This window comes from Mytilus trossulus, chromosome 1 (assembly GCF_036588685.1).
Source record: "Mytilus trossulus isolate FHL-02 chromosome 1, PNRI_Mtr1.1.1.hap1, whole genome shotgun sequence".
NCBI lineage: Eukaryota > Metazoa > Mollusca > Bivalvia > Mytilida > Mytilidae > Mytilus > Mytilus trossulus.
Genome location: NC_086373.1, coordinates 50,776,211 through 50,882,213, shown reverse-complemented (window position 1 = coordinate 50,882,213; position 106,003 = coordinate 50,776,211). Strand labels below are relative to the sequence as shown.

At 33.7% G+C, this 106,003-nt stretch overlaps 3 protein-coding genes and 1 long non-coding RNA gene across 6 annotated transcripts; 2 read left to right on the top strand and 2 right to left on the bottom strand.

Annotated features, from left to right (window-relative positions):
- Positions 1 to 18,182: 18,182 nt before the first annotated feature.
- Positions 18,183 to 19,553, bottom strand: LOC134708481 (uncharacterized). Its single transcript, XM_063569047.1, has 2 exons — positions 19,435 to 19,553; positions 18,183 to 18,703 (listed from the first exon to the last, which is right to left on the bottom strand). Exons 1-2 carry the CDS (start codon positions 19,447 to 19,449, stop codon positions 18,314 to 18,316), a joined length of 405 nt encoding a protein of 134 aa, XP_063425117.1. The 5' UTR covers positions 19,450 to 19,553; the 3' UTR covers positions 18,183 to 18,313.
- Positions 19,554 to 25,786: 6,233 nt separating this feature from the next.
- Positions 25,787 to 83,311, bottom strand: LOC134726708 (dynein axonemal heavy chain 6-like). 3 transcript variants are annotated; one of them, XM_063591141.1, is made up of 3 exons: positions 83,022 to 83,311; positions 36,577 to 36,762; positions 25,787 to 26,138 (listed from the first exon to the last, which is right to left on the bottom strand). In XM_063591141.1, exons 1-3 carry the CDS (start codon positions 83,079 to 83,081, stop codon positions 25,980 to 25,982), a joined length of 405 nt encoding a protein of 134 aa, XP_063447211.1. In that variant the 5' UTR covers positions 83,082 to 83,311; the 3' UTR covers positions 25,787 to 25,979. The 3 variants fall into 3 exon arrangements, with proteins under 3 accessions (XP_063447211.1, XP_063447204.1, XP_063447196.1); XM_063591134.1 differs by lacking the exon at positions 83,022 to 83,311 and adding an exon at positions 38,597 to 38,764; XM_063591126.1 differs by lacking the exons at positions 25,787 to 26,138; positions 36,577 to 36,762 and adding exons at positions 77,384 to 77,875; positions 78,670 to 78,855 and having other exon boundaries at positions 83,022 to 83,300.
- On the top strand, positions 43,958 to 59,791 carry LOC134726731 (uncharacterized). The gene is made up of 3 exons (XM_063591152.1): positions 43,958 to 44,310; positions 58,994 to 59,173; positions 59,589 to 59,791. Exons 1-3 carry the CDS (start codon positions 44,278 to 44,280, stop codon positions 59,766 to 59,768), a joined length of 393 nt encoding a protein of 130 aa, XP_063447222.1. The 5' UTR covers positions 43,958 to 44,277; the 3' UTR covers positions 59,769 to 59,791.
- Positions 83,312 to 97,278: 13,967 nt separating the features above from the next.
- On the top strand, positions 97,279 to 101,307 carry LOC134708474 (uncharacterized). Its single transcript, XR_010105846.1, has 3 exons — positions 97,279 to 97,536; positions 99,104 to 99,194; positions 99,745 to 101,307. It is a non-coding gene; the product is annotated as an uncharacterized LOC134708474 (long non-coding RNA).
- Positions 101,308 to 106,003: the final 4,696 nt, after the last annotated feature.

Sequence of the window (106,003 nt, the reverse complement as noted above, 5' to 3'; positions counted from 1 at the left end):
TACACAGACTCTAAAAGCAATCATAAAAAAAAATTATGATTAAAGATCCATAAACCAGTGACAAGGCCTTGGTATTGAAAACTTTTATTCGAATATCAGACTTTGAATTGGTGATTTTTTAAACGTTTTCTTTACATTTGATGTATTGAAAGCCTATTTATTTAAGGCTGTACTGTCTGAAATTTGATACGTGCATACAAGTTTAAGGGAACGACCACTTAACTTCAAAGTGGGGGAGGTGGGTCTGTTTTTCTATCTATAAAAAAAATATTCTGATTCCAAATTTTAAGAAGAAAAATATTCCGGTCAAACAAAGGACAGAAAAAAATATTCTGAATCATTAATTTCCCCATTCCTTATAGTGTTAAATATAAAAGATGAAAAATGATTGATAGCGTTAAAACTGAATTCAAAAAAAATCTGACTCAGACAAAAAACACCTATTACACCCCACCCCACCTTGAAGTTAAATAGTTGCTCCCTTGGTAAATAAATGATCCGTTTCTCTGGATTCTAGACTTGGGAATATTAACATAATAGGCATGGTCTGAATGTTACTTTCCTACCTATACGAATAAGAAAAAAAAAATCCTAAATGATGTGTATAACTTATATAACTTAAAACATGTTGATCGGAGTCCAAGTATTTTAAAATCACGTAGATTAATTGATTAACGCGCCCGACTTGGTGTATATATAATGAATTCTCTAATCTTAATGTGTGTTTTTATCCGACGAAAAACCTTTTGTTTTATTATTGAACGACTAGGGAAATATAATTGTGCTGCAAGTTCTATGTTTCAGGCATCGACAAGGGCAGACCCTGCTATGTAAATAAGGAGGGGGGGGGTCAAACCCAGAATGTAGGGGGTACAACCAAATATCCCCATTCAAAAGCATTGATCGTCCAAAAGCCCCCCCCTTCCCCTATGATGGGAAATTATTGTTTTGTCAATTTCAATAGATTCTTAGACATTTGACTATATGTCTCTGCTATCACTATTGTATTTACAAAGAAGATAGACAGGAAAATATCTTGAGTGTAGTCTACTCTTAAAGGGAGTAGTATATCTAACCTTATAACGATTTCACAGTTAATATTTGGAAATTAGTATGGCGTTCATTATCACTGAACTAGTATATATTTGTTGAGGACCAGCTGAAGGACGCCTCCGGGTGCGGGATTTTCTCGCTACATTGAAGACCTGTTGGTGACCTTCTGCTGTTGTTTTTTTCTATGGTCGGGTTGTTGTCTCCGAGGCTTTGACACATTCCCCATTTCCATTCTCAATTTTCTTAATAACGAAAACTCTATCTTGAAAACTGACACGAATGAAATAAGGTCAAGAATAGGTGAACTTGTAAGGCGGTCATTTTCATATACTAGTATACCAATTTACCAAATATCGACATATTATAACTGATAAGTTAAAAATTCTCGTGACTAAAAAATAATAATTTTCTTAAGCACTTGCCGAAAAATGAAAATGGTGTCAAATACCAAGAGACATATGGCAGACGAATCTAGTATAATTAGGCATCTGTATCCTGGTAGGAAACATGCCTTTTCTTTCTGAATAAACTAGATACCATTGAGATGGGAGCCATCTCTGTGGGCCCCGCTGTCAATAACGTGGGGTAAATAAGTTGTATGGATAATCTGATATGAAGCATTATTTGAAGTTATTACATAGTCTCATGTGTGATTTTATTCTAAGATTTTAAGTTAAAACTGATAAATATTCTCAACTTACTTTCATAGTATAATAGTGATATGACTGCATGATGTGAACTCATTGTTGACTACTCTAAGGTGACTTCTGGATATATGGGTTGATGTTTGAACAATATGTTTAAAGGTGCTGCCCAATTGATATTTGTCACATATTTTTAGAATTATGCCTTCAATATATTATGACCCACCAAGTATAAAGTATGAAATATTAACGGTTCTCGAGAGGTAGAGCGGACACAATTTGTTAAGAACAACGAACGGATGGACAGACCGACGGACTGACCTTTGACCTAGGATGCATACATTATGACACATTCTCTGGTGTTGGTTAATATATATGTTAAGTTAAAAATGTTTGTCAGGTATGAAGTATGAAATGATAACAGCTGTCCTCTCAAAATATAGTGTGGATCAAATTTGTTAGCGATGGACAGACCTTTAACCTAGGAAGTTGTACATACATCATGACACACCCTCTGGTGTTGGTTAAAATGGATGTCAAGTATAATATTTGAAATCATAACAGTTCTCAAGATATAGAGCGGACACAATCTTCACCACAGGACACGGGGTTGTCAACTGAAACCAAAGTTTTTTTTACCTTGACCTTTGACCTAGGAAGTTGTACATACATCATGACACGCCCTCTGGTGGTGGTTAAAATAGATGTCAAGTATAAACTTTGAAATCATAACGGTTATCTAGATATGGAGCGGACACGATCTTCACCACAGGACACGGGGTTGTCAACTGAAACCAAAGTTTTTGACCTTGACCTTTGACCTAGAAAGTTGTAAATACATCATGACACACCCTCTATTGTTGCTTAATAAACTTGTTAAGTATTAAGTATAAAATCATAACGGTTATCTAGATATGGAGCGGACACGATCTTCACCACAGGACACGAAGTTGTCAACTGAAACCAAAGTTTTTGACCTTTGACCTAGAAAGTTGTAAATACATCATGACACACCCTCTGGTGTTGGTTAAAATGGATGTCAAGTATAAACTTGGAAATCATAACGGTTCTCAAGATATAGAGCGGACACGATCTTCACCACAGGACACAGGGTTGTCAACTGAAACCAAAGTGTGTTGACCTTGACCTTTGACCTAGGAAGATGTACATACATCATGACACGCCCTCTGGTGGTGGTTAATAAACATGTAAAGTATAAAGTATGAAATCAAAATGGTTCTCTAGATATGGAGCGGACACAAAGTGTTACGGACGGAAGGACAGACTGATCACTATAGGGCGATCCGCCTAAAGGCGGGGCCCTAATTAGTTTTTTTTTATTAATTATATAAAAAGTAAACGTTGTTGTCGTCGTAGGAATAGCATCTTCGCGTCTTTCATGTGTGACATTTCGGCCAAGTTGTGAGAATAAAACCAGAGTTTAACAAGTCACAAAATATTTTGACACCAACTATACATGTCTTCAACAAAATCAACAAAAAAGGTCTATTTTGGTTTATAAGTTTACTTATCTAAATAAATGATAAAATGTAAAATATTTCAATTGGATTTAATTTTCCGAAAATACTAAGAACATACCGGTACTTTAAACTAAATAAACAAATGCATCGTTATTAAAAAAAAAATCAAGACATGTCCTTTCTAAATACAACATTCCGTAGGTTTAACATGGTTCGGTAGCATTGTCTGTTTCAAATTTTTTACGGTGGTGTCTTGATTTACAAATAATTTCTGATCATGATTCTTGGGTCACTCTCATCCCTCGAGCCATTCTTTGATTGTTCTCAAGTTTCATCGAAGCCTATTTATTTAAGGCCGTACTGTCTGAAATTTGATACGTGCATACAAGTTTAAGGGAACGACCACTTAACTTCAAAGTGGGGGAGGTGGGTCTGTTTTTCTTTCTATAAAAAAAATATTCTGATTCCAAATTTTAAGGAGAAAAATATTCCGGTCAAACAAAGGACAGAAACAAATATTCTGAATCATAAATTTCCCCATTCCTTATAGTGTTAAATATAAAAGATGAAAAATGATTGATAGCGTTAAAACTGAATTAAAAAAAAATCTGACTCAGACAAAAAAAAAACTATTACACCCACCCACCTTGAAGTTAAATGGTTGCTCCCTTGGTAAATAAATGATCCGTTTCTCTGGATTCTAGACTTGGGAATATTAACATAATAGGCATGGTCTAAATGTTACTTTCCTATACCTATACGAAATAGAAAAAAAAATCCTAAATGATGTGTATAACTTATATAACTTAAAACATGTTGATCGGAGTCCAAGTATTTTAAAATCACGTAGATTAATTGATTAACGCGCCCGACTTGGTGTATATATAATGAATTCTCTAATCTTAATGTGTGTTTTTATCCGACGAAAAACCTTTTGTTTTATTATTGAACGACTAGGGAAATATAATTGTGCTGCAAGTTCTATGTTTCAGGCATCGACAAGGGCAGACCCTGTTATGTAAATAAGGGGGGGGGGGTCAAACCCAGAATGTAGGGGGTACAACCAAATATCCCCATTCAAAAGCATTGATCGTCCAAAAGCCCCCCCCCCCCCCCCCCCTCCTTGGATCTGCCACTATGATGGGAAATTATTGTTTTGTCAATTTCAATAGATTCTTAGACATTTGACTATATGTCTCTGCTATCACTATTGTATTTACAAAGAAGATAGACAGGAAAATATCTTGAGTGTAGTCCACTCTTAAAGGGAGTAGTATACCTAACCTAATAACGATTTCACAGTTAATATAACGTGGAAGCTAACCAATTGAAAGATATTTTCTTTTCCTACACACTCAATGGATTTGGCTGTAACACGCTAATATAAGTTGTCAATAATCAAAGACAAATATGTACCACTTCTAATTCCATTAGTTGCACAACCAGTAAACTGTAATACAATTGTAATGGAAAATATCAAAAGGAGGCCCTTAACTTTGTTCTGTTGAGTACATGATTGAACCAGACTCAAGCTAGCGAACAATAAGCCAGCGAACAATAAGATGAATCAAGCTAGCGAACAATAAGCCAGCGAACAATAAGAAAACGCGCCAACATGATCATGCCTAAAAACCGAAGACTTGCAATAACACCAAACGTACTTTTAAATATGATGACAAATAACTAAATATGATGACAAATAATTTCCAGTAGGAAGATGAAATGTAATTCCATTTTAACACATACAAAGTTTAATTATTTATTCGTGTATTAAATACAACTTTTTTTAAAGCCGGGAATCTAAAAAACGTTTTAGCTATTAACCCTTTCTCCTTTCTCTCTGATAAGGGATGGGTTATTGTCTGTATAATAATAATAACAATTGATAACAACAGGTTACAATAAACTAGTGTAGCGATACAATTAGATCTTCAAGCTTATAGAAATTATTCGATTGAAAAGAAAAGCTGATAACCATTATATTCACTTTTCGCCTAAGAACTAGCTAGTTCAGGTAATTATTCAAAAGTAAATAGTCACTCTAGTAATTTATTTATTACATTCTTATAAGAAAAGCGATAAGTGTAAGAACTACACACGTCAAATAGAACAAAAACGATTTGACATAGATAATTTGGTTAATCTAAACAGAAAATTATTTAGATTGAAGCCTATGTAAATAACTATAATCCGTAAACATTTCCCTACGGCAAAGTCCCCCTTCTTTCCTTCATAAAATTTTTCCTACGGCAAAGCTTATTTGCTCACAAGTTACAAATGATAGGCATTTGCCCAAGGTTGCCTGGGCCCAAAAACTCAGGTGGATAAAGTTATGGAACTTTTTTATTTTGAGGTCCAAAGTTGGGGTCGGGTGACCCTACCATCCCCCTAATTTAATTCATAGCAAAGTCCCTACGGCAAAGCTTTTGTCCACACTAGGTACACTCGATAGGCAATTGCCTAAGCTTGCCTGGACCCAAAAATCCAGTAGGGTAAAGTTACGGAACTTTTTTTTTTAGGTCCAAAGTTGGGGTCGGGTGACTCTACCATCCCCCTTATTTAATTCATAGCAAAGTCCCTACGGCAAAGCTTTAGTACACACTAGGTACACTCAATAGGCAATTGCCTAAGCTTGCCTGGACCCAAAGACCCAGGTGGGTAAAATTACGGAACTTTTTTTTTTGAAGTACATAGTTGGGGTCGGGTGACCCTACCATCCCCCTTATTTAATTCATAGCAAAGTCCCTACGGCAAAGCTTTTGTCCACACTAGGTACACTCGATAGGCAATTGCCTAAGTTTACCTGGACCCAAAGACCCAGGTGGGTAAAGTAACGGAACTTTTTATTTTGAGGTCCAAAGTTGGGGTCGGGTGACCCTACCATCCCCCTTATTTAATTCATAGCAAAGTCCCTAGGGCAAAACTTTTGTCCACACTAGGTACACTCGATAGGCAATTGCCTAAGCTTGCCTGGACCCAAAGACCCAGGTGAGTAAAGGTATGGAACTTTTTTTATTGAAGTCCATAGTTGGGGTCGGGTGACCCTACCATCCCCCTTATTTAATTCATAGCAAAGTCCCTACGGAAAAGCTTTTGTCCACACTAAGTACTCTCGATAGGCAATTGTCTAAGCTTGCCTGGACCCAAAGACCCAGGTGGGTAAAGTTACGTAACTTTTTATTTTGAGGTCCAAAGTTGGGATCGGGTGACCCTACCATCACCCTTATTTAATTCATAGCAAAGTCCTTACGGCAAAGCTTTTGTCCACACTAGGTACACTCGATAGGCAATTGCCTAAGCTTGCCTGGACCCAAAGACCCAGGTGGGTAAAGTTACGGAACTTTTTATTTTGAAGTCCATAGTTGGGGTCGGGTGACCCTACCATCCCCCTTATTTAATTCATAGCAAAGTCCATACGGCAAAGCTTTTGTCCACACTAGGTACACTCGATAGGCAATTGCCTAAGCTTACCTGGACCCAAAGACCCTGGGGGGTAAAGTTACGGAACTTTTTATTTTGAGGTCCAAAGTTGGGGTCGGGTGACCCTACCATCCCCTTTATTTAATTCATAGCAAAGTCCCTACGGCAAAGCTTTTGTCCAGTCTAGGTACACTCGATAGGCAATTGCCTAAGCTTGCCTGGACCCAAAGACCCAGGTGGGTAAAGTTACGGATTTTTTTTTTTAGATTCTTAGTTGGGGTCGGGTGACCCTACCATCCCCCTTATTTAATTCATAGCAAAGTCCCTACGGCAAAGCTTTTGTCCAGACTAGGTACACTCGATAGGCAATTGCATAAGCTTGCCTGGACCCAAAGACCCAGGTGGGTAAAGTTACGGAACTTTTTTTTTTAGTTTCATAGTTGGGGTCCGCTGACCGTACCATCCCCCTTATTTAATTCATAGCAAAGTCCCTACGGCAAAGCTTTTGTCCACACTAGGAACACTCGATAGGATATTGCCTAAAGTTGCCTGGACCCAAAGACCCAGGTGGGTAAAGTTGCTGATTTTTTTTTTGAGGTCCAAAGTTGGGGTAGGGTGACCCTACTATCCCCCTTCTTTAATTCTTAAAAAAAATCCCGACGGAAAATCTTTTGTCCACAAGGAATTATTAATAGGCACTTGCCTAAGGTTGCCTGAACCTAAAGACCAGGTGGGTAAAGTTACGGAACTTTTTTAATTGAGGCCCAAAGTTGGGGTAGGGTGACCTATCCAATTTCTTTAATTCATAAAAAATTCTCTACGGCAAAGCTTTTTTCCCAAGGTGGGTAAAGTTACGGTACTTTTTTTTTAGGTCCAAAGATGGGGTAGGATGAGCCTACCATCTCTCTTCTTTCCTTCATTAAGTTTTCCCTAAGGCAATGCTTTTTTTGCCCACTAGGTACAAATGATAGGCACTTGCCTAAGGTTGCCTGGGCCCAAATACCCAGGTGGTTAAAGTTACGGAACTTTTTTTTAAAGGTCCAAAGTTTGGGTAGGTTGACCCTACTAGCCCATTTATTTAATTCATAAAAAAAATCCCTACGGCAAAGCTTTTGTCCCCACTAGATACAATTGATTTGCACTTTTCCAAGATTGCCTGGCCTCAAAGAACCAGGGGGGTAAAGTTAATGAACTTTTTAAATTTCGGTCCAAAGTTAGGGTAGGGTTACCCTACCATCCCCCTTCTTTTATTCATAAAACAATTCCCTACGGTAAAGCTTTTGTCCCCAATAGGTAAACTTGATAGGCACTTGGCTAAGGTTGCCTGGGTTCAAGGACCCAGGTGGGTAAAGTTACTGAACTTTAAGTCCAGTTTGGGGGTCGGGTGACCTTACCACCTCCCTTCTTTAATTCATAGCAAAGTCACTTTGGCAAAGCTTCTGTCCACACTAGGAACACTAGATAGGCTCTTGCCTAAGGTTGCATGAACGCAAAGACCCCAGTTGGTATAGTGATGGAAATTTTTTAATTAAGGTCCAACTTTTGGGTATGTTTACCCTACCACCTCCCTTTTTTAATTCATAGAAAAATCCCTATGGCAAAGATTTAATTCCTGAAAATAAATCTGTATCCGAACAACATCAGATACTGATACAATTTAAGGCACAAAGTTGTCCTGATTAGATGATGCATTTGAGTCTATCATATCCAAGATGTACCAATAAATCAATATAGGCAATATAGGCAATGTTGACATGATATCGTATCGATATTGATGTTTGATTCAAACATCCATGACACAACAAGACATACCCAGATGTAAATATCAACAATGTCGACATGATAAGAAATTTTCATAAGACATCTATGACAAACTCTGACATACAAGATGTCGAATCGATTTCGATTTGATATCGAAGCTAGCTCTATACATCCATCACATAATCATAATTCGATATTGCAAGAATGCTAGATATTTGAAGATCCATCAAAGTGGAATGAAGTGTGTACCACCACATTCTGGCAATCGACGCATAGTGATATCTGGTCAGACCATTCAGAAAGCAAATCACAGTGATCATAACCTCCATGCGAACTAGGGTTAGGATAAGACACAGATCAGCTTACAGAGATAGAACACCTCACGGAAGGAGAAGAGATCAACCTGATAAAACCAACAGTCAGAAGAGAAATGTAACAGCCAAGGAAGGAAAATGTTAAGTAGTCAACTAGTGCAAACACAGTGATATGGAAAGCATTCGATGATGATCTCGAAAACATCATTAAAGCAATATTAGCAGGAAAAGGTAAGAGCAGTGACGTCCATTATTTACCTCTCAGGAAAGGAGAGATTTTGGGTTGATTACATCTGGGAAAAGAGAAAGAACACAACTTCAGAGTAACCGCAGACAGTAGAAGAAAAAGGAACTGAGAGTGGACTTCAGAAGGTTAAAGAAAAGGTATAGAGATGCTATGGAGTAGGAAAGGTAACAACAGTTTAGGAAAGAAACCTGGGAAAATTTAAAACATTAACAAGAGCAAAAACACATATACTGGTAACAAACAGAAAATCTTTTCTGCATATGAAGAGATTATTTGGAGCAAGAGGATTTGGTTCATTGGGAAACTCAAAGGATGAAGTCGAAGAACACCAAAGAAAGACACAAAGTGATGAAAGGCGGGAGGAAGATCTGGTAGAATGTGAGAAACTGGCAACACCAGAGAAACCAATATAACTATTTGCAATTGATGAGTCAGAACTGAAGTTTAACGAAGTGCAGGATGTTTTGAAGAAAGCAAGAGCAGCATCAGTACCAGGGCCATATAGTACGCGGTATTCAGTATCGGGTACAAGAAATGTCCCAAGCTAACCTGCAGACGATAGTGGAAGTATTTGAGAGTAGTTTGGAGAAGAAGAAAGATGATAGATGTATGGTATAAAACAGATGGATGTTTTATTCCGAAGGGAGATAACTCCATAAAAGTTAAGCTGTTTAGAACCATCTCTTTACTGAACATCGAGGGTAAAATCCTACAAGTTTTAGCAAAGAACAACAAGGTTTCTGCTAAGTAATGAATGCATAGACTTATCGGTTCAGAAATGAGGCATGCCAGAGGTATCCGGATGTATTGAACATACTAGTGTTTTGACACAGATCTTAAGAGAATCAAAGGAGAAAAAAAGCGACTTTGGCTATATCTTGCTTATGCGAACGGATTCATTCATCACAAACTGGTAAATTTGAAATTGCAGAGGTACTTTGTGCCAACCACAACAGGACAATGCTGCAGGAATATTTTGATCACAAAGAGAAGTATTTACAGTAGGAGATTTCAACACAGCTTGACCGAGACTATGAGAAGGAATATTAATGGGATGTACATTTTCCTAATATTGTTTGCAGCAGCTGTGAATCTTCATTATGAAGTCAGTGGAAAAACCAAGAAGAGGACCAGTAATGTCACCAGGTAGAAGACAACCACCAATAAGAGCATTTATAGATGAAATGACTGTTACAGCAAACCCAAAAATAGAGGAGAAATGGATCTTACAGGAGTTGGCAGGAATGATAAGTTGGGCAACAATGAAATTCAAACCCAGTAAATTCAAGAAGTTAATTTATGAGTTAAGGCAAAATGAGAGATGAAACTTTCGAATTAGCAGGGAAATTCTACCAACAGTTGGAGATAAAATGCTTTGGTAAAAGTTTGACACCAGTAGACAGAAAAACCACCATATAAATACAAAGGCAGCTGGTAAAGGTAGATTGGCTGTAGAAGACAGACCAAAGTGTCTGCCAGGAAGATACAAAGCTTGGATGTATCAACATGGTGTCTTGTCAAGAACACTATGGCCGTTCTTGGTATATGAGTTTTCCGTGTCCAAAGTTGAAGTTTAAGAAGAAAAAAAATAGTGACGTTGGTTTGGCGTAATAAGAAGTGTCAGCAGCGTTGACTTATACAATGCAGTGACTAAACAGCAATTACCACTCACTTAATGCGTGGACTTAAGCGTTTAAAGTTACAAAAACACGACAGGTCATGATGTAGAGGAACAGCAAAGATGCCAAAGTTAGAGGAGCCAAAGTGAAGATCCGGACAAGAAGAAAGCAGGAAGTTCGACAGATAAAATAATAGAGCAGGAATAGCAAGGCGGAAATCATGACGCAGCAAGGTAGATGGTTTATTTGGCAAGGAACTAGAAGCGGGGCCTTTTGCCTGGAGCGATATTTGGAGTATAGAGGGATACCGTTTCAGCTTCAATCTGAGATCAGTGTATGATGTAATACCAAGTCCATCGAATCCCTATGGATAGGGGTTGATAGAAGATTCAATGTGCACCTTTTCAAAGACGAACCAGCATCTCTACAACATGTGTTGTCGTCATCTTGTCAAGTGGCACTGAAAATTTTTAGGAACACATGGAGACATGAAACAGTGCACTGAACACATTAGCAGCGAGGTTGTACTTCATCAGGAGAAAGAAGAAAAAGGTAAATATAACACATCACTTTTGAGAGCATGTCAGCACACCTGAAAGCCATGGGATCCATGCAAGAGCAACAGACTGGAAGTTTACTACAGATATCCAGCAATGTATGAGCTTTCTTGCAGCAATAGCAGCAACATCGCTAAGACCAGATATGGTTTTATGGTCACAGGGAACTGTTCAGACAGTCTTGCTGGAACTGACAGTCCTTTGTGAAGAAAGGATGTATGAGGTACACGAAAAGAAGAGGGTAAAATTCCAGCAGCTTGTATCAAATTGCCAACAGCAGGGATGGAGAACTCGGTGCTTTGCTATTGAAGAAGTGTGCAGGGGGCTTTGCTGAATAGACAATATGACAAGCTCTCAGAACCTTATGATTGGGAAGAGCAGATAGTGAGAAGTTTATTATACCCCCGCTTTAAAAAAGGGGGGTATACTGTTTTACCTCTGTCTGTCCGTCCATCAGTCCGTACGTCCGTCAGTCAGTCCGTCCCATGAAACTTTCGTCACATTTTTCTCAGGAACTACAATACAGGGATTTCTGAAATTTGGTTTCAGAGTTTATCTAAGTCAGCTATACCGTGTGATGCGTTTTCAGATTGATCGCTTGACAACTTCCTGTTTACCGAACGCTTGTATGATTTTACACATGATAGCCAAGTTGAAAATTTTCGTCACATTTTTCTCAGGAACTACAATACAGGGATTTCTGAAATTTGGTTTCAGGGTTTATCTAAGTCAGCTATACGGTGTGATGCGTTTTCAGATTGATCGCTTGACAACTTCCTGTTTACCGAACACTTGTATGATTTTACACATGATAGCCAAGTTGAAAATTTTCATCACATTTTTCTCAGGTACTACAATACAAGGATTTCTGAAATTTGGTTTCAGGATTTATATAAGTCAGCTATACGGTGTGATGTCTTTTCAGATTTATCACTCGACAACTTCCTGTTTACCGAACACTTGCATATTTTAACACTATTAATATTATCCACTTACGGCGGGGGTATCATCAGTGAGCAGTATCTCGCAGTTTCACTTGTTTCAGAATTGTATAGACAAGTGGAAGTGTCATCATAGTGAAGATAGGGGAGAGAGATGAGATCTGTAAAAGTGGCAATTAGAGATATTAAATGATTTGAAGACATTTAGTGGAAATAATGAACTAATGATAGAAGAGAGCTGTGGTGAAAGCATCATTCAGTGACAGTGCAAAAGTTACATCAGCTGACATATCGGGTTCAGCGTAGGCCATCCAGTTTCAGAGTCAGACTGAGCCGGCACACCTCTGGAGGTTGGTATTGAATAGCGCCGAAACAGCCGATGATGGAGGCTGCACCTGATAGTCCCCTGATAAAGGAACTGGATCATCATTGTAACGATGTTTACAAGGTTAAAAAATATATGATTCTTAAAGTGCATTTTGTTGATAGACATTATTAGACTAGTTAAAAACTTCTAGGAGATCGTGCTTTGCAAGATGTTTGCAATTCTTTCTAAGTATCATGAATCAAGAATAGTAAAACTGTGGACCAAATATGTCATAAGGATCAACATCCGAACAACTACTAGATTCCTTCTACAACTCTGCAATATTAAACGGCGCGACAAATTCACGCAGATGTATGCTTGTTTTCTGCTTGTTCTTTTTATTTCACATAACTTATTAGCATCATCTTTGTGTTTATTTTTACTTTTTGAAACATTAACTATGTTTAATGTCAAGATGTTTCCTGTTGTAGTAGATTTTTTCTGATTCGGAATTTTCGAATGCTGATGTTGCGAGATGAACTAGACAAAATCTACACTTGTATAAAATGTTTGTGATTGAGCATATTAAGGACGTTCGCTTGTCATGTTTTGGAATTTTTGTCAGAATTTCTGGTTTTATCCATTTGAATGTACTATCACATTTTGCTCATTGATCCCCATTTTTCTTTTTATAAATCTTTAACATGTATCATTATAAGCCATCTGTAAAAGTCTTATAAAATCGTTGTTATCTTTAACAGCTTTAGAGAACAATGATAAAGCTATTAAAAGCCAAGAGAGAGCATTTTCCCGCTAAAATTTCAATGGCTTATATCTCGAAAGAAGCACATTGACCTTCATTCTATTTTTGCTCTTTTGGTTCTTTTGTCAATCTCCTATCAATATATACTAGACTAAGTGTTATGAAAAGCTTGTTATTTTGAAACCAAGTAACGAACCTCCTTAAGACGAGAATTCTTTTCACATTAATATACGAACTTAGCGAAACAAACATTCTGATTTTAAATCAATGTTGTTTATATTAACAGTTGTTTGATTCTTTGCATTGCCAAACATTATGTTTCCAATTTGGAAATATAAAACAGAATATGTGACATGATTGCCAAGAGACAACTCTCCACAAGAGACCAAAATTAATGACAAAATAAATAACAACTATAGGTCACCGTACGGCCTTCAACAATAAGCACATCCAATTACGCCTAGTCAGCTCTAAAAGGCCCCGAAATGACAATGTAAAAAAAATCAAAAGAGAAAACTAACAGCCTAATTTATGTACAAAAAATGAACGAAAAAACAAATTTTGAAACACAAGAACAAACGACAATTACTGAATTACAGGCTCCTGTCGTGGGACAGATACATCCATACATAATGTGGCGGGGTTAAACATTTAAGCGGGATCCCAACACTAACTAACCATTGGACATTGGTATAACAGTACAATATAAGAACGAACTATCAAAATCATTTGAACAAAGCTTAACTCATCAGATGGATAAAAATACAAATACTGAAAATACAATTGGACGTGGCCTGGTACTTGTACATCCTAAAAACAAGAAAAGACACTGAGTACATACCGTATAGTACTCGCAGTTACTGACTGTTAGTTAAAAGCCACTAACAACTAATGAAAAAAAAATCATGCATCTGAGACTAACTTATCAATCAGTACACATCCAACATCCAATGAATTTAGTGTAAAATTGTCATAAACAGTTAGAGAAAAAACATCACCTTGTGTTACTAGTATGACGATACAGGTATCGGCGGATCGTAGATCTATGAATTGGTATTTGTATATAACATATAGTAGTAATATTTAGTTTGCTTTTAATTTACTGATAATAAAATCGATATTGATACCCATGAAAACAATATACAGTGTTGATTTGGTAACTATTTAAAACAAGTTTATTTGACGGATCGATACGTATACCAGGATCGTTTCTAAATTTCCGGGAACGGTAAACAACATTTCCGTAAAAATGAGGATGTTCTTTTCCGTTTGAAATAAGTTTCTACAGGTACTACAAAGCTATTTATCTAGGGAAGAATTAAGTATAGGTTTCAAGTAATTTGGTAAAGAAATCACTGGCTTAATAATTTTACCAGTAATACATAAATGGCAAGTTTTTAAACATGTTCTGTTGTTGTTCCCTACTACTGTATTTAAAAAAAAAATGTTTATGTCACATGAATCTACAGTTCCATACTATAAAAGAAAAACAAATTAGTATTATCAGCTTCATTAACAATATGTTTTTTTTTTCAGTAACAAGAATGCTTAATCAAATATACGGAGTTATTAGGCTAGCTTAGTGGAAAATAATAGTCTAAAGTAATATTATCATGATTATGTATTAATAAATTCACATTCACTATCATATTTAACCTGCTCTACAGGGTCAGTGTGAGCTTTTCAAAACAAAAATGGTGTCTGTCGTTTGTAATCCGTAGTCGTCCGCCGCCGACATTCGTTTACTTTTACAAAAGACTTTCCTCAAAAATAAATCGCTCATTAAGATCTACTTAGTATTTATTGTCGTCAGTTGACTGTTTATATTGTGCTGATACATTTCTGTGTTATGTTAATGCATCTAAAGTTTAAACAGTGTTCCTATTATTTATCAACTTTCCAACTTAAAATTATGTGTTGTGTGAAATGGCTTTCCTTATAACATTTTCTGTATATTAAACGTATTGACAATATATAAACTATTTAGACGATAGCCTTTTAAAACAAAAGCGTTTGAGAAAATTTTCTTCTGTTGAAAAAGCAGATTTCGTTCTTCTTTTTGTTTAATGACTGAGAACTATATTATGTATCAATGTAGGGTGCGCAACTTTGTACGTTGTTCACCTTACCCCAACTTTGGACCTAAAAAAAAAAGTTCCGTAACTTTACCCACCTGGGTATTTGGGCCCAGGCAACCTTAGGCAAGTGCCTATCATTTGTACCTAGTGGGCAAAAAAGCTTTGCCGTAGGGAAAATTTTATGAACGAAAGAAGGGGGATGGTAGGGTCACCCTACCCCAACTTTGGACCTCAAAAAAAAAAAGTTCCGTAATTTTACCCACCTGGGTATTTGAGCCCAGGCAACCTTAGGCAAGTGCCTATCATTTGTACCTAGTGGGCAAAAAAGCTTTGCCGTAGGGAAAATTTTATGAACGAAAGAAGGGGGATGGTAGGGTCACCCTACCCCAACTTTGGACCTAAAAAAAAAAAGTTCCGTAACTTTACCCACCTGGGTATTTGGGCCCAGGCAACCTTAGGCAAGTGCCTATCATTTGTACCTAGTGGGCAAAAAAGCTTTGCCGTAGGGAAAATTTTATGAACGAAAGAAGGGGGATGGTAGGGTCACCCTACCCCAACTTTGGACCTCAAAAAAAAAAGTTCCGTAACTTTACCCACCTGGGTATTTGGGCCCAGGCAACCTTAGGCAAGTGCCTATCATTTGTACCTAGTGGGCAAAAAAGCTTTGCCCTAGACCTAAAAAAACTGGGTGTTGGGGTCCAGGCAACCTTAGGCAATTGCCTATCATTCGTACCGACCTAGTGGAAAGAAAGGCAGGAGTTGGTTGGATCAAGATTTTATATAATCTTGGAGTCAATATATTTGTCGTTTAGATTAACAAAAATCTTTATCTTGAAACATTTCCTGTTCTTTTTGTATGTCACTCTTATACTAATCACTCTTCTTATCGAAATATAATAAATAAGTTACCAGTGCAATGACATGTTTTTGAATAATTATAAAATCGATCTTGACAAAAGAAGAAAACTGCGTGTAATATAGTTGTAAGCTTTTATTACTACAGAAAATCTAACAACAACAAAAATACTTGACGTTCTGAATTCTGTCTTGGTTTTTTTTCTTTTCTTTTCAATCACATATATAAGCTAGAAGGTTAAATTGTTTAGTTACACTAGTTAAGTGTGAACTATAATTGTTATTCATTGTTCAAACATGTAGACAAAAAACCCATCTCTAATCAGAGAACACTTAAAAGAGAAAGGATAAGCTTAAAGGAACTTAAAAACAATGTTTTAAATACAAGAATAACTAATTAATTTTGTTTGTGTTAAAATGGTTTTGCATTTCGACTTCCTACTGGAAATAATTGTCATTATATTTCAAAGTACGTTTGGTGTTATTGCAAGTCTTCGGTTTTTAGGCATGATCATGTTGGCGCGTTTTCTTATTGTTCGCTGGCTTATTGTTCGCTAGCTTGATTCATCTTATTGTTCGCTGGCTTATTGTTCGCTAGCTTGAGTCTGGTCATGATTTAATGACCTGGCCAATACAATAAAACTAATATACGGCTAACATTTCAATATAGTACGTGTATTTTATTTAAATGTATTTTTTTTTATTATAATGTATAGATCTAAATAAGCTTATTGTCTACAATAATTCTAAGTCTTATAAGCTACAGCAATTCTAAACAAACAAAAATCAATAGAATATATAATGGAGACGAAAATGTGTAAATAAAGACAACAACCTAACCAAAGAGCAGAAAAATAGCCCAAGGTCAATAGTGTGGGTGGTTAGATATCAAATGATGAAAACAGATAGAACGGTCACTTTTAAATTGCAGCTATTTCTAATAATGGTCTTGGGATATTCACCTCCTTTTTGAGCGATCCTACATTCCGTCGTCGTCGTCGTCGGCGGTGGCGTCCACAAATATTCACTCTGTGGTTAAAGTTTTTGAAAATTTAATAACTTTCTTAAACTATACTGGATTTCTACCAAACTTGGACAGAAGCTTGTTTATGATCATAAGATAGTATCCAGAAGTAAAGTTTGCAAAAATAAATTTCTATTTTTTCGTTTTTTTACTTATAAATTGACTTAGTTTTTCTGCGGGGAAACAGAACATTCACTCTGTGGTTAAAGTTTTTAAAATTTTAATAACTTTCTTGAATTATCCTGGGTTTGTACCAAATTTGGACAGAAGCTTGTTTATGATCATAAGATAGTATCCAGAAGTAAGTTTTGTAAAAAAGTAAAGTCATTTTTTCCGTATTATACTTTTAAATGGACTTAGGTTTTCTGCCAGGAAACAACACATTCACTGGTTAAATTTTAAAAAAATTTAATGACTTTCTTATACTATTTCAAATTTGTACCTAACTTGGACAGAAGCTTGTTTATGATCAAAAGCTAGTTTCTAGAAAGGAAATTTTATTAATATTTGGTACCTGTGTATCTGTATTTTACTAATAAATGGACTTAGTTTTTCTTCCAGTTAACATTACATACAGTCTATCTGCAGTTAAAGTTTTTTAAAACAATTATTCAATTCATAAACTATCCTGAAATTTTTACCACACTTGGACAGAAGCTTCTCACGATCAAAAGATAGTATCAAAAGGAATATTTAATTGATTCTTTTCCTCATTTTTGTTGAGCTGGGAGTTACAGCAAAAGTAGGCGAGACACTGGGTTATTATTATTATTATTATTATTATTATTATTATTTACAGTGCTTATATAGCGCTTATCTAAATAAACATTTACTCTAAGCGCTTTACAATGCATAAAAACAATGAAACAAGTACATATAAACATATTTAAAAATCAAATACAAATAGAAACCATAAAAAATAAAAATATACGACTAAATATAGGAAAATTAAAACTTATTCATCAAAAACGATTTAAAAAAATGAAAGCTAATTTTGAAAAAAAAAAGTATTAAAAGCAAATCAACAGGAGTGCTTCAGTTTAAAAAAAAAAAAAAAAAAAAAAAAAAAAAAAAGACAAATAGCTTTATGTCTAAAAATAAAAAGAGTAAAGGAAATAAAAAGGAAAAATACGTAGGTTCCGCGGAACCCTTACAATTTTTTTTATCGTCTATGACACACAAAGTGATTGTGAAGACGTTTCAAACATTCAAGTGTTTTGATATTCATACATGTTACGGTAGATAAAAGTCAAGACTTCGCGCTGTATGGCGTCTTTTTAGGTCTGCCACGCTTTCTGTTAAACTTTGGCCATTTCCCTTGTCGTTTTTCTATGCATTTGATATAATGATGTTCATCACATCGAGGTCTCATGATTTCTACCCAAGCTATTGAAATGTTTCTCTCTTTTTCGTCGCTATCCATATCTTTCAGATATTCACCAATATCTTGAGCATCATAGCCTCCCAAGTGGCTCAATATTCTCTCCCGTAAACAGTCTTGCGATTGGCCAATGTAAATAACAACATTGAATTCTTTGATAACAAATAATCCCCTAGTTTCAGGTTCAGGTAGTTCGGTTATGTTATTTGATTGGCTGATTAATAATTCACATTTATATTCTTTGCATCCTCGCTTTGGCTGAAAAGTAAATTAACGTGTAAGTCACTTGTTTTTATTCAGTCTAAATTAACTTCATTTTCATTTGATTTTTTAAAATGAAAGTAACGCATTTATATCATCAAGGTGACCTACTGAATTAGACTTTTCACTGATGTTGCCATTTGTTTCATGAATAGCATGACGGTTTCCTAATTTGAAGCAGGATCTGCATACACTCCCGGAGCACCCGCGACCCTTGTCTGATTTTATGGGGTTCGATCGTGTGGCTCAGTCTTTAGTTATGTAAATATTATACTGTTGTTTGTCTTTTGTAGTTTTTTGTTTTTTGTCATGGCGTTGTTTATTTTTGAAATGAACAAAATTTATACTTGTAGGTTCTGAGGCCAAAACATGTTAACGATCTTTAATCCGCGAAACTAACGCAATTTCAGAATGGCGGGCTTTTGTTGTCTTTAGAAAGTAGTAACAACGGTCGTTTCTTAGTGCTTGTTTTCAAACTTTATTAGGCTGGGTTGAGACTTGCTTGTGTGAAAAAAAACCATCGATTTAAAAAGTGTTCATATTTAACTGTTTAAAAGGGTATAAAAAGAGACAGCAATATTGCATGGATTTGCATTGTGTAAAACGATCTGAAGAGATTTCCCAAGTATTACCGTGCATTACTGCGTGACATAAGTGTACAATGTACATTCATTGACGAGTTTAATACTTTACATGCATTTACTCTTTTTCTAAATATAAGTGCATACCATTTTATGATGCATCCAATTGTGTCATATCCGTAATTGTTCAATAAAGTAAGTTCAAATTACATCAGCCATGAAACCACAGGTCTTGTTGATATGAGTGGGATTTATTTTTGTGTGGAAATTCCCATTATATATAGATAGGAAAACACCTAAATTTATATAAACAGACGAGGTGAACAATGTAAATAGTATCACTTTACTTTTACTATGGGTACTTAATGTTCGTGTTTCCACTTATAGATAATAAGTCAATTAATTGTTGAATCGGTTAATGTTCAATCGACTCTATTATTATTTTAACAAATAAGATGTACTAATATGTCAGTAGCTTGAGTAATCGAAAAGTTGTAGGCGTATTCTAACAAATTAAGGCTCTTACAAACCAACGAATTTTCTTTTGGGTGGAAACTGTTTTATATATAACTTTCTGCATCTTCTGTATATATATGCTATTTGTTTTGGTGCATGCTGTCTCATTTACTGCATATACATACACTTCATATACTAGACTAGTATTCAATACAAACAAATGATAACATTAGATGTATGTTTCATTATAATACATTTTTCTGATTGGCTAACTAGTAATCTCGTGATATTCATTACACAATGTAACTTTTGATTCATGGTGACACGAGGTCCCACAATAAAGTGCACATACAAATGTACAAAATGTACTTCGATCAACGCTTTTACACCCCAATAAATTTACAAAAAAGAGCATTCAATTCGTAAATGAAGTAGATGATTTGAGTTTTTATTCCGTTTGTATGGTGGCCGGTTAAGGCCATTTCGCGTTTTCGCGTTTTCGCGTTTTCGCCCATCATATTATATAGGGCGAAAACGCGAAATCGCGAAGTCGAAAACGCGAAAACGCGAAGTCGAAAACGCGAAAACGCGAAAACGCGAAGTCGAAAACGCGAAAACGCGAAGTCGAAAACGCGAAAACGCGAAATATTTTTTCTTTCCGATTTCGCGTTTTCGACTTCGCGTTTCGCGTTTTCGACTTCGCGTTTAAATACTAAAAATAAATTAAAGACTGAAAGTATAATTATATACATAATATCTTAAATTATGTTATATGAATTTAAGGCGCAATTACTACATAAGTAAGCCGCCTTCCAAAACCAATAACAACAACAACAACTTCGCGTTGAGAGAGAGTTACCTGGAATATAATTCCGAAAGAACTCGAAACATTGTACACGTAGCACGTAATCAATGTAAGGTCGGAAATGTGATCCATACTATAAACGGGTGGATATTGGATCAATATACCTATAATTTAAGGCGAAAAGGCGAAAACGCGAAATCGCGAAAACGCGAAAAGGCGAAATCGCGAAATCGCGAAAAGGCGAAAACGCGAAATCGCGAAAACGCGAAAACGCGAAGTCGAAAACGCGAAAACGCGAAGTCGAAAACGCGAAATCGGAAAGAAAAAATATTTCGCGTTTTCGCGTTTTCGACTTCGCGTTTTCGCGTTTTCGACTTCGCGTTTTCGCGTTTTCGACTTCGCGTTTTCGCGTTTTCGACTTCGCGATTTCGCGTTTTCGCGTTTTCGCCCTTTATAATATGATGGGCGAAAACGCGAAAACGCGAAAACGCGAAATGGCCTTAACCGGCCACCATACGTTTGAGTTGCATTTCAAGTTTTTGTACCGTTTAAGAGAGATTAAATAAACACTGATATATAGATCAATTCTTTCAAAATACTAACGATTTATGTGATAAAACAATATTATATGATTTATGAAATAAGATAAGGAAATAAGAAGAAAGGATTTCAGTGCCAATATTGGCACTCGTAAACCTTTATTTCTGTTACAATGGTAACTACTGTCAATGAAAATTCAGCGAATAATAGCAGAACTACTATATCTAGAAAAGAACAAAATGAAACCAATACAAACCATAGATGGAGGCCCTCGTGGCATTGTCGAAGTATTCACATAATCACATCTTTATTGCCAATATTATACAGGGAGATATGAAGATTTGTTCACCCAAGAATATTCATATTTCACGAGGGCTCTGCCCGAGGGAAATATGATTTTTCGAGGGTGAGCAAATCTTCATATCTCCCGAGGCCAAGGGAAATGAATGTTTTATTCCACTGCCTAAGCTTTGTATACTATCTGAACTTCAAATATTAGTTTGCATAACGGCATTTTTTTATTTTTATTTTATTTGCTTGTTTTTATTACTGAACACGACATACATATTGATAAACAGTACGGATAAACATTATTTAATTAGTCTTTTTGTTTTAACGTCTGAAATAAATTTGAACACGATAATGATATTTGCTATTGCTATTTAGAAAATAAGAAGTTCAAGACATTACAAATGTATGTACATAAACCGCGCATAACGTCGCACGATTTAGTCCCGACATGTCAGTGGGAAATATGATACTCAGAGTTTTGTTCGACGTCACGTGTCAAAGTTTCAACCAATCAAATGTTGATTTTGCTATCAAAATCAACATGCAGTGGAATAAAATCATATATTCAATTCAACTCAATTCAATTCTTTATTACTTTAAGCAAATTATGCTTATTAGTGCAATACATACAAATTAATTTTGTTTATAACACAACATGACATAATGAGAAGCAAATAAATATCAATTATTGACCAATAACAGTTCGGTCCTATGATAAAGTGCATTAAACAAGAATTTACACAAATTACGCATATCTTTTACATTTTCAGTGCTGAGAAGTTGGACTAATTTGAACGACGATGGACGTTTGTAATAATAAGGTTTAATAAACTGTCTCCTTAAGTCTCTATAGCATTCACATTGTAAAATAAAATCATCATGAATTTGTCTTCAGTAATATTCAAAGTACAAAGAGTAAATAAAGGCAACAGTAGTATACCGCTGTTCAAAACTCATAAATCCATGGACAAAAAAACAAAATCGGGGTAACAAACTAAAACCGAGGGAAAAGCATTAAATATAAGAGGAGAACAACGACATAACACCGAAACGTAACACACAGAGAAACGGACCAAGCATCAGACAAAACACCACGAGAATAACAAATATAACATGAAAACCAAATACATGAATTTGGGATAGACAAGTACCGTGCCTCGTCTTATCTCAATATCTCAAAAATAAGAGAAAACACAAACGACTCAACGTTTAAATGCAACACACACATAAACGAACAATTATATAAAAATGGCCATCTTCCTGACTTGGTACAGGACACTTTTAAAGGGGAATAAAAGTGGTGGGTTGAACCTGGTTTTGTGGCATGCCAAACCTCGCACTTTAATGGCAAAGTTAAATGTAACATTGAGATGACAACATAATATTACAGGACTACAATACAAATAAATAGGAGAACATATTAGACAAAGAAAAACATGATTAATAGATAACAAAAAGCATCAGGTTTAAAATTCAATACGCCAAAAACGCGCCTTGTACACACAAAAATCAACAGTGACGCCCAGATATAAAAGATCGAAAGTGAAAAAGGTACAAAGTTGTACAGCACTGAAGATCAAAAGTTGAAAAGGTTTCGTAAAATACGGCATTGTTTTTATGCCCGGGATAAGAACATTCTTATTATATAGAACAATTCATGCTATTGCAAACAGTAAATTTTATCAAATGTATATGAAAGAGTTAACATAAAGAAACTGAAGTATTAACTAATTACAGAAAACTAAACCCGAATACATTACGCCAAGATATAAAAGATCGAAAGTGAAAAAGGTACAAAGTTGTACAGCACTGAAGATCAAAAGTTGAAAAGGTTTTGCCAAATACGGCATTGTTTTTATGCCCGGGATAAGAACATCCTTACACTTTCTATCTAACCTATTTACTCCATGATAATCATTAAATATTTTTTTAGTAACAAAATAGTCAAAACTACAGTCATAGAAAAAAGTAAAATCACAAAAATACTGAACTTAGAGGAAAATCAATTCGGAAAGTCCATAAAAACATGACAAAATAAAATAACAAAACGTATCAAAAGCGAATGGACAAGAACTGTCATATTCCTGACTTGATTATCAAACAATCAAATAATCAAATAATCATGAATTATTTAGTCCGGTAATCACATAATCACTACAAAAGCAGTTTTAAGTAATCACATGATAAAAAGAACACGAGGAGGCTCATAGATGAGGGTTTGGATGGGGTTAAATGATTAAAGAATAATGCCCTTAAAAATAAAGATTAGAGAATAACGGGCCAAAAAAATGAAGATGAGGGAAAAAAGGGGTTATTTTTTTTTAAAGATTAGAGAAAAAAGGGGTTAACTATTTGAAGATTAGAGTTAAAAGGGGTGAAAATTAAAGGTTTACAGAATAACAGATCCCCCATCCACACCCTCATAGATGACTGTCGTGCATAAGAGATTCCACGCATAAAATTTGGTTACATAAAATCTTTAAAAAAAATATTTCACTATCAAGATAACGTAGACATACAATTATTTTCCAAAACTATTGCATGATATGATTTGAGAAAAAATAACAACATCTGTTCAACTATTTGTCCTTATTTCTTATCCGTTAAGTTAGTTGGAATCCAATGCTTTAAACAAATGGGTCCCTTTGATACATGCTATTGCCGCTTATGTAGTCTCTCAATAACTGTTCATAATTATAGTTTAAATTTAAGTATAATACGCGGTAAGCTTTTACCAAAGCATCAGCTCATAGATCAAAATGACGGCATCACAGGGTTCCAGTAACATTATACGAGACTTCATGTTTCTGACAAGATTTTTTTTAATGCAGTGAACTAAATATACAAGTATAGAGACTATTATGATACACATATACTAATAAGTAAAACAATCTTGACTTTGACCTATAATGGTTTACTTTTATAAATTGTGACTTGGATGGAGAGTTGTCTCATTGGCACTCATACCACTTCCCATATCTATTGAATATGACAATAAAGTAACAAACGATGGTTTTTTAACGAACATTTTTTATGTCAAATAATTACTTTGTTTTCACACCCATGGACACTCATATTGTATTTCCTTAAATTGGACCAGGAAGTGACCAGCAAGAACATCAGTATTCACAGGCTTTTAAAAAAGCAACTATTACTTTTATTTATTTAAATGTGAATTCCGCCTAAAAAAAATAAAACTTGTAGAAGAGGGACGAAAGATACAAGAAGGACAGTCAAACTTATAGATTGAATATAAACTGACAACGCCATGGCTAAAAATAAAAAAGACAAACAGACAAATAGTACAAAAGACACAACATAGAAAAATAAAGACTGTAGCAACACGAACCCAACAAAAACTTGGGGTGATCTCAGGTGCTCCGGAAGGGTAAGCAGATCCTGCTCCACATGTGGCACCCGTCGTGTTGCTTATGTTATTACAAATCCGGTAAATAGCATGTTCATTATGTATATAAATAAACAGCTGCGCCATGAGCGCATGATACGCCGGACGTACTGTGTGGAAGTTTTATGCAATAATCATAAATAGTTTCTGAGAAAGTTTTAAGCAATAACCATATATTGTTTTTGAGACACGGCGGGACATGTGAAACCCCCAAACCTGTTTTTTTTTTTTACAAAAAACTTAATATCACTTAAATAAAATTTTGAATCAAAACCAAAAAGTATACAGATCTTTAGATTAATATAACAAAGAAGTGTGTAAAGTTTTAAGCAATAATCATAAATTATTTTTGAGATACGGCGCGACATGTAAACAAATCCTCCCCTGTTTAACAAAATACTCAATAACTCCAAAATAAAGTTTTAAATCATCACCAAAAAGTATACAGATCTTTAGATTAATATAAAAAAGAAGCGTGTAAAATTTTAAGCAATAATCATAAATTGTTTTTGAGATACGACACAACATGTAAAAAAACAACCTCCCCTTTTTTACAAAATACTCAATAACTCAAAAATAAAATTTCGAATCATCACCAAAAAGTATACAGATACTAAGATTAATATAACTAAGAAGTGTTTAAAGTTTTAAGCCATAATGAAGAATAGTTTTTGAGATACGGTGCGACATGTGAAAAAAACCTGCTTTAGTTACAAAGTGCCGTAACTCGAAAAGCTTTAATCTTATTTTCACCAAAAAGTATACAGATTATTTGACCATCATAAGAAACAACTATGTTAAGTTTCATGTAATTTGGATAAGTCGTTCTCAAGTTACGGTGCGACATGTTTACGCCGGACAGACGGACGGACAGACAGACAGACAGACGGACGGACAGACAGACAGACAGACAGACAGACGGACGGACGGACACCGGACATTTGTATACCATAATACGTCCCGTCAAAATTTTGACGGGCGTATAAAAAAGAACAAATTCATTAAAATCAAAGTGTGTTTTTTTTCTACAAGGTATCACCATCGATTTTAAATTGAGACTATCAATTCTCTACCGATGATGTAGCCATTTAGACGGCATCCTAAATTAAACCACGTGATATTTATACAATGTATACACATAGAAATATATCAGTTTCTGTTCTCATTTTTCTCCTGCAATATGGTCTACATGGGTTATTTTCCATCGGCAGACTTCTTAAGATTATCATATTTTTCAATAGCAATAACCCATGAACATAACTTCCATATCGCCCCTGACATATTCTTTGCTTTTTCAACACTAAACTCCGGGTCACTTGTATATTCATTGCGTATCTTTGTTATTACTTCTGGCTGAAACGAAAATATAAAGATTAATGTAGATTAAGACACTGATTAAGATTGATCTATAATAAGACAAAAGAGTTAAAAAGTTTTCTCTTTGCATGTGAGACTATCGATTAATTCTTTTCTTTATATTATTGACAGAATAATTTCGAGGCGAATCTGTGTAAACATGTTTGTTAAGACTCTAAACAATGCAGAGCTTGTTATAAGTATCGACACCTCGATATACACCTGTATTTTTATAAAGACTATATTTTTACCCCTTTGCTGTTTTTAAATTATGACTAGACTGCTGTCTCAATAATGTTTATTCATTATTTGTGGCCTTTGATTGTGTAACGGAGGGGGTCGGTGACGACACCTCCCGGGACGTGTAGCGGCCAGTACTTCGCCCCTATTCGACCATTGGGATACCTGATATCAGATTATGGCTGAACAACAGACAATGAATCAAATGAAACTATAATTTTATTCACAAATGTACAGTAATTGCATAAATATTTAACAAAGTCGGATAAAACAGGAGTCAGAAAACTTTCTTAAGCGGAGTTCAAAAATAAAGTAATTTCAAATGTAAAATGAAAAATAGAGTGTTCCCAGAGTTAGTCTTTTAAATAAAATAAGGTAAATTTGCTTCGCGTTTTGTTTTAAAGTAGTAAAATTGCACCAAAAAGGGGTGACTAACTCTGGCGAACTGCACCGAAGTGGTGGCTAACTCTAGATTCGATTAGTACTAATATTAGTTCCGGCGAGTGTTTGGAGGCCTGTGCAAGGCCGACTCCGACTGAATATCAAATGGTATCCTAAACTTGTCATTAATCAGGAGAACTTTAATATAAAAGGTACTGAAGAAAAGTTAAATAAATGAATATTCTTAAAACATTATAAAAACATCAAAATTTAAATACTAAAACAGTTAAATTAACATTCATTACTTTTATCCTACTATATTTAAATTAAATTTAACTTAAAATAAACATTTAAATACTAAATAATTAATCTGTCTAAATTAAGGGGAATTAATCAGGCACATCAAGGCACATCTATTACAATCCTCCCCCCTTAGGACAAATATTAAAGAAATTAATATTTGGGAACAGAACTATTTAAAATAGATGTGGTAAAAAAAACAATAAACAATATAAATCAATGCACATAAAATGTCAATAAATGTCACAAAAAATGTCAAATTAACACACGGCCCAACCATCGGGAAAGTTCCAAACGGTATAAACGTCCAGGAATAGGCGGTAAACACAGTTTATAAAGTACAATAATCCATAGCATATATATCCAACGGTAAATGGCCACAGCATATGTACAGCATTCCACAAATAGTCCTTCAAACGGAAACGGAATGTAAATACGGCTAATCTGCATGGTTCAAGTTGTACCAGGTATAGTCCACCAATTGTTGATCTCACAAAAAACACTTTTAACATGTGTTTTCGGGTTCTAAAAAGTCCATCGTTGTACCAGGTTAAGTCCACCATTGTAGATCTCACGGAATCACGTATAACATGTGATTCCGGGTTCAAGATGATCAATGTTCAAACGTTGTACAAAAAGTAAGAAAGGTGTTCTTGATAACAAGAACTGCTTACTTTATCAGGTGGTTGTCTTTACACATAAACTAACTGCCACTCAATAGATTTCTGCCATGACTTAAAAAAGTCACAAAAGGAACACCATAACCAAACTAAACAAATTTAAAACAATAAAACTTGTTCAGAAAGGTTAAAAATCCATATAAATGAGCAAACTCATAAATAAACCTATTCAAACAAGAAACTTAGCCACAAGCTAAACAAACCAACATCAAAAGAAAAACACAATCAAATCAAACAACGTTTTTGAGGGTTGTTTTGATGGCAAAACCGGCTCATTAACGTGACCAAGAAAAACAACAAATCCAATGAAAACTTTGAAAAATACCTAATTAACAATAATATAAACTGACAAAATAAGTAAAATACTAAATATACAAATTAAAACTAAAAAAACATACTATATGAAAACTTTACCTGGCTTATCCTTCAAACAAGATAACTCATCCATGGTAGAAATCAAATAATCAGATAAACAGCTTTGCAAATCAGATGGAAATAAACTTTGAACTTTGTTGACAACTTTGCATGATTTTTTCACATTTTTATCAACTGAAGTAGAAACTGTTTTTTCTGGTTCAACAACATGAACAGAATTGACACTTTTACTAATCTTATTGGGACAATTAGCTCTGATATGTCCAACAACCGAACAATTGAAACATGTTTTAACTTTAAACTTCCTATAAACCAGCTTTTTAAGAACTTTGACAATTTGATCAAAACCAGACTTCAAACAACTAAAATCTAAACTTTCTTCACTTTCCTTAATTTCACATTCAACAGGTTCGACTGTCAAATTAAAACATTCAAACTCTGTAGCCAAAAATATAGCATCGTCAAAAGTTGCAGGATGCTTAAAATGGACAAACTTTCCCATTTCCTTCTCTAACTTTCCAATAAAAAGATCCATAAAATAAGTTTGCATACTTTGAAAATTATCTGGATATGCACGATGACATAAAAGTTTGAATCTATGTCCAAAATCGAACACAGATTCATCTGACAAAATTAAACAACTATTCAGTTGAAATTTATAAAATGCTATCCTTTCCTTAGGATTAAAGCGTTGAAAAAGTAAACTTTCAAAAAATCATAGCTTTGCAACTGAGTTGGAGTAAGAAGAAGTAAAATAGTTCGTGCTTCTTCTCTTAAGTTTATTACTAACTGAAGAGCCATTTCAGATAAATTCCAGTTATTCCAAAAACTAACTGCTTCAAATTGAATAAAATAATCTTGTACATCGGCACTAACACCGTCAAAAGTACAAGGTTTCTGTTCAAACTTTATCATTTTTAAAATCAAAAATTGAATAAAATCAAAATAAATGTAATAAAAATATTCAAACCAAAACTGAGGGATCAGGTATCCTGGTCACGGCACCATTTGTAACGGAGGGGGTCGGTGACGACACCTCCCGGGACGTGTAGCGGCCAGTACTTCGCCCCTATTCGACCATTGGGATACCTGATATCAGATTATGGCTGAACAACAGACAATGAATCAATTGAAACTATAATTTTATTCACAAATGTACAGTAATTGCATAGATATTTAACAAAGTCGGATAAAACAGGAGTCAGAAAACTTTCTTAAGCGGAGTTCAAAAATAAAGTAATTTCAAATGTAAAATGAAAAATAGAGTGTTCCCAGAGTTAGTCTTTTAAATAAAATAAGGTAAATTTGCTTCGCGTTTTGTTTTAAAGTAGTAAAATTGCACCAAAAAGGGGTGACTAACTCTGGCGAACTGCACCGAAGTGGTGGCTAACTCTAGACTCGATTAGTACTAATATTAGTTCCGGCGAGTGTTTGGAGGCCTGTGCAAGGTAGTCTCGATCATCCAGCCGCTTTATTTTTCAAAGTAGAGCGTCTGGATGACAAGTGATATAAAAATGGTAATTTATGACCTTCGGAATAGTATCGGCTTTTTTAGCCTGTTGTCAAAGATAATGTCCAAGACGAATAACCAAGAAGTTGGTTATTGACTTCGGAAGAAATGACATTACGATAATATTATTGAAAAGCCCGAGTGAACCGATTGTTGTTTAAAGCTATTTATATATTTTTGTGACGACATACAATTCATGGAAAACACCATACAGCATGGCTTACATGGGCATGGACGCGAAGGAAAAACCAGCACATCCAACCTTGGTAAGATCATAAAGATGTCATAACAACACACACTGTAACCGTTAACTTGCATATGCAACCTGATACACCGAGTAGTTATATTCTTTCATGCATGTCCGTGCAACGATAACGAGTTTATAATTATACAATTAAGTTGACTGGGACAACTCGAACAGTCGTATACGTTATAAATACATTTTGGGTTGATGTGTAGTATCGTTAACTTTATAAATACTTGATGTAAAACTTCTATTACGCCGACATAGCACCTTCATCCAAGAAAAGTTTGTTGTATATATCTAAATAAGGGAGCCTGCATCTTGATATGTGTAAAAAAAAGGGGGGAGGTGGAGCGATACACAATGTTGTACACATTCAAAGAAGATGCCATTTTTTACATAGTACACTAAAAGGTCAAAATGATTTATACATTCGATTTTCTGCAAAACAAAAGACAGTGGAACAATATTTTCAGCATCAATGAAAAGAGGTGTCAATGACTGCGACAGCAACCAGTGAACGGAATGACATAAATTACCAAATGTAGACATCATCATGATTAAGAGATTATCATCTAGACTAAAACAAAAAGTGAAGATAAAATTGCCAAAAGCTCAACATTTCACAAATTAAGAGATGTGGTATGAATACCAATGAGAACTATCCACCCAAGTTCAAATGAATTGGATGTGAGCGGCCTTCAACAATAAAAACATCCATGCATGGTTTGGATAGAGAATACAAATAGGGAATGTGTCAAAGAGATACTGGGTAACCCGACCAAACAACAGTAAACAGCCCAATGTCACCAATGGGTCGGGTCTTCAACAAAGCAAGATAATCTTGCACCCTGAAGTGGGATTTAACTTGCACCAGGACAATAATTTATAAAATATATTTCTATGATGGGTTTTTTAAACAATTTGTTTTTCATATATATGCTATGCTGGTGACTAAAAATTGATATGATTTTAATATTTACTTTCTTTTGTAGACAAACCAAAAATGATTTATGGACACAGATTTTATGTGTAAAATGTGACGAATTAAAACAAAAATGTAATATTAAGGATTTTGATTGTATCATAAACATGCTTCAATTTTATTAGAACAAGATTCAAACTGAAAGATTTTTTTTTTAATTACTGATGCATCAATCAGTATAAATAGATCACAGAACCAAAAATGTTGGGATTATTTTGACAGCCGCCACAAAGCGAGAGAAAAAAATACACAGACGTATATTGATTAAATAAAACAAATATCAAGAAACACATTGTTATCAGATATGTTAGGGAAATTAGATTTGTATTAACAAACTAAAAAACGTATGAACAATTAAACAGTTAGTTTTTATTGTTGAATTGCATCTCATTTTCATGTCGGGCCATCTTATAGTTGACTACATTGTATATGGTAGGAAGTTTCTTAATATTGAAGGCCATGCAGTGATCACATTTGCGTATAATATCCATGTCATTTGAACTCTGCTGTGTTGTTGCCTCGTTACAACATGTAGCAATCATACCAATTTCCTTACTTTTATAATAAAGGTTCACAGGAGAAGTTATTGTTCTTGCGAAGCTGTCCTTTATTGCATGCTATTACATGATGGAATTTATAAGAGTTGGAGAATTAAAATACTCTTTTGAGTTTTTATGTTTTTCACAAGTTACTATGCAGTATGGGATAAATCCCATTCCATCTTTTCCAAGTGCATGATTCAAACATGCATTCAAAGAGTATTGAGTTTCATGACTGACGGTTAGTTTCTATCTTTCTCCATGGACACGGGCTACATTGTCAAAGTGGTTTTGTGTAAAGGTTGGTTCCTAAAAATTTTCTTCCCAAAAGGATTAGGCGATTATTGGTGTAACAGCTAAGAAACATTCAGACTTCTGTCGTTTGCAGTTTTAAGATCAGTTAATTTTGTAAATGAAAATTGAGTTGGCTCATTGTGTGATCTCGCTAAACTGCCAGTTATACTTGTTAAGGAACTTTTCTACATATGCAATCTTAGTGTTTGTATGAGATGTTTTTCTTTACATAGACGTAATTTGATGTGTGCTTTTTTGTAAGGTAAGTGCATCAGATATATAAAAAAAATAAGACGGCATAAATTATTACAGGAATTTATAGAAATGAGAATAATGAGACAAAACAAGGAAAATTGGATACAAAAATTAAAGAATAGAGACTAACGGTGACACAATATACTGATGGTTGGTTGATTAACGTCCAGTGACAAACATTTCATGCATGTTTAGGACGATGTGATACAATACAAAGAATAGAAAATAGTGGTATTTTATAGTATGAAGATAAGAGAATAAAGTGGACAGGTGTGCAATAATATAAGAATAATTTGATCTTGGGTTGCTTTTTCATCGTCTTGTGGTAAATAATAGTAATGTTCAGGACGAATAGAAATTAACAATAATTATAAAAAGGAGGTCCTAATTTATAGCCTGTTTGGGATACAGGTTGGAGAAATTATGACTCACTAAAAAATATTGTATAGAAGCAGAAATATAGATTTAAGCCGTATAACGGTCCACCTACGGACACCTACTTAAGCGTGCAGAGAACGTGGTATCCTCTATACACGTGGCTGGTTCAGAACCTGTTATTAGGGAGGGGAACTACGGTCACTCATGCTACAGAGTTTCCCTACATAATCAACCACATTGTTCCTACGAAAAAAATGGGGTGTATGGTGGATCCGCCTATGACGAGTGCTATAATATTTACACAGGGCCGTAACTAGGCCTCAGAATAAAACGAGGCAGGCGTTTGGGTACCGCCGTCTGCGGTACCCAGGTAATGGGGGAATCACGGGTGACACAACCGGCCGATAACTAGAGAAGTAGTTAATGATCAAGTCTTGGATAAAAACCATGACAAAAAAAAAGAGAAAAACTTATATAAAGTACTTTTGATCAACGAAAAAAATATCCGAAATCTGAATATAAAGTACACGGCCAATTAAAGCTTACTTTTGACTCTAGTTTATACATCACTCAGTTTCAGACAACGGAACTCTGAGAACAGAAATACGTGTGAAATTGTTTTTTAAAATTTCCCATCAGCAAGTTGGCCAACATAGAGTGCGCTACAAGAATGTCATATACATTTACTACTACACTGTTTACTGTTGTTTTTTTTAAAAATTATATTGGGGATAACGGAAGTGCTATTTATAGATATGTTCTATATTTAATTATTTGTTACGCCCCCTATAAATTTTTGACCAGTCCGGTTAATCACCCCAGACGCTATATTTAAATATGCGTCTGGGTAATCGAGACTATGTGCAAGGCCGACTCCGACTGAATATCAAATGATATCCTAAACTTGTCATTAATCAGGAGAACTTTAACATAAAAGGTACTGAAGAAAAGTTAAATAAATGAATATTCTTAAAAAATTATAAAAACATCAAAATTTAAATACTAAAACAGTTAAATTAACATTCATTACTTTTATCCTACTATATTTAAATTAAATTTAACTTAAAATAAACATTTAAATACTAAATAATTAATCTGTCTAAATTAAGGGGAATTAATCAGGCACATCAAGGCACATCTATTACAATTGTTATTCCTTTCCTGTTATATATTACCTGTATTACCTGTAAAATGGCGCAAATGAAATGTAACCTTGTGGCGCAAATGAAAGATTGGATTTTTTTTTTAAATTGACGCAAATGCAATGCACACTTCCGCTCGTTGGTATGGTTATTGTCTCTTCTCCATTTCCGATTTCATTTAAGATTTAAATTATTTAATTAAACAGTGAAACTTATATTTTCACACTGGTTCATACTGGATTTTTGTTTGTATAAACTCTTGCATTAATTTACTCGCTATATTATTTTGCTCTTTGTATTGGATATAAACATTTCCTTTGTTGTTAATTGTTTATTTATACTAGCTAGCTAGTGTAAAGAGTTTTCTTTACACATTTGAATATGACATAACCCGGAACTTGTTAAGTTATAGATATTTCATATCTTTTGGACAGTTTTGTGGTGTTTCGTAAATTATAACATAGCTTTTGTTGAAACCCCCGGCATTAACCTCACGAGACGAAGTCGAGTGAGGTTGCCGAGGGGTTTCAACAAAAACTATGGTATAATTTACGAAACACCACAAAACTGTCCGAAAAATATGAAATATCTGTTTTAACCTATTGCATCTTTCGCTGTCAAAAATTGTGTATTTCACATATTTTTGTTTGTTTACATCGAAATTACTTTAATAAGAATCTGTAAAATAACCCTTTTCGGACCTTACACCTAAGGATCCGCCTACTTTTTAAAACTAGCACGAGCTTCAGAAACGGCGGGTATTCAGTTTGAAAAGATGTTTCGACAGCGGTGGATGCATCTTTACATTGGTGATGAAAAAACTGTTAAAGATGTTCTGGATAAGGACACAAGAAACTTCTAGCACAGATTTTTGATATTTTGGAAGATTGCTGCAATCCCAAACTTACGTACAATTGAACTGCAAAGGGTAGGCTTTTTAATTTAATTATTTGTTTTCAAAATGCTCGAAATGTTTTAATTTTTTTCTATTAAAGGAGCACTAGCTACGATATATATAAAAAAATATAGTATGATTTTTTTTAGATTAATCATTAATTAAATTGGAATAATGAAATAATAATTTGCTTTTAGCAATCAATTTGCTTTAATTTTGTTGAAATAAGCGATTATACACAATTTTTGACTGATTCACTTGCAAGTGAATAAGTCATCATAATTATAACCGGTATTCATGTGAACTTCAATTTAACCCTAGCTAGAGACTGACAACGCATGCATTGTACGTGAACTGGTTATTTAAAGAAAAAAATGTCAACAATGAAAGTGAAACTACGGTAAATCATTTGATTACTAATTCGATCCACATTAATCATTCTTATACGGTTAAAAACAATGAGAAACTTATATTTTTAATCTATAAATTCAAATCAAACAGACCTATAAAAATCCAATTGCACGTGCTGGTTTAACCTATTCATATCTTTATTTGTGTTTACATCGCTTATATGGTCATCTGAGGTCAAATCGATAGTTAATTAGATGGCATCTGGATTTAAATACACACGAAACGAACCTACATATCATCTACCCCATGCTCTGTAAACTGTTTATTTTAAACGTTTGATAGATTGGATAAATGTTTTACATTGTTATTAATCAAATATGAGAATTTGAGTCAAATTGGTGACCATGAATTTGACAGCTAGTGCCCCTTTAACTAACGATTTTGAGGAAATAGATTTCACAAGAATCTGTTTGAGAGTTTATATGAATTATTCCACTTTTAACTTTAAACTAGAAGTCCATAAGGGAGGGAAGGAGTAGGAGGGGTCCTGATCCCGCAATCCCGGGTTTAAAAACACGAATTCCCGTAATGCCGGGCTTTAAAACACGAAAATCGAAAAAAAATAAAAAAATTACCGGAACCGGCCGAAAGAGTCAATCCCGAAATCGCGAGCTTAAAACACCCGATCCAGGAGTCCCGATAAAGGTCCTATTCACCCTTGCCAATAGTGTACATTAGTTAAATGGAATTTCAAAATGTTCTCGATAAAATTCATTGACATGCGACGATATAATTAAAAAAATAAGAAATCACTCATTTAGGGCTGGGAAGTATATATCTATTTATAAATTCCCGTTTAGAGTAAATAAACGCTATCTAATTTTAACAGCCAACATAGAGTAGCAACATTAAATGTCTAGATGTCAGCAGTGTTTGACAAACCGGGCGTGGATCAGAGACTTTTAAAGTGGGGTGGGGGTAAAGCAAGCCAACTTTTGAAAATGCTAATTAAAAGGTCATGTGTTCACAATATTTAAAGTTCTTGAAAAGGGGCGTGCAGGGCTCCCCGTCACCTCCATCCCCAATAAACAAACCCGCCTTGCCAAACAAACGGTTAGATGCATGTAAATGTAGCTGTACTGTGGAGCCTATAGAAAGTTTGCCATTTAATAACCGAAAATCAACATATTTTTAAACCTTTTTTCTTTGTTCTGGGAGCGAATCTTGGATCATTTAAAATATAGGACAACAGAGTTGGTGTATGTGGGTTCGATTCCCACTCTAAGCAATCATTTATTTCAGCTGGTGCAAAGCGGGCAGTTTAGCTTAGTGGCCCCATACTAACTTTGTTGTTTCTATCAAAAAATTAAGGCGGCCGCGGCCAGGTATCGACAATTTTTTTCTTTTTAATTCCTTATTCAACAAAGCCATGGTATAATTGTGAAAATTATACCATGGATAGCTATGGTATAATTAATGGTTATATCAATTATTTGGAAACAAAAGGACTTGGAATGGTGTAATGTTTAATCAACATCATGATGAATTTATCATGGTTGCAGTGAAAAATTCATCATGGTGTTGATTTCAAATTACACTTGTAAGTGAATAATTCATCATCGATGTTCCTAAACATACTTTGCCTGACAAAATTGAACCATACTAGCTGTTAAAAGCGAATAACCTAGTTGTTATAGTAGTATAGATATAGGAAGATGTTGTATGAGTGCCAATGAGACAACTCTCCATCCAAGTCAGAATTTATAAAAGTAAACCATTATAGGACAAAGTAAAGTAATAGATACATATAGTAAAGAAACCATTACCATTTTTTTTTAAATCCAGATGGTCTCATGTTATACTTACAGATATGTTATCCTTGTCATAATTCTGAATCTGCTGCATGAAGTTATTTACATCACTAAGTAATTTCCTCGACTGTTCCCATGTCGGAGTCCTACCAAGCAAAATGCATACTGCCTCCATGACCATTTTAATTAGTTGTGATGGATTTATTAATGATTTAAGCTCTGTGATCGAACCTTTGTTTATCTGAAAAGTATACAAAAATGAATAGAATTTCTTTTAAACTTGATATCATTTTCAATTTTCCTCAAGACACTGACTTTTCAAATGCGTATAATTTTCGCATCAAGAAATGCGTACCCTGTAGACATATTGGTCTTAATGAATGCCTTATGGGAGTAGAAACATATTCATTACAGTTTCATAGGGTTTCACATGAAAAGAAAGTTTAAGTATTCAATATAAATCAAAACAGTACTTTTATTCCTGATTAGTTTTGCGAATTATCTAATTTAGGCGTTCAGACCCCACAGTTTAAATATCTATAAGTACGTCGTAAGCAGTAGGCTGGTTAATTATTAAAGCCCCAGTCACACTGTCATGTTTCAAGCGCTACGTTTTTCTAAGTTTTGAAAGCGTAGCGAAACGGGAATATATGTAACGAAGCGTATCGAAACGTAAAACGTATTTCTTTGTTCAAAACTTAACCTGCCCTGTATGTTTTGAGAATTCAACAACAAACGTAATGCAAAACCTACAAATTATCTCCCTTTGATGCAAAATTGCCATTTTTTGGCATTAAAATTGAAATACCTTTTTTTTTTCTACATGTAACTCATCGGTGACCTATATTTTTTATTGTTGTTTTCGAATAAGCTGTACATAAACTAAATAATTGTTAAATTTAATCGTTATCTGTAATTTAGTTCTTTTTTTCCGATATTACCTCTATTTCTCCTATTAGTTCAGCAGAAAAAGTGACATTAACAAAAAACGGTATGCTTCTTTCGAAGGCAGATTGTAAGCATAAATGAACGCGTACGGTGACCCCATTTTTTTATTTCATTTTCTATTTAGTATAAGATAGAGTTTATTTATAGAAAAATATAGCGAACTCCTATATTAAATTAAAAAAAATTGATTTAGACCCGCGAGCCCCCTTTTAAAAACCCAAATTCATTGTTTCTTGCTAATAATTAAATGCAGTTAAAATTATACGTATGGATAGCTATTTCGTGTTTTATTTTCTATATATAGATTTTCAACTGTTTATTTTATCAGTATATAGCAAATAAGTGAGTTAGCGATCAGTGTAAAATATATCTTTATTGTCATCATGTTTTGAATCTATATTGAATACCCCGTATGGAGGTGCTCTTATTGCAGGAAGCTAATACAGATTAGAAATACATAGTCACAAAATTTTGAATTATTTAGTGAAAGAACATCATCTTTATAACGGAAAGTAGAGTTGGATATTGCTAACTTCTTATCTTTCTTCCTAAGAAGTTCCTGTATGAAGTTGGCCTTAAAAGTTAAGAAGAGGTAGGTTTAAAATATGTTGTGTTTTTTTAATACATCATTTCAAAATTCTATCTGATATATTTTTTTATTTTCACCCAAATGTGTTTTTCTATCTATAATGCAAAATTGGTAAATTTATTAGAAAATTGTATATGAGGAAATGTTTAGTGATGTTCCATCTCAATCACGATCAATTTACTTCATTATTTTAATACCCCCAATCAAATTTAAGAGTAACTATAAAAAGAAGATGTAGTATGATTGTCAACGCGACAACTTTCCAAAAGAGACCAACTGACACAGAAATTTAAATTTACACAGCTCTAGGTCAACATACGGCCTTTAAGAAAGAAAAGCCTTTACCGCATAGTCAGCTATAAAAGGCCCCGAAATGACAAATGTCAAACAATTCAAACGAGAAAACTAACCATTTGATACGATGTCAGTGTAACTGAAGATGATTTATTGATTGTTTCCGTACGAAAGACTTAAAGCAAGGAATAAACTTAAAATCTAATTTTAAAGAAATTCAATATGTCTTTTTACGAAATCTTACCTTTTTGAGATCTTTAAGAACGACTTCGATATCTGTTGAATCATTTTCCTGTGTTGCCATTATATTCCGATTATTGACAGTTATTGTTTACATTAGTAACTAAAAAAATATATCTACTGAGCTCTTGTGTCACTTTTTGTAGGTGTATGTGTGTATTTATAATTCATGATTTTAATGAACTGGTTATTTAAATCTTTTGTTACAAGATTGATCGTTTATATAAATATACAGTGTTAATTTCCATTGTTTAACCCAAGCGTACATTTTAGATAAATAAATTGAATGAAAACTACGGTTCCTAATTTGTGCATTGGGATTAAAAATTCGATATGTATCATTAGTTTCTTTTGTTTACAACTCTGTCTTGTATTGTTCTGGTCGTACTTTTTCAAATATTCAATTTCATGACTGTATCATGTGTTTCCATAAGTTTACCATAGGACTATCATATATGATTGGGTTTAAAATCAATGGTAAACCCTAGTTTTTAGTGTTTTAATGTCTAATCTTACCGTTTTAATTTATTGATATAACTGCACGACTCGATTCTCAATTATATGTGGTAAGATAATCGTTACAAAGAATCCTGCTCAAACTTTAGTGAAAGACGGGTTTAACTTTGCATTGTTGCGAGTGTTTATATTCTTTGTTGAAGGCAATTGTAGTGACCTGCAATACAAGTACCATTCAATTGAGTTTAGTTATATGTCTTGTGTTTCTGTCTCTGCCCTAGGTTTTCTATATTTTGCATGTGTAGTGCATCATGACATAAGACATTGTTACGTGTACCATGATGAGCTTTCGTGCAAGACTGCTGTGTGTAATTTTTTACATGGAACATTTGACCAGACTTTGACTTTTTGACTCCTGACCTACATGTATGCACGTAGGATGTGTCATCATGTTGCAGTGTGTTCCTCGGTATATTACCTTGACCTCAAAATATAATTTTCAATTGACCTTGCTTCTGAATATGTGGCATGTAGATGTATTGTCATAAGATGATGAGTCTATTGGCACGAAAAACTTCATATGAGCTTGACCTTTGCCCTCTGTAAAACTTGTATCATATTTTGTTTGAATTAAATGGAGAATTAACTGTATGATTGGCACTCGTACCACATCTTCTTATATCTATATTAGATATATAGATATATTGTTAGTTTTGTGTACCACGATGACCCTTTTCTCAAAATCCGCTTTGTGTTTTTTTTACAATGATTTCTTGACCAGACTATGACTTTTTGACTCTTGACCTTTGAATATTTGATGTGTCTCTTAGTATGATAACTTGTCGTCAAGTCAGGAGTCTCTGGTTTTTGTTAGTCTTGTATGTTTTTAATTGTAAGTTTATTTTATGATTTGGAGTTTACACTGGTACACATTTTGTTAAGGGCCATCTGAAGCCCGCCTCTGGGCGTAGGATTTTCTCGCTTTGTTAAAGATATAAAAAAGAAGATGTGGTATGATTGCCAATGAGACAACTATCCACAAAAAACCAAAATGACACAGACATTAACAACTGTAGGTCACCGTACGGCCTTCAACAATGAGCAAAGTCTATACCGCATAGTCAGCTATGAGGATCCATTAGTAGCCTTTGACTGCTTTCTGCTCTTTTGACATGGTTACTGTCTCTTTTACACATTCCACATTTCCATTCTCAATTTTTAAGAATGTTTGGTTCAGATGAAACTAAATCCTTTAATTTCCGTGAATATCAAGTAAGAAAATGTACTGCTTCAGTAGCATCGTGTGCTGCCAGATGTGATAGATAATGCAAAATGTTTCAATCATTTTACCTTAGATTTCATTTCATAGACATGTAGGTATGGATAGTCTGCTTTTACATCATAAAAATTCACACAGAAGGTATACGCATATCAATAAACTGAACTCAATGCTAAGAACTTTTAAAGTACACTTAGACAGAGAGCTCAATCTAGTGAAACACTTTGTTAAGTTGATCACATTTAACTTGAAATATCATTGTCTGTTACCAAACTGCACCGAGATCCTGACAAAAAATGTGCAATTTAAGTCTATTTAATTAAAGAAGAATTCAATGGAAGTAAATAAGCGGATTACTGAAATTAATGTAGAATATGTCTATTGACCACAGATGCCCCTGCCTGTGAAAAAATGAGTAAAATTCCAAATATAGATGCAGGATTCGCGTAATGTTGACCGTTTTGTGACCATAAGCATTGTGAATAAGTTTCAAAACATTTGGTTGAGGCAAATTAAAGTTAAAGAACGGAAACAATAGATTTAGCAGTTTTCCTATCTCAAGGCTCCGGCTTGACATTTGTATCATTGGTACTTGTACCACAACTTTTTACATCTAAAATCTCTTGAACAGTGACGCCATCGGGACCCAATATCAAACTTAATAGATCTGTGTTATGGGGTTATGCGAATTGCGTATAAGGTTCCTAACATTTGATTAAGTCAGACTTGTTTAAGAGAAAAGAAACGAAAGAGTCAGCACTTCTTATGTTTTTAAAGGGACATGATAACTCTTGAACGGTAAAAGTGACACTTAAAAATTTCAAATTTGATTTTGTGTTGAGGTGGGGGATCCCGCTTACATGTTCAACCCCACCTTATTCGGTATGTATGTGCCTGCGGTAAGTCAGGAGCCTGTAATTCAATGAATGTCGTTTTTTATGTGTTACATACTTGTTTTTCGTTCATTTTTTGTACATAAATTTGTTAATTTATTTTCTCGTTTGAATATTGTTTTACAATGTCATTTCAGTGCCTTTTATTGCTGACTATATGCGGTATTGACTTTGCTCATTGTTGAAAGCTGTATATGACCTATAGTTGTTAGTGTTTGTGCCATCTGGTCTTTTGTGGAGAGTTCTCATTGGCACTTATGCCACATAAGGGAGAGGGTTGGGATCCCGATCGGAGTTTGTATAAATTTCAAGTTTCTTTCGAAACAAAATGTAACCTTGCTGTAGAAATATTGTTTTTTATTAGAGCTTCCTTACAAATTAACGAAAGGCACGAACGAACGTAAAGAAATACGTATTTCATTTCTGCAATTACAATTTAGAGATCTTTGTTTTATCCGGAAAAAACAGCATTCCCTGACCGGTGTGAGAAAAATATTTCTAATCTCTAGTGAATTTTTTTTTCTCAGCAAATGATTGGTTGAAATTTAATTGTGACATCAAAAGTACACAACTTTCCTCAAATCTTTGTAAAGGAACTATAAAAATCATAAAAGAAACAGATTCCACCACTGTAACTCTTATATTACGACATTTCTCCACTCTCAACAGTTAAATTTTAATTATTTAAAAAGCTCGACAAGCCTCGCGCTTTAGATATTAAAATTTAACTGTCTTGAGTGGAGAAATATCGTAATACACTTGTTGCAGTTGTGGAATCTATATAAATACAAACACATTATGGGCGCAACCATTGAACTTCAAAAGGGGAGGGTTTTTTGTTGTTTTTTTCTTTTTCTTAAGCCCCAGTTCCACTAGACCACGATCGCACCACGCTCACCACGATCTAAAATAAATTCATATCGTGGTGCGGTCGCAGTAAGAGTGACCAATCCAACCAACATTACAACATATTGCTGGTCCATGAAGCTCAAATGACGATATTTCCGTGAACGATACCAGACTGAGAGATGACACAAATATGTCAATAGATATAGGAACATGTGGTACGAGTGCCAATGAGACAACTCTCCACCCAAGTAACAATTTATAAAAGTAAACCTTATAGACCAAGGTACGACCTTCAACACGGAGCATTGGCTCACACCGAAGAGCAAGCTATAAAGGACCCCAACAATTATTAGGGTTAAACCATTCAAACGGGAAAACCAACGGTATATATATATACAACTCGTCTAAACATCAACCAAACAATGTTAGATCTGTATATTTGCTTTCGCAAATTTTTGGTTCTTCCCTCGCCGGGATTCGAACCCATGCTACTGTGATATCGTGACACCAAATCGCCTGCACTGCAGCCGTCCCGCTAGACCACACGACCACCTGGGCTCTCAAATAAAAGAGCTTTTGGTGGGCATGTGTTACCTTTCCACGTCAGTTTTAATCTAGCGGTGTACTACAGTACATGATATACCGGTATAAGGCATGAAGATGTTATTGTTTACAGATCAGCTAAATTATCTATAGTAAAGGATCTTACAAATTAATGTAAGATACAGTCACAGAAAATAATTATATTCATAAGTACGTCTGAGTCAGTGACAACCCTACAACAGAGGTATCCATCGGATCGCCATCAAAAATGGTGAAACATGGCTGTGTACATAATGTATATACAACTCGTCTTAACATCAACCCAACAATGTTAGATCTGTAAATTTGCTTTCGCAAATTTTTGGTTCTTCCCTCGCCGGGATTCGAACCATATATATATAAACGAGAAGCTTGGTTGAGCCGTTAAAGAAAATGGACAAGAAGTCTTAATTACATACAAACGAACAACACCTGGAGAAATTTAATTTATTTTGTGTGAAAATGACAATGAGACTGATGGTCGTAGTCAGGTCGTAAGAAAAGCGTGGTGACGGCAAGGGCGCTCTAGAATCGTAATATGGTCGTGAACAGCGTGGTATAGTCGTAGTAGAAGCGTAGTTGGGTCGCAGTGAGAACGTGATGGTCGTAGTGAGGTCGTAAAAACGTCGCTGTGAGATCGTAGCGCAGTCTCACCGAATATGTTCAAAGTTGGCCACGCTCATCACGATCTTGAAGAACTCGCCACGACCGTGATACGACCTTACTGTGATCTATACGATCGTACTACGATCATCAACATTTGCATTTTTTAAACAGATCGAAGCGCGATCGTGACCTAGTGGGACTGCGGTATTAGTTTTTCGGCGTTATCAATCAATTATATTTTTTTTCAAAATGTTAACACTATAAGATAAAGGTAAAATTTTGATTCAGAATTTTTGTTTGTAATCTGCTTGACCACAATCCTCTTTTTTTTGTTGCCAAATTTGGAATCAGTATATCTTTTAAAGGAAAAAAAGCATAACTCTCTTGAAGTGAATTGCTTGTTCCCTTACACTCAAAGCGAACACGAAAACTTGGTGTGTTCTGGAAAATTAAACCATGTCTCTCTCTCTATCTGACTTTTACTATATATTATTTTCTAACTTATTCTACAATAGATATAGGAAGACGTGGTTTGAGTGCCAATGAGACAACTCACAATCCAAATAACAATTTAAAAAGTAAACCAGTTAAAGTAAATATAATATCATCAAAGTGAGAGGGTTAGCTTTATATTCTTGTCCATTCGTTTTTGATGAGTTTTGTTGTCATATTTTATCATGTGATTATAGTCTTTCCGAATATATTTTCCACCAAGTATTTTTGAGATTTTACTTTTATACATTTTCGCGTCATTTTCCATTTTTAATTGTGATTTTATTATTTCAGCTTGACTTAGACTATCTTCCAGACAACTTCTTCAGAGATGACATCCACTATGACGGTCAACGCCACATCATCTTCTCTAGTAATCGCCAACTCAGTGAACTCGCCAAAGATAAGACCTGGTATATTGACGGCACATTCAAGATAGTGAGGAAACCATTCGCACAACTACTCAGCATCCACTCCTTCATTAAGTCCGACTCAGACATCAAACAGCTTCCTCTAGTCTTTGTATTGATGTCCAGAAGAAGAAAGAAAGATTACAAGAAGGTATATATAATAAATATAGCAAAAAAATCAAAAGCAACATGTTTGGTGTTTTCGCTAATGAGACGGCTATTGGTACTTTACGGAACGGAACGGAACGGAACGGAACGGAACAGAATTTCATTTAAGGTTTCCAAAGGGGGCATTTATCAAAATTTCGAAAAATCTTTAAAACAAAACAAACTTTAAAATTTCTGTGTTTTACGGTTTTCCATATACAAATAACACAAATGTATACTTAATCTCATCTTCACAGGTGAAATGTGCAATAATGTATAACATCGGGAACTATTCTGTAAATGAATATGTCGAATTGTCCTGATAAATTATCATGAAATTAACGCATTTGCAAGTCATGCATTATAATATCTAGACTGACCTCACGTCGTCCTTTCCGACGATGATTAGAAACATTGGTTCTGATTTTAACTTTTTAAATTTATTATTCCGTTCCGCAAAGTACCAATTGCTCTGAGGAATTGGTATTTAACGGAATCGAACGGAAACAGACATCTTTAATGTAATTAAAGCAGTATTTTAATGTAATTAAAGCAGTATGATGAAAAAAATGTGTCTGACACCCCTTTTTGCAGAAGAAATAAGTGTTTTAGATAGCATTCCCGACCAGATAAATAATTAAGAATTTAAAACAAAGGCAGCTTAGACAAAAACAAAAAATCTTACTCCTTCCATTGGTAATTATATTTTTCAAAAGAGGCCTTCCACCTCTCGTGCCGACGAGGATTAGAAACAGTAATCAAGTTGAATCTGATTTAAACTTTTTAATTTATTATTCCGTTCCGTTCCGTTCCGTTTCGCAAAGTACCAATTGCTCTGAGGAATTGGTATTTAACGGAATCGAACGGAACCAGACATTTATAATGTAATAAAAGCAGTATGATAAAAAAAATGTGTCTGACACCCCTTTTTGCAGAAGAAATAAGTGTTTTAGATAGCATTCCCGACCAGATAAATAATTAAGAATTTAAAACAAAGGCAGCTTAGACAAAAAGTCTTACTCCTTCCATTGGTAATTATATTTTTTAAAAGAGGCCTTCCACCTCTCGTGCCGACGAGGGTTAGAAACAGTAATCAAGTTGAATCTGATTTAAACTTTTTAATTTATTATTCCGTTCCGTTCCGTTCCGCAAAGTACCAATTGCTCTGAGGAATTGGTATTTAACGGAATCGAACGGAACCAGACATTTATAATGTAATAAAAGCAGTATGATGAAAAAAATGTGTCTGACACCCCTTTTTGCAGAAGAAATAAGTGTTTTAGATAGCATTCCCGACCAGATAAATAATTAAGAATTTAAAACAAAGGCAGCTTAGACAAAAAGTCTTACTCCTTCCATTGGTAATTATATTTTTTAAAAGAGGCCTTCCACCTCTCGTGCCGACGAGGGTTAGAAACAGTAATCAAGTTGAATCTGATTTAAACTTTTTAATTTATTATTCCATTCCGTTCCGTTCCGCAAAGTACAAATTGCTCTGAGGAATTGGTATTTAACGGAATCGAACGGAACCAGACATTTATAATGTAATAAAAGCAGTATGATAAAAAAAAATGTGTCTGACACCCCTTTTTGCAGAAGAAATAAGTGTTTTAAATAGCATTCCCGACCAGATAAATAATTAAGAATTTAAAACAAAGGCAGCTTAGACAAAAACAAAAAATCTTACTCCTTCCATTGGTAATTATATTTTTCAAAAGAGGCCTTCCACCTCTCGTGCCGACGAGGATTAGAAACAGTAATCAAGTTGAATCTGATTTAAACTTTTCAATTTATTATTCCGTTCCGTTCCGTTCCGCAAAGTACCAATTGCTCTGAGGAATTGGTATTTAACGGAATAGAACGGAACCAGACATTTATAATGTAATAAAAGCAGTATGATAAAAAAAAATGTGTCTGACACCCCTTTTTGCAGAAGAAATAAGTGTTTTAGATAGCATTCCCGACCAGATAAATAATTAAGAATTTAACACAAAGGCCGGATAGACAAAAGGTCTTACTTCTTCCATTGGTAATTATATTTTTTAAAAGAGGCCTTCCACCTCTCGTGCCGACGAGGGTTAGAAACAGTAATCAAGTTGAATCTGATTTAAACTTTTTAATTTATTATTCCGTTCCGTTCCGTTCCGCAAAGTACCAATTGCTCTGAGGAATTGGTATTTAACGGAATCGAACGGAAACAGACATCTACAAATGTAATAAAATCAGTATGATAAAAAAAGGCTGACACTTCTTTTTTTGAATGAGTGGTAATTGTTTTATATAGCATTCTCGACCTGATCATTAATAAATAATTTAACACAAATGCAGGTTACCCAAAATCCATCCATTCCTTATTATATTTTAAAATTTTCGGGAAAAAAAATGATGAAATGGGCAAAAAAATGTTGTCGTTAATTATTAAAGTTCGGAATGAGTTGCTACATTTGTATGTCTAAAGTAATGTTGATCATCTTGGAATTCATTTGAATGTAAGTTTTAAATTGTGCTAATGAATATCATGCATGTGTATTTAAGTTAAAAAAAAAATGAAAAAAAATGTCTTGAATAAAAACAAAGCTCTCGTCAATTATACCCGGCGTCATTACAGTAGGTTACAAATGAAAATATCAAAATCAACCTTTTATTAAATTAGAAGTCCGCAACTTTGCCAATATACAGTGCGAATGACATAAGCTTTTGATGTAGAAATACAAGTGTACTTAAACTATGACAGTGTCAAATTTTTAATTACGGTAACGGTTATTGGGTTCGGGATTGTGTACTTGTTTTTATGTTGTTCGTTCTATAAATAAAGTTTGAGTACTGCAGACGTCTTTTTGTCACAGCCAAGCTTTTTGTAGATCTCTGCTATTTGTGGTGCCAAATAGGAGCCACGTTGCTTGAGAAATGTTTCAGGCATCACACTGGTGTCAGAAGTGTCGACTATTGTGAATTTATTCGACTGAGAAGTTTGGAAATTCATCGGAAAGTTGCCAGTTTTGAAAACCACGTGAGTCGACGATTGGGCGATCCAGAAGCGGATCCCCGTCAATCACAACCCAAACATAATTATTCCGGTGAGATCGTATGGTTTTTATACTTTAAATACTGAAAATTGTTTTAATTTTACAAAAAATTTAGCTGACGAAAATTTGCATTTGAAAAAAAATAATTCCGGTGGCTCCGACCTCGTCACCAAATTACCGGACATACAAAAACATTTTAATTTTTTAATTTGTATTTTATTTTAGTCAAGATTTGCATTTTGTATCATAATAATTTGCATATTTTTAGACTGTTTCATGTAATACGTGTTTTTTAAGTATTACAGATCGAATTTAGAAAATAAAGGACTTATGAGTGAAACTGTTCTACACAACTATCTCAGGCCTATTCCACTCGTCATCACACAACAGACAAAATATTAATTTTCACCTGCTAAGAGACGGGCTTCATCCTAAAAGAATATGGGCACAAAAGTGGTTTAGAAGATTACCACTTGACATATGCCAAGAGTATTGGTTAGATAGGGAATCATTTTCAGTACACGTCGATCCACAGGATTGAAAATAACAATCTTTTATAAATTGCAATTTAATAATAAACATGAATGACGATACAGTAGTAGAGACGGTTTCTGATCGAAAAGTCAGCGAAGATTCCCCGCCAAATGGTGATCAGTTGGGCATAAAAATGCTTAACGTGTTAGGAAGAATGGGGAACGACATGGGAACCTTGGCTGACACCATGACATATGTTTAGAAAACAGGATGAGGTTTCTGCCAATACAATGCAGCTACTCTACCAACAAAGTAGAAGTATAGAAGAATTGAACAATACGTTTTTGCAGAACCGGGAGACATCGAAATCCGACATTAAGAGCACAGGAACTAATACTTCCAGTTACACAGTTGACGATTTTTCTGGGTCTTCTATTTGTCCAAAGTATGGATTATATGATGGAAATAATGAACACCTAGACCCTAAGTTAGGCGAAAACAAACCAGTTGACAGTGTCCAGGTTGGCCAAGAGAACAGTCACAGACAATCTCTGTTCGGTCAAGATAGCAAGCCGAAATCGGTTTTACAGTTCGGTCGTGGGAACAGTCCCAGACCACCTTCATTTAGTTTAGATAATCAACCAATAGGATATTTGCAGTTCGGTCGAGGGAACAGTCCCAGGCCATCGTCCCAGAATACAGATGATGACATACAGACCGGAAGTTTGCAGTTTGGTCGCGGGAACAGTCCCAGACCAAATGCAAATTCACACACACCATTGTCATCAACACAAAGGGATACAACAACACAGAATTTAGATGATGACAGACAGAACGGGAGTTTGCAGTTTGGTCGCGGGAACAGTCCCAGACTAAATGCTAATTCACACACACCATTGTCATCAACACCAAGGGATACCACAACACTCCCCCCTTTTAAACCGTTGTTAAGCACTATAGAAAGATGGGAGTCTAGGTCGAGTTCTATGAACACAAATGATAGACAAGATTTGATAAGAAACATACAACCTTCGTTTTCTAGTGATATTGAAGCTATGCACAGTAGTAACAATACACAGCAGACAAGACAAAAAGTACCAAATAGTGACGTTCCCCACCAAAAACTTCCAACATTCGACGGGAAGGATGATTATGAGGGGTTTATTATCCCATTCAACAGGGAAGCTAGGAGAAACGAATGGAAAGAGGAGGAAAATTTAGATAGGTTCATTGAATGCCTGCGAGGACAGGCGAGTAAATTTATGACCGCAATTCCTCGACAGTAAAGAGATACTTTTGAATCCAATTCGCGTCACATGGAAAACAGGTTCAACCGAAAAGAGCCCCCATCCACTGCACGAAAAAAACTATCTGATTTAAGACAACACAATGAAAAGAATGAAGAGTTTGCTGAAGAAGTAAGACGATTAGTCTCAAGAGCATACCCAACAAGTAGTATCGAGTTACAAGAGGAACTTGCAGCGGAACACTTTTTGAAGGGCCACAAGAACGCCAAAATAGCATATGAAGCTTTAAACCACCAACCTAAGACTGTATCTTCAGCACTAGATATTGTTGTACAACTACAACACAATTATCATGCTACGTTGGGCAGGGATGTTGATTATAATACAAAACAAAGGACCAGACGCGTTACGTGGAAAGATGAAGAGGAAAAGAGTACTGACCAATATGAAGGGATGGACAGCGTTAGGCAGTTGGTAAATTCATTTCGGAAACCAGATAATCAAACATTACAGAATGAAATCAAAGCACTAAGAGATCTTTTAGAAAGGGCCATGCTGCATGATTCAAAACCAGCTACCTTGACAGCACAGTCAACGGGATGTTATTTTTGTGGCGATAAAAGCCATTTCAAACGTGATTGTCCAAAAAGATCACGATCCCCCAGCCCTATGAGAAGACAAGATACTGGTGCTGATTGTGAAAGGAGATATATTATCAAATTGGCAGAGGACAAGATTTACTCATTCCAATTCAAGTCAATGGCAATAAGGTCGATGCTATTGTTGATACAGGAGCAGATGTAACGGTACTTTCAAGATCATGTGCAAATTGTATTGGTTTGAGCGGTACTACCGGTATAAAAGCTTGCTTATTGAATGCAGAAAATGGGAAAGAAATGGAGGCTGACATAAATATTGTTGCAAAGCTTCAACTGGGTAAAAAGGAGATAATTTGGAAAGTATGCATTGCCCCCATAAGAGATGATATTTTGATTGGAATAGACTTACTGAAAGAAGTAGATGGTATCATAATGGCCAAATAAGGTGATCTGCTGATAAATAATGAGCTGATACCAGGACGGTATCATACAGAAAATGATTGCCAAATATCAAGAGTGACGGCTGAAATGGAACCCACTTTAGATACTTTAAAGCCCATGGACGAGACAGATGTATATGGAGGAGTTGAAAGTCTAAAAGAAAGTATTGTTGATGTTTTAGACCCAGCTTCCTTACAAGACGATAACAACACTGGGTCGGTTTTAGTGGAAACTCGCCTACAGGATAATCTTGAAAAAGATAATGTTTCAGACATGGACGAGGTAAGTGCGATTGGTTCAAATGTGCCACATGAGCCGAGGACACAGGCTCCAGACTCAGGTGGGTTTGAGAACAAGAATATTAAGCTATCGCAAGAATTTGTTGTCGAAATTTCAGATGCTTATGATGCGGCTAACGACGATAAATCTGATAGTTCAAAGAAAGAGAATTCACTATTTGAAGACTATATCATATGTTCATTAGAACAGACGATACAAAGTTTAGATTCGGGCAAGAATTCAACCAAACAAGATGATGAATCAGAACAGAAGGAGATTATATCACGTGATTCGGGGACACTGAGTCCAGTCTCAAGTGGTAGTAAGACCCATGCAAACGTAACCAAGAAGATAGGGTCTCTCAATGATGCCTTTAATCCAAAGATTTCACCCAAGATGGATGACAGTTCAGATTCCAGTGAGTCGAGGACACAGGCTCCAGACTTACCTGGGAATCATCAGATGACAAAAGTAAAGCACCCACCTAAAATCAGTCGATATGGACGCAAAATAAACCAACCCTTACGTTTCAAAGATTGACAAAAACATTTGTGCCAAAAAATAAGAGATATTCTTATTGAGAACTGTCTGTTTATAAAGAAAAGGGGGGATAGTGTAACGGTTATTAGGTTCGGGATTGTGTACTTGTTTTTATGTTGTTCGTTCTATAAATAAAGTTTGAGTACTGCAGACGTCTCTTTGTCACAGCCAAGCTTTTTGTAGATCTCTGCTATTTGTGGTGCCAAATAGGACCCACGTTGCTTGAGAAGTGTTTCAGGCATCACATTACATTGTGTTAAACTCGCACGTCAATCTTTTGTCTGTCAAGTTTTGATCACTGTTTCTAATCTTCGGAAGGCCCCTTTTTTAATTTATAATTACCAATGGAAGTAGAAAGACCTTTTGTCTAACCTGTCTTTGTGTTATTTTTTTTACGTCCGTCAATTTTGACGGGACGTATTATGGTATACAAATGTCCAGTGTCCGTCCGTCCGCCCGTCCGTCCGTCTGTCCGGTGTAAACATGTCGCACCGTAACTTGAGAACGACTTATCCAAATTTCATGAAACTTAACATAGTTGTTTCTTATGATGGTCAAATGATCTGTATACTCTTTTGTGAAAATAAGATTACAACTTTTTGAGTTACGGCACTTTGTAACTAAAACAGGGGTGTGTGTTTTTCACATGTCGCACCGTATCTCAAAAACGATTCTTGATTATGGCTTTAAACTTTAAATACTTCTTAGTTATATTAATCTTAATATCTGTATACTTTTTGGTGATGATTCAAAATTCAATTTTTGAGTTATTGAGTATTTTGTAAAAAAGGGGGAGGGTTTTTTGTGAAAATAAGATTACAACTTTTTGAGTTACGGCACTTTGTAACTAAAACAGGGGTGTGTTTTTTTCACATGTCGCACCATATCTCAAAAACGATTTATGATTATTACTTAAAACTTTACACATGTCTTTGTTATATTAATCTTAAGATCTGTATACGTTTTGGTGATGATTCAAAATTTCATTTTTGAGTTATTGAGTATTTTGTAAAAAAAAAAGGGGGGGTTTATATGTCGCACCATATCAAAAAAACGATTTATGATTATTGCTTAAAACTTTACACATGTCTTTGTTATATTAATCTTAAGATCTGTATACGTTTTGGTGATGATTCAAAATTTCATTTTTGAGTTATTGAGTATTTGGTAAAAATAAAAGGGGGGGTTTACATGTCGCACCATATCTCAAAAACGATTTATGATTATTGCTTAAAACTTTACACACTTCTTTATATTAATCTAAAGATCTGTATACTTTTTGGTGATGATTCATTTTTATATTTTCGAGTTATTGAGTTTTTTGTAAAAAAAGAGTTTTTTGTTCACATGTTGCTTAAAACTTAACAGGCTAATGTTGCGTCGGGTTTCCAAATACATCTTGTACAATGATGAATCTTCCTATTGAGCGGGAATAAGGAAGGAGTCAGGATATACTAAGCATGACATCCTGTACAACCCTGTGTTATTCAAAAAAGATTTATGTTTTTTCACAAGACGACGGGCGTATCATGCGCTCATGGCGCAGCTGTTTATTTGAATATTGATCAAGTCGAAATGCTATCTAAAACACTTACCACTCATTCAAAAAAGAAGGGTCTGACTTGTTTTTATCATACTGCTTTTATTACATTATAGATGTCGGTTTCCGTTCGATTCCGTTAAATACCAATTCCTCAGAGCAATTGGTACTTTGCGGAACGGAACGGAACGGAATAATAAATTAAAAAGTTTAAATCAGATTCAACTTGATTACTGTTTCTAATCCTCGTCGGCACGAGAGGTGGAAGGCCTCTTTTGAAAATTATAATTACCAATGGAAAGAGTAAGATTTTTTGTTTTTGTCTAAGCTGCCTTTGTTTTAAATTCTTAATTATTTATCTGGTCGGGAATGCTATCTAAAACACTTATTTCTTCTGCAAAAAGGGGTGTCAGACACATTTTTTTTATCATACTGCTTTTATTACATTATAAATGTCTGGTTCCGTTCGATTCCGTTAAATACCAATTCCTCAGAGCAATTGGTACTTTGCGGAACGGAACGGAACGGAATAATAAATTAAAAAGTTTAAATCATATTCAACTTGATCACTGTTTCTAATCCTCGTCGGAACGAAAGGTGGAAGGCCTCTTTTAAAAAATATAATTACCAACGAAAGAAGTAAGACTTTTTGTCTATCCGGCCTTTGTGTTAAATTCTTAATTATTTATCTGGTCGGGAATGCTATCTAAAACACTTATTTCTTCTGCAAAAAGGGGTGTCAGACACATTTTTTTTATCATACTGCTTTTATTACATTATAAATGTCTGGTTCCGTTCGATTCCGTTAAATACCAATTCCTCAGAGCAATTGGTACTTTGCGGAACGGAACGGAACGGAATAATAAATTAAAAAGTTTAAATCAGATTCAACTTGATTACTGTTTCTAATCCTCGTCGGCACGAAAGGTGGAAAGCCTCTTTTGAAAAATATAATTACCAATGGAAGGAGTAAGATTTTTTGTTTTTGTCTAAGCTGCCTTTGTTTTAAATTCTTAATTATATATCTGGTCGGGAATGCTATCTAAAACACTTATTTCTTCTGCAAAAAGGGGTGTCAGACACATTTTTTTCATCATACTGCTTTTATTACATTATAAATGTCTGGTTCCGTTCGATTCCGTTAAATACCAATTCCTCAGAGCAATTGGTACTTTGCGGAACGGAACGGAACGGAATAATAAATTAAAAAGTTTAAATCAGATTCAACTTGATTACTGTTTCTAACCCTCGTCGGCACGAGAGGTGGAAGGCCTCTTTTAAAAAATATAATTACCAATGGAAGGAGTAAGACTTTTTGTCTAAGCTGCCTTTGTTTTAAATTCTTAATTATTTATCTGGTCGGGAATGCTATCTAAAACACTTATTTCTTCTGCAAAAAGGGGTGTCAGACACATTTTTTTTATCATACTGCTTTTATTACATTATAAATGTCTGGTTCCGTTCGATTCCGTTAAATACCAATTCCTCAGAGCAATTGGTACTTTGCGGAACGGAACGGAACGGAACGGAATAGTAAATTAAAAAGTTTAAATCAGATTCAACTTGATAACTGTTTCTAATCCTCGTCGGCACGAGAGGTGGAAGGCCTCTTTTGAAAAATATAATTACCAATGGAAGGAGTAAGATTTTTTGTTTTTGTCTAAGCTGCCTTTGTTTTAAATTCTTAATTATTTATCTGGTCGGGAATGCTATCTAAAACACTTATTTCTTCTGCAAAAAGGGGTGTCAGACACATTTTTTTCATCATACTGCTTTTATTACATTATAAATGTCTGGTTCCGTTCGATTCCGTTAAATACCAATTCCTCAGAGCAATTGGTACTTTGCGGAACGGAACGGAACGGAATAATAAATTAAAAAGTTTAAATCAGATTCAACTTGATTACTGTTTCTAATTCTCGTGGGCACGAGAGGTGGAAGGCCTCTTTTAAAAAATATAATTACCAATGGAAGGAGTAAGATTTTTTGTTTTTGTCTAAGCTGCCTTTGTTTTAAATTCTTAATTATTTATCTGGTCGGGAATGCTATCTAAAACACTTATTTCTTCTGCAAAAAGGGGTGTCAGACACATTTTTTTTTTATCATACTGCTTTTATTACATTATAAATGTCTGGTTCCGTTCGAATCCGTTAAATACCAATTCCTCAGAGCAATTGGTACTTTGCGGAACGGAACGGAACGGAATAATAAATTAAAAAGTTTAAATCATATTCAACTTGATCACTGTTTCTAATCCTCGTCGGAACGAAAGGTGGAAGGCCTCTTTTAAAAAATATAATTACCAATGGAAGAAGTAAGACTTTTTGTCTATCCGGCCTTTGTGTTAAATTCTTAATTATTTATCTGGTCGGGAATGCTATCTAAAACACTTATTTCTTCTGCAAAAAGGGGTGTCAGACACATTTTTTTTTATCATACTGCTTTTATTACATTATAAATGTCTGGTTCCGTTCGATTCCGTTAAATACCAATTCCTCAGAGCAATTGGTACTTTGCGGAACGGAACGGAACGGAATAATAAATTAAAAAGTTTAAATCAGATTCAACTTGATTACTGTTTCTAATCCTCGTCGGCACGAGAGGTGGAAGGCCTCTTTTGAAAAATATAATTACCAATGGAAGGAGTAAGATTTTTTGTTTTTGTCTAAGCTGCCTTTGTTTTAAATTCTTAATTATTTATCTGGTCGGGAATGCTATCTAAAACACTTATTTCTTCTGCAAAAAGGGGTGTCAGACACATTTTTTTGATCATACTGCTTTTATTACATTATAAATGTCTGGTTCCGTTCGATTCCGTTAAATACCAATTCCTCAGAGCAATTGGTACTTTGCGGAACGGAACGGAACGGAATAATAAATTAAAAAGTTTAAATCAGATTCAACTTGATTACTGTTTCTAACCCTCGTCGGCACGAGAGGTGGAAGGCCTCTTTTAAAAAATATAAATACCAATGGAAGGAGTAAGACTTTTTGTCTAAGCTGCCTTTGTTTTAAATTCTTAATTATTTATCTGGTCGGGAATGCTATCTAAAACACTTATTTCTTCTGCAAAAAGGGGTGTCAGACACATTTTTTTTATCATACTGCTTTTATTACATTATAAATGTCTGGTTCCGTTCGATTCCGTTAAATACCAATTCCTCAGAGCAATTGGTACTTTGCGGAACGGAACGGAACGGAACGGAATAATAAATTAAAAAGTTTAAATCAGATTCAACTTGATAACTGTTTCTAATCCTCGTCGGCACGAGAGGTGGAAGGCCTCTTTTGAAAAATATAATTACCAATGGAAGGAGTAAGATTTTTTGTTTTTGTCTAAGCTGCCTTTGTTTTAAATTCTTAATTATTTATCTGGTCGGGAATGCTATCTAAAACACTTATTTCTTCTGCAAAAAGGGGTGTCAGACACATTTTTTTCATCATACTGCTTTTATTACATTATAAATGTCTGGTTCCGTTCGATTCCGTTAAATACCAATTCCTCAGAGCAATTGGTACTTTGCGGAACGGAACGGAACGGAATAATAAATTAAAAAGTTTAAATCAGATTCAACTTGATTACTGTTTCTAATTCTCGTGGGCACGAGAGGTGGAAGGCCTCTTTTAAAAAATATAATTACCAATGGAAGGAGTAAGATTTTTTGTTTTTGTCTAAGCTGCCTTTGTTTTAAATTCTTAATTATTTATCTGGTCGGGAATGCTATCTAAAACACTTATTTCTTCTGCAAAAAGGGGTGTCAGACACATTTTTTTTATCATACTGCTTTTATTACATTATAAATGTCTGGTTCCGTTCGAATCCGTTAAATACCAATTCCTCAGAGCAATTGGTACTTTGCGGAACGGAACGGAACGGAATAATAAATTAAAAAGTTTAAATCATATTCAACTTGATCACTGTTTCTAATCCTCGTCGGAACGAAAGGTGGAAGGCCTCTTTTAAAAAATATAATTACCAATGGAAGAAGTAAGACTTTTTGTCTATCCGGCCTTTGTGTTAAATTCTTAATTATTTATCTGGTCGGGAATGCTATCTAAAACACTTATTTCTTCTGCAAAAAGGGGTGTCAGACACATTTTTTTTTATCATACTGCTTTTATTACATTATAAATGTCTGGTTCCGTTCGATTCCGTTAAATACCAATTCCTCAGAGCAATTGGTACTTTGCGGAACGGAACGGAACGGAATAATAAATTAAAAAGTTTAAATCAGATTCAACTTGATTACTGTTTCTAATCCTCGTCGGCACGAGAGGTGGAAGGCCTCTTTTGAAAAATATAATTACCAATGGAAGGAGTAAGATTTTTTGTTTTTGTCTAAGCTGCCTTTGTTTTAAATTCTTAATTATTTATCTGGTCGGGAATGCTATCTAAAACACTTATTTCTTCTGCAAAAAGGGGTGTCAGACACATTTTTTTCATCATACTGCTTTTATTACATTATAAATGTCTGGTTCCGTTCGATTCCGTTAAATACCAATTCCTCAGAGCAATTGGTACTTTGCGGAACGGAACGGAACGGAATAATAAATTAAAAAGTTTAAATCAGATTCAACTTGATTACTGTTTCTAACCCTCGTCGGCACGAGAGGTGGAAGGCCTCTTTTAAAAAATATAATTACCAATGGAAGGAGTAAGACTTTTTGTCTAAGCTGCCTTTGTTTTAAATTCTTAATTATTTATCTGGTCGGGAATGCTATCTAAAACACTTATTTCTTCTGCAAAAAGGGGTGTCAGACACATTTTTTTCATCATACTGCTTTTATTACATTATAAATGTCTGGTTCCGTTCGATTCCGTTAAATACCAATTCCTCAGAGCAATTGGTACTTTGCGGAACGGAACGGAACGGAATAATAAATTAAAAAGTTTAAATCAGATTCAACTTGATTACTGTTTCTAACCCTCGTCGGCACGAGAGGTGGAAGGCCTCTTTTTAAAAATATAATTACCAATGGAAGGAGTAAGACTTTTTGTCTAAGCTGCCTTTGTTTTAAATTCTTAATTATTTATCTGGTCGGGAATGCTATCTAAAACACTTATTTCTTCTGCAAAAAGGGGTGTCAGACACTTTTTTTTTATCATACTGCTTTTATTACATTATAAATGTCTGGTTCCGGTCGATTCCGTTAAATACCAATTCCTCAGAGCAATTGGTACTTTGCGGAACGGAACGGAACGGAATAATAAATTAAAAAGTTCAAATCAGATTCAACTTGATTACTGTTTCTGATCCTCCTCGTCACGAGAGGTGGAAGGCCTCTTTTAAAAAATATAATTACCAATGGAAGGAGTAAGACTTTTTGTCTAAGCTGCCTTTGTTTTAAATTCTTAATTATTTATCAGGTCGGGTATGCTATCTAAAACACTTATTTCTCGTGCAAAAAGGGGTGTCAGACACATTTTTTTTCCATCATACTGCTTTTATTACTTTATAAATGTCTGTTTCCGTTCGATTCCGTTAAATACCAATTCCTCAGAGCAATTGGTACTTTGCGGAAAGGAACGGAACGGAATAATAAATTAAAAAGTTTAAATCAGATTCAACTTGATCACTGTCTCTAATCATCGTCGGAACGGGCTGTTGTAGGCCTCTTTTTTAAAATATAATTACCGATGGAAGGAGAAAGACTTTTTGTGTAACCTGCCTTTGTGTTAAATTTTTTTTTATTGATCAAGTCGAAAATGCTATCCAAAACACATACCACTTATGCAAAAAGAGGTGTCAGACAATTTTTTTTATCATACTGCTTTAATTACATTAAAGATGTCTGTTTCCGTTCGATTCCGTTAAATACCAATTCCTCAGAGCAATTGGTACTTTGCGGAACGGAACGGAACGGAATAATAAATTTAAAAAGTTAAAATCAGAACCAATGTTTCTAATCATCGTCGGAAAGGACGACGTGAGGTCAGTCTAGATATTATAATGCATGACTTGCAAACGCGTTAATTTCATGATAATTTATCAGGACAATTCGACATATTCATTTACAGAATAGTTCCCGATGTTATACATTATTGCACATTTCACCTGTGAAGATGAGATTAAGTATACATTTGTGTTATTTGTATATGGAAAACCGTAAAACACAGAAATTTTAAAGTTTGTTTTGTTTTAAAGATTTTTCGAAATTTTGATAAATGCCCCCTTTGGATACCTTAAATGAAATTCTGTTCCGTTCCGTTCCGTTCCGTTCCGTTCCGTAAAGTACCAATAGCCAATGAGACAACTATCCAACATACTAGATAATTAATATTATTCATATAGGAAACAATTCACAAGGTTTATAACAATATCATCAATATATGTCAATATTCAAATACAGCAAAAAAAATCTAAAGCAACATATGTGGTGTTTTCGCTAATAGCTAATGAGACAACTATCCATCATACCAGATAATTAATATTATTCATATATATGAAACAAATTATAAGGTTTACAACAATTTTATCAATATATGTCAATATTCTATGATGCCATGAAAGTTGTATACTAATTATATTATATTTTTTAGGTTCTTAGCTCCCTCATAACCATGCTACCAGACCAGTTAAAGGTTAAGCTGTTTGTTGCGGACTTTGAGAGTGGCCTATGGAGAGCTCTTACTTCAGTTTTCGACGACCCTGTCATCCAAGGTTGTGTGTTCCATTGGACACAAGCCATTTGGAGGAAGACACAAGAACTTGGTTTGCAGGTATGTCTTTTTAACATGTATATAGATAAGTAGACTCAGTAAGTTGTACCAACATCTTCAACATACGGCTTTCAACAATGATTACCATTTGATGTAATAAATATGAACAATATTGTATACGTAGATTCAGTAAAATTGATAATGAGAAACAAGAACATGATTGCAAAATAAATATACAGATATACTTATTCAAACTTAGGAGTCCATGGAGAGCAAAGTAATTTATTACAATGATTTTATAATTGTTACAATAATGTTGACATAAATTATTATCAGGCAAATATATATATATATTCTCAACGTCAACGTCTTCAATAAACAATTTCTATACTATTTTTGATAGTTTTCTTAGTTCTCAATATATATTATTTATTGATATATCATTATTCATAACATCTCATTTTATTTCAGACAGCCTACTACCAGAAGGACACGGTGTATAAGTTTGTCAAGAATCTCATGGCCTTACCATTTCTACCAGCAGAACACATCCCTTCTACCTTTGAAGACATTGCCACCAAAGCAAAATCCGCCAGAACCAAAGAGCTTGCTGAATACGTTAAGAACACTTGGCTGTCATCAACCGTTTGGCTAGTACCATCGTGGAGTATCTTCATGAGACCAGTAAGAACCAACAACGATGTAGAAGGGTGGCATAGACGTATTAACGACAAGGCAGTAGAGTGCAACAAACCTTTTTATGAACTACTAGAACTACTCCATACCGAAACCACTAAGGTCCCAATGCAGGTGAAACTTATCAGTGAGGGCAAGCTTAAAAGGTGTCAAAGAAAGAAGGTTCGAGCAGTCCAGGGAAAGGTATTCGCTTTGTGGGAACAGTACACCACCCACTCCATCACAACAGCAGAACTTCTGAAACAGACCATGCGTTTGAATGGCCCTGTACCAACACCAGAAAACACCGACCAGTAAATTGATAATTGAACATGAACTATTAGTGCGACCATTAGTGCTTCTTGAATGTTTATTTTTCTATATGTAACAATAGTGCCAATTATTATGTAACAATAGTGCCAGTTATTATGTAACAATAGTGCCAGTTATCTTTGAAAACATTATTGTATTAATGTAATACCATGTGAAATCTTAAATGTAATAAGATGTTATAGATGTGAACAAATAAAAATTAAAATATATATCCTTTGTTATTCTGCCAGTACTACCATTGACCATTCACAATTCCATTATTCACAATACAGATGGACAGTCAATCTCATAACTCATAAGTAGAGATAAATTAAAGAAGGTTCTGCTATCACTACCATTACGTATACTGGCTATTCACAATACCATTAAAACCATAGATCAAATCAAATCAAATCAAATCATTTTATTGGTGTAAAATCCAAATATTGGATTGTTACCAGGGCAACCATGACAATCATTACAAACATATAATAAATCAATTTAACCAACATTCATATTCTTATAAGAGTATTATAAGACTATATATGGTCAAAAACATGAGCTTAGCACCATGGCTTTATAATAAAAGCTCTAAAGTTATTCTGACACAGCAAACAATTGATTATTTACTTTCCAAGGTATCGTGACTATATATAAAAAGAATCATACTTTTAACATGTTGGTCATAAACAATTTACAACTTTCAAAACACACAAAATTAATTCTTTCAGTGAATAAAATTCCTTTGGGAAACAGAAGAAAAGTACCCAAATCTATTTAATGTAACTGATTTGGAATGATTAAAAATTAATTCCAATGGTTATCAGTAAAAGTTTAAAAAAGGGTGTATTCAAGGGAGACAACAAATCAAATCTGCCAAGGTATTGTCTACATCTAATACACATGGAACATTGGTCATTGTACTTTCAAATTTATATACATTTTATATATGTATAGAGATAAATAACAGTATATATTCATAATTTAAACACCAATCAAATACATTTAAATAAGTTGGTACGAGTTAGCAGTGATACGAGTTTACATTGGTACGAGTTGTTTTTTTTTGTGGTACGAGTTAACGTTGGTACGAGTTTACGGTGGTACGGGTTAACTGTAATTCCATCAAACAATCCGGCGCGATACAGTATCAGATCCTGCTCATTTACATTTGAACCTGTAGTACACACTTTTAAATATCTAAGGTGGGCAACAACATCTTTCTGGCAATCAAGAAAATGGATGATATGGCCAGAACAATCTCCTAACCTGCTGAAACTGCAGGAGTCATTTATTCCCTCCATTTTCTTGTATACAAATGCAGTAATTGAATCCGCAGTAAATATTTTTTTTTTTTTATTTTTTCAATAAAAAGAGTTTTATCACAGTCTTTGTGTGTTTTCCCCAATATTGTAATTTATTATCATTGATAGAATATTAATTGTAATATTTTATTGACAAAATAACATATTCATTGAAAATATTCCCACTGGTATTCAAAGGGAGGTAATCCAGATACTAGTTTTATGATATATTTCAAACAAAGAAATAGGCACTAATAATGTAGATCCCAATATTTTTTTAGTTTAATAGTATGAATTACACATTTATCTTACTATTTAAACAATTTTTACCTTTCAAATAAATGTGGAACAAAAAAAAAACAATTTTAAAAATTGCACTTTTACAATGGACATAAAGGGTAAAACCAGGTACTAAAACATCCCAAATTTTTAGACTATATCAAACTTTCATCCAAAAAATAAATACACACCATTTGTTACATCTAATGACAAGGACATTTAATGCAAAAAAACTAATTTCAAGAAAATTTAATGTGCCAACATTTATGCATCCCTTGCCTGGTTTTCAAATGGACAGCCTCTTAATTGTATATAATAGATTAAGACAAATGTCTACAATTGGAGGCTAGAAATGTGTCTATAGAGTAAGGGTAGTTTTGTGCGAATCCCTTCATAATCTGCCATTGAGCTTTAATTATAGATCAGCAGTAATTACATACAGATTCAGATTCAATAGTTTATTAAAGTCTCACCACTTGAATAACATTAACTTTCCAATATACATATAAAACATTATGTATAACATGAAATATTATTGAATAACATAATATATAAAACATATTGTATATTAAAATTAACAGTAAAATATCATTATAGTGCCTAACAATATTTTGTGAGGGAATTCGATGTTTGCTATACCACTGTTTATTTCAACGCACTTTATGACAAAAAAGTACTTCTGTACCAATCGAAATGAAAATTTTTGCAGTGTTTTGAGAAATGATTTTACTTTGTAGAAACGTATTGTTTTAAAAGGGTAAATTTTCTGTATAAAGTCAATAATTATGTGGACTTTTGAAGCCCAAACTTTGTATGGCCTTAAATACATAAATGAAAGATAAAACAAACTGTACCAATACATCTAACGATATGTTTAATGAAATTATAGCAAAACTTTTGGTTGACAAATTTGTTTTCGTTATTGCAAAAAAATAAATTTTGAATATCTTACATTTTCTCCCTACCCAGTTTACCCCTATTACTTATTATAATGGGGACCGGTCATTGTTATTAAATATTACGCAATTTAATTGGGTTAAGTTATTCATGTAGATTGTTTTGTTCATTTTACATACACATTTAAACACTTAAATTAATATCAAGAACATAAATCTACAATTTTGCATCATATATATTGTGGATTTTATAATGACTATTTTACAATACGCATGATTGGAAGATAGACGTGAAGTTGTCACTCTACGTCCAGTGGCTTATATTTCATGAATATTCAGGACTGTAGGCAAAGTAGGCAAAACACAATTATACGCTAAAATAACAGTTCCATAGGAGAGTCTAACTCCGGTGTATCACAAAGACACATTAAGAGGGGGTTGGGGGCTTCGATGAATATTGCCCAGGCAGATAATTCACAATTAGTAAACTAGCACCAGCATATGACATAGTATGAAGATCATCCTTTTTTCTTCATTTTATTATTTTTGGCGTTGCAAATATTGAATCGAGGAAGCATTTGTTTTTTGTTTTTTTCCCCTTATTTTCTGTAAGGAAAGTAAGGAAAGAAGACAATGACAATGTATTTGCTTTGATATTTTCTTTGGTGAAACAATGCCACATTGTAATTTTGAAGAGTGGGGGAGGGGGTTGGAGCACTTTTTTTTTAGTTTTTAGTGGCATTTTTTCTACCGACTACCCTGTATTTAGGATATTTGTAGAGTTATCTCTTTCCGCCTGGCGGTCTTATATTTTTACCTATCGAACGTCCCGATCTTAGATCTCGAACAATCTAATTTAATAAGTGTCGTTGCATGTAGGGTAATGGTCCAAAGTTCCATGACTATTATTTAAATATGTCAAAATAAAGGATCCCTAAAACGAGTCTTACGTATGATTCGTCAAGCATACTTTCGTCAATTTGTAAGAAAGCTCTAATATTTAACGAATCGGTTCGTTTACTACATACGTTCAAAATCTGTGCTGATGTTTTGTGAGTAGATACATCTTAGCCGAAATTGTCTAACGAGTTCCATTATAACAATAACCAAAAAATGAAGATTGCCAATGAAAAAACTCTACAACCGGTGCTGAAACGACGTGCAAATAATAAAAACACAGACGGCATAATCAATAACATCTGCAATTGACGAAAAAAAAAAATACTTTAATTACATGTGTATAAAAAGTGAGAATCCAGTTAGTTAATTTTCACTGTCGTTTACGAGAATGTCTATTGCAAAATATAGGATGACTGGAGGAAAATGCGTCAACTTTATTTACATTTTGAAAATACAAAGTATTTGATCTAATAGTATTTTTTAACACAATTTCATTAGAATGTACATTTTTAATGTATGATATTATGATTAAAGTAGAAAACGTGTTATTAAAGCAGCAAAATCCTTAATATTGATTACTGAATGCGATTCATTTTAACTGTAGATGCGATGAATTATAACTATAAGTGCGATCATTTCCGATGTGAGATATTTGGATGTGCGATGAATTGTCATTGTTGCTTTACATGATAATTTGACATGCAACAACTGGAAACAGTCTTTTAATGACTTAAATATTGATCATATTAGCAATTTGAAATGAAAGCAAGTCGTAGATGCTTACTTGAGTATACACGGGTATAACCAATGTAAGGTTGAATCCGAATTTTGCGTTGTGTAACGTTCGTTGAATTTGTTTTCTGTACGTTCGTTTCAAGAATTCGTTATAATTCTGTACCGTTTGTGATAAAAACAACAAAACATAGTTTTTGCTGCTTCTATTGAATTAGAAAACACCCGCGACATCGCGGTTCTGTGAACTGAATTTTAAAATCTAATTACATTGTATTACAAGTGTGGACACAGATGAGTGTGGATAGTATGTTTGGATGTTTGACAGTGTCTTATGACAAAAGGAGTTCTACTATGTTTTTCCTTTATGGTGTTATTTTTTTATCTATCTGATGAGTTAAGCCTTTTTTAACTGATTTTTATAGTTTGTTCTTATGTTGTACTGTTATACCACTGCCCCAGGTTAGGGGGAGGATTGGGATCCCACTAACATGTTTAACCCTGCCACATTATTTTTGTATGTGCCTGTCCCAAGTCAGGAGCCTGTAATTCAGTGGTTGTCGTTTGTTTATGTGTTACATATTTGTTTTTCGTTCATTTTTTTTTACATAAATGAGGCCATTAGTTTTCTCGCTTGAATTGTTTTACATTGTCTTATCGGGGCCTTTTATAGTTGACTATATATGCGGTATGGGCTTTGCTCATTGTTGAAGGCCGTACGGTGACCTATAATTGTTAATGTTTGTGTCATTTTGGTCTTTTGTGGATAGTTGTCTCATTTGCAATCATACCACACCATCTTTTTTATATTATTAACTGTGTTGCACGGTGACAACCAACCTGAGCATTAGTCTAAGAACTGTTATTTATTTAATATTTTTTTTTATGTTCAAGACAGGCATAGAGGAGACAGTAATAACACTAGTTACCGAATGATTATGATAGAATATGTTCTACATCTTTGATTTTGGATACATTTTGTATCTAGGAGAGCAACACATAATAGATTATTTTTTTCACACGTTTTTTTTCTATATGGGAGATGATATCTAGATTTGAGAACATGATATAAGGAGCCTGTAACTCGGTGATTGTCGTTTATTTATGTGTTACATATAAGTTTTTTTTTTTTTTTTTTTTTAACATAAATAAGTCCATTAGTTTTCTCGTTTGAATTGTTTTATATTGTCATTTCAGTGCCTTTTATAGCTGATTATGCGGTATTGGCTTTGCTAATTGTTTATGTCCTATAGTTGTTAACTTCTGTGTCATTTGGTCTCTTGTGGAGAACTGTCTCATTGGTAAGCATACCACATCTTTTTCATATGTATTTGCTTACTATTGGTATGGTTCACTAGATTTAGTTAAAACAAACTTAAGTTAAGACTAAATAATTCTTCAATGTATCCATTTGTAAAAGGGCATAACCCTAGAATGATAATCAAAGTGCTTGTAATCACTGAATGGTTATTAAAGACTGCTTTAATTTATCAGTTGGTAGTAAAGTGAATTTTGGATTGTATATTGTATAAAGCATTAATTTAAGTTGATTAAACTACTATTCTGGACAGAGAAAGACAACTCAAATTTTCAAAATAGATTTCATAAAGCATTGGTTTTAGGTAATTCAACAACCATTCTGGACAATTTGTGGTCTCGACTCTACAAACATGCTTGTTTTTGGCCCTCAATTCCTCGACTGTTTGCCCCAATAACCCTTAAAATATATCCCAACCTTCTACTTATGGTATTAAACATTATGGTACAATTTCAGAGCAATTGAAATACTTGTACATGTTGTACACAACTTTTTGTACTGACACTAAATTAATGCTTGTTTTGGGCACCTTTGGAACCTAAACCTTATGGACTATAACCCCCAAAATCAATCCCAAGCTTCCTTTTGTGGTTAAAAACATTGTGTTATAATTTTATTTATTTCTTTTTGCTTATAGTTAAGTTATTATATGGAAACCATCTGTCTTCAGACGACGAAGACAGGATACCTATTTAGGACCGCAAAAATTTCTGTGGTTGTATAAAAATTTCAAGCATGAACAATGAAATATAGTTTACGAAATCAATAAGCTTAGGTAGAGCTTATCATTTTTTTAACATAATTGAACAAACATAATATGTTTGGTTCAAATTAAAATAGAATGCTTTTATCTCCCTAATACTTACATTGTACATAAGAGGTGATACTACTTTGACAAATCCTTGTACATTAGAGTTGTCTGTCAAATCTTTATTTTACAAAGAAAGAATTGCATAACAATGAACTGAGCTCAAAGCAAAGTAATTTAATAATACACTTAGACAAAGAGCTAAATCCAGTGATATACTTTGCACTACAGGTCCTTCGTGATCATCCATCGACCAAAACCATATCTCAAGAACATTCCATACTACATGGTTGGATTCAGAAGTCCTGAAAAAGACATGATTTTTTTATCGTATTTTAAGTATATATATGCACAGGTTAAAACTTTCTTGTGGTATAATCATTCAGTATCTAGCAACTATCAATTTGCTTCGTGCACATATTGATATAGGTTAAGTGTCCTTCTGTTGGAAATAAGAACACACACCTCCATCTAGTTTTAGTCAACTGACAAAATATTCATAACTATAAAATGTTATCTACTGTAAGACCATAGGTGGATCCAGGCCCCCCCTTTTTTATGGGAAAAATTTGGTTGATTATATAGGGAATCAATCACTGAAGCATGACTGCCCCCCCCCCCCCCCCCTGAAAAGTTCTGGATCCACCATTGAAGACTTGTCAGTGTCTATTTATCATTGCCACTACATGTATATCAGTGATATATGTACACATACATATATGTAATTATATACATGTAAGACTAAAGAACATATATAAGACTAAAACTGGCATTCAGCCTTTACTACATCTTCATTCCCAAATATAAAAAAGAAGATGTGGTATGATTGCCAATGAGACAACTATCCACAAAAGACCAAAATGACACAAACATTAACAATTATAGGTCACCCTACGGCCTTCAACAATGAGCAAAACCCATACCACATATACATGTATAGTCAGCTATAAAAGGCCCCGATAAGACAATGTAAAACAATTCAAGCTAGAAAACTAACGGCCTTATATATGTAAAAAAAAATATGTAACACATAAACAAACGACAACCACTGAATGATAGGCTTCTGACCTGGGACAGGCACATACATAAATAATGTGGCGGGGTTAAACATGTTAGCGGGATTTCAAATTGGACTTCATGATAAAATAAGATTCTATATCTACTTCCAATGAAAATGAAATATCCCTCTAATAGACTAGCATTTAAATCACTGTTTTCTAAACTGGTAGCTAGGTCACCATGGATCTTAAATATTTCAAATGCATGTACATTTAATAATATAAATTCTCCAAAATTCACTATATTTTTCCTTTTTTGTCTTCTGTTTGATATACCATTTTTTGAGTATATATTGTCTATATATATATTGTCCTTTTTATTGAGGTCATTTTTCGCAAAATGAACCCACTTAATCTGAACTTTAAATGCAAAAGACCCCTAAATGGCTAACAGATATTGCTATAAAGAATTATAGTCCATGATTTATATACATGTGATTTAAGAATTCATGAAATTTACACTGATGCACATAATACTTTTTTATGAGACCTGTTTTAACTTAAGGACGACACCAAAAGTTCAATGAAGGATAAAAAACTTAATTCACATAGTTTTTTCACTGACCCCCCTACCCCCTTCTTAACTTAATTTGGGAAAAACTGATTGACCCATATGGATATGTATAAAAATCAATGTCAGATAACCAAATTTTGCAGCAGTTCAACCCCCAAACTATTTGAATTAAGTTTTTTATCTTACATTGATCTTTTGATGTCGTCCCTTACCGTAAAAACTTTAAACTTCAATTTTAATTTCGAAAAAAGTGGATCATACTATATTAAGGAGCCTCGAGGGTACAAAATTTTCAGAAAAAAAATAAACATTTGTTTTTCATTACAAATTTTATTTGTTACCTTTTGTAGTTGTTACTTTATCATATGGTACAAAAATCATTCAAAACAATAAATTTGTGTTGGCCCCAGATGACTTTTAGGCCAAAAAAAATATATGTCTGTTTCCTGCTTTTTTGCACTTCCTGTCAGATTTGTCGGTTATATGTCATGTTTGGTTATCATTTCCATATGTAAGCTGTACTTAAACTGAATTATTGTGAAAATTTGAGCGATTTCTGTAATAAATTTCTTTTTTTATTTCAATGTATTTCGATATTAACTTTATTTCTCCTATTACTTCAACAGAAAAAAAAACACTTTTACATAAATGTATGCTTCTTTGGAAGACTGATTATGAGCGCAAATGAAGGGTGACCCCACTTTTTTTATTTTATTTTTCTATTAACTATAATATAAAGTTCATTTATAGAAAAATATAGAGAAATCCTATATAAATGATTTAGACCCGCCACCCCCTTAAAGTTTCTTGATGATCGCTTTCTTAAGTTTTTACTCCCTCAGCTCTCTACTAAAAAACCTCTATTTTTAGCCACATGACCCAAACAGGGAGTTGTACATTTGACTGTCTTTCCCAGATTGGATTAAATAGCGATAAGGTGTATTTTTCGGGATTGTTGAAAACTTGCATATTCATCACTATCTGATTTTGTGGTTTTAACAATCCAGACAGACAAATGGTTCGAGACCACAATTGTCGTCCCTTGATTTTCGTTGTTCACGAATAAAGTCCCTAGTGTTAATAGTGGGTTACTTGCAATTAATTTTAATACCCCTTCCAAATTAATTTATCCATGTTTAATGCCTCAAATTGTAAGTAGGGGGGTGAAATTACACTGTAAAGAAATTTGGGTCCCGAATTTAAAAGGAAAGTAGTGATTTAGTCCAGGTGAAAAAGGTTGAAATATAGGACTTTGGAAGCTGTCAAAAGATTTCAAGACGCCCTAAAGAGAAAATTGTTCATATTTTGAGTTAGAGACAATAAAGTTTTCTTAAATTTTGATATAATTTGTCCCAAAAGTAGTACAACACACTGTAAAAGTTTCATTGAGGAAGCGCGGGTGGGATTTTTTTAATTTTCATATATGTTCTAAAAGAAATGCACTACAAATTAATTGTGTTCTCAAACCAAATAGCAATAAGGTGTTTAGGAAAACATGACCTAAAAAGTTAACATCCTTCATATAAGACAAAAAACGTGGGAACTCATACTGAATGGTCAAATGTGTTCAATATGAAAATTGCAGTTAAGATGGTAAAATCACAAATAGGCCATTAATGTAAATGGACTAAAAGTATGACTTTTGCGCAAATTTAAAGGGAAATGACGGGGAAGGGGCAAATTAGTGTTCAAGGGGAGCAAATGCTGTTTAAATTAGTATGCGGTTTTAAATACAGAGGGAAAGTGGAGTTATCTTTTTAGACTTAAGTTAAATATAACTTATGTAGACTTACCTTCTAATTCTATGAAGAAAAAAACAACAACTCAGAACTATTACTAATTCACTTGGACTATACTGATATGCAGACCTAAAAACAAAAAGAAATATATCATAAAATAGAAATAGTGATTGAAAGATTCATAACACTTTGAAAGGATAATTCAGACACGTGTTACACGGGGAGCATGTTTGTTTACAAATAATAATGTCACGTGATCGCGCACTGACCTCGCATGTTGCATCGCCCTTACAATTCACTAATACATAACCATTTTCATGCAAACATGCAACGTGAATGTGATTGGTTATCAAATAATACAAAAATAATGCATGAACCGTTGAAGAAGAAATTATTTCATCAAATAGATGCGATTTTCACTTTCGACACGAATAGGTCGAGTTGACATTTCTGTCATCGGAGATAGTATTGAGATAAATGGGATATACAGATCTTTGATATATGCAAAAGTCTGGTAATATGTTAATGAAAAAGTGTGTATAAATTTTCGTAAACGAAGTTACCTGTATACTTCACCAAGAATTACATTTGAGCGCTAAGATCTGTATGTGTGAATGGCTTATGTAACATCGTCAGTCGGAACTACTCGGCTATTCACTTCGTACAAGCAGAAAGGCCGAGTAGTTCCGACTGGTAACAAAGTACAACATGATTAATGGATTTTTTTGCGTTGCTATTAAACCATTGAGGCTACGTGATTGAGGCCATCTATTTTTATTGCGGGTTCCACATATTTAAATCGGAATTATAGAAAAAATGGAATGTTGTGAGCAGAATCAAAACAGAAATGATGAACACTGCAACATTTCCAGCAAAATATAAATAGGATGGAGGATCTGTGTATTCACATTATTTGTAAAACTCTCCTTATTCCTGTGAAGCGTGTGCTTTACATCGAGGCTTATTATGCTAAGCATCGACGCCACAGTACTTCAACCAATCAAACAATGTTTATTTGGGGCATTCGATCTATTTTTACTCAGATTTTGTAATATTTTAATCGAAATTATAGAAAAATTGAATATTGTTAGTACATATAAAATAGAAAAAGATAAATACTTTTGGCTAGAGATAATTTGGATGGGGGTTCTGTGTATTCACATTATTTGCACAACTCTCCTTACTGATGCCATATTTTGGAATTTCCGTGACCTAAATGGTTCGCGAAAATTAATATTTTTATATATAGTATAGTAATAAGCCTTATTTTTTGCCTGAATTTTTAGAACTTGTATAAGATGCACGGTCTTCTCTGCTTTCAAAATCTTTCTGTTTGAACCCACTGATCTGGAGCTTGTTACTCATTTGAAATATATTTTTTTTGGAAAACAAAACGGCCTGGAATTGTTTCATTTTAAATCAACACCGTTGTCCTTTAATAGTTATATATAAAGTTGAATTCTGTTATTCACCTTTTTTGTCATGCTTGCTAACAAATTGGAAACTGACCCTAAACGCCGTCATGATGTCATTAAAAGTTTGAATTTTTAGTATTCGTAAATTAAATGTTATCTTTTAAGGAGGTGCTGATTTAACAGTACAATAGAAAACAATGGGTTTCAAAACGTTTACTGAATTTTATCATCGTAACGTTCTTTAATATAAGTCAACATGCAGACATCTTATATATTCAGAATTATATTGTTAATCCAATCTTTGTCAAAATGTCTGTACCAAGTCAGGAATATGAAAGTTGTTGGCATTTTACGGGTTATGTTCTTCATGTATAATTCATGATGGTATGATACAAACCCTAACAGGAGGGATTATGCCTGTTTTTTAAATGATGAAGGAAATCTTTCAATAAGTTAAATTGAGGCCTGGAGCTGGCATGTCTTTAACTGATATTAGCCCTTATTAATTTATGTATCATTGTCATTTTTCTTAGTTTATTTTATTACCTGTTCTGACATCGGACTCGAACTTCTTTTAAACTGGGTTTTACTGTGCGTAGTGCTGTGTGTTTCTTTATTCTACTTTGGCTATAGGTATATATAGGGAGAGGGTTGAGATCTCGCACAAAATGTTTTACCCAACCGTATTTTTGTGCCTGTCCCAAGTATTCAGCATTTTACATTTGTTAGTCTTGTTTGTTCTTTTTTTTTTTTTTTTTTTTTTTTTAGTTCATTTAAAATGTTTTGGAGTTGAGTATGACGTCAATTGTGACTGAACTATTACACAGTTTTATTTAGGGTCAACTGAGGCCTACCTTTGCGAGTGGAATGTTCTCACTGCTCTTTCGTCGGGTTCCCCATTTTCATTCTCATTTTATTTATATTTAACCTGAGGTATATTGGCTCAGGAACTTTTGACTCATTAGCTCAACGGGCCCAAAAGGGCCAAGTGGGCTTTTCTCATCACTTGGCTCCGTCATCCGTCGTCGTCGTCGTCCGTGAATGTTTAGAAAAAATCTACTCCTCTGAAACTAATTGACCAAATGAAATCAATTTTGGCCTACATCATCCTTAGGGTATCTAGTTTATAAAATGTATCCGATGACCCCACCCACCGACCAAGTTTGCCGCCATGGCTAAAAATAGAACATGGGGGTAAAATTAAGTTTTATGGCTTATAGCTCTGAAACTAAAGCACTTAGAGCAAATCTGATATGAGGTAAAAGTGTTCATCAGAACAAGATATATCTGCCCTGAAATTTTCTGTTACTGCCCCTTAGTTGGTAATTTTAGGAAATTTTGCAGTTTCTGGTTATAATCTTTAGTAATAATTATAATAGATAGAAATAAACACTGTAAGTAAAATTGTTCAGCAAAGAAAAATCTACAAATACGTCAACATGACCGAATGGTCAATTTATACAATAAAGAGTAATTGCCCTTTAAAATCAACTTTCACACCTTTTCGAAAAAAAATGTAAGTTTTTACCCAAAAAAATCTTCTATAAAAGAACTTCGCCAAATAAACTCAAACTTTGCCTAAATCATCCTTAAGGTATCTAGTTTCAAAAATGTATCCGATGATCCCGCGCATCAACCGAGAAGGCCGCCATGGCTTAAAACAAAACATGGGGGTAAAATGCAGTTTTGGCTTATAGCTCTGAAAGTAAATCATTTAAAGCAAATATGACCAGGATAAAAATGTTCAGCAGGTCAAAACCTATATGCCCTGATATTTTCAGACGCACCACAGACAACCTGTTGAAGGATTATTGCCTCGAATTGTTATTACATGTATGTGTTACATTTTTTTGGATAATATCTTGAATAAAATGTAAACAGCAAAATTGTTGAACAAAGTAAGATCTACAAATAATTCACAATAACAAAAAAAAAAAAACAACCAATTGACCACTGTAGGAGTTATTGGCCTTCGTAGTCAATTTTGAACAATTATAACGACTGTGACAAATTTAACCAAACATGGCCACAATCATCATTAAGATATCTAGCTAAAAAAATGTCAGATAACCCTGTCTGCCAAGTTTTGTCTCCTAATCTAAATTTATCTTCAGAATAATGAGCACTACCAATTGTCCATATATACGTCAAAACCGTAGACAAATTCCTATAGGAGATTTTGCCTATAAATTAAAAAAAATACGATATATATTTTTTTCATTTTTGCCATTTACCATGAAAACTATGATGTTTAGAGAGAAAACAATGTTTTTCTCTGTTAAGCCTTATGATAGATAAAAAATTCCACTCTCAATCACAAAAATGATCAGTAGGGCAAGATCTATTATAAGTCAAAGATACTAAACAGACTAAAATATCAGTAATAAAAGATAAAAAAAAAAAACCAGAGCTTTTAGTCATGGTATATTCTCGTCTACAATGCTTGAAAGTGTGCTTTGTTCGATATTCCCATATAACAAGGTGGGCACCACAGGCTCTTTATCGCCTCTAATTTTGATTAGCTTATTGGGGCCCAAAGGGAACCATGTGAGCTTATGGCATAGTTATCGAAGGTACCAGGATTATAATTAAGTACGCCAGACGCGCGTTTCGTCTACATAAGACTCATCAGTGACGCTCATATCAAAATATTTATAAAGCCAAATACGTACAAAGTTGAAGAGCATTGAGGATCCGAAATTCCAAAAAGTTGTGCCAAATACGGCTAAGGTAATCTATGCCTGGGATAAGAAAATCCTTAGTTTTCACTTGGCATTCGTCGTCGTCAGTTTTTTTTTAAAATCTTCTCCTCTGAAACTACTGAGCCAAATAGCTTCTAACTTTAACTGAATGTTTCTTAGGGTATCTAGTTTATAAATTGTATCCGAAGTTTTGATCCATCATTTCACGTATAAAAGGAGTAGGGCCGGTAAGGGCCCATTTTGGCCTCAAATTTCAGGTTCATCTGACAAAAGATTTCGGACACTTTTTAAACACTCAAGTATAAAATTGAGAATGGAAATGGGGAATTTGTCAAAGAGACAACAACCCGACCAAATAAAAAAACAACAGCAGAAGGTCACCAACAGGTCTTCAATGTAGCGAGAAATTCCCGCACCCGAGGGCGTCCTTCAGCTGGCCCCTTAACAAATATATACTAGTTCAGTGATAATGAACGCCATACTAATTTCCAAATTGTACACAAGAAACTAAAATTTAAATAATACAAGACTAACACAGGCCAGAGGCTCCTGACTTGGGACAGGTGCAAAAATGCGGCGGGGTTAAACATGTTTGTGAGATCTCAACCCTCCCCCTATACCTCTAACCAATGTAGAAAAGTAAAAGCATAACAATACGCACATTAAAATTCAGTTCAAGAGAAGTCCGAGTCTGATGTCAGAAGATGTAACCAAAGAAAATAAACAAAATGACAATAATACATAAATAACAACAGACTACTAGCAGTTAACTGACATGCCAGCTCCAGACTTCAATTAAACTGACTGAAAGATTATGATTTCATCATATGAACATCAGGCACAATCCTTCCCGTAAGTGTCTATTTTATAAGTCTATGTGAATGATTTTAACTGATTTAGTCATTAAAATCGCTACAAGTGAAGCTTAAATTGGAAAAGTCTATCAAATATGCCAAAAAATGTCACTTTTCAGATGATTTTTGTCAAACATGAAAGTGGCCGCATCCGTGTTCATTCTCAACCTTAATATATATATATATGTTATGTATTATCATCAAATACAACTTACATTTCAATATTAAGAATGAACACGAATGCGGCCACTTTCATTTAAGACGGAAACCTTCTTAAATTTAACTAAAATGCTCAAACTGTGAAGATTTCAGATATTGTGCATGACTTAATGATGCTATTACCCAATACATATACACTGTATTGTCAAAACAGCCCATATTCATGTAGCCGAAGTATTCTACTTTTCAATAAATAGCTAAAAGTTTACATTTTAACAATTTTGTTAAACTGCTATATTTTGGGACCAAAAAGGGCTCTTACCGGACCTACTCATTTACTTGCGATTTATTTCACAGTAAAATTACGTAGACATACAATTATTCGCAAAAACTAAAAGTACATCACCCATGTTATGAATCGTTAAAAAACATCTTTTCAACTATCTGTTCTTATTTCATATACGTTAAGTTCGTTAGAATCCATAGTCTGTAAACGAATTGTTCTCTTTGATACGTGGTATTGCTACGATATTGCCGCCATGTAGTCTCAAAAACTGTTCATAATCAAAGTTTGAATGTAAGTGTATTAATATAATTCTTGTACGCGGTAAACTTTTACTACAGCATCAGCTCATATAAACTAGAGGCTCTAAAGAGCCTGTGTCGCTCACCTTGGTCTATGTGCATATTAAACAAAGGACACAAATGGATTCATGACAAAATTGTATTTTGGTGATGGTGATGTGTTTGAAGTTCTTAATTTACTGAACGATTTTGCTTCTTACAATTATATCTATCATGAACTTTGCCCATTAGTAACAGAGAACTATATTTGGTAAAAATTTACATAAATTTACCAAATTAATGAAAATTGTTAAAAATTGACTATAAAGGGCAATAACTCCTTAAGGGGTCAATTGACCATTTAGGTCATGCTGACTTATTTGTAGATCTTACTTTGCTGAACATTATTGCTGTTTACAGTTTATCGCTATCTATAATAGTATTCAAGATAACCAAAAACGGCAAAATTTCTTTAAAAATTACCAATTGGAGGGCAGCAACCCAACAACCAGTTGTCCAATTCATCTGAAAAATTCAGGGCAGATAGATATTGACTTGATTAACAATTTAACTTCTTGTCAGATTTGCTCTAGATGCTTTGGTTTCATAGTTATAAGCAAAAAACTGCATTTTACCCCTATGTTCTATTTTTAGCCGTGGCGGCCATCTTGGTTGAATGGCCAGGTCATCGGACACATTTTTCAAACTAGATACCCCAAAGATGATTGTGGCCTAGTAGTTTCAGTGGAGATTTTGTAAAAGATTACTTAAATTTATGAAAAATGGTTAAAGATTGACTATAAAGGGCAATAACTCCTAAACGGGTCAACTGACCATTTTGGTCATGTTGACTTATTTGTAGATCTTACTTTGCTGAACATTATTGCTGTTTACAATTTATCTCTATCTATAATAATATTCAAGATAATAACCAAAAACAGCAAAATTTCCTCAAAATTACCAATTCAGGGGCAGCAACCCAACAACCGATTGACCGATTCATCTGAAAATTTCAGGGCAGATAGTTCTTGACCTGATAAACATTTTTATCCCATGTCAGATTTCCTCAAAATGCTTTGGTTTTTGAGTTATAAGCCAAAAACTGCATTTTACCCCTATGTTCTATTTTTAGCGGTGGCGGCCATCTTGGTTGGTTGACCAGGTCACGCCACACATTTTTTAAATTAGATACCCCAAAGATGATTGTGGCCAAGTTTGGATTAATTTGGCCAAGTAGTTTCAGAGGAGAAGATTTTTGTAAAAGATTACTTTAATTAACGAAAAATGGTTAAAAATTGACTATAAAGGGCAATAACTCCTAAACGGGTCAACTGACCATTTTGGTCATGTTGACTTATTTGTAGATCTTACTTTGCTGAACATTATTGCTGTTTACAGTTTATCTCTAACTATAATAATATTCAAGATAATAACCAAAAACAGCAAAATTTCTTCAAAATTACCAATTCAGGGGCAGCAACCCAACAACCGATTGACCGATTCATCTGAAAATTTCAGGGCAGATAGATCTTGACCTGATAAACATTTTTACACCATGTCAGATTTGCTCTAAATGCTTTGGTTTTTGAGTTATAAGCCAAAAACTGCATTTTACCCCTATGTTCTATTTTTAGCCGTGGCGGCCATCTTGGTTGGTTGACCGGGTCACGCCACACATTTTTTAAACTAGATACCCCAATGATGATTGTGGCCAAGTTTGGTTTGATTTGGCCCAGTAGTTTCAGAGGAGAAGATTTTTGTAAAAGTTAACGACCGACGACGGACGACGACGACGGACGACGACGGACGACGACGGACGACGACGGACGCCAAGTGATGAGAAAAGCTCACTTGGCCCTTCGGGCCAGGTGAGCTAAAAAATGAATGCATTAAGGGATCCAGTAACATTATACGAGACTCAATTTTTCTGACAAGAAGGTTTTTAATGCAGTGAACTAAATACATGTAAACTAGTATGGAGACTATTATAATGCACGTATAAGTTAAACCATCTTGAATATGAGAATAAAGTAACAAACGATTATTTTGTAACGAACAATTTTAATGTCAAATAATTCACTTGGTTTCATACTCATAGGTATTCGTATTGTCTTTACATAATTTTGGCCAGGAAGTGAACATTAGTATTCACAATATATTTGTCACAGGTTGTAAGAAAAACAACTATTTCTTTTGTTTTTATAAAGAGAAATTCCGCCAAAAAATGAAAAATTTGTAGCTTTTTCATTATACATAAATAAGCACAAATTCATAAAAAAAAGTTTAGACGGCATCCTTAATTAAACCACGTGATGATTATACCATGTATACACATTTTGTGATCATTTTGTTCCTGCAATATGGTCTATGTGGGTTATTTTCCATCGGCAGACTTCTTAAGATTATCATATTTTTCAATAGCAATAACCCATGAACATAACTTCCATATCGCCCCCGACACTTTCTTTACTTTTTCAACACTAAACTCCGGGTCACTTATATATTCATTGCGTATCTTTGTTATTATTTCCGGCTGAAATGAAAATATAAAGATTAATGGTGATTATGACACTGATTTAGATTAATCTATAATCAGATAAGAGTTAAAAAGTTTTGTCTTTGCATGTGAGGCTATCGATCAATTCTTTTCTTTATATTATTTTTGAGGCGTTTCTGCTCAAAATTTTCATGTTTGTTTAGACTCTGAACGATGCAGAGCTTGCTATATAGTGTAGACACCTCGATATACACCTATCTGTTAATAAAGACTATATTTTGACCCCTTTAATATGCTGTGGTTTTAAAAAAAATTATAACTAGACTGCTGTCTCAATAACGTTTTTTCATTATTTGTGGCCTTCGACTGTTTTCCGCTCGTTGGACAGGTTATTGTCTCTTTGACACATTCTCCATCTCCATTCTCAATTTTACTATCACTATTGGTGTCGGAATGTTTCATCAACATCATAATGAATTCATCGTGGTTGCATTGAAAAGTTCAACATGCATACATAATGTTGATTAAAAAAACCCACTTGCAAGTGAATAGTTCGTCATTGTTGTTTTTAAGCATATTTTGACAAATTGGACCATACTTACTCTCAGTATGAGACAACTCTCCATTCATGTCACAATTTATAGATTAACCATTATAGATCAAAGTAAAGATATAGATACGTATACCTATAATGGTTTACTTTTATAAATTGTTGCTTAGAGTGAAAGAGAAATGTTTCAATGGCACTCGTATCAAATCTTTCTATATCTATATAGTAGAGAAACCATTACCATTTTTAAAAAATCCAGATGGTCTCATTTTATACTTACAGATACATTATCCTTGTCATAATTCTGAATCTGCTGCATGAAGTTATTTACATCACTAAGTAATTTCTTCGACTGTTCCCATGACGGAGTCCTACCAAGCAAAATGCATACTGCCTCCATGACCCTTTTAACTGGTTGTGGTGGATTTGCAAATGATTTAAGCTCTGTAAGCGAGCCTTTGGTTATCTGAAAGTATAGACAAGTTGCTTTTTTTTAAAGTCAATACGTGAACCTTAGAACTTTTTTTAATGCTCATTCTTATTTCAAATGAATTGTAAATTATATCTCTGTGTTTTCATTATCATGTGTGTGGAGGATAATATTTTCTTTTTATTGTAAATCATGACAATTTGGGTATTTGAATATTTATTCCTACCAATAAGACAAAATCTACCTTCTAATCATTTGTTTTGTGCATGCAGTAAAACCCTGTCCCACATTAGAAATGGGTTTGAATCCAGCAAATACATTTAATTTGCTGCTTATACATGTCTACTTATTATACCTGTCCAAAATCAGGAGCCTGTTTTTTGTTGTTGCTTACATGTATGACTTGTTTGTATAACTGTTCATTAAACCCAAATTCATTGTTTCTTAGAAATAATTTAACAAATGCAGTTAAACCTTTTTTGTTGGGAATCTTTAAAAGATATTCTTGTGTATTATTTTATTCTACTGCATTGATAATCGTATCTTCTAAATTAACAATGATTATATTTGTGTACATTTTCGTTACATCATCAGTATTATATCATAGGCAATAAGAATGCATTCCCTTTTTGTCTTGTGTGACTCTATTTTATTAATGAAATCTGTCTAGAATTCAAAAGTTATGCCTCTTCACTAAATGTTTTATATTAGGTCAATTTATTTCTCAATCTCAATCCATCCCGTGGCAGAGTTACACCTTTTGATGATCGGTCGTAAGGAACATTAATTAATGTACATTGTATCATACTTGTTGAATAGTTCGCAATGCCTCATTTAATATTTCTAAATTAATTTTATGAATTTTTGAAAGACTGAGGTACATGTGTCCATGTTTTAAATCATTATCATCTTTAAAAATTATACGTATGGATAGCTATTTCGTTTTTTTTTTATATATAGATTTTCAACTATTTATTTTATTATTATGTAACAAATAAGTGAGTTAGCGATCAGTGTAAAGTTCTTTATTGTCATGTTTTCATTATATTGAATACCCCGTATGGAGGTGCTCTTAATTGCAGGAAGCTAATACAGATTAGAAGAACATATTCACCAAATTTTGAAATATTTAGTGAAAGAAAATCATCTTTATGGCGGAAAGTTGAGTTAAAGGATATTGCTAACTTCTTATCTTTCTTCCTAAGAAGTTCCTGTATGAAGTGGGCCTAAAAAGTTAAGAAGAAGTAGGTGTAAAATATGTTGTGTATTTTTCATACATCATTTCAAAATTCTATCTGATAGATTTCTTTATTTTCATCCAAATGTGTATTTCCATCTAATAATGCAAAATTGGTAAATTTATAAGAAAATTGTATCTGAGGAAATGTTTAGTGATGTTCCATCTTAATCACGATCAATTTACTTAATTATTTTAATCCCCCCAATCAAATTTAAGAGTAAATATAAAAAAAGAAGATGTAGTATGATTGTCAATGAGACAACTCTCCACAAGAGACCAAATGACATAGAAATTAACAACTGTAGATCACCTTATGACCTTCAGTGTATGTAAAGTGCGGATCCTAAAATATAATTTTTACTGTATATGCAATAAATGTCTAATGTAGAATGATAAATAAACAGACGAACTTTTTTTAATTTTTGAAGAAAATGAAGAAAATTAGTTAAAATGTATATGTTCAGAAATACATAATACTAATAAAACAAAGTAAGAGATGCGAGCGGGGTTTTATCGCGCCTAAAGCCATCCAGATGTGAAATATATACCAAAATAGGTGAATATTTAGGACATTTCACGAACAGATCGTGCAGGTGCTTTATAACTAACAGGTTAGATGTTGTTGCAGTGAAAAATATTCATTTTAATACAATTAGTAAAGTTGTAGAACGTAGAATATGTTTTGTCATTCAGTTTCTTCATATTTAACTAAATTCCACTATGATGATTTCGTAATGCTAGTCATGTTTACTGTCGAATAATGATACTATTCTTTCATTTTCACTGTGGAGCGAATCATTAGTATTGTATATGCGGTGCATTTTCACTGTATAATTTTTTTTTTTTTTTATCTATTACAGCTCATTTCTTTAAGCATGTAGAGCAAGACTTAAGTTGACTTGCTTGCTTTTCTTTTATTGGATAATCATTATGATAACACCCAATTTAATTCAAATATTTAAAATACAGGTTAAATTATGCCTATTCATATTATTTAAAAATGTCAATCTTATTTACAAAGTTTGTATAAACAATTAAACAAACAAACAAAGCAAGCAAGCCAACCAAAGTTTTGCTTTACATGCATTAGGAAATTAGCTGTAAAGCCTTAATTTAGCCGACTTGCTCAAACAATAGATAAAGTAAGAGCAAAAGATTCGATAAAATTTAACTTACGGAGGAAAGTTTGGTTTAAAAAACACATAAATAAATTCAATAGAAATAACCTTTATTTCAAATGTATTCCATTTAGTTTCTTATAAAGCGTATAGGGATCTTTATCCTTATTTTTTTGTTATCCATTTCCATGACACTTCACCACTAATTACGTACATCTTGATATAGATTGAACCTTTGTTTTCCCGTTTAAAAGGTTTTACACTGGAGCTCTTTATAACTTGCTGTTCGGTGTGAGCCAAGACTCCATGTTGAAGACCGTATTTTGACGTATAATAGTCTACTTTTATAAATTGTGACTCGGATGGAGAGTTGTCTCATTGTCACATACGACTTCTATATATGGCTCAAAAACTAAACGAGACGGGATAAAAAGGGATAAAAAAAATCCACGCTACTTTTTTAATATATTTATAATGGGCTTAATATGAGTCAGAATAAAGTAAAATAGTGGGTCTCATTTGGGTATAAGCGTGACGCCGGATTGCCGATTTTTTGCAAGCGTGACAGTGGTGAAAGTCAAATGATTGTGTCGTGAAAAACGAGAAATGAAGTCTAGCGGCACACGGATAATTACAAAAAAATGAGAACTGCATAGTATAAGCGGGATACGGGAATCTGACAAAACAATAAGCGGAATAGGGAATCTGCCAAAACAGAAAGCAGGATCCGGGATCAGAACCCCCCAATGAGACCCCAGAATAAGATATTTTTGTATATTCATCCTATTGTTACAGTCATGCCTTCAATAACAAATGTATCCGATGCATGCATTTTTTTTATATTTTTGGTCCCTTTTTCAATTTTGTGGGGTCCAAATTTATAGACAAAAGTCCTTTAATATAGATATTTGGGATTCGTTGACATGCTGAATCTTACCGTGTAACTAGTTTGGGGATTTTTTGCCTATTTGCTGAAAAAGCCCACATAGAGTTCCAAAGGGTATAAAATCAACATAAATGAACTGTAGCATGCATTTCGTGCACAATAACCCAAATGTGTATGGTTTTACCTCTGCGGTAGTATCCATTCGCGGATCTAGAATTTTTCATTTTGAGAATCGCTTTTGTTACAAGTTTGAAAAGCTATATATTTGATGAAGAATGAATGACGAGTTTGTATTTCAATTTGAAAATACATGTATCACAAATCCTAAAGTCATCAACTACGTTTTTTCATGTGTTGCAAGTGCATTTATCACATAATTCTACAATAAAAATTCCTCGCATCTTTGAAAATTCTACAGTAATAATGACTGCACTAACAGTGATAATTCATCGCATCTATAGTTAAAATGGATCGCTTTCAATAATCGATATGCTATATTATGATGCTTTTATAACACTTATTTGAACTTTAATGCTATGTTTGTATATTATAAAGACATATCACAATGAAAATATGTTAACACTTTCCTTCAAATCACTTAACTTGATATTTTCAAAACGTAAACAAATACAGATTTCCCATGATCCTTTATTCTACAATAGACATACCCGCATATAACAGTAAAAATGAACTAGCTGGATTCGCACTTTATATACACTGACCTTTAAGAATGAGCAAAGCTCTTACCGCATAGTCAGCTATAAAATCCCCGAAATGACAAATGTAAAACAATTCAAACGAGAAAACTACCATTTAATTTCTCTCGTAAAAACCAAATATGTTGTCAGTGTAAATGAAAATGAGTTATTGATCGTTTTCGTACGAAAGACTCAAAGCAAGGAATAAACTTAAAAACTAATTTTGAAGAAATTCAATATGTCTTTATACGAAATCTTACCTTTTTTAGATCTTTAAGAACGACTTCGATATCTGTAGAATCATTTTTCTGTGTAGCCATTTTATTCCGATTATTGAGAGTTATTGTTTACATTAGTAACTGACAAATATATATCTACTGAGCTCTTGTGTCACTTTTAATAGTTTATATAGCATTTCGTGACCAATTAGTTACATTATTTTTGAATTTTAAACGGAAATTCCCCGATTAATTTATCTCAGATTAAGAATAGTTTATAATTGAGCTAATGTATGTGTTTGTGTGTATTTGAAATTTATGATTTATAAAGAATTGACGCAATCGATTGATTTGTGATACTGAACTGGTTATTTAAATCTTTTGTTATTGTTACTAAAAGTCAAATTCTAGAACGAAATAATAGGATTCACGACAGAATACTTCAATTCTAGGTCAAATTCAATGTTTCGGATATGACTAAGACCACACAAATCATGGGACTTATTATTTGATCCCTGAAATTAAAAACAAATTATAATAGAAATTTCTGTTTCAGAACATAGTGATGAGTTTTATTGATAAATGAAAAGATCGATACAGTGAAAAAGGATCAAAAAGAAAGAAAATAATTGGGCGAATTGACGTAACGATCTTTTTTAAATATGTAATAGACTTCATACAAGAACTTCTTAGGAAGAAAGATAATAAGTTAGCAATATCCTTTTACTTTACTTACCGCTATAAAGATGATGTCCTCTCAATAAATAATTCAAAATTTGGTAACTATGTTGAACGCATCTATCCCATTGAACTAGAGATAAACGATACAACAGATACAGTTAAGTTTGCCTCATATCTTGTCTTATATCTAAAAAATTGACAATGAGAGTCGGTTGAAAACAACACTTTGCGACAAAAGAGATGATTTCAGCTTTCCAATTGTGAACTTTCCATTTCTGAGTAGCAACATTCCAGCAGCACCTGCATACGGGGTATGTATCTCCCAATTGATACGATATTCCCGTACTTGTATTTCCTATGACGATTTTCTTGATAGAGGGTTGCTGCTCACAAGAAACTATTAAGCCAAGAGTTCCAAATGGTGAAGTTGAAATCATCCCTTCGTAAATTTTACGGCCGCCATCACGAGTTGGTTGACCGTTATGTAATAACCGTTTCACAGATGATATCGGATATGTTCGTTACGTCGTAACTAAAATCCCCTTCCATTTCAAGAATGTGACCTACCGAATCAAGACGATTTGCCGGATTTGTTATAATATGAGCAGAACGACGGGTGCCACATGTGGAACAAGATCTTTTTACCGTTCAGAAGCACCTGAGATCACACCTAGTTTTTGGTGGGGTTCGTGTTGATTATTCTTTAGTTTTCTATGTTGTGTCATGATTATTGTTTATAGATATTATAGGAAGATGTGGTGTGAGTGCCAATGAGACAACTGTCTGTTTGTCTATTCAGTTTTAGCTATGGCATGGTCAGTTTATTTTCGATTTATGAGTTTGACTGTTCTTCGTGTATACTCAGTGCCTCTTTTATACTGAACTTTAGATTTTAATCTTTTGTTATTGTTACTTAAAGTTGAAATCTAGAACAAAATAACAAGATTCACGACATTATACTCCAATGTTAAGTCAAATACGATGTTTCGGATATTGACTAAGACCACGTAAATGATGGGACTTATTATTTGATTCCTGAAATTTAAAAAAAACATATAATAAAACTTTTTCTTTCTGAAAAGAGTTGTGAATTTTATTGATAAAGGGATAGAGCGATACAGTGAAAAGGGAAAAAAAATGAAGACAAAATCGGCAAATTCACCTTACGAATTTCCCTTTTATTTGCTTGTGAATTTGCTATATCGAAAACTATCATTTTTTAATATTTTAATTTTAGAGTTTAGTATGACGTCCATTATTACTGAACTAGTATACATTTTTGCTTCGGGGTCAGCTGAAGCACGCCTCCGGGTGCGGGAATTCCTCGCTACATTTAAGACCCATTGGTGGCATTCGGCTGTTATATGCTGTTTAGTCGGGTTGTTGTCTCTTTGACACATTCCCCATTTCTAACCTCAATTTTATTCATAGTAAATAAAATTGTCATTAAAGCAGCAAAATGATTTAAGAATCTTTCAGGCAATGTCACAGGGGATGAAAAACCACTTTTACACATATCTTCCATAACAATAACTAAAGTTGCAACAAACTGTTTTCTGAACATGAAGCAAAAGTAACGATCGGATTTTATATAAGTTTCAAGTTTTTTGCTAAGCAAAATGTAACCTCACTGTATAAACATCGTTTTGTATTTAACGAATCGGTTCGTTCACAATTTGGGCTGATGTTTTGTGAGTACATAAATCGTTGTAGAAATTATCTAACGAGTATAAGCAATGTAAGGTCGAATCCGAACTTGCGTTGTGTAACGTTTGCCGACTTTAATTTCTTCGTTATAATTCTGCACTGTTCGTTAGTAAAACAACAAAAACATAATTTTGCTGTTTCTAATGAATTAGAAAACACCCTCGACATCGCGGTTCTGTGACTTAATTATAGTATTTTTTTAAGCCTCATTTTTAACGTGGATTTTTAGTACTTGTATGTCATCTGATAAAGTCATGCTGTTATGAGATGAACGGTCTTCTCTGCTTTCAAAATCTTTCTGTTTGAACCAACGGATCCGGAGCTTCTTACTTATACTAATCAGGTATATATGTATCAGAACATTGGACAAATGTATATAGTAGGTGATTTCAACTCGAGATGCTCAGACATTTCAGATTTCATTGAAGGAGTTGATGATGTAACACCAAGAGAGGTGATTGATTATAGTTCAAATACGAATGGTGATTTATTAATAGATTTCCTAGTCGACTGTAATTTATGCATGCTCAATGGAAGAAAAGGAAAACAAGATTTTACGTGTATATCGAAACGAGGTAAATCAGTGGTCGACTTCATAATAACAACCCATGAAAACATTCATATGTGCACTGACTTTGATGTTAAAATCATGTCTGATATTACCAACGAATTAGAATTACAGGACATGAACCAAATACCTGACCACTCGGTACTTACAGTTTCTATCAAGAGAGAATCGGCTAATCAACAAGATAAAACACCACTAGCGTCTTACTCCGATATTCAAAAACTTCCTAGTAAATCGAGATCTCGGACAATACCAAACGAATTTTTAAATGACGATACGGTACGAGTAAAAATAGAACAAGTCATTCAAAACATCGAAAATAATTTAACTGTGAAACAAGACGTCGATGCTGCCTACGGTTGTTTTGTTGAACTTATTTCTGATGAAGTGAAATCCAAGATAGGTGAAAAATCAGAAAGAGATAACCAATACAGGAAGTCAAAAGGAAAATCAAGATACAAACCATATTGGAACGATAATCTCAAATTACTGTGGGATAAAACCTGCGAACACGAAAAAGTATGGCTGAAATGGAAAGGATGTGGTACCAAAAAGAAACGTGTGCGAGAACAATTTCTTACATCGAGAAATGCGTTCGATAAACTTTTGAGGAGAGAAAAACGAAGTTATCAATTGCGACAACAACAAGAGTTACTGAATCTTTCGACAGAGAACAACACAAGAGACCTTTGGAAGAAAATTGGTAAATTAGGAATAGCGAATGACAGGCGTTCTTCAATACCAATGGAAGTATTAACATCAGAAGGTAATTAGTGTAAAGATATTAAAACAGTATATGACACATGGAAATTATGAACAATTATTCAATGTAACTGATAGTAAGTACGACGAAGACTTTCTATGTACTGTCCAACATCAACTAGAAAATGAAATAATAAATCTTTCAGGAAAGGATTCAGAAATCTTAAATAATGATATTTCGTATGATGACGTTGAGAAGGCTGTTTATCGAGCAAAACTTAATAAAGCCGACGGGCTTGACCAAAAATGTGCCGAATTTCTTCGTAACAACTCGTGTGTGAATATTCTATTCAAGATCATAAAGTTTGCATTTGAAAATGGAGTTGTGCCTGCGGCAGGGAACAACATACTCATTAATCCAATATTAAAACCAGACAAAGATTATCGTGACCCTTTAGGTTATCGAGGGATAGCTCTGATGTCAATTCCCTGTAAGATATATGCAGATATTCTTAACACACGTTTATCATCCTGGTTAGAAGAAAATAACATCTTAGACGATGAACAAAACGGCTTTAGAAAAGATCGTGGTTGCATTGAACATTTATACTCTCTAACAAGTATTATAACTAATAGAAACATCGAAATACTATCAACGTTTGCTTTTTTCATCGATGCCAAAAAAGCCTTTGATTCTGTAAATAGAGATATGATGTGGTTTAAACTGATGTCAATAGGCATAAATGGAAAGTTCCTAAAAGGACTACAGTCGCTATATGTAGATGTTCGCTATGCTGTTCAAGTAAACGGCCATATGACCGATATGTTTGGCGTTAATATGGGCGTAAAACAAGGCTGCAAAATATCACCATCATTATTCTCTGTGTATGTAAACGATCTAGTCGATGAAATAAACAATCTGAATCTTGGTATCCCGACCAATGAGTCGTGCATTTTGTCTATCCTGTTATACGCTGACGACATTGTTTTACTAAAACCAGATGAAGAATCCCTTCAAATGATGTTAAATGTAGTCAGCAACTGGTGTTCAAAATGGAGATTAAGTTTAAATTTTGAAAAGACAAAAATAATACATTTTCGTTGTCCCGCATCCCCTCGATCGAACTTTAACTTTCTTTTTGGAGACACAACTATTGATTATTGCAGTAAATATCGATATTTAGGATTGTGGCTTGATGAACATCTAAATTGGAAATTTACAGTGAGGGAAATAAGAAAGTCGGCCAGTAGAGCTCTCTCCGCACTTTATACAAAGTTCATTTCATGTGGCGGAATGGACTATGACATATTTACAAAACTATATGAAAGCCTTGTACAGCCTGTTTTATTATATTGAGCGAGTATTTTGGGCATATCAGAACACAAACAATTAGAAACTGTTCAAAACAAAGCATGCCGATACTACCTAGGTGCTTTTAAGAACTCTTCAAACCTAGCTATACGTGGAGACATGGGATGGACTACGGTAAAAACTAAACAAAATATCGAAGTTTTGAGACTGCATACGGGGTATATATCTTCCAATTAATACGATATTCCCGTGCTTGCATTTCCTACCCTTCCGGGGCACCTGAGATCACCCCTAGTTTTTGGTGGGGTTCGTGTTGTTTATTCTTTAGTTTTCTATGTTGTGTCATGTGTACTATTGTTTTTTCTGTTTGTCTTTTTCATTTTTAGCCATGGCGTTGTCAGTTTGTTTTAAATTTACGAGTTTGACTGTCCCTTTGGTAACTTTGGTCCCTCTTTTCTGAAACGAAAGCATTTAAAGCAAATCTGACCAGGGATGAAAATATTCATAAGGTCAAAACCTATCTGAAATATTCAGACGCATCAGACAACCTGTTGATGGGTTGCTGTCTCAGAATTAGTAATGTTAAGGAAATTTAACATATTATGGATAATATCTTGAAAATTATAATAGATAGAGATAATATGTTAACAGCAAAATTGTTCAGCAAAGTAAGATCTACAAATAAGTCACATGATCAAAATGGTCAATTGACCTCTATAGGAGTTATTGGATTTCGAAGTAAATTTTGGGCATTTTTTTTAATTTTCTGTAATCTCTGAAACTACGGAGACAAATTCAGCCAAACTTGGCCAGAATCATCATTAAAGTACTATTTTGCACAGTTTGTTCTTCATGTTTGCTTACATTTAAAAATCTCTTCCTCTGAAACTACTGTGCCTAATACTTCTAACTTTAAAGGAATGTTCCTTTAGGAATCTAGTTTATGAATTGTATCCGAATTTTTTATCCATCAAAAACATGGCCGACATGGTCAAAAAAAGAAAATGCAGTTTTTGGCTTTTATCTCAAAAAATAAAGCAGATAATGCAAATCTGATGCTGTACACAATCCCCGCTTTAAAAAAAGTGGGGGTAAACTGTTTTACCTCTGTCTGTCAGTCCATCCGCCCGTCAGTCCGTCTGTCAGTCAGTCCGTCTTTCCGCCCCATGAATATTTTTTGTCGCTTTTTTCTCAGGAACTACATTACAAGGATTTCTAAAATTTGGTTTCAGGGTTTATATCAGTCAGCTATACCGTGTGATGCATTTTCGATTCATCACTGGACAACTTTCTGTTTACCCTCAAGTATTTGGGCGGGGGTATCATCACAGTTTCACTTGTTTGATTCTGATTTTTCAACTGTCACATTGTTTTTCAATTTATTTAAAAAAAAAAGAAACGTGATTTTGAGTTTTTATACTTTTGTAGTCCGTACAATAATAAGTACAATTGTTTTTTTAACGGTAGAGACACAAGCAATATCATTTACATGCAAAGCAATTATCTTCATATTCGTCATTTGGGTATTATACTATCAATTAGATTTTACAGCTGTATAACATCTTTTTGTGGTACATCCATGGTATATGCATGTAAAACGGTATGATTCAGACCCGCTGGAGTAGAACTATAACTGTCAATATTCTTTGATACGGTTTTATTATGATTGTTTTGCTTTACTTTGTTTTTTGTTTATGTGTTTTTTTTGTTATATAAAATACCAATGATAAGGACCAAAATGCTTTCCATGTCCTGAATTTTATATGTCTTTTGTTATTTCACCATACGATGTTAAATAAGGGGAAAAAGGGGGATTCAACAACGCAACTTGTGAACGGTTTAACCCTATTATATATTATAAGTGTTTGTCTTTTGCGGAATAAAGTACTGATAACAAAGTTTTGCTACTCTCTATCCAATTATTTACTGGTGATTTTGAACTTGACATACTATTAAGACGCATGTGTATTGTTTACGACCGTATTGGTATTTTGAGATACTAGTTGAAATATTTGAATAAACTAGAATAATTCAGTCGTTATATTCCGCTGCTCTTCGATGGTGATGGTTGGAGAAAGTCGGACATTGAGACGAATTGGATTATTCGAGTTACATTTGAATTGGTAAATCATGAGGGTAAGTCATTTCAGTGTCTCAGTTTTCAGAACTCATTGTTGATTTAGAATAATTATAGATTTGATTGCTAAGTCTGTATTTTATATTATTCTACCCTTGACAATTAAATACATTATTTAACTTCGCCAGCTGAATAATGTTATAGTATTGGTGAAGTATACCCTTATGATTATAAACGTAATGCTACCTTTTTCAGATCTTTAAGAATGACGTTGAAATCTTTAGAATCAATTTTTTGTGCAGCCATTCTTCAATTATTTACAGCGACGACTAATATATCTATTACGAGTTTGCTTTCCTCTTATAGTTCTTACAATTGTGCTATAACCCATGAGTAACTTTGTAACTGAATACCTGATGAAGACGTAGTTCATCTTGATCATGTTTATAAATAGTACTTAGTAATACTATTGACCTACGTAAATATTTGTACATTTAACAAGCGGTAAGTTCAAGCTTGAAATAAACGGGGATTTTCCAAACTGTCCACCTAATAATAATACTGACATTTAAATTCAGAAATATTTGTTATTGTTGATTAAAGTCAAAATACAGATCGTACTATTTTCATACAGTGACGACTGACCTACAAAATCGAAGTTAAATCCGATTGAAATTCAAATATAACCTATGTATAGGTACTTGGAAACAGTTTTAACCCTCTCCCTTGTTTCCAAACTCCGTTATTTTATTTTTTTCTGTTAAATTCCATTATTTTCGCGTTTCTGTATACTATGAACATACGTATCCTGTAAATAAAGTGTATTTGCTATTAACTATCAATTTCAAGTTTCTTCTCATATGCGATCACTGCTATATTATAGAGAGAGTCTCTATCAACCCGATAATTATTATGCTGTCCCCGAGTACTCTTCTGAAATAAACTGAATAAATGAATGAATTAATTAAGTTTAAAATTCTAAAGAGTGCTTTGAATATTTTTTCAGATATTAATTTGAATATTTGTTAGATAACATCAAAATGACGAATTCAGAAATACAGTTTCGTTTTATCGAGATAACGATATATATTTATCGAAATCTATATTTATTTAACCGAGATAACGATTTAATAATCCGAGATCTCTTTTAAATAAATCGAGATAACGATCTAATAATCCGAGATCTCGATTTAACAGTTTCGTTTTATCGAGATAACGATATAATAAATCGAGATAACGATATAATAAATCGAGATAACGATATAATAATCCGAGATCGCGATATAAAAATTTCGTATCGAGATAATGATATATTTTTATCGAGATCTCGGTAAAACGGTGATGTTTTATCGTGATCTCGAATTAAAAAAAAAAATTTGTGACTCCCTTACGGCTTCCGTACAACTCTGATTAGAAACCCTTACCAATGTACATACAATACATTTAAAAATGGAATAATTCTACTAATGAATTGATAAAAATCTTTAAAATGAAGTCATACTGAAGTGAAATTAAAGCAATTATTACTTTCCGTATTTGTGAACATCAAAAAATTCTAAGTCATAGTTTGTTCTTATGTTGCACTGTAACACCACTGTCCCAGGTTATAAATTATGGGAGGGTTGGCGCCTTCAACTAGTTTAACCCAGTCACATTCTGTATGTGCCTGTACCAAGTCAGGAACCTGCTTTCATTGGTTGTCGTTTTTTTGCTATTCCTCAAATTTGTTTTTCGTTTATTGTAAGGACGTCAACTCGGTAAAGATTTACTAATCGAGTATTCGTTGGATTTACCGAGCGATACTCTAGTACTCGCTCTGAAAATCATCTACAAAATGGAAACACTAAATTATATCCATTTAACGTTGTCTTAGAGAGACTTTAATAAAATTTTGAATCTGAATCTATCTTATGAATGTAAAACCCTCAGCATTATTACATATGACTAAAACATAGTCCCAATAGTTGTATACCATAATTAAAAGCTCATTTACTACATGTACTAATTGAGTGAACTGACAATTATCTAATCGATTAATTAATAAAAATCTATAGAAAATATTTACTCAAACAACAGTATTTGGGAATTGGAAAGAAACACATTTAAAGATCATCAAAGGGGATCATTAGAACTTACTGATGACTTTAACCATCCTCGGAGGGTCGACACAAGAAGCAACAAATTTCTTCTTATTTAGAAATATCATATTGTCAAATTTTTCAAGGACGAGTCAATTCCTAAACTTTGTTACGCAACTTTTAGTTCTGCTGATGAAAATATTTGCTCCGACTTTACAGAGGTGTTGGAATGACTAAGACACGATTAGCTAAAAGTGTAAGTCTTGGAAATGTGCTCTTGAGTTGTTCAAAGCTTACCTCTGTTCGAGGGAATTTTAAATGACAATTAAAAAAAATCGAAACGTATTCTAATTTGATTAATTTTGATAAATATTTCATTTCCCTGGAGGCGCTCTTAATAAAAAAAATATTTTTGTTTAAGAAGGCAACAATATTCTATCAGGAAAACGATTAGTTGAGTATCATTTTGGTATTCGATACTCCGTACTACCGAGCTATACTCGAGTACTCGAGTACTCGTTGACATCTCTAGTTTATTGTTTTGCATAGTTTGTTCATATGTTATGCCGTTACACCACGTTGTCCCAGGTAAGGGGGAGGGTTTGGCGCTAACAAACTAGTTTAACCTCACCAACTTCTGTATGTAGATATAGGAAGATGTGGTATGAGTGCCAATGGGACAATTCTCCATCAAAGTAACAATTTATAAAAGTAAACCATTATAGGTCAAGGTACGGCCTTCAACACGGAGCCTTGATTCACACCGAACAGCAAGCTATAAAGGACCCCAAAAATTACTAGTGTAAAACCATTCAAACGGGAAAACCAACGGTCTAATCTATATAAAAACGAGAAACGAGAAACACTTAATATGAACCATATAAACAGACGACAACCACTGAACATTAGATTCCTGACTTAGGACAGGTGCAATCAATTGCAGCGGTATTAAACGTTATAATGGTACCAAACCTTCTCCCTTTTCTGAAACAGTAGTACGACATCACAACATTGAAAAGCCTGTAATTCATTGGTTGTCGTTTGTTGATGTATACCAGTTCATTATTTTGTACATCAGGCCGTTAGTTTTCTCGTTTTAATTGTTTTACTTTTGTCCTTTCGGGGCCTTCTATAGCTGACTTTGCGGTATGGATTTGACTCATTGTTGAAAGCCGTACGATGACCTATAGTTGTGAATTTCTGTGTCATTTTAGTCTCTTGTGGAGAGTTGTCTCATTGGCAATGATACCAATTCTTCATATTTATATAAACTAGCTAAATTTTTAATGCAATTAATTTGTTTCCGACTTTTAGGAGTAAACAAATAACCGAATATAAATGGTTGTGCATTCGAAGATGTTGGGTCTTCTATTATATAAATACGCCTTCAAAACCATGAAAATGGATCGCTGAAAAGTCAATTGTAAAGGGATAAGTATACGTAAATAAGTTGTTTTACAGCATTTAACAAACATAAAACAAAACACACACACATAACTGGGGCAGGTTTATTGTATTGAGATATTTCTAGTTTGTATATTTTTTCTGTTATCTATTTTTAATAATCACTATTGACATCCTTCAAGAAATCAAAAAGGACTCTTCTTTGAAAAAGGAAATACACCAGGGGATTATTATCATTTTCATTTAGCTATATAAGAATAAGAATAAAAACAGTATGGGTACCTAAATTTCACAATACACATTAGATAAACATTAAAATTGAGAATGGAAATGGGTAATGTGTCAAAGAGAAAACAACCCGACCAAATAAAAAAAACAACAGCAGAAGGTCACCAACAGGTCTTCAATGTAGCGAGAAATTCCCGCACCCGGAGGCGTTTAGCTGGCCCCTAAACAAATATATACTAGTTCAGTGATAATGAACGCCATACAAATTCTAAATTGTACACAAGAAACTAAAATTAAAATAATACATGACTAACAAAGACCAGAGGCTCCTGACTTGGGACAGGCGCAAAAATGCGGCGGGGTTAAACATGTTTGTGAGATCTCAACCCTCCCCCTATACCTCTAACCAATGTAGAAAAGTAAACGCATAACAATACATAATTAACACACATATCATTAACCTCTGCGGAAATAAAGTGTATCAGAAACTGAATTGATATCATAAAGTTGATAGAATCTCAAAAACTTTCTTTATCCTGGTAATCCTTTTTCGACATGCTCTCAAATATTATAAAATCGTAGGAAAGATTATCAAAAGGGGAATTATAATCTGTTATCAAGATCTAGGTAATGTGCTAATGGGTAAATGAAAATTTGCTATTCAGTAGTGTATTGACATAAGTTTTTTATACCCCATTTATGGGCATTATATTTTCTGGTCTGTGCGTTTGTCCGTTCGTCCGTCGTACCGTTCGTTCGTTGTACCGTTCGTTCGTCCGTCTGTCCCGCTTCAGGTTAAAGATTTCGGTCGAGGTAGTTTTTGATGAAGTTGAAGACCAACCAACTTGGAACTTAGTACACATTTTTCTTATGATATGATCTTTCTAATTTTAATGCCAAATTAGAGATTTTACCCCATTTTCACGGTCCACTGAACAAAGAAAATTATAGTGCAGATGGGGCATCCGTGTACTATGGACACGTTCTTGTTTGTTATTATCTCTGGCTGACAATATGTGTCACATTTAGCTTAATAATCAATGAGTGATGGCTTTTCAAATTTTAATCTACCATTGAATAAACTTCACAGAGAACAATAGTGATTGTATCTATTGAATGGGACAATTCCAATTGCCAATGCACTTATTCAAATACTCAGGTAAACACGAACTGATTCCTTGGAAAGGTTTTATTTCATCCGCAATAAACTGATTGTAAATTGGTTCTCTGACAAACTTTTGAGTCCGCTCAAAGAAAGGTAGCACCTTAGCTTATAATGATTTCATGGTTCAATTGGCTGGTAAAATGACAAAATGTTGCACACAACTTAATCTTTGTTAATACAGTTGTTTTAATAAAACTCTTTCTAAACTGACTGTATTTGATCAAATATTTTCGATTTTTGATCTTATGAAATTGTCCAAATAAATATTTCTGATTTTTTATATATCTTATGAAATGGTTCAAAAGAAGAATATAACAAAAGTAACGATATTATTTTTATTCGCTTATGTTAAGTTATGTTATGTTTTATTATGTTATGTGTTTTTTTTTGTGTTTGTTTGTTTGGTTGTTGTTTTTTAGGGGGCTTCTTGATTTGTTATTGTGTTTTTCCTAGGGTGCTGTGTTTATCTGCTTGTTCTTAATAGAGATTATAACAGTCCCAATGTTTTATATCAACATTATTTTATATTTTAAGTACAATAAAATTTGCATCGTTAATGTTATTAGTACTTATTCATTACCAAAAAACAAAACAAATCCCAGATCAGACAAAAACGGAACCTTTGGATCTAAATTGGTTTAGAATTTATCTAATAGTCTGGTTGAAAAGGCAAAATCTAATTTAAATTTTTGTCATTAGGAAAACTTTAGATCTTTAGTCTTTAGACTTTTTATCAAATTATTTTTGTAGTAATCTTCCTTGTAAATGCATTAAATAAAAAGGATTTTATTGCAGTTCCGTTTAATCAACTATTGTAAAACAAATCTTACTTTTTCATCTGTATTCATGTCACTTAATCGCTATTATTCACAACATCCTGGTGTTTTGACAGCTTCGATATGAAGATGTGGGATTAAACTGAAAAGCATCAAATGTAATGCATTATTTCAATGCATTTTAAGTTCATTGTCTGCACGTATTACATTTATACAGATATATACAGATAAATAAGATAAATAACCAATCCTCCAAGTGCAAACCAAGAATAGTAGGTTCATTAAAAGTAGTTTGTTTCACCGCACTAGTGCCTGTCTGAAACCACACGCATACACACCAGAAAATGATAGTTGATGTCACAAGTTGTGACATTTTTTTTAAGAAGCTTGCCTTCATTTGAGGATGAATAAACACATAGACAAATGTACTCAAAGGGATGAAAACGAGTCAGTACTTATTGTGTACATTAATCATTAAATGATCTAACTGGGTCAGTAGTTCAAAGTTTATTCCAATTATGAAAGTCCCGCTTTGCCTTTTGATGACTAGCTTGTTCGTGTCGATAAGGACCGAGGAATATAATGTAAATGGAGCAAAATTTGCTATCGAAAACGGCAAACGGGTCGTGGCTAGTACATACAATACAGACGAGTTTGCTACCACGAAAGTGATGTGTGCAATGATGTGTATTTCTGAGGCAAAATGCTGTGAAGCAAGCTATAATAACGCAACTTCTATTTGTCGTCTGGATACGTCTGAGAACTGTTGTGTTACCATGGAGAATTTTGACGGATGGGAAGTTATAAAAAAAGATAAATATGGTAATTAATGTTTTAGGTAATTAAAAGGGTAAGTTAAGTTTCTACTCTTAAGGGTGGGGTTGCGTAACTATATTTCCCCAAGACAATCTTCGACCAAAACACTAAATGATACATACATGTATATTAAACGGTCTTTTCCTTGAATGTCTATAGATTATACAATATTTATTCTTCGAATGTCAACAAAATGAATTGAATACAAGTTGTTTTAGAGATCGCGTGTTGTTTTATAACAACATTGAGTAACTAGAAAAAAGGGGAAAAAAATTATCTAAAAAATATTATTTCTTTAATAATTAAATTAAAAAAAGAATGGAATAAGAAGAAAAATGTATAAAAGTGCCACTGTGTTACCATTGGTGCCAGTTAAACAAAGTCGAGACGTCTAGTTAAACGCACTAGAAGATTAAGAGACACCCATCTTAACATTGATGTCGAAAAGTTTACGGAGCTTTTAAGTATTGGTTAAAAAAATAAACAGAATACTGTAAATCAACTTATTTTCGCAGATACTTTATTTCGCGTTTTATTCTTTCTAGTCCACTTCGCAGCTATTTAATTTCTCGATTTACTTATTTACTTGATGTAGTTTATCATGATCCAAGTTTTACATATTTGCGACGATTTATATTCGCGTTATTTTTCTATTCACGTTTCTAAAATAGCGAAATTAAGTCACTCGCAAAAATAAGTTGGTTTACAGTATGCCATAATTAAAGAATAGGACTCTTACATCACGAAATACGTCAAAACTCCACATCCTAATATCTTCCGTTTAATAGAGCTACTCCAGCGACAAGAGGCCCTTACAAGATGTCAACAACCCCAATATAGTGCAGGTGGAAAGCGGGATTTGAACAGCTGTTCTTTACTGTTGGCTGCAATTATTACCTTTATATCTCTGCATTAGCAGTCATACGAGATTTTATTTTAATTCTTTTCTTATAATTTCAGAGCCGGTATGTACTAGTTGTATTAGCTATGGGGCGTCATTTTACGAAATCCCCGAGGATTCTAAGTCATGGCATAACGCTAAGGTATTATTAAATAGCATGTTTGAAAATATATTTAACGTTATAGCATTCAGTTAAATACAAGATGTGTCCGTGCTATTTTACAATATTTACAACTTCCCAAACATTTATTTCACAATAAAATATGTGTTTTGGTTTGTTTGGTTTTTCAATTGTCATTTTGCTAATTCCGTAATTGATCCTGTAATTAGAGATTTATTTGTGCAACTTATTTACCTGAGGAAAGACCATAATTTTCATTGACTTTGAAGAACAAGCGTAAACAGTGAATGTATGTGTCCGTTATGTGTGTAATATTTAAGTCATTCAAATATTTTGATCACATTTAATCTTTTGGTGTAAAAATTTACTTTTCATTAATAAATTTGTTAAAACGCCGATATATCAGCTTCAACTTACCATTAGTTGCATTATAACATATAACAGCCCATTTTTGTCAGTTTTGAATCAGACTTCAATTGGCAAAAGGAATCAACTAATGGTGAAGGTATGTTGCAACAGAATCAAATCGGTAATTCGCAAATAGACTAATGTAATGTAAATTATAAGATTTGTGACAAGCATGAACTAAAAATAAACAACACACACGATATAGCACCAAAGAAAGCAAATAAAATATTTGAAAACATTAAATCCAAGCTCCATATTCTTATCATTGAAGACTTGTAATTAATTCATCATCTTTTACTGTTCAAAGGCAAGTCGAATTTTTTTTTGATATCTTGCAGTGTTATAGATAAAAATAATACTCTAAACATTTCTTGCGTTCGAAATGAATTTTTGGATTAACCTTCATTTGGAACGCTGAAACATATAAGTTTGAAAGCGAGGGATGTAAACAAATGTGGAAACATGGATCGAGCAATTTGACCAATTCGGATATAAAAATAATATTTAAATTCATTTAGGTCAAGTCTTTGTCATTGCGAATTGAAACCTTAGTTTCTTTAAAATTTATTTTTTCATTATAACTTTAGAAAATGTAAGCTATAAATCGTGTCAGTACCGAAGCACCGACTACCAGATATAGTAAATGAAGAAATACACCACTTTATAAATGCAGGGGTTCTGAAGCGTTTTTCTGAACTTTTCTGCATCAGGATTGCTCAAATCTATAAAAGGAAGCTAAACGAACTTTTAGCGTTGTACTGAAACTTACTTTTAGAAATTTTAAAGAAGAAAATGGATAACACTGAAGATATGGGAGACTTTATAAATAGCGCAAAACATTTTTAATGGAGTCACATATGTTTCTATGGAAATAGCGTGAAATAAAGCTTTTTCTTGAGTGTGATATTATTTTTATATGGTAATATTTGAACTCGATGGGACAGACACTCAATGACCCCAAACCTCAAAATTATCGAGGCGGCGAACAGACAGATTTAGAAAAATATATGGTTGTCTGAGCAATACGTCAATTTCTAAAGGGGCGTCTCAAAATCTGTTCCAGTTGTTCCCTTAATAAGCAGCAATATGACATTAATTATGTGGTGCTTCAAGTTGTAACGATATAATTTCGTATCTATTTAAAATTGTCTTTATCCATATATATCATTTCCCTCGACAGACAAGCTGTGAATGCTTAGGAGGTAAACTTCTTGAGGCTGAAACTGCAGAGGAAAACAGTTTTATCAAAAACGAACTCAGTAATACCGGAAGTAAGTGGGAATCTTAAAATAACTACAAATTATGAATTATTATTAGATTAATTTATGAGAAAAAAAAATACCCTATAGTCGGCTATGAGAGAATCAAACACTTTTTTCTGGCCTTTTTATGTCATCGTTCTTTTTTGTTAATACCAAAGAAGAGAAGGACAGATAAATATGTATGAGGGATTTTCCCAAAATATCATACGTGAAAGATGTAGGTGTATATGTAGGATTCCAAGTTTGCTGTGCATTCCGAGATCATTTCAAATAAGGATTTTTGTATATAAAGCGATATTGAATATTTGATTTACACATTTGCACAACCATATCATATGCAATTTTTGGCATCAGATGATACATGATACTATTGATGGTACGTGTTTTATACAACATAAACGTATCACACGAAAATTATTCCAGAAAAATAAGCAGATGCAATTACATACGAATGATAAACAGTTTAGTGTACCAAATAACTTTTACAATATTTAATATTTGTACAGTTGTAAACCAGCATTCAAAATCTATTTTCACTATAAATTACTGATACTTACAGGTAACGGGTACTGGCTAGGAGGTTATAGTTTCAACAAGAATGGAAGTTTTGAATGGATCAGTAATCCTGGGCAACCTATGACATATAATGACATGCACTCAAGTCAACCAAACGCTCCGACTACACAGCTTTGTCTTATGTACTGGGGAGGTTTCGACTACGCTTGGGGTGATGGTACTTGTGAAATACCATCACCTTATGTATGTGAATTTCTTAAAACATAGATAAGCATGGTCATATATACATTATAAAATTCTTTTTAAATTGTTACTTGGATGGAGAGTTGTCTCATTGGCACTCACACCACATCTTCCTATATATATTATAGAATTAATAGAAATTTACAGAATATAACGAAATTGTGCAATGGCAGTGCGTATGAATGACCAAAAGTGGTGAATGGTATTTTCAACTGAATGTTGTACTCATGGAACATTTGTAGCTGTTACTTTATTTAAATAAGAAGAAACCCGGTAAATTGCGAGCATGTGTTGACTCTTTTAAAAACCATTCTGAAAATTAAAAGAAATTAAGGAATTACACTACTTTTTTTCTTGCTGCATTACCAAATTCATTTTTCTGAATTTAATCTAGGTTTTTCCTCTTTAAAAGCAAAGTAAGAAACCATTGAAATCAGAGATGGCGTAAGAATCTTTTACTGCCTTGATCGGGAAAATAAATAGGCAGTAGGTGCCAGGGGCCGTCGTAAACTTGCAGTGAGGTGAAATTATGTTTTATTTTACTTAGGTTTCACTGTGTCTTTAAGATAAAGAACAGCAAAAAAAGCGCAAAACAAACCCATTACAATTGATTAAATAAAATTTCTGTAACTCTATGGAAATTTATCCCTTTTCGAACCCATTGTACAAAAAAAATTAATCAACGTGTGGTTGCTGGTGATCTCAAAAGATCATTGGATGATTTTAAGGGTCATGACCTTTTTGTCTGACTGGATGAACCAAAATATGATAACAGGTGTTAATGAAATTGACAACTTCGTGCAATGTGAAAGGCACTCGAAGGGGATATTCGGTAAACAAAAAAAGAAATGTCTTTTTAATCATTAGAGAAACAGATTCTTACATAGTTACTCGTGGATTATCGGATTTATCCAATCTCGATAGTTAAATTATAAATTTTAAAGTACTCGCCGAGGCGGCTCGAACTTTAAAATTGATAATTTAACTATCTCGATTGGATAAATCCGATAATCCACTGGTATCAATGTAAGAATCTATATATATTGAATGACTCTACCGTTGAAAACTTTATTCATCCCTATTTGATAGCAAAGAATCTCCAATTATTTTGTAAAGGTATAACAACCATGTAGAACTTTAATTTTTAACTATAAATCAGTTACATCAGACTTCAGTGTAGAAAGTAACTCTCGTTCAACATCTGAGCTTTCTTATGACATAATACTTTACGTAAATTCTTTAGAATGAATTTACAGGATCTTCATTTCTGTACAGAATCACATGAAATTTGTTTACTTTATTCAAACCAATGTTGTCCAAATGAGATTCTTTTGCAAACTTCACCGTAATTAAGCTTAGTCATAAAGGGAACGAGGAAAGTTGAGTTCGAAGAAAACCTCAATAATTTAATAGTTTTATTTTAAACAACTGAAGTTTCATATCAAAATTGGTGACCATTAAAATTTTTTGAAGACTAGTCAATTTCAATTTATAATTTTGTGTCTGGTGGTTAATTTACACAGTGTAAAGATGAGCAATACAAGAAATCAATGAAAGCTTGTTTTAAATTACAACAATAAATAGCGTCATCAAATCCTAGTGTCTCAACTTTAATGCAACTTTATAAGTATAAAATTAAACCTATCTTAATGTATGGCAGTGAAATTTGGGGAATGTTTTCAATCACTGCAGTTACATGTAAGAAGAAGAGTAATTACATTTTAAAAAGGTTTATTCAAAAGATACAGGTATATCTAAAATATCACACACAAAAATTATGAAATATATTGTTGGGGTTAACAGAAAAGCAAGTAATTTTGCTGTGTTGTCTGAATTAGGAAGATTTCCTATATATTTTTCTATTTTATTGACTATGTAAAAATATGCTAACAGGATAGAGAAAACAAAGACTGGTTTATTATATGATGCATATATTTGTAATAAAGAGTTACATGTAAAAAAAAAAAATTACTACATGATTTTCTAGTATTGATAGTTTAAAGATAGAACTACAAACTTACATTTAAGTGTTGGTCGGGTATATAGTAAAGATATAGAATTATGTCAAAGTTTTCTGAACTATTGGAAAGATTTTAGAGAAAATACTGTTAATCCGATAAAGGTATTTTTTTAAAACTTTTTTTCAAGTAAAAAATTGTTTGGTACAGAATAAAACATATTGAGTTAAACGAATTTAAAGCTAGATAAGCACTGTTGACGATCAAAATAAGTGAACACACACTAACAATAGAGACGGAAAGATATGCAAGAAACAAAATAGATAAATCACAAAGGTTCTGTTAAAAAAGGCACGTTGGATAAAGTTAAAGATGAAGAATATTTTATATATATTAATGTCCCTTTTATAATCTCTCGAGAAAAGAGCTCTATAAGTTGTATAAAGTGCCAAGTTCAATTGGTTTTTTATTTTAAAAAAACTAGAGACATTAAAAATTATGGAATTATATTAATAACTGTTTTGAACGCAGGAAACTATCAATATAGTACAGATATGTTTATTTGTAACCCATTACGAATATTTGCCTGCTTATATTATATATTATCTTTTTTTATTACCGCTTTTTTAACACTTTTGCTTTGGACTTTGGTCTGGCTGTAGATTAAGATTTATTAGTTGATTATTTTTATTTTTTTATCTGATTGTCAACATTTTTTGTTTCAAAAAAATCATTTTATCAAATTACTGTGCTTTTCATGGGATTGGCCCTTTACTTTCAATAAAAACATCTTTTCTTATCTTATATTATTTGATAGAAAAACTTTTATAAGTCGAACACACAAAAAAAAATAAAAAAAATTGGAGTCATAAATTTTCCATAGCAAAAGTTTATGTCAGAAAAATTTGTTCTGTATACATTGTATAATCAAGTGTTATCGAACAAATTGAACAATAAAACATTCGTAAAAAAATATAAGAGACTGTAGACAATTTGTTATAGATTGGTGCATATTGCAAAAAGTAAAATAACAAAAATCCCTAACTCCAAGGAAAATTCAAAACGGAAAGTCTGTAATCAAATGGCAAAATCAAAAGCTCAAACTCATCAAACGATTGGATAAAAACTATCATATTCCTGACTTGGTACTGGCGTACTAAATTATAATCCTGGTACCTATGATAACTATTTACACCACTGGATCGATGCCTCTGCTGGTGGACGTTTCGTCCCCGAGGGTATCAACAGCCCAGTAGTCAGCACTTCGGTGTTGACATGAATATCAATTATGTGGTAATTTTTTTTAAATATCCTGTTTACAAAACTTTGAATTTTTCGAAAAACTAAGGATTTTCTTATCCCAGGCATAGATTATCTTAGCCGTATTTGGCACAACTTTTTGGAATTTTGGATCCTTAATGCTCTTCAACTTTGTATTTGTTTGGTGTATAACTATTTTGATATGAGCGTCACTGATGAGTCTTATGTAGACGAAACGCGCGTCTGGCGTACTAGATTATAATCCTGGTACCTTTGATAACTATTGGTACAGGTCTCTGTTTATTTTGGGGTACATGCACAGCCAAAAAAAGCAAAGGAACAACGCTGTTATTGCTGTTTTTCATCTCAAAGTCAAAGTGAGGCTTTTAACACGGAGCAAAAACTCTCACCTCACTGCAAATTTAAGACTCTTTACAAAAAGACGATCACGTCAAAACTGTGAGTTGATGAACTAAGACATGGAGTAATTTCAGTAAAATAAATCTGACGAGGAAATTTATCATTTGCTATAACAATTTAGCCCATCAACCACATTTAAGCGTGAAAAAACAATGCCAAGATTAAGACAACCACAGGGCACAACGATATTTTTGTTAGATGACTTAGCAGGAAATATCGTATGTATAGGGCAGACACTTCGGTTAGGCTTTGTAAGATGTAACACAACCAACTTGGGCTTTGTCGGAAAGTTGTACATATTTACAGCAAAATAATTTTGTGTTAATGTCAAGCTATGTAGAATATATATTGGTAATTCAGGTAACTAATGAAAGTTGAAAGACTTGTAGAACGCATTTTTACATATAATTTTGAACAATAAAAAATGTACAAATGAGCTCTAAAAAGGGGGGCATATATTAAATGTGTTTCAAATATGAAGTACCTGTTTTGGTATATACAAAGTTCCGTTTCCCAGTACGCTCTGATATGTAAATATCTATATATTGACCCCCTAAATGCTTGAAATTAAAACATTTTAAGACAGAAAGCAACGGGGCCAAGAATAAGTGATGTGCGTCTTTTTAAAATGTTAGACACATGCTGACCTAAAAGTAAGAGAATGAACACATTGAAGAAGATTAATAATAAAATTAAAATATTTCAATTCTAAAATCTATTAACCCACTAAAATAAGTTGAAATTGAATAAATACAACATCTCATGCAGTTTGTGTGCACTTATTTAGTATTAGTACATGCATGTCTATCACTGGGAGTTGATGAATGCTTGTCTTTTTATGAGGAGAAATTTATAGTTTCAATTTATAAACGTAAAATGAACAATAACTATTACATTTATTAAATGGGACAATTCTACGTTCACAAATTGGCCTGCCTAAGTAAGACATATTGATTCTAGTGAAAGATTTCATTTCTCTTTCGCAATTAGCCGACTTCTAAAACTGGCTATACAATGCTTATGTAATGTTTCTACTTTTTGATAGGTTTATTGCCAAACTATTGACTCATGTGACTATGGGCTTTCATTTTACAATATTTTTTTTAATCATTTCCCTTGTAAATACATTAAATAAATGTATTTTAATGCAGTTCAGTTTAATAATCTGTTAAAGAAAATCGTACGTTTTCATTTTTATTCATCTCACGAACGTTATAGTTATTATTTACAATCTAACCCCTGATGCTTTAACAGCTCCGATATGAAGTATACATGATGTGGGATTAACCTGAAAAGTATACATCTAGGGCTTATACTGCCTTCAACAATGTTTGTTGACATTACAACTCCAATGTTTCAATGCATTTTGTTTTACTTTAATTGTCTCAGGGGTTTTTAAAAACTTAGCTGCACGTATTGGATTAATAGAGATTAATGCCCAATCCTTATTAAGTGCAAATCAAGAAATAATAGGTACGTGATACGTGCATTATTAGTTTGAAACAAAAATCAATTAATATTTCATTCGCACTAGTTCAGGTCTGGCACCACATGCATTCGTTTTAACCGCAAGCGCAACATTAATATTTAATAGATGGTAGTGCAACATGTTAAGATATTTTTGAAACATTTAAGTATTTTTGAGTATATGCACGATATATTGAAATAAGGAAAAAAATCATGACCAGTCATATACACAAAAACTCATTTAATGAAATGAAAACGCATCAGTAGCAGGGTTATTTTGTGCATTTATGCTCCGATTGAAGGTAGTTACTAGTTTTTAATTATGAAAGTCACATTTTGTCTTTTGGTTACCAACTGGATTGTGTCGATAAACACTAAGGAAAATAAAGTAAATGGAGCAAAATTTGCTACTGAAAACGGCAAACGGATTGCAGTTACTGAATACTATACACACGAGTTTTGTGCCACGAAAGTATTGTGTGCAATGATGTGTACTTCAGAGGAGAAATGCTGTGATGCAAGCTATAACCACGCAACTTCTATTTTTCGTCTGGATACGTCTGAGAACTGCTGTGTTACCATTGAGACTTTTGACGGATGGGCAGTTATCAAAAAGGATAGATATTGTAAGATAATTTATGTTTTATGTAATTTTCAGGCAACGCAAAAGGGGTAGTTAAGTTCGTGCAGAGAAAAAAAAGAGTTTTATTGCTCAGCTTCTACTCTCATTGATTCTGTTTTAAAACTATGTTCCCCTGAAGAAAAAAATCTTCGACCAAAATAAAATCAATGGTATGAACCAGAAAATTGGTAAATATTTTTCTATCTTTCATATTGTAAATTCATAGATAAAGTCAGTTTGCCATTTCAGAATTCGATGCATTCTAGGTTTTATTTTCAAAAGTGTATAACACACTTTTGTGATTTGCTTCCGTCCTTCACAATTTGAATTAT

Bases quoted from the DNA above. Each gene is read 5' to 3' on its own strand.
- LOC134726731 (XM_063591152.1), top strand. From the start codon at position 44,278: ATGTCCAGAAGAAGAAAGAAAGATTACAAGAAG. The intron at 44,311-58,993 runs GTATATATAATA...TATATTTTTTAG, and splicing joins GAAAGAAAGATTACAAGAAG to GTTCTTAGCTCCCTCATAAC. The intron at 59,174-59,588 runs GTATGTCTTTTT...TATTTCAGACAG, and splicing joins CACAAGAACTTGGTTTGCAG to CCTACTACCAGAAGGACACG.
- LOC134726708 (XM_063591141.1), bottom strand. From the start codon at position 83,081: ATGGCTACACAGAAAAATGATTCTACAGATATCGAAGTCGTTCTTAAA. The intron at 36,763-83,021 runs GTAAGATTTCGT...TATACTTTTCAG, and splicing joins TTCTTAAAGATCTAAAAAAG to ATAAACAAAGGTTCGATCAC. The intron at 26,139-36,576 runs GTAAGTATAACA...TTTTCGTTTCAG, and splicing joins ATGACAAGGATAACATATCT to CCAGAAGTAATAACAAAGAT.